General features: G+C 44.7%; 1 protein-coding gene across 2 annotated transcripts; it reads right to left on the reverse strand.

Moving 5' to 3' along the window:
- Positions 1-40831: 40831 nt before the first annotated feature.
- On the reverse strand, positions 40832-113623 carry GABPB1 (GA binding protein transcription factor subunit beta 1). Of its 2 annotated transcripts, XM_082256261.1 has the most exons (10): positions 113109-113623; positions 87436-87543; positions 85989-86156; positions 78732-78926; positions 78519-78630; positions 67906-68022; positions 51477-51665; positions 50975-51090; positions 42491-42547; positions 40832-41198 (listed from the first exon to the last, which is right to left on the reverse strand). In XM_082256261.1, exons 2-10 carry the CDS (start codon positions 87541-87543, stop codon positions 41046-41048), a joined length of 1215 nt encoding a protein of 404 aa, XP_082112387.1. In that variant the 5' UTR covers positions 113109-113623; the 3' UTR covers positions 40832-41045. The 2 variants fall into 2 exon arrangements, with proteins under 2 accessions (XP_082112387.1, XP_082112388.1); XM_082256262.1 differs by lacking the exon at positions 42491-42547 and having other exon boundaries at positions 113109-113621.
- Between the last annotated feature and the right edge of the window lie 15124 nt (positions 113624-128747).

Here is a 128747-nt window from a genome sequence, read left to right on the forward strand (position 1 = left end):
CTATGTGTGTGTATATATATATATATATATATATATATATATATACACACACACACACACACACACACACACACACACACACACACACACAGTGCATTGCAAAAGTATTCGGCCCCCTTGAACTTTTCAACCTTTTGCCACATTTCAGGCTTCAAACAAAGATATAAAACTGTATTTTTTTTGTGAAGAATCAACAACAAGTGGGACACAATCATGAAGTGGAACGAAATTTATTGGATATTTCAAACTTTTTTAACAAATAAAAAATTGAAAAATTGGGCGTGCAAAATTATTCAGCCCCCTTAAGTTAATACTTTGTAGCGCCACCTTTGCTGCAATTACAGCTGTAAGTCGCTTGGGGTATGTCTCTATCAGTTTTGCACATCGAGAGACTGAAATTTTTGCCCATTCCTCCTTGCAAAACAGCTCGAGCTCAGTGAGGTTGGATGGAGAGCGTTTGTGAACAGCAGTTTTCAGTTCTTTCCACAGATTCTCGATTGGATTCAGGTCTGGACTTTGACTTGGCCATTCTAACACCTGGATATGTTTATTTGTGAACCATTCCATTGTAGATTTTGCTTTATATTTTGGATCATTGCCTTGTTGGAAGACAAATCTCCGTCCCAGTCTTAGGTCTTTTGCAGACTCCATCAGGTTTTCTTCCAGAATGGTCCTGTATTTGGCTCCATTCATCTTCCCATCAATTTTAACCATCTTCCCTGTCCCTGCTGAAGAAAAGCAGGCCCAAACCATGATGCTGCCACCACCATGTTTGACAGTGGGGATGGTGTGTTCAGGGTGATGAGCGGTGTTGCTTTTACGCCAAACATAACGTTTTGCATTGTTGCCAAAAAGTTAGATTTTGGTTTCATCTGACCAGAGCACCTTCTTCCACATGTTTGGTGTGTCTCCCAGGTGGCTTGTGGCAAATTTTAAACAACACTTTTTATGGATATCTTTAAGAAATGGCTTTCTTCTTGCCACTCTTCCATAAAGGCCAGATTTGTGCAGTATACGACTGATTGTTGTCCTATGGACAGAGTCTCCCACCTCAGCTGTAGATCTCTGCAGTTCATCCAGAGTGATCATGGGCCTCTTGGCTGCATCTCTGATCACTCTTCTCCTTGTATGAGTTGAAAGTTTAGAGGGACGGCCAGGTCTTCGTAGATTTGCAGTGGTCTGATACTCCTTCCATTTCAATATTATTGCTTGCACAGTGCTCCTTGGGATGTTTAAAGCTTGGGAAATCTTTTTGTATCAAAATCCAGCTTTAAACTTCTCCACAACAGTATCTCGGACCTGCCTGGTGTGTTCCTTGATCTTCATGATGCTCTCTGCGCTTTAAACGGACCTCTGAGACTATCACAGTGCATTTATACGGAGACTTGATTACACACAGGTGGATTCTATTTATCATCATTAGTCATTTAGGTCAACATTGGATCATTCAGAGATCCTCACTGAACTTCTGGAGAGAGTTTGCTGCACTGAAAGTAAAGGGGCTGAATAATTTTGTACGCCCAATTTTTCAGTTTTTTATTTGTTAAAAAAGTTTGAAATATCCAATAAATTTCGTTCCACTTCATGATTTTGTCCCACTTGTTGTTGATTCTTCACAAAAAATTACAGTTTTACATCTTTATGTTTGAAGCCTGAAATGTGGCAAAAGGTTGAAAAGTTCAAGGGGGCCGAATACTTTTGCAATGCACTGTATATTGTGACAGGAAGTCAGGTAAATCTGTGGATGTAGTCACAGACAGGAGATACATTTCCACCTGGTTTAGAAAATTCACCAATTACTATAGGGTGTCGGCTGCAAAGGCAGCAGGAAAGGTAGCCAGGACGGCTTAAGGAAGTCGAAAGGCCTTCAGCTGTTCGGAATGAGGAAGTTAGGGCCCCTATAATTGGTTCAAAGGAAGTCTATTGATTGCTGCCTCCTGACGCCGTGTGGGTAGAGGAGGACAGTCAGATGTGTGCCCCCTGAAAGCTGTGTGAGCATGGGCAAGACCTCCTGAAGGGATGTGCGCTGACGAGGGTAACAAGTGTGAAGAATACTCGAGGTGAGGTCTTGGATCGTTTCTATGTGAAAAGAAACCAATGGACATTTCCTGTGTGAAGGGGAAATTAATTAAGACTGAAGACTACTCAAGGTGAGGTCTTGGACTATTTCTATGTGGAAAGAAATAAATGCACTGTTTGCTATGTGAAGAGACAAGCAAAAGAATGGTTGCTATGTTAAGAGTGTGAAGAGACAAACAAAGGGACATGTTTTCTATGTGAAATGAAAGTCCAATGAACATGTGCTGTGAGAAGAGAAAATAAATGGACTATCGAGTGTCTGCTGTAGGATCAGCAAAGTTTGACCAACAGTAGGTTGGAGACAGACTCCGTAGGTAGGTTCCTGTATGTGAGAAGGTAGCCGCCCACAGTGGCAAGGATTTATTTTGTGTTTTATTTTATTTTGATGTTTTTGACGCTTGCACTTGTGTGAAGAAAATTGCACGAATAAACCACACTGTTGTTTGCAACCACTTCTCGGCTATCTCCCTGTGTAACGAACCCCCCCGAGGGTTCATCCATACCCGCCACCGAGCTAATTCCTCACAATATATAAACATTGTATATGTGTGAAATTAATATATTTTTGGGTTGGTTAGATATAGAAAGTAACAATAATATATTGGTTTTTGCATATGCATACATATATATATATATATGCATACATATATATATATATATATATATATATATATATATATAAACACACATACACACACAGTATATGTAATAATGTATACTGACTACAATAAATTAAGATACATTAATTAATTTATTATAGTCAGTATACATTATTATATATTTCTAACAAACAATTTTAATATATTTATGCTTATATATGTTAGAAGGTACCCTAATATGTCAAATTCTTAATGTGGTTATGATTAACAGACAATAGGGTACTCACATTTTAATATATTTATAGTTTTTAATAATTTTATTAATTATTCCCAATGTACTTAGATTAATAATTAACAATGGTTATATCCGCCTTTAAAATATTCCTGCATCTGTAGAATTTGTCATGTATTGTGTATTACAGTAGTAATTTTTACCCTATGGTTTTAAATACAGCAAATATTATTAATAATGTGTTTTTGACTGCTATGCTTGTCTAGAATATTTTTTAATATGTTCAGCTGTGTAATCTTTCTCTGATACCAATTGCCCATAAGCTAGCCAGATTTATATTATGGTCATTTATTATGACAAATGCTCAATCTAGCTGGTGGTTTATATACTAGTCCTTACTGAGCCCATCGATTGTGCTATTACATTAATTTGTAAACGAGCGTTTGTGTTGACAATTGTTCATTCTCTTTCCCATTGGAGTAAGGGCGGAATTGAGCTCTTGAGCATTTTCATGCCCTACTTCCGGGCTATGTAAGTAAACATAGTGAGGTACATCCTGTTCGCATCTCTTCCGTTGACTCCACACCGGAGTAAGGGCGGAAGTGAGTTCCGCGGCATCACTCTGCCCTACTTCCGGGTGACTTGAGCTAAACAGGATGTGAATAGTCGACCTACTTCCGGTGGGCGTGTAAGATTACTGGCGTGAGGCAATTGGCTGAAGGAGGGGGTTGAATTGTATATTAAGATATCCATTAGTGCGATTGCGACCCTATGCCCCTTGACAACGACGGCCTGTGAGCTATCGAAACCGGTCGGGACCTAGGAGTGCAATCACACTGCCATGTTATTTTGGGGACCGGATGAGACGCATTGAGATGCGGAAGCGCCACCCGATATCCCCAGTATCGGTTTGATCCAATACCTGTTTATTTCCTGCTAAATGTAAGTGTATCTACCTGATTTAAATAAATATTGCCTGTACGTACTTCACTATATTGGCCATTCCTTTACTTTATACTGCAGAGGAACGAGGGGCTGGCTAAGGATTCTGAAGTTTAATAGTATATTGGCGATCGTAAGGTGGATCCTCCAGGAGGGCTCTAATCTACCCTGGAATATTGGCTACTGATGAATATCAGTCTGCTCATACTGACCCCCTATAATTAAGGGGTCGGTGATGTCTGGTAAGCCTTTTCACACATGTGGTGAAGGGATTGAAGATCTGGTTGTGTGTGGAAGAATCCTTTGGAGACTGCACTGAAGTCTGGTGGTACATGGAACTCTATATGTGATTTTTTTCACTTACTGCTGCTGAACTTTATATTTATTTCACTGTGCATAGGACTTTATATGTGATTTATTTCACCTAATGTTGTTGCACTTTATATTTATATGTATGTCTATCAATTGATATTAGCGACTTATTTATTTTGATATTTATATGCACTATTACTTGTTAATGGTTTATTATATTAAAACACTACACTTAGTGCACTTTAGATGAGCGCAGCTCTGTACACCTCCATAGGTGTATTTAAAGCATTCGTGGTGACCACCGTCCAGTACAGGGGAAGGAAGATCTACCCTGTCGAAGCACCGGAGAGCGAAGCCACCAAATCAGGGACCCTTTCGTACCCCGGCTCAACAGTATCAGATTGCATAGAGACTGTGGATTCTTGCCCCACATGGCAAGAATCTCTTTGCAAAGGTCTCGTTTGGACAGATTTTTGAAACTCGTCTCATGGGAGGAACACCCTGGCTGAGACTGAGTCCAGAACAGACCCAGATTTTCCCTCTAGGTGGACGGAACCAGAGCCAATACCTGGAAATGTAATTTCTAACCAAATTCCTGCAGAGTCCCCAGAGTAATCTCCAGGTTGTCCTTCAGAGCAGTCGGAGACTCTGCTCGCAGAAGATGATCATCCAGGTACTCCAGTACCCATTCCCCGCTGGCACAACAATGCCAACACTGGGACCAACACTTACGAAAACCAGAGGGGTTGAGGTGAGACCTTTTGATAATACTCCTTGCCCACAGCAAGCAGAGGAAGCGCAGATGACCGACATATATATAGGAATGTGAAGGTAACAGTCTTTACTATTGATAGAGGCCAGAAGATGCCCCTGATGTAGGGATGCCACTACCGTACGAATAGACTCCATTTGAAACATCTGTATCCGCATTAAACGGCTCAGAGCTTGAGGTCCAAGATTGGACCAACCTCACTTTCCTTCCTGGGACCTGCAAACATGAAGCAAATGTTCCGAGATCTGAGACCTAAACAATCACCCCTTGTACTAGCAAGTCTTGCACCGCCCCCAAGAGACCTCACAGGCGGTCTGGGGATAAACAGGTTGGAAGGAAAGAACCTCTCTGGAGGAGAAGACCGAAAACTTGATCTTGTAGCTGGACCGAATCAGCTCGTGGACCCACTTGTCTTGAATTAGGGAGATCCACGGGTCCGGAAAGAAAGGAAGACGTCCTCCTCGACCCCAGATAGGGGCGAGAGTGCTCCTTTGGGCAGAAGGTGCGTTTGTCTGCAGGCCTGGAAGGACCCACTCTCAGCATACCAGACCAGGTCCTCATGGAATCTCCAGAGGAGGTCTTTCCAGGGAGGCTCCGAACAGACTATTCCCCACAAAGGGAAGATCGCATAAGGCCATCTGGAAAGTCTGGTCCGCAGGCCAGCATTTTAGCCATATCATGAGCCGAAGGATCACTGCTGTCATGGACAGCCCAGAGACTAAGGGAGCCACATCCAGAGAGGCATCACAGACTAACTGCAACCCCTGGACCAACTAGTCTACCAGCTCTGCAAAAGCAGGAGGAAATCTGTTCCCCCTCCAGATCCTGGCGCAAAATCTTTGCCCACTCAGGAAAGTCAGGGATACCATGCTATTGTGAACACGGGCCTAAGGACCGAGCCTGTCAAAAGGATCTTTTAAAAACCGGAGACTCCTCCACCAGAAATAGGTCAGAATAAATCAGCCTGGAGACCTGAGCCACAGGTGGGACTGCCCACTTACTCAGAGACTCAAGCGATACAGTCTATCAAAACGCTTAGGCACCGCCATATTGCATTTAGAACAACTCCACTGACTTACAACAACTTTGTCACAGTAGGCGGGAAAAGGGAAATGCCTACCTTTTTCTGCTTTAGGGGGATCTGCAGGCCCCAAGGGGACCGCCGCCTCTGACGCAGCAGCAGCTGCATCCCCCATGTTTAAAGTTTTCCTGCACTGATAGACGCCCATGTGCAGTAAAAGAGGAATCATCCTCACCGTCAGAGCGCCCGAAGTGCGTGAACGAAGACCCAGTAGAGTCGCTATATGCTAAGCTCACCCCGAGAACATACCAAGCAGGGGAGGTCGCCGACCACAGTCCCCAGCGCTGGCTAAAGGTCCACAAAAGGACCACCTATTAGCCCTAAGGGTTGCCCTCCATAGAGGACATAAAAGAACATAGCCCCCTAGAAAGGGGAAGAAGAGGCCCGTCGTGATGCAGACGCACAAGCAGAGTACCCTCACCAACTAATGGCTGCTTCACTTCACTAAAAAATGCAGCACCCCCCTGATTCCAGGGGGGGGGGCCAGGCAGACCACATGTCCACCCCCCTGAGGGGGGGGGGGAGACGGAGGCAGACACCTGTCTGCTGCTCCATCAACCCGGCCAGCAGCTCGAACAGCCTGGTCATCAGCTCGGACAGCCAGCTGCGTTTAGGCTGCAAAACGGCTGCCTACATTTTGGGCCCGATCCAGCCGCGCAAGTCCGCCAGCAGCTCTGTTAGCTTGATCAGCAGCTCGGACAGCTTGGTTAAGAGCTTTGACAGCTTGGTCAGTGGCCTGGACAGCCAGCTCCATCAGATACAAGGTGGCAAAGTCGCGGCACCAACTTTCGGCCCGCCCCAGCCGTGTGAGGCGCACATCTGTGGGCAGCACTGTCCGCCATATCATAAAAATTCAGTTTAAAAAGGAAAAAATGCCAGGACCAGAGATCCCAGCAAGGAGCCAAGTCCTTACTCCTGACTAGACAGAATAAAAACTAAGATCCTAGAGCAGGAAGTGGAAGTATACCTCCTGGGACTGCCCCATAGGCGTAGTTAAGCTTTGTTAACTTTTGTTAAACCTTTTTCCACCTAGTGTCCTACTCCTAGGAAGAGCAGCATAACCCATGGGTCAAAGATGATATGGAGCTGTGTCTGTCAATGAACGAAAGAGAAATAGGGGATGTTCTCTTCACTGCAGTCTGCAGGTCTGATGTAGTGTACACTGCAGTGTACAAAGAAACATCAGACTCAGATTCTACAAGTTTTTTTTATCGATTAGATATAACAAAACACTTTCAATGGTAAATTTAACAGATCAAAAACGATTAAAGAAGTAGTCATGGTTACCATTTATATATACACATCAAAGCATATCTAAACTAAATTTTATATTTTGCATTCAAAAGTAGGTTAACCACTTGCCGCACGACTATTTACGTCGGCAGTCAGCCCCTCACAGGCAGAGCGACGTAGGGCTACGTCGCTAGCCTGTGAGGGTCTAGGGAGCGAGCGCGCGCCGCCGGAGGCGCGCTCCTGCGCGGTCACGGAACCCCCCCCCCCGCGCGTGTGACCGGCGGACCCGATGTCCGCTGGTCACTCACGATCGTCGGGTGGAGAGGGAGAAAGGCAAGTGGCTAATGTAAACAAGCCGCCTGTCATTCTCCCCTGTGTATGAATGGTGATCATACGGTTCTACTATGTAGGACCGTTGATCACTGTTCATACACCTCAAGCCACAGCCAATCACAGTTAGAATCACGCCCCTAGGGACACACATAACCCCTCCCTCTCAAAAACAAGTTAACCCCTTCACTACCAGTGTCATTTTACAGTAACAGTGCATATGTATAGCACTGATTACTGCAGTAATGTCACTGGTACCCCCAAAAGTGTAAAAAATGTCAGTCAAGGGTCCGATCTGTCCGCCGCAATGTCGCAGTACCGCAAAAAAAATTGCAGATCGCCGCCATTACGCGTTAAAAAAAAAAAAAGACAAAAATCTTTCCCTTAGTAAGCGCAATAACTTTTGCGCAAACCAATCAAAATGCGCTTTTTGCAATTTTTTTTACCAAACATATGTAGCAGAAAACAAATTAGCCTAAAATGTTAAAAAATTTTGATTTTTACTTTTTATTTTTGGGAATTTCATATAAAAAAATGTGAAAAATATTGTTATTTTTGCAAAAAATTGCCGCTCTTTTTTTGTTTATAGCGCAAAAAAGTAAAAATCGCACAGGTGATCAAATACCACCAAAAGAAAGCTCTGTTTGTCGGGAAAAAAAGGATGTCAAATTAGTTTGGGTACAGCGTCGCACGACCGCGCAATTGTCCGTTAAAGTCACGCAGTGCCTTATCGCAAAATAGGCCCTGGTCAGGAAGGGGGTAAAATCTTCCGGGGCTTAAGTGGTTAACATTAGGCCCGGGCTTTCAGGCAAAACCAGAATCAGATGGTTTCTGGTCTGGTAGATTTGAACCTGAGACCAGAGAGTTTGATCTGTGCAAGAAGCACTGGGGCCTGAGCTGTATCCAGGACTAGACCCAGTTACTTAAAGCAATGTGTGGGTTCCAGTAGTTTGTGAAGATTCAGGATTCACCCAAACCACTGTAACATCTGGACAGTCAGAGACCTGTTGTCTGGCAGAGGCCTCACCGACGGTTCCGTTAACTGGTTGTCCAGGTATCCCACAATGGGGATGCTGCAAGAGTGCAGCAGGGCCAAGACTAGAGCCAGCCCCTTGGTGAATACCCATGGTACAGATGAGAGGCCTAAAGTCAGAGCCACAAACTAGTAATGTAGAGGCCCTACAATTAGGCATATAAATCATTGATACACTGGAAAGATAGGGGTATGTAGCCAAGGATCTTTTATACTTACAGAAGTCTCAATGGTGATGCTTGGTGACAGATGTGGTAGATTCCATTTGGAATTTTGGACTCAAAAGAAGACTTTTAAAGCCTTAATATCTAAGATATTAGATGTGAAGGTCCCCATTGGATTTAGTAAGAGGGAATTGGTTGAAATGAGACTCCTGAAACAATTTTACAGCTGCTGTGTCCCAAAAGACATGATAAGAACTGACTGCATGCAGATGCACATAACACCTGTACATCTCGCCTGCACACAGATGTAGAGAACTCCTGTGCATCTTACTTGGGAAAAGATGGGCCTTCGCACAGATGTAAATAGGTAAACTCAATCAGTTGATATAAAATGAACTTCCAATTTCACACTGGCTCTCAAACAGCAACCTGAACAAAAGTTAGCTTTTTTTTTTTTTTTTTTTTGAGGTAAAAAAAAAAAAATCTATAAGACACTAGGATACTGAAAGGCTTATTGTATTCTATTTAGGGGGAAAAAAACAAAAAAACAAAAAAAACAAAAAAACAGTAGCGCTGGATAATCTTTATTCACCACAGCAACCACAGTGCGGTTTTAATCATAGATCTTATTTATTCAGCTAGTGGCTATACACATCTCTAGCCTAAAGAGTGTAACAGAAGCACAGTCTTTATGCTAACAGGAACCACACTTCAATAACAGCTTAAATGATTTAAACAAACATTAGCAAACTTTAGCAATGAAATATCTGGATTCAAATACCTCACAGACTCAACAAGTAAATTGTACACCAAATTACTTATCGTTCGAATAATCAATGCATAGAAAAGCAACTTGACCACATAAATAACACACTCCCCAGCTGCGCTTAGGTGCACATCTGTCTCTAGAGAGGTCAAAATTGTGACTTGGACATCATCATGGGATAGGGACCATCTTTAGGAATCAGGAAACAATCACCAGGCACTATAATGTAGGAAGTAATAGGTATTTATTTTCACTCATAACTGTTAAACAGAGCAGTGGAGGAATAAAGCAAAGGTAATATGCTGCTAGGGAAGGTGTATCAAAGTGAACATGTTGCCTTGCCCTGCATTGGTACAGCACAGGTACATTTTTTGCAGTTATATTCTCAGAATTTTGGAAAATACACTGCCTCTAGGATATTTCTCTTACAAAAGCCAGCAGAAGGAAAGTTGTACACCACTACTACATGTGTATTCTGCACCAGAGTAAATTGAACCCACACAAAAGGCAACTTCTGAATGATGTGCATTTGTAAATGATTCAACACATACAGTTTAAGTTTACTTGCCTGGCAGTTCTTGGTAGTCAAAGACTAGCACATTCTTTAAGTTTCAGGGTTTTCAATAGGGTGAAAAAAAAAAACAAAACAAAAAAAACTTCTATGTGCATTCCACCTTAGCATAGCTGTTTTAGACACTGAATTTCTTTCTCTCTAGGATACAAATACATAATTGGACATAAGCTCTGGTAAGGTAGTGTGATAAAACACTGACGTCTATTTAATTAAGCTTTAAATATCTTTTAAACTAGATCCACACAAGTTTCAATAATTTTTTTAAGCTTTGACTTAAGAATAAATGCTGTGTGACTCTTGGGTTAAAAACGTTGATAACTAGACCCCACAGTTTACTTTCATTAGTACTAAATAAAAAAAAATTTCCCTAACAGCAGCACATTGCCACCAACATTACATCTTTAAAATATACATTGTAGTCAAAACATTAAACTTTTGCATTTAAAGTATGCCTCTAGGGAAAGTAGGGACACTAAATGATTTTCATATTCTTAAACTGTTAAAACAAAAAGTCTTAAGGCTCCGTTCACATGTAGGCGTTTTGGGGCGTTTTTCTGCTCTAGGATCAGCTCTCAAAACGCCCAACAAGACAAATCCTATTCATTTCAATGGCCCCTGTTCACATCTGAGCGTTTTGAAGCTGTATACAAAACGCCCAACACTCAAAAAAGTACATGAGCTTCTTTTTGGGCAGATTACAGGCGTTTTCCATTGATCTCTATTCAATCTAAAAACGCCTGCACAAAAATCGCGGTAAAAATCGCGGTAAAATCGCGGTAAAAAACGCCGCAAAAATCGCGGTAAAATCGCGGTAAAAAACGCGCGAAAAAATGCTACGCTCAGGTGTGAATGTAGCCTAAAATAAATAATCCCTGACCTTTCTAGCTGCTTGTAAATAAGAAGTAATTAACTCTCAAAGATAACAACAAAGCCTCCAAAGTGGGATTTTAGTCCCATGCAAATTTGCCAAAGGGGCAGCTTGTCAGTTCCTACCGGAGACTAAAGTGGGGTACACACTATACACATCTCTAGCCTAAAGAGTGTAACAGAAGCACAGTCTTTATGCTAACAGGAACCACACTTCAATAACAGCTTAAATGATTTAAACAAACAAAACAAACAGAAAACAAACAGAAAATCTGCCGAAAATTCCCATCCGAGGTAAAATCGTACAATTTTCGGCCAGTGTGTACACAACATTCAGCAGCCGATGCCGACATTTTCAACGAAAAAAAACGGAGGGACAAACAACAAAATTTTTATCATCCGTCCCCAGACGACCAATTTTCGTTTAATGTGTATGCAGTACGTCCGTGAAAAATCGGATACGAAAGACCGCGCAAGATCTGAAGTTGCTGATGACCCGGAAGTCTAGGAACAAATGTCCCAAAAAAAAAAAAAAAAAAAGGAGGAGAAATTTCGTGAACATTTATGCACTGTTAACTAAAAACGGTTATGAACGCTGAGCAAGAGAGAAAAATCGGAGGATATTTCTTCCGATTTCTGTCAAGTGTGTACAGGCCTTAAGACAGTCTGCATCCAGGGCCAATCATCTGCAGGAAATCACTGCATGAGTGATTAACATACAATTTGGCCGTGAATAACTACAGAAGCGAACAGGCTCCCATTGCCTTCAATGGGGCTTTCCATTCACAACTAATCATAGTGAGCCCTGCTGAGTCTCACATGGGTAAATCGCAAACCGCTCCAATCACAATCGCAATCTCAAACAATCAAGTTTGAATGGAAGAAAGAGCTGGACTAGTGCCTTTCAAGGCTGCCTAGCGGCAAGTTACTGTGCAGAAGGAGTAGGGGGAATTGTTTCCAATGGGTTGTAGCCCAATTCTAGGTGATAAGTGATAGACTCTGTTGGGGTCTAGGGCTGCTACCTTTCTGATAACAATGAAGGCGTTACCGCAGTGAACACTTTGGGTGATTGTAGTAGAGGAGCGCCCGATGTCCAAAAAGAGAAAGGTCTCACTTGATGAATTTTATAGTTATTTATTGGAGATAAAATCAAACAAGTAGAGCCAATGTTCCCCTGAAATGCATTGGCTCAACTGGTTTACTTTCATCTCCAATAAAAACCTATAAAATTCATCAAGTGAGACCTCATTTTGGACATTGTGCATTCCTCTCTAATCAGCCAAAACAATGGCTCAGCAGGAGGGATTCCCCGGTCAACATTAGTTGGTTTCACATCTGTTGTTTTTACATTATACAGCTTGTATTCTGCCAAGATTCTGGTTTCACTTAAATCAATAGGGCAAAAAATTAAAATTCCTGTGCCTCTGTTGTAAACTTTGAAGATTAAATTATCAATGCCTATAGATTTAGAGCTGAATGAGGGGTTGTTTCAAAGCTCTTGAGCTGCTTGGATAGAATATATAAATACTTTAGCAAGCATAGTCTGGACACAGAATAATTTTAGTCTGGACAAAGAATAATTTTAAAGAATAGGTTTAACTTTGGAACAGGTTACTTGGTTCCACCCATTTTTACAGTGGAACATGCAACATGTTCCAGAATCTTCAGCCTCTCCCCCCTCCGGTGACAGCGGGCAGGAGATTCTCGCCCCATATCTGCTGTCACAATTTGACATTGCAGCGGTGCGGGGCTCTATCCCCACGACCACATCATTCATTCCCAGTTTCATATGAATGAATGCCTACAAGTACCATCATCCATTGCAGCTAATGGCTTGTAGTTCTCAATGAACTCTCTGCTAGTCTATTGATCTTCCTGCTCTCAGGTAACTACCTGCTCGCACGAGGTAAGAGCAGACCGTTATGCTGAGAGTCTGCAGGAGCCTGAGATTGCGCCTGCAAGCTCCTGATTGTAAGTGCAATGCTCTGCAAGCTCTTTGGAAAAGTGCAATGCACTTTTTTTTTTTTTGCAGGTAAAAAAAAATAAAAATAAAAAAAAAGGGTTTTTTGACTTATCGTAAAATACATTTCTCTGATGTTCATTTACGGACACAACTCCTGATCTTCTTAACAATTGGTTCATTCTGCCCCCTACAGGAGTAGGACACTAGGCAGAAAAAAAGTCTGGCTACGCCTATGGGCAGTGCCAGGGGGTATAATCCCTCTCCCAGCTATAGGTATTCAGTTTTGTTACAAGCAATGTCAGAAGAATTACATCTCCACAGAGGGATGGGTGCTGTGTTGGTCAATGAACATCAGAGAATTTCACAACTTACAATAAAAAGTAACCCAATCTTTTTTACATTTTCTGTGATTATTCTGAGTGGCGTTCTCCTATACATGTGGTGTGGGAGAAATAATGGGATTTTTGACTTACCGTAAAATCTATTTCTCAGAGGTACATTGACAGACACAGCTCCTGATTCTTCTTAACCATGGTGTTATACTGCCCCTACAGGAGGAGTAGGACACTAGGCAGGAAAAATCTTGACTACGCCTATGGGCAGTCCCAGGGGGTATACACCCACACTCTACTTCTAACAAAACTGAGTGCCTATAGCTGTGTCAGAAGAAAGCCAACTCCACAGAGGTTGAGTGCTGTGTCCGTCAATGAACATCAGAGAAATGGATTTTATGGTAAGTAAAAAAATCCCATTTCCGCTTTCCTTCATTGACGGACACAGCTCCTGATCTTCTAAACCATTGGGACGTCCCAAAGCAGTGTTAAAACATGAGGGGTGGGAACAGCGAAAAATAAATTCCCAAGGCCAACTATAGCCAATCAGGTGCTCAACCAAAACAACCAGAGCTCACCTAAAAAAAGAATACACCTTTAGAGGACCAGGTCCTCTAAAACAGCAGCCTGCAAAACCTTGCAGCCAAAAGGAAGCATCTGCAGATGCCAACACATCCACTTTATAGAACTTTGTGAAAGTGTGCACCGGCGACCAGGTGGCCGCCTTGCAAACCTGCGTCACTGACACCTGATGACGGGAAGCCCAGGAGGCACTGAGCACTCGAGTAGAATGCGCATTGACAGGGAAAGGAGGAACCTGACCCTTGATGGAATAGGCCTGAATCAATCATCGCCAGTCTGATCTGTCTAGAAATGGTCGCAGAGGAAGTGGACAACCCTTTCCCCGAGGCCCATCCTTAAGCAAAAATAGTAAATCTGACTTCCTTAAAGACTCCGTAGCTGCCAGGTACACCCTAATCGCCCAGACCACATCCAAGCCATGCACAGCAATTTCCTTCAGATGTTTTGGCCTGGAGCACAGGGAAGACAACACAATGTCTTCATTTAAATGAAAATCAGACACATTCTTTGGAAGGAACGATGGGCAGGGACGAAGAACCACCTTATCTCTATGAACCACCAAGTAAGGTGAACGACATCGTTGAAGGAAGGTCAAGATCAAGCCACGAGAAGGAGTGAGGATGAACCCCAAAAGACTCACACCACACAATGTACGTCTTCCACGTACGATGGTAGATCTTCCTAGATTTTAAAAACAGTGTTGGAATCACCGATGCAGACAAACCTCTATCCATCAGCACCTGACGTTCAGCCAACCCGTCAAAGCCAGCGACTGTAAAGCAGGATGGAAGATTGGTCCTTGGGACAGCAGATTCTCCCTGAGAGGAAGCCTCCAAAGGAACATCGGCAACCAGCCACACCAGATTGGCATACCAAACCCAGGGAGGCCAGTCGGGAGTCACCAAGATGACCGGATTCCCTTCTGCCTCGATCCTGCGTAGAATTTGTGGCAGAAGCTGGAGAGGAGGGAAGGCACAAATCAGACGATTCCGACCCCATGGGCCACCAGCACGTCTGTGGCATCCGCCAGAGGATCCTGTTACCAAGCCACAAACCTCTGCAACTTTCTGTTGAGCAGAGACGCCAACAGATCCACCTCGCGGGCACCCCACCTGAGACACAACTGATGAAACCTCTCCGGATGAAGGGAGCACTCACCTTGGTCCAACACCTGCCGACAGATGATCTGCCTGCCGGTTTTCCTCCCCTAGAATGTTTACAGCGGTGAGAGCTGGAACGAACCGTTCTGCCCACCTTAGAATGCCGGCTACCTCCAGAGTTGCCATGACACTTCTTGTGCGCCCCTGGTGATTGACATCAGCCACCGCTGTGGCATTGTCCGATTGAATGAATGTGCACTGGACATCCCTGAAGATGATCCGTCCAATGGCAGTCACAGTCTGATCACTCGGAGTTCCAATACATTGATTGGTAGTCTGGACTCTTCCTGTGTCCAGAGCCCCTGAGCAGAATTTTTGCCGAGGACACCTCCCCAGCCGGATAGACTGGCATCCATGGTGACCACTGTCAAATACAAGGGGAGGATCTGCCCAGCCGAAGCGCCGGAGAACGAAGCCACCATATCAGGGACTACTTTGATCTCCGGCTCAGCCGGTTCCGATTGTCCCGAGACTGTGGCGTCTTGTCCCATTTAGCCAGAATCTCCCTTTGCAGGGACCTTTGTATGGAACTGTGCAGAACGGAACCGCCTCAAAAAGGTAGACACTATCAGGCCCAGCACCTATATGCAAGTCCGGAGGGATGACCATCTGATGGACGGCAGGAGACGAATTGCAGCCTGCAATTTCTGGACTGTCAAGAGGAAGGCACACTCTGACTAAGGTGAGTCCAGAGTCAAACCCAGATAGTCCAACTTTGTGGATGGAACCAGAGTAGGCTTCTGAAAATTCAGAATCCAGCTGAACTCCCTCAGAGTTCGTATGGTGATCTCCAGGTGTTCCACCAGAGCAGTAGGAGACTCCGCTCGTAGAAGGAGGTCGTCCAAGTAGCCCAGTACCACTATGCCCCATTGGCGTAACAATGTTAGCACCAGGGCTAACACTTGTGATGATCCGAGGAGCAGAGGCGAGACCAAAAGGTAACGACACAAACTGATAATGCTCCTCTCCAACAGCAAAGCAGAGGAAGCACTGGAAAGTGGTACATACAGTATTGGAATATGAAGGTAAGCATCCTTGGTGTCAAATCCCCCTGATGCAGTGATGCCACCACCGTGCAAATGGACTCCATCCTGAACTTCTGCAACCGCACAACGCAGTTCAGCGCCTTGAGGTCCAGGATTGGACGCACCTTGCCTTCCTTCCTGGGGACTGTAAACCGGTTTGAGTAAAGACCCTGAAAACGTTTTGAAGTCGGAACCGGGACAATCACCCCTTTAAGTAACAGGTCTTGTACTGCGCCAAACAGACCCTGTAAGCGGTCCAGGAACAGGCGCAAGTTGGAAGGAAAGAACCTTGCCGGGGTACAAGATTAAAACTCGATCTTGTAGCCTGACCGAATAACTTAGTGGACCCATTTGTCTTGTATAAGGGAAGTCCACAGGTCCGGAAACCAGCGAGGACGTCCCCCCACCCCGATACAGGTGAGGGTGCACCTTCATTCTGAAGGAGCCTTGTCCGTGGCTCTTGAGAAGCCCACTCTCGGCTTGCGAGACCAGGTCCGTTTGGATCCTCCAGAGGCCCTGAAAGGCTTCGAGCCCTTGTCAGTCGACCTTGAGGGACGAAAAAAAAATATATTATGGGGCCCCCTCCGCGGCTCATGTCTGCGACGAGGGTCCTTGCTCTTAGTAGCCTGCAGAAGAAAGGTACTCTTTCCCCATGAGACCTCTAATGATGTCATCCAGGGTAGCTCCAAACAGGCGATCTCCTTGAAAGGGAAGATCAGTCAAGGCCTTTTTTGAAGTCTGGTCCGCAGACCAGCAATCAAGCCAAAAGACATGCCAAAAGGACCACTGCCGAAAGAGGGCCGAGCCACTAGGGGAGCCGCATCCAAAGAGGCATCACAGATAAACTGCAGCCCCTGGACCAGCTGGTGTGCCAGCTCAGCAAAGGCAGGGGGGAGCTGTTGTCCTTCCAGGTCACGGCATAAACGCTTGGCCCACTCAGTCAGAGTTTGTGACACCAGGGCAATGGTGAATACCGGCCTTCGTGCCGAACCAGCCAGGGTGTACATATTGCGGGCCACAGCCACCGCCTTCCTGTCAGCTGGATCCTTAAAGGCCGGGGGCTCTTTAATCGGAATCATGGTTGCCTTGTTTAACCTGGAAACCGGAGGGTCCACTACCTGTGGAACAGTTCACTTCTTAATAAGAGACTCCTCATAGGGGTATCGCTTAGCAAATCGCTTAGGTACACCAAGGGGACGCTTTGGTCATCCCCACTCCTTAGCGGCAATTCTGTCAAAACAGGCAGGAAAAGGGAACATCTTTGCCGCTCTGGATGGCTTGTGAGTGCCAAAAGAAACCTGCGCCTCCGCTGCAGCTGCGTCTTCCATTTTTAAGTTTTCATGCAAAAATACAATCAGTCCTTCCACCAGCACCTTTTCTTGCGCGGTTGCAGATGTGGAGAATCATCCTCATTCTGAGGATTCTGGGCGCGTGGACACAGACCCAGCAGGGTGACCCACGTCCATGGCAGCCTAATCAGATTCAGGATCTGATGAGACCGATGAGACAGATGAGGCAGGGGGTGCTTTTTGCTAGCCTGTCGCCCGAAAACCACCTCAACCCGGGACACAAAGGACTCCCGGACTGCCACCAGTGCATTGATGGCTGGTGGGGACCCAGAGGGCCCAGCAGCCTCTGAAAGGGGATCAGGTGGGGGGGGGGATGTGCTCCAAAGACTCCATGAGTCACCAGGGGGACCCCACAAAAAGTGCAAAAGGACAGCCCCCCCACCGTGCTGGCAGCACCACCTGGTCACCAGGCACCAAGCGATCCTCAGCAGAGAGGGAGAGGTCCCCACCAGACTCACCACCCAGCAGAAACAGGCACCCGCAGCCGCCAGGATAACCTGCACTCTACTTGTGGCAACCAGGAAGTAAAGCGATTCAGGAGTAAGTCCCAGGGGATGAGGAGGGGTTCCCACTGCCAAAAATCGCTGCCCACAGGGCTCCACAGTCATGGCCGCCGCTATTTTCAATGACAAACCACTGCATAATGGCCGCCAGACTACACAAATATGGCCTGCTGTGCATTTGAGCACACAAGCGACAACAGAATAGCGGCCCCACAGGGATCCCTAGGCCTCAAGGACAGGCCCTGGCAGGAGTCCAACAGGTACAACCCCCCCCTACACAGCCAATCATAGGGTTGCCAGCGGCGCACCCCCCCCCCCATTACAGTGCCCTGCCCCCACCCCAGGCGGAGGACCAGACCACCCACACAGCCCCAGCATAGGTGGAGGGGGGGGGGAGAGAAGGAGAGGCCCACATCTACTCACCATACAAGGTGAACTCCGCTCCAGACAAAACCCCTCGCCATCGAAATGGGGGGCTGTCGGCCAGGAGGAACCAAAACAAGGTCGTATGCGACCTCGCAAGGAGTTTAACTCGCAGGCCACCCCCCTATCCAGTGGGGCTATGTCGCAGCCGATCTAGCGCGGAGCTGAGGACTGTGCGTGCTCGCTGGCCAGATCAGGGGAACCACTGGATCTAGATTATCCATCCCGTCGCCCAGTCCAGTAGTTGATTTTAGATAGCACAGGAAAAAAACAGGAGAAAAATCTAAAAAGAAAAATAAATTGCCAGGGCCAAAGATCCCAGCAAGGAACTAGGTCCTTACTCCTGACTTGGCAGAAAAAAAACTAAGTACCCATAGTAGAGAGGGAGTATACCCCCTGAGACTGCTTAAAGGCGGAGCCAGCCTTTTCTGCCTAGTGTTCTACTCCTGTAGGGGGCATAATAACCCAATAGTTAAGAAGATCAGGAGCTGTGTCCATCAATGAATGAAAGAGAAAAGGGCATTTATTTTTTTTAACGGTGAACTTATGCTTTAAGTAAACGGGACATGACTAAAACATGGAGGCTGACCACATCTAATAATGCCAATTGTCATGGACCACTTGCTTTAGGGCCAGTTTACTACCTTACAGCATGTTAAACACACACACAGCACTAAGGTAGTCCATTGGAAATGAAAGGATTGCCAACATATCCAAACAAGGTTTGTACAATTTGTTGTGGCATGCTGCATTGCTGGTGAAAATGAATGGCAACCCCCAACGGGGTAACGCACGTTATCACAAATCGCAATAATGCACACCACAATGCATATATCACAACACAGAAGTGTAAGTAGAGCCTTAACATTTTGAGTTACTAACCTGGGAAAAAAGTACACACAACTTCTGACTTTCCTGACCTGTAAATTTCAGAGTAAGCCATTTAGAAGCTATGGAAACCAATAGATCAGTATTAAACAGCAAGGAACTACCGTATTTTTCGCCGTATAAGACGCTCCGGAACATAAGACGCACCCAATTTTAAAGGAGGAAAATCTAGAAAAAGATTTTCAGGTCTTTGCTGTCCTCAGGGAAAGTTTTGAGGAGTTTCTAGTACTCTGCTGAAGTATAATCTGTGTCTGCACAGTACTGGTTGCTGCTGTGCTGGTCACATGACACTAAAAAAAGCTGAGTACAGGAACCCACCGGCGCCTCAGAACAACGATTAAATAAGGTTGCCACAGATGTTGAGAGACATCAGGAGTGCTGGCGGTCTAATTTAACAGGTTCCTGATCGAGGTGTCCGCTGAAATAATCATACAAAAACGCCAGTCACATGACATAAGGGTACGTGTTTATCACCTAGGGGGCTCACAGGAGGTGCAGTGGAGGTTTTTACCATCCTGTTTGTCTTGCCTTCACTGTCTGTGGTAACTGGTAAGCGGGTTCGTTCTTGTGCTGTGCTGCCTGGAAAGCTGTTCCGCTCTCTTGCTCTGGCTCCCGCCCACCCACACTGCTTCAAACCAATCGGCATTGCCGCTCGCCCCGGCCAGTCAGCAGCATTGGGAGGTGACACAGACACTGGAGCCGAGACAGAGACGGCGGCCAATGTAATTTGAATACTCCCGAGTACCAGCCGCGGCCGCAACACTTACTTTAACGGTTAGTGGCAATGATTTTTTTTTTTTTCTTCTACGCTGGCTCTGGCTAACAGCAAGCACCACACAAAGTTAGGGGCAGTTTTAATGCAGGCAAAATGTGTATTTGTCGTATAAAACGCACCAACTTTGCCCCCCCCCCCCCCCCCAGTTTTGGGGAAGAAAAAGTGCGTCTTATACGGCGAAAAATACGGTAAGATTTTTAGACAGGGTGTCAGCAATTCTGGATCCTTTTTTTTTTTTCTTGTAACATTTGTTCTTTTAACAAGAATGAACTTCACTTATATGCGCATTTACATTCATCTTTCACAATTGGCCGTCTTAGATTGCCAGTATCCTTTTTTTTCCAGAATCTAGATTTGCAAAACACCAGCCAATTACTTAACTGGTTTTATTACCAACCTCTCTCTACATCTACTGCACCCTGTACTATGAGGGGAAATTTAATGTAACAAGAAGTCTACCACCTAAAACCAGTGGCATCTGGTAGAATAGATCCCCTACCATCTGCTCATGAAACTCTTGAAGTTTTCAGTAGTAAGAGCTAGGTGCCACAGCTCTTGGCTTTGTTCCTGCCAAACTCTGGGTGGTCCTACTCTTCCTGCTGCAAGTTCCAACTTTGCAGAGGCCCTTGCATGCGTACAGACTTGGACACTTAAGCAGTGGCGTTTCCAAAACTTATTAGTAATAGATGGCTTAATACTCTGCCAAAAATTTAAATAAACATTCTCTGGTGTATAGATATGTTATAAAAGGCAAATGGGTTGAATTTTGTGACAATAGCAGGATATTAAAACCATAAGCAAATAAATGGATTTTTGTAAGAACTTACCGTAAAATCCTTTTCTCTTAAGCTCATTGACAGACGTAGTCTTCTTGATTCTCAAGAGCTGGGTTATGTTGTCTCCGCAGGAGTAGGACTAGGCAGAATGACAAAACGTTCTGGCTCCACCCTAGGGGCAGTCCCTGAGGGTATATCCTCCCTCTCTCTGCTACAGGGAATCAGTTCTGTTTAAAGCAGTACAGAGAATTTAACCCAACCCAACTCAATGATAGAGGGGCGGGTACTACGTCTGTCAATGAGCTTAAGAGAAAAGGATTTTACGGTAAGTTCTTACAAAAATCCATTTTTCTCTATCGCTCATTGACAGACGTAGTCTTCTTGATTCTCAAGAGCTGGGACATCCAGAAGCAGTGCCACAAATGAGGGGTGGGATTGACAAAATCAAATCCAATCTAGAAGGCCCAACCGGTGCCAAACTAGAAGTTTTAAAGGCTCATTATAAACAAAGAATGAGGCTAAAGAAAAAATTTTCCAACGGAAAAAAACCCTCGAGGTAGATCACTGGTCTCCTCAAATTGCGGCCTGCAAAACCTTGCGGCCAAATGAGGCATCAGACGATGCCATTACATCAACTTTATAATGTTTAGAGAAGGTATGCACCGACGACCAGGTAGCCGCCTTGCACACCTGGACCACTGACGCCTGATGGCGAAAGGCCCATGACGCACTAAGTGCCCGAGTGGAGTGCGCCTTAACAGGGAACGGGGGCTCCCGACCCTTAATAGAATAAGCCTGCACTACCGTCTGTCTGATCCATCTGGAAATGGTCGCGGCAGATGCAGGCAACCCCTTTTTGGGTCCATCTGGGATCACAAAAAGTGAATCCGTCTTGCGAAACGAGTCTGTCGTTTTCAAGTATACCCTGATCGCCCGGACCACATCCAAGGAGTGCAAAGCAAATTCCCGAGGATGACTGGGCTTAGGACACAGGGAAGGTAATACAATTTCTTCATTCAGATGAAATTCTGAAACCACTTTTGGTAGGAAGGATGGATTCGGACGAAGAACCACCTTATCTCTATGAACCACCAGATATGGTGAACGACAAGATAATGCGGCCAGTTCTGACACCCTGCGTGCAGAAGTAATAGCCACCAAGAAGGCCACCTTCTGGGACAACGTGGGTAGAGGAATCTCCCTAATATCTTCAAAGGGAGGTTTCTGAAGAACCGACAACACTAAATTAAGATCCCAGGGGGGTAACGGCGCGTGCACTGGCGGAGCCAGATGTCGCACCCCCTGGATGAAATTCCGCACCAAGGAATGAGTAGCCAAAGGCTTCTGAAAGAAGATGGCTAATGCTGAGACCTGACCCTTGATAGTACTCAAGGCCAGTTTCTGCTCAACCCCTTGTTGCAGAAAAGCCAATATTCGACTAATCGAATAAGACCGAGGACGGAACCCCAAAGGTTCACACCATGCAATGTAGGACTTCCATGTGCGATGATAAATCTTTCTGGAAGTCGCTTTCCTTGCTTCAACTAGAGTAGGAATAACTGAAGCTGACAAACCTTTGTCCTTCAGCACCTGGGTCTCAATAGCCAGGCCGTTAAAGCCAGCGATCGTAAAGCAGGATGGAAGATCGGTCCCTGAGACAGTAGATCCTCCCTGAGAGGAAGTCTCCATGGGACGTCCGCCACCAGTCTGACCATGTCAGCGTACCAAGCTCGAGGAGGCCAGTCCGGAGCTACCAGGATTACTGGGATTCCTTCCTCCTCTACCCTGCGAAGAAGTCTTGGCAGTAACGCGAGAGGAGGGAAGGCATATATTAGCTGGTATTGCCCCCACGGGGCGATCAGTGCGTCTGCGGTTTCTGCTAGAGGATCGCGGGAGCGAGCCACGAATCTCTGAACTTTCCTGTTGAATCGTGATGCCAACAGATCCACATCCGGGGTGCCCCACCGTAGGCACAACTGGTGGAAAACGTCTGGATGGAGGGACCATTCCCCCTGATCCAGGGTCTGACGGCTGAGATAATCTGCCTGCCAATTCTCCACCCCCGGAATGAACACCGCAGAGATTGCTGGAACAAATCGTTCCGCCCAGCGAAGAATGCAAGCCACTTCTTTGGCCGCTCGGACACTCTTGGTGCCCCCCTGATGATTGACATAAGCCACGGCCGTGGCATTGTCCGACTGGATCCGAACCGGGCTGCCCTGGAGCTGCTCGGTCCAGTGAATCAGACAAAGTCTGATCGCTCTCAGTTCCAATACATTTATCGGTAACCTGGATTCTTCCGGGGACCAAAGTCCCTGGACAGATAACTGACCAAGAATTCCTCCCCATCCGGATAGACTGGCATCCGTGGTCACTATCGTCCAATATATTGGCAGAAATGACTTTCCCTGGCTGAGCATTGGAGACCGAAGCCACCAAACCAGAGACTCTCTGGTCTGTTTGCTCAATCGTATCTGATTGTCCAGGGATTCCGGATTCCGATTCCATCTGAGAAGAATCTCTTGCTGAAGAATTCGGGTATGGGACTGGGCAAATGGGACTGCTTCGAATGAAGCCACCATCAACCCCAGAACCCTCATGCACGTCCGAAGGGAAGACCAGCTGTTGGACAGTAACAACTGGACTGCTGATTGAATCTTTCGAAGTTTCCCTACCGGAAGGAAAACTCTCGTCCTGACTGTGTCTAGAATTAGACCCAGATATTCGAGCCTCTGGGTGGGAACCAGAAATGACTTTTGCTGGTTCACCAGCCACCCGAATTCCTGTAAAGAAATCATAGTAATTTCTATGTTTTGTAGCAAGGTCTGAGGAGACTCTGCATGAAGCAGAAGATCGTCTAGGTAACCTAGAATCGATATACCTCTTTGGCGCAGAAGTGCCAACATTGGGGCCAACACCTTTGTGAAGACCCGCGGAGCCGTGGCGAGACCGAAAGGTAACGCCACAAACTGATAGTGGTTCTCTACGGAAAAGCGTAGAAAACGCTGATGTCCTGCGAAAATGGGAATGTGAAGATAGGCGTCCTTGATGTCTATGGACGCTAGGACATCCCCTGGATGCAGGAAGGCTGCTACTTCTTATGTTGACGAAAGAATTGAGTGCTCTTAAGTCCAGAATTGGATGCACTTTGCCCTCTTTCCTGGGTATTGTAAACAGGTTTGAATAAAACCCTTGAAACCGTTCTGTCCAAGGAACGTGGACTACCACTCCTTGTTGTAGTAAATCTGTGACTGCTCTCCGCAGATCTTCTAAACGATCTGCGGATAGACGGATATTGGAAGGGAAGAATCGCGCCGGTGGGAGAGATCGAAACTCGATCTTGTACCCTGACCTTATGACTTCGCAAACCCATTTGTCCGGGATTCTGGAAAGCCATGGATCCGGGAACCGGCGAAGACGTCCCCCCACCCCAGTTATGGGTGGGGGCGCACCTTCAGGCTTTGGATGGTTTATCTTCAGGTCTGGAGGGGGCGGGCTTTTGCTTGCCCGACCAACGACCCCTGACGCCTCCTGCAGGAGCTTTGGAGGACTTCGTTTTTTCACCCGCTGGACGAAAAAACCTCTTGTGAGCAGAAAAAGAAGGCCCTCGTCTTTGACGAGTTCCTCTACCTTTAAAATTTTGCGGTAAAAAGGTGCTTTTTCCACCGGTGAGATCCTTAATGATCTCATCTAAGTTGGCTCCAAATAGACGCTCTCCTGAAAGGGGATATTAGCCAATGCTTTTTTGGAACTTTGGTCGGCTAACCAACCTTTTAGCCACAGTGTACGCCTGAGAACCACTGCTGAGACTGATGCTCGCGCCATTAATGGAGTGGCGTCTAACGCCGCATCACATACAAACTGTAACCCCTGTATCATTTGTTCCAACAAATCTGATACCGCCTGAGGGACTTCTTCTAAGTCCCGGCGTAACCACTTGGTCCATTCAGTTACAGCCTGCGAAACCAGACCAATAGCAATTATTGGTCTGAAAGCTGATCCAATCAAGGAAAACATGGTGCGAGACATAGCTTCTATCTTGCGATCCACTGGATCTTTAAAAGACGGAGCGTCTTCTAAAGGAATAACCGTGGCTTTGTTCAATCTAGCAATAGGTGAATCCACCACAGGTGGTTCTGTCCATTTCTTAATAAGGGTTTCCTCAAACGGATAACGCCTGTCAATGCGTTTAGAAATATTAAAAGTGCGTTTTGGCAGACGCCATTCTTCTTCGATTGGATTGCCAAAACATTTGGGCAATGGAAAAACCTTCGCCACTTTGATGCGCTTTTTAGTCCCAAAAGGGATCTCAGTTTCAGCTATTTCTGATGGAATACCCTGTAACCTTAAAGTCTCTTGAACAGATACAATGAGTGCGTTTACCAACGCTTCCTCTCGGGCTATGGCGGATGCCGAAACATCCTCCTCACTGTCTGAAGAGACAGGACCCGAGACACCAATACCAGATGAAGTACCTGCAACTGCAGAAATAGGCTCAGAGTCTGAATCCGAAGTTTCAGATAATAAGGGGTTAGGCGGGGGTCGCTTTCTTGCGCCCTGTCCCTGACAAGCCACTTCCACCCGGGACACAAAAGTTTCCATAATAGCTGACAAAGATTCAATTGTCAATGGGGTGCTGGAGGATCCCGCAGACCCCTCGAGGGGATCCGGAGGAGATACATGAGTGGCAGGGTCCATGTTAATACAGGACACCTTTGCCAGCAAAAACAAAAAAACTTTTTTTTTTTTTTTTTGTGTGTCTCCCCCTAGCGCAATAGCGCCCCTCAGAGTACCTGCTTCTCGATCCCAGAGAGAGAGAGAGGGACCCCCAAGGCTCACCAACCGATGCAGTGCAGTTTCCAACAAACTGCAGTCAGCGTCTGTCTTACACAGACTGGAAGGAGCTGTTTGCTTTTTCCCGGGCAGAAGGCGTGGCTCCGCCCCCTGTGTACGCCTTCCGGCGTTCCCAGTCCTCCACGAGGTAGCTGGGCTCAAAAAACATGGCCGCCCCCATAGAAGAGACATAAGACTCCAAAAACATGGCGGCCGGCGTGACCTGAGGACATACATGCATTCGGTCTACGGCAAAATGGCGGCGGACCGCCGATATCGTCTTCCCAGCACATCCACCTGCACTCTGCTAAGAGGTGACATATGGATCTACAGAGATACACTGCACATAAGGTAGGATTATACCTCCTATGTCTGCTGTAATGTTACAGTCTGCTGGGTAGAGTGTTAGCTCTTGAACCAAGTCCACTTCCCACAAACACATGCTGTATTACAAGGGGGACTTGTAAGTATCAGATATATACTGACCATATATGGAGGGGCCCATAATATATACTGCCTCATAATGAGGAAAAAAGGGAACGTTTACTCACCATACCGAACCGACAGGCACCCTCTCTTCACAATACCCTCTCCACCGGGGTGGGGGTTTGTGGACGCCTCGACTCTCTGGTACCTGGCGTCCAAGCGAGCTTTTAACTCGCAAAGTCAGTCCCTTTACTGGGACTCCGTCGCGGCCGACTCAGCGCACTGGTCTGCACGCGCTCTTAGGCAGAAACCGGGGTGACCACTGGATCTCAACATCCAGCCCGTCGCCCGGCCCCGCATACTTAATTGAATATGTCGCGGCCGACCAAGCGCAATGCCATGGTCTGCGCGCGCTCGTAGGCCGGCTGGGGTGACCACAAGTGTCGCCCAGTCCGGCATTTTTGCTTGAAGATCTCACAGGAAAAAAACACTGGAGAAAACTACCTAAAAAATTTATTTTTCTTAAAGAAAAAAAGTCTTGCCAGGACCAAAAGATCCCAGCAAGGAACTTAGGTCCTTACTCCTGACTAGACAGAAAAAAACTGATTCCCTGTAGCAGAGAGAGGGAGGATATACCCTCAGGGACTGCCCCTAGGGTGGAGCCAGAACGTTTTGTCATTCTGCCTAGTCCTACTCCTGCGGAGACAACATAACCCAGCTCTTGAGAATCAAGAAGACTACGTCTGTCAATGAGCGATAGAGAAAAATGGATTTTTGTAAAATCTTACCGTAAAATACTTTTCTCTTAGCTCATTGACAGACGTAGTCCTCGGTGATACAGCACCTTCGGGTTATGTTGCCTCCACAGGAGCAGGACTAGACAGGAAATAAAAATGCTCTGGCCACGCCCTAGGGGCAGTCCCAGAGGGTATATCCTCTCTCTCTCCGCCACAGCAAATCAGTTATGTCACAAAAGCAGTGCTTAGCGAATTTAACCCAACCCAACTCAAAAACAGAGGGGCGGGGACTACGTCTGTCAATGAGCTAAGAGAAAAGGATTTTACGGTAAGATTTTACAAAAATCCATTTTTCTCTATCGCTCATTGACAGACGTAGTCCTCGGTGATACAGCACCTTCGGGAAGTCCCAGAGCAGTATCACAAATGAGGGGTGGGAAAATGGAAATCAAATCCCAATCTAGAAGGCCCAACCGGTGCCAACTAGAAGTTTACAATGCTCATCCTTAATGATGAGACTCAACAAAAAGAAATTTTTCAAACAGAAAAAAACCCTCGAGGTAGACCACCGGTCTCCTCAAATTGCGGCCTGCAAAACCTTGCGGCCAAATGAGGCATCCGCCGATGCCATCACATCAATTTTATAGAATTTTGTAAAGGTATGTACCGACGACCAGGTGGCCGCCTTACATACCTGGACCACTGACGCCTGATGGCGAAAGGCCCAGGAAGTACTGAGCGCTCGAGTGGAGTGCGCCCTAACAGGGAATGGAGGACTCTGACCCTTAATAGAATAAGCCTGTACCACCGTCTGTCTAATCCATTTGGCAATGGTCGCGGCAGATGCAGGCAACCCCTTTCTGGGGCCATCCGTGATCACAAAAAGTGAATCCGTCTTACGGAATGATTCCGTAGCTTTCAGGTATACCCTGATTGCCCGAACCACATCCAAGGAATGCAACACATGTTCCCGATGATGATTGGGCTGAGGACACAAGGAAGGTAGTACAATATCTTCATTCAGATGAAAATCTGAAACCACCTTAGGAAGAAAGGATGGCTTAGGATGAAGTACTACCTTATCCCTATGAATCACTAGGTATGGGGACTGGCATGATAATGCAGCCAGTTCTGACACCCTGCGAGCAGAAGTGATAGCCACCAAGAAGGCCACCTTCTGGGATAAAGTAAGCAAGGGAATCTCCCTGATGTTTTCAAAGGGAGGTTTCTGTAGAACCGACAAAACTAAATTAAGATCCCAGGGCGGTAAGGGCGCGCGGACTGGTGGAGCCAGGTGCCGCACCCCCTGGATGAAATTCCGCACCAAGGACTTGGTAGCTAAAGGTTTCTGAAAGAAGATTGCTAATGCTGAAACTTGACCCTTGATGGTGCTCAAGGCTAGTTTCTGCTCAACCCCTTTTTGCAAAAAGGCCAATATTCGAGTCACCGAATAGGTACGTGGAGGAAATCCTAAAGATTCGCACCACGCAATATAAGTCTTCCATGTGTGATAATAGACCTTGCTGGAAGTCGCTTTCCTTGCTTTAATAAGGGTAGGAATGACTGAAGCTGACAACCCTCTGTCCTTCAGTACTTGGGTCTCAATGGCCAGGCCATTAAAACCAGCGACTGTAATGCACGATGGTAAATTGGTCCTTGAGACCACAGACATTCCCTGAGACGAAGTTCCCACGGAACGTCTGCGACTAGCATGTCCAAGTCGGCCAGGCCGGCTTGACGAGGCCAGCCTAGAATTTCTAGGACCACTGGCGCTGACTGGATCTGAACCAGGCATCCCTAGAGCTATCTGGCCCCGACCATCCGAGAAAGTCTGGTCGTTTTCTGTTCCCACACATTTATCAGATACCTGATTCCTATCAGGAAGGGTGATCTTTTCTGGTTGAACCTCAGGGACCGAAGTCACCCGGCTAGAGGCTTCTTGGTCTGTCTGGTCAACCAGATCCGATTCCTGTGGGGAATAGAGACTAATCTTAGGAAAAGGTAAAGGAAAAGATCTATTCAGGGAACGGTGACTACCGCTCTCTGTAGTACTTAAATGTTGGAAGGGAAGAATCGCACCGGTAGTAGTAGTCGATGCCCGATCTAATGTCCTGAATACCGGTGAAAACGTCCCCCCACCCTTAACCCGGGTGGGGGCGCACCTTCAGGCTGTGTAATCCTTTGCTTCGGGTTTGGCTGAGTCGGTCCTCTGTTTGTCCGACCAGCCTTTCTTGAACCCTCCTGGAGGAGTCTTGCCTTTCCCGCTAGTTCCAGCCGGGCGTACGAACCCTTTATGGGCGGTAAAGAAAGGTCCTCGCTTGTTGCGAGGTCCCTTAGCTTTAGCAGCCTGTGGCAAGAAAGTGCTCTTGCCCCCAGTGGCATCCTTAATAATTTCATCTAGGGTGGCCCCAAATAGACGATTCCCCTGAAAGGGGAGATTCGTCAAGGTCTTTTTGGAACCTAGGTCAGCTGACCAGCATTTTAACCACAGCACACGTCTGAGGATTACCGCTGACATAGATGCATGCCCTAATAGGGGAGTAGTGTCCAAGGCTGCGTCACAGATAAACTGTAGCCCTTGTATAATCTGTTCCATCAAATCAGATGTTTCCTGGGGAATATCTTTTCCCCTAAGGTCTTGGCGTACCAATCTTGCCCATTCCGTAAGTGTCTGGGAAACTAGACCAATAACAATTACTGGTCTAAATGCTGACCCTATCAGAGAGAAGATAGTGCGGGACTCTGCTTCCATCTTCCGATCCACCGGATCCTTAAAGGACGAAGTGTCCTCCACTGGGATAACCGTGGCTTTATTCAGCCTGGAAATAGGTGGATCCACCACTGGTGGTACCGTCCATTTCTTAATGAAGGATTCCTCAAATGGATAGCGTCTAGCAATACGCTTGGAAATCGTAAAGGTACGCTTAGAATGCCCCCATTCTCCTTTAATTTTATTCCCAAAACACTTGGGTACAGGAAAAACCTTCACCGTTTTGATGGGCTTGTTAGTACCAAAGGGAATCTCTGTTTCAGTTGCCTCTGCCGGTAAAACCTCAAGTCTTAAGGTTTCCCGCACTGCCACAACTAGTGCGTCCACCAATGCTTCTTCCTGAATTATAGCGGGAGAAGGAACGTCCTCCTCACTGTCTGAGGGAGCTTTACCTGAGGTAACAGCCCTTGCAGAGGGACCTGCAGCTGCAGTGACCATCTCTGAATCTGAGTCAGAGGTGTCAGATAATATAGGGGTAGGCGGGGGTCGCTTCCTTGACCCCCGTCCCTGACAGGCTGCCTCCACCCGAGCCACCAAAGACTCCAAAACTGCTGTAAATGCATCCATACTCTGTGCACCGGCGGGTCCCGTGGCCCCCTCGAGGGAAACAGGTGGGGGAATTAGTGTGGCAGGGTCCATGATTATTCCAGTAACTTCCCGGATAATACACTTCAATTAAATAAAAAAATTTTTTTTTTTTTTCAGACCCCCAGCGCCACAAAAGCCCCTTAGTGTTACCTGCTAGGGATCCCTATCGATCGAGAGAGAGAGATAGACCCCCAGGCTCACCACTTGATGCTCAGAGTTTAACTGCAACAGGTTACAGCGCTGTCTTCACAAACAGGAAGTCTTTTGGCTGGCTGCCCAGGAAGAAAGGAGGCGGCTCCGCCCCTCTGCACGCCTTCCGGCGCCTCCCCTAGCTCCACGAGGTGTTTGGATCACCTCAAACATGGCCGCCCCCATGCTGGAGACACGAGGCTACGCCAAAATGGCGGCTCGTGCGATCCAGCAAAAAAAAAATGGCGGCGGCCTGTACCGAATAGCGGTGTGCTGCAGAGCACACAACACCTTCTCTGCATGGGGATTTGGCGTGGTTGGCGGTACCAGCCCTGGCGGACCGCATGGCCGTTCGGAAGGCCTGCTATAGCTGGAGATTTGACTAGGAGTCTACATGTCCGTGGCTTCTGACTGGTAGGTACTTATTATTATCACAGTAAGATTCCCAGACTGCCACTGATTACAATCTTTAACATGTATACAATTAGATTGTTAGCTCCCAAACCAAGCCTCCTGGCTTTTTGCACATAAAATCACACTCAAAGTAGGGGGATCTGTGCCATGTTATAGGATAGAGGGGGACTCTATCTTACCATACAGAGAGGGGCCCGCGTTCACCACAAGACCCGTCAAGGGAAAAGGGGGAACATACTACTACCATACCGGAACCAGGCGGGCACCAACTCCTGACAGTACCCCTCTCCACCGGGGCGGGAGGGCTGTCGACCAATACGGACGACGTGACTCATGGTCCTTGGCGTTTCAGCGAGACGTTTAACTCGCGGGGTCAGTCCCCCAGTGGGACTATGTCGCGGCCGACCCAGCGCGGAGCTATGGCCTGCACGCGCTCGTAGGCTGAACTGGGGTGACCACCGGATCTCAACATCCAGCCCGTCGACCAGTTCAGCTTTCTTGCTTGAAGATCTCACAGGAACACTGGAGAAAAAAAAAAAAGCTGTCTAAAAAAATCTTTTTAAGAAAAAAATCTTGCCAGGACCGAAGATCCCAGCAAGGTATCTAGGTCCTTACTCCTGACTAGACAGAAAAAAACTGATTTGCTGTGGCGGAGAGAGAGAGAGGATATACCCTCTGGGACTGCCCCTAGGGCGTGGCCAGAGCATTTTTATTTCCTGTCTAGTCCTGCTCCTGTGGAGGCAACATAACCCAAAGGTGCTGTATCACCAAGGACTACATCTGTCAATGAGCGATAGAGAAAACGGAATTTTTGTAAAATCTTACCTGTAAAATTCCTTTCTCTGAGTCCTCCGACAGTCGCCGCCTCTTCATATTCGTCACAATGGGGTAATTGACCTTTGCTCCGTAGGAGTAGCTAGGCAACAGAATATGTCAATATTAAGGCTTTTAACATATCCCACCCCCAGGGGGTGGTCCCCTCAGTCAATACCCTCCTACTTCCTGTATCCATACCTCAGTTTCAGTAGAAGAGCAGTAGAGTATACAACCAAACCCCAAAAGAGGGGCGGGGGCGGCGACTGTCGGAGGACTTAGAGAAAGGAATTTTACAGGTAAGATTTTACAAAAATTCCGTTTTCTCTTACCTCCTCCGACAGTCGCCGCCTGTTCATATTCGTCACAATGGGGACGTCCCAAAGCAGTGCAAACATGAGGGGTGGGAAACGCAGCCGCGCCTAAGGCAACGCCGTCTCCACATCAGAGAAAGGAACCTTACCAAAGGAAGGAACCAGCTGGGCAGCATGAAAAAAACTTGCTCAACAGAAGCAACAACCCAGGAAAAAAACAAATAACCTAGGGATAAAAACACATCCCAAACAGCCAAGGGTCCAAACAAGGGACCTTAAAGAACTGCAGCACTAAGAACCTTGCGGCCAAAGGAAGCATCTGCCGATGCCTGAACATCCACCTTGTAGAATTTTGAGAAGGTGTGAACGGACGACCAAGTCGCCGCCTTACACACCTGGGCCACAGAAGCCCGATGATGACAGGCCCAAGACGTACTCCGAGATCTGGTAGAGTGCGCCTTCACAGGCATAGGAGGAACTTTCCCCTTCAAAGCATATGCCTGTTCAATGGTCTGTCTGATCCATTTGGCGATGGTAGAAGCCGACGCCGCCATGCCCTTCCGAGGACCCTCTGGAAGGACAAATAAGGAATCCGACTTGCGAAAAGATTCAGTCGATTTCAGGTAAACCCTGATCGCCCGAACCACATCCAGGGAGTGCAAATCCACCCCCTTCAGATGTTTAGGTTTCGCGCAAAGCGAAGGCAAGACAATGTTCTCATGGAGGTGAAATTCTGAAATCCTCTTCGGAAGAAAAGAAGGGTTAGGTCGCAAGACCACCTTATCCAAGTGGAGCACCAGATACGGAGACCTGCAGGACAAAGCTGCCAGCTCCGATACTCTGCGAGCCGAAGTGATCGCCACCAAAAATGCGACCTTCTTGGACAACAGACAACGAGATCATCCTGATCTGTTCAAAAGGAGCACGTTGTAACACGGACAGAAAAAGATTCAAGTCCCAAGGAGGCAGAGGTTCCCTCCTCCTCGGGACTAGATGTCGCACCCCTTGAACAAAAGTGCTAACCAAGGAGTTAGATGCCACAGGACGTTGAAAAAGAACGGCCAACGCAGACACCTGACCCTTGATCGTAGCCAGCGCCAAACGCTGGTCAACACCCGTCTGAAGGAAGGACAACACCCTAGACACCGAGTACGTGCGAGGGGAATACCCCCTGGACTCACACCAGGCAAAATAGGCCTTCCAAGTACGGTAATAGACCTTCCCCGAGGAAGACTTCCTCGCGTTGATCAAAGTGTGAATGACCTCAGGGGAGAGACCCCTATCCTTCAGGACCTCGGTTTCAACAGCCAGGCCGTCAAAGCAGGATGGAATATCGGTCCTTGAGACAGGAGATCCTCTCGAAGAGGCAGACGCCACGGGGTGTCGACCGACAGATTCACGAGGTCTGCGTACCAGGACCGGCGAGGCCAGTCCGGCGCCACAAGAATCACCGCGTGCGATTCCGAGTTCAACCTGCGAAGGAACCTGGACAGCAGTTGAATCGGCGGAAACGCGTACATCAGTCGGTACTGATGCCACGGAGCTACCAACGCGTCTGACGCATCTGCCCGAGGATCGCACATCCTTGCCACGAACCTTTTCACCTTGTTGTTCAGACGAGACGCGAACAGGTCCACCTCCGGAAGACCCCACTTCGCGCACAACATCTGGAAGACATCCGGGTGGAGGGACCATTCCCCCTGGTCCAGGGTCTGGCGACTCAGATAATCCGCCTGCCAGTTCTCCACCCCCGGAATGTGAACCGCCGTATATCGCCGGGACGTGTGTCTCGGCCCAAGACAGAATGTCGGCCACCTCCCGAGCCGCTCAGGCACTCCTGGTGCCCCCTTGGTGGTTGATGTAGGCCACCGCCGTGGCATTGTCCCATCTGCACCCGAACCGGACGGCCCTGCAGCCTGTCCGTCCAACGTCGAAGGCAGAGAGTTATCGCTTGCAATTCCAGAATGTTGATCGGAAGGGAAGATTCCTCCTCCGACCAAGTTCCCTGGGCGGACAGAACGCCCAGAACACCACCCCCAGCCCGATAGACTGGCATCCGTGGTGACCACCGTCCATGAGAGAGGACGAAAAGACTTGCCCCCCGACACCGTCGGGGACTGGAGCCACCACAGAAGATCCCTTCTGGTGCAATGACTCAACGAAATCCGGAGATCCGGAGATTGCGGTCGCCCGTCCCACCTGGATAGGATCTCCGATTGGAGACCCCGCGTGTGAAACTGGGCGAAGGGAATCGCCTGGAAAGCTGAGACCATCAATCCCAAACAGCGCATGCACGTCCGGATGGACGAGCACGGAACGTCCCTGAGGGACCTGACTTCTTCCTGAAGAGTCCCGAGTTTGTCGTCCGGTAGGAAGACCTTCACCTGGACAGAGTCCAGAATCATACCCAGGTAGGGTAGACGAACCGACGGGCACAGCGTCGATTTTGGAAAGTTTATCGTCCAACCAAACTCCTGCAGAGTCTGCATCGTGACGGACAGGTCCTTCACCAGACCCTGGCTGGTCGCAGACCGAACCAGAATGTCGTCCAGATACCCCAGGACAGAGATGCCCTGGGCTCTCAACAAAGCCAGAACCGGTGCAAGCACCTTGGTGAACACCCGTGGAGCTGAAGCGAGACCAAAAGGTAGCGCCACGAATTGGTAATGATCCTCCGCAATTGCGAATCGAAGGTACCTCTGGTGACCCTCGAAAATGGGGATGTGAAGGTACGCATCCTTCAAGTCGATGGAGGCCATGGATTCCCCCGGAACCAGGGCAGCCACCACCGACCGCAGGGATTCCATGCGGAACTTGCGAACCCGCACAGAGCGGTTCAGAGCCTTCAAGTCCAGAATTGGACGCACCTTGCCCTCCTTCCTGGGCACGGTGAACAGATTGGAATAGAACCCCCGAAATCTGTCCCGATGAGGCACCGGAACCACCACTCCCTGAGCCCGCAGGTCCCGCACCGCCAGGTGCAGATCCCGCAAACGCTCCGGAGACAGTTGAAGATTTGAGGGAAAAAATCTGCTCTCCGGCCGAGAGAGAAACTCGATCTTGTAGCCAGATCGAACGATTTCCTGAACCCACCTGTCCCGAACACGGGCCAGCCAGGGTTGAAGAAAACCGAGCAAGCGTCCCCCCACCCCAGAACTGGGTGAGGGCGCCCCTTCAGGCCGCATTGTCATGGGCAGTGGATCCGGACTGGCCGGACTTCTGCTTACCTGTCCACGGCTTCTTTTGAGAGCCTTGACCTTTGAAGGGCTTGCCCTTATAATGCGACCGAAAGGCACGAAAGGACCCCTGAGAGGGTCGAAAAGAAGCATGCTTCTTACCAGGAGCAACCTTAGCCTTGTGGGATTGGGGCAAGAGCGTGCTCTTACCACCCGTGATCCCTTTTATCAGTGTATCCAAGGATTCGCCAAAAAGGCGAGATCCGGTATAGGGTAGAGTAGCCAAGGTTTTTCGCGAATATTGATCCACAGACCAACACTTCAGCCAAACCAGGCGGCGTGACAACACCGCCACGCTGTGCACACGTGCAGCCAACGGGACTATATCCAAGTGCGCATCACACAAATACATGACTCCCTGATGGATTTAAACCACCATAGCCAGCGTCGCCGGAGGGGCAGAGTCAGCCACCAGGACGCGCCGAAGTACCTGCGTCCAATTCGCGACCGCCTGAGCTGCCATAAGTGAAGCAAAAATAGCTTTCAGCATAGAACCGGTAACCGAATAAGTATGACGGGCAAGAGACTCCAGCCTCCTGTCCGTGGCATCCCGAAACACCGGGTATCCTCAGCAGGAATCGCAGTGGACTTATTCAAAACCGCCACCGCGTGATCCACCGGAGGTGGCACACACCAACGTTCATCAGTAGCGGGCATGAAAGGATAACGCAGCTTGAACCTACTAGGCACAGCAAAAGGCTTCCGTATATTGCGCCATTGTTCACTAACAGCGCGCTGAAAATCTTCAGTGCAAGGAAAAACCTGCGATGATTTGCGTCTCCGCTGCGTCCCATAAGAGGCCAGGACAGCAGGAGGACATGGCTCATCCTGCAAACGCAGTGTTTGTTTGATAGAAGCAACCAATTCATCCATGAGTGCAAGCTCTTCAGACGAGCCAAGGGGGGAACTATCAACCCCTTCAACCTCAGCCTCCACTTCAGACCCCACAAGATCCAGGGAGGAACGGGACCCCGATAAGGAGACCCCAGCCATAGCAGCCCCATCACCATCTGAATCAGAGGAAATTGAAACTCTGGGCCGTTTTGTGGATTGAGCAGCCACAAGCATTTGCACCTGAGCAGCAAGGTTAGCCACAACAGCAGCCAAATCACCCCCTGGGGGGGAAACAGCAGCCCCTTGGCCTCCCACCAAAGTGAGAGGAAATTTGCTTTCCTGAGAATCCATGCCCCCAAAAGTCTGCAGAAGAACAAAGGGTAACTGCCCCTTTAAAAGCGCGGCGAGCGCATCCCACCGCACACACACACCAGCACAAAGCCGACCCCCACAGGGAAAAGCACAAACTCAGGCAAGGATTCAGGAATAGAGAGGATAAAAACCTGGAGAGACCACTGCTGCTGCTGCCTCGATCGGTGCGCCCAGGGAAAAGGAAGTGATGCAATACAGGCCGCTCTATTAAAGCCTAATAGCTATTAAAGCCTAATGGCCGCCCGCAGTGTTAGCATGAGGCCGGAGCAATCGCCGCCAAAATGGCGGCGCTTGGCGCCGAAAACGCCGCTCCCCACATACAGTGAAAACACCAGTACACGTGCAGTACATTAAAACAATGGCGGACCGCAGCAGCGGCCGCCTCATGTATGCATAAACACGATCCAATCATGCCCCGCAGCATACAGCCTGTCACACAGTAAAAAAGCAGCACACAGTCTGACACAGAAACAGTGCAGCATAGCCCCCCTCCTTGCAGCCCACATAATGCAGCCAAGACAGATAGGGAGTCCAATAGTGTGAACAGAGGCAGGGTTACACAGTCCCAGACTGACACCCCCCAAACAGATACACTTACCTCCTAAATGGCGTGGGGAACCCGCACAAGCGATCAAGCCACTGCACATGGGACAGTCGCAGCCAGGACACAGCAGAACTGCGGTGCGAAACCGCATGGCGTCCAGTGAGGTAGCCACCTCACCATAGCATCCCTGCAGCGAACAGGGATGGGTCGTTCACATATGCCAGGAAAAATACCTGACTGAACGCTCGATGGCAGGCTGAGAAGCCACTGGCCCACAACCTGCGACCAGGGGGGCCAGCCCGAGACCCAGCCCGCGCGATCCTCTTCATCAGAAGACCTAACTAATGCTGACAAAAGTAACAGCTAAGCAAAGAGAGATAAAAAAACTCAAATAAAATCAAAAAAGAAGATAAAAGGCGGAGACAAAATGCCCCAGCATAGAGACATCCAGCTACTCCTGACAAGCTAGACAATGAAACTGAGGTATGGATACAGGAAGTAGGAGGGTATTGACTGAGGGGACCACCCCCTGGGGGTGGGATATGTTAAAAGCCTTAATATTGACATATTCTGTTGCCTAGCTACTCCTACGGAGCAAAGGTCAATTACCCCATTGTGACGAATATGAAGAGGCGGCGACTGTCGGAGGACGTAAGAGAAACTAATTTTATTGCAGCTTATCAATTCTTAGATGGGATGACTACATTTGATTTGTTTTTTAGGCTCTTTCCTTTATTTTCATCTGTTGATCTAGCTAGTAAAACTGTTTTTAAACACAACAAGCTGTTCTGCAGATATAGCAGTTAGAGGGATGAGACAAGCCACTGGCTGACAGGGGGCTTACAATTAACAGATTTTATTTATTCAGTAAAATCTTTATTCCAAAAAGGAAACAAAAACTGCTGAAACTACTTAAGTTTTTCTGGAGTTTGAGTTCAATTTGCTAGTGTATCTAAATCTGCTAGTGCATCTAACCCCCCCCCCCCAGACTGAGAATGTTTCTGTCCAAAGGTGGCACCTTTGCTCCTCCATCCAGAGTGGGGGTACTCAAATACAAGAGGTGTGTTACTGGCAAGCTCATCAAGTGAAAACAGAGTGGAAAAGGCCTAAGAAAAGAAAAAGAATGCAGTCAACTCGTCTAATAATAAATTGGTAAACCTGGCAATGTACAATATTACATTTTTAGTTTTGGATTTGGAATCAACACTGCTTTAGGTACATCTCAAGCCAATACTTTGTGATAGCGCAAAGAAGGGTTTGGGTTTTTTTTGCCATGTGTATCATTGAGGAGATTTCCCTTCACTTTCAGTCCTGGAGGCAAAACAGGAAGTGAGAGGAAATCTCCAAGGACCTTTTTGTTATGCTTTTCCAGAGCAACAAAAGCACATTAAAACCTTTCCCCGTGCAACTCTTTACAGTGGAGGTGTGCGGAGATTTTTAAAGTTCTGCTTCATTGATTTACAATGGAAGGTGCGTTTTTGGTGCAGTTTGATGCAAAATCACACCAAAAAAAGCACCTTCCATTTTAAGTTCAACGGGAACCCATCAAAAGCAGATCAGTGTGAAAGGGTCCTTAAAAGAAGTATAGCCCCCCCCCCCCCCCAAATCATACTTGCCTACGTGGATGCAGCATCATTCCTAAGTTGAATCTGTCCTCTGCTGGCTCTAAAACTGAGAACCAAGCGATCAAACACTGATAATCATTTGGTTCTCAGAGCCCCGTGAGCAGAGGGCAGGGTTGTGGAGGGGTCAGGAGCAGCTGGCTCAGACTCTCAGTGGCTCACTGAGAGGCTGAGCTGGTCCAGGGCTGTGGGCTGATCCCAAACATAGACAAATCTCTCCCCAGTCTTGACCGGCTCTGTGACGTCAGTCCACTGTCTGCTTAAAATGGGTCACAGAAATTCAGAACGTACTGCACTCCTATGGTCGACAGGAGAAGTACAGCCAAACAAGCTTTGGCTGTACTTCTCCTTCACGAAAGGGAATGAAAATGTCTTTAAACAGCTATCAGCGTTGGGAAGATTTTCCCTTCATTCCTGTTCTAGCAGGAACTCAAAATGTTGAATTTTCACCGTCTGATAGTCAGGGGCACAAACAGCCATATAAATCTGACAGGGGTTACACCCTTTTACTCTATCCAAGAATTATGTCTATGGAGAGCAAGTGCTGGAGGACATTTCTGCACGATGATGGTAACCACTAGAGAGGCAAGTGGTTGCATTTCTAAAAAGGGGGGGGAAGCAAAAACGTGGAGTTGTACAGCAGTAACAAGCACTGTTTTTTTTACTTATCTTGAATGACTTCTTTAAAAGGTAATCTGTAAAAAGATTATGTGGGCTGCTAACCTTTGCTTCCAAAAATTTGAAATGCCTAACTGCCATGCCAATCAATGGTTTCAGTACTTTGAGTCTTTATTCGGATAGAAGAATCCAGTATTCTATGGTTTCACTTGCTGCACACTTATTCATCATCTGTGACTGAAAGAACTGAAACCACAAATAGCCAGCCAACAAGCATTTTAAGAAAGAGGCCAGCTGATATAAGCAGGTTTTCTTTATTGTAAAATGTACAGGAGATCATCAAATCTGCTTTTGGTAAAACTACCTGCTTCACTTTTTTTTTTTTTTAAGGTATTGGTGTAAAAACGGTGTAAAAATAGTCACAAGCACACAGCTAGCAATACAAGAGAATCCCTTATACTGGAGTTCTTTAATAATTCTCTTAGACAATGAAAATTGAGCTATAAACAATTGAATGGTGTATTTCTGTAAACAATTATATATAAAAACATCTTGATTATTTTATGCAAAATAGTGGCAGATCTCTGAATTTCCTGAGAGATATTACCTTTCTTTTTACATATTTGGTCTATTTAAAGCATACAACAGACACCCCGTACTGCATACATGAGTGTTCGCCTGCCCAAAAGACAGCCTGCTGTACCATGCAAAAATGATCTGTTCCATGTTTCCCCACCAGCAAAATGTTTTTCCAATGGTTTGCAACTGTTCTAGCAAAATAAGAATAGTAGAACAATCCAGAATATTGGGAAATAAAACCAATGATTCAATTTTTAGGTTTAACAGAAAGATAATTATATTGTACGGTTACAGTTCACTTTCTATTAAACAATATATCCATTATTCGATTTGACACCCCAGTTTCTTGGAATGAAGTCTTGAAAATTTTGCAGGCTTGATAAAATATGGTGTGTAGTTTGTGCATAGAACAGATGTGCTATTAAAAACGGGAAAAAAAAAAAAAAAAACACACACACACATAAAAGAATGTACGACTAAACAAATCCAATAGCAAAGCAAAAGGTTCAAATTTTGAGTCCATTTTTTTCAAAGGACTCCATTGCTTTTGCACAGAGTTAGCTATGGAAAAAAAAAAAAAAAAAAAAAAAGGGGGGGGGGGGGGGGAGTATGCTATCAACAGCAAAACCTAGGCTGCTGTAAAATTTTCCAAATATAGGCTATCGATGTAGAGAGAATCATCCATTCTGAAAGAAACCAAAACTTGATATGTGCAAAAGGAGGGAATACAAAAAGAAAAAAAAAAAAAAAGAAAGTAAGCAGAAAAGCCACATGCAGTATATGTACAAAAGTCTCTTTTAAAAAATATTTTAGCTTCATATACATGTAAGTCTACCTGCAGTTTTCAAAGTTTAACATATAAAACATTTTGCTTAGTAGAAAAAAAAAAAAAAAAAAAGTTCCAAATAAAAAAGGCAAAAAACAAAATCTGTACAAACATTTCCACAAGGAAATGGTAACCTTAAAGGCCTTCGATCTGTTTGTAGAAAGCAATGCAGATCTGAGTATTTGTAGGCAATGTATGATGGAGAGCACTCCATGAACCCTTCTCTTAAACCTTACATCTTGCCTTATTTGCTCACAAAAAGGAATCTCTGCATCCTTTCAGATGAAAAAAAAAAAGAAAAGAAACAGCATCAACTTCTTTGCGTTAGGGGAAAGAAAAAAAAAAAAAAAAAAAAGAAAACTATATACAGTATTTCATTTAAATACTTTTCACAAGGATTGACCTTTTAAGACCTGCCCTTGTATTATACAGGTCCTTGTTGAAGATCAGTTCTCTTGCAGATCACTTATTTGGATGTCGACTTGTGGCATGTTACAGTACACAGGTCTGGATTATAATTTTGGGGGGAAAAAAATATATATATAAAAAAAGTCTGCTCAGCAATGGCATTTAAGCCACTTCTTTATTAGTCTGCAGCCTGGTCATGGCTTCCAATTTTTGTCTGTATGCCTCTGCCTCCTGTTCTTTTCTAAGAAGCTGCTGGCGATATTTCTGGGCTTCTCTGTTGGCATCATCAAGTTGCTTCTGAAGAGATTCTCTTTCCTGCAAAGAAATGAAAGAGTATGATTTTACAGCAATACATCAAAGGCTTAGCCTATAATTTCCAAACTGCTACAGCATTGGTAAAGTGGACCTGTCAACAGCACACAGAGCCTTAATAGGATTTTTTTTTTTTAAATGGACTATCAAAAATGAACCTTTATAATCTACTAGAATTCCCCACAAATAAATGCCCTTTACAATATATTTCCAATGCCAGCAACTGCAAGAAAATAAAGCAGTTGCAAATAATGTATGCGTGCGAAATGTCTTAGGCTAATGTTTTGGACACAGACAACAGATCCACTTTCCAAAAAAGAATAATATGCGCCAAATACACAGCACGAGGGTTCTCTGGCAAATAGAAAAAAAAAAAAATATGCAAACAGGAAAAGAATATGTAAAATTATAGGAAATGCAATCAGAGTGCTTATTGGAAGTATCTGCATGTCCCTCATGTCACAGTGTACATAAAGCACTGCTACAATACTAATAGATCAGCCAATCAAAAGTATCTGAACACAGCTGCCAAGTGAAAACTATTTAAAAAGGATGTGGAGATATTGATCTATAGCTCTTGTACTTGGCACAAAACTACGCATTAAATGCAGCACACCAGGCAACCCTAGGCTAGCATACAGACAAAAATTGGAAGCTATTACCAGGCTGCAGACCATTAAAGATGTGGTTTGAATGCCATTGTTGAACAGATAGATATAGTTTGCCCCAAAATGATATTTGGCTAAAATGCACTATAAAATATTGTTCAGCATAGTAAATGCAGTCAAAAGACATCAGCTAATGACCGGTACTGGTTTGTGTGTTCAGTCATCTTACCACACAAACAAACCTCTAAGAAGGGTAATGAGATGCCTCTGATCACCTACGTCAGTGAGATCTTTTCTAAATATAGCCACTTGTAAGAAAATAAAGTAGACATATTTATGTATTTAAGTAGCACTCTCATGGTTTACCAATTTAGGAATTACTAAAGTTTGCAGCCCAAAATGTGTAGCAGCAGATACATCCACCCAGAATAGAAATACAGTAACTAAAAACATGGGGTATCTGTTAACAGGCGGATTAAAATTAAAAATTAAATAAATAAAAAATACCACACAATTGTCATGCATGAAAAAAATGCCAGGCAGTAGCAAAACATGTTTTCAACAATAGGAAAATGAAAAAATGAAAAAAACAAAATCCACACATGGCTCCCACAAAATGGAATAAAACCATTATTTAGAGAGTCTCTCAGAAACCTACAGTAAAGTTTTAAGAATATATAGTAATACCTGAGAGAACTCTTGAGTATTCACAATATAGATTTCTGAACCAGAAGTTTCTGGAATCTATCAGATCAAAGAGAAGTTAAAAAGAAACAAGGTAGTGTTTTTTTTTTTAAAAAAAAAGGCCTATTAGAAGAAAAAACAGGTCGCCAGCATGAAAGTTGTAGGAAAATGCCTTCATTTTATTACAAATGTATTATTGATAGAACAAACACAAGAACTAGCATACAAGGCAAATGTCATCTGAGGCTAAAGTCTGCATTAAAGATTAGGACATGTTATTTGAGGCATTTGCCAACACTAATCTGTAATGTGCTAAATAATCCAAAAGATTTAAAGACTTTGCAAAGGTCACCTTGCAAATATGCACCCAAAAAAAAAAAAAAAAAACCCCTAGGTCCCTGAACTGCATTAAAGTTTAACAACCAGTTTTAGATTTTGTGTTTTTCGCATAATGTATAAAATAAAACTTGACCTGGCCTTAAATATTTCTGTTATCCATGTTTTAGCACCTAACTGAACCTAAATCTATCACCCTATGGAGCTCCCTTGTGTCCAGAGAAGTTTATGTGATCACAACTGCCATAATAGAGATTACGCACCACAGCCTAGAGTTCTAGAAATTTTAAATACTACAGTCTCTTCTGCCCACTGACAGGCAATCATAGGTGGCAAGAATTAGCGATAGAAGGGTCTGGAGCTTAAATCTAAATTTAGGGTAGCACTCGCATACAGCAAAGGTTTCAATGGGGCTCCAGATAAAATGGATTTTGAGACTAAAACTGGTTAAAGGCAACAAAGTCCCTGCACATCAGCACTGCTGCTACTTTAGGGACATTTAACGTTAATGACTATGTTCAGAATTTTACCCAACCAGTGCCACTCTATTTTAAAGCTTTGGCTATTAGGCGTTATAACACATCACCTACGAAACCAGTGATGGCGAACCTTGGCAACCGATGTTTTGGAACTATATTTCCCATGATGCTCATGCACTCTGCAGTGTAGTTGATCATCCTGGAAAATGTAGTTCCAAAACATCTGGGGTACCAAGGTTCGCCATCTCTGTCCTAAACCAACCAACAGAAGAAACCTTAAAAAAAATACCTGAACCACATTTATGGTTTCAAATGTTTCTGTAATTGCAAGGTGTTTTAAGTGGAAAATAGGACCACCTTGCATTTAGTACATTATAACACCTTGTATTCATCAAAAAATACAAGGCTTTCTGTGAATGGCAGGTGACCAGTGAGCGACCCCCCTATGGTCAGTGTGTAACCGCTCAGTACAGGACCCAGAAGAAAATACAATGCGTATTATAACAGTTTCCACAGTGGTCCCTAAGGCTCCGTTCACATGTAGGCGTTTTGGGGCGTTTTTGGGGCGTTTTTCTGCTCTAGGATCAGCTCTCAAAACGCCCAACAAGACAAATCCTATTCATTTCAATGGCCCCTGTTCACATCTGAGCGTTTTGAAGCTGTATACAAAACGCCCAACGCTCAAAAAAGTACATGAGCTTCTTTTTGGGCAGATTACAGGCGTTTTCCATTGATCTCTATTCAATCTAAAAACGCCTGCACAAAAATCGCGGCAAAAATCGCGGTAAAAAACGCCGCAAAAATCGCGGTAAAAAACGCGCGAAAAACGCTACGCTCAGGTGTGAATGTAGCCTTAGGTAGGATATATATTTACTTACATTGATCCAAGCTGGACTAATACAACTATTGAGATAGATAGATAGATAGAGAGATTATATATATATATATATATATATATATATATATATATATATATATATATATATATATATATATATATATACATACACACACACACACTATATTATATTATATTATATTATATATATATATATATATATATATATATATATATATATATAGGGTTCAGCTATATTCTACGCCTATATCCTTGGATTCCTTACACATAGGAACACAGCGCTTTGTTACGTCTATAGTTTAAGGGAAAGTGCAACCATTCATTTTTCAGTTATGAGAACAGCTGTATCTTAGCTTGCTAAGCACTGCACAGAACATTTGTTGGACAAATGAAGAGACAAAAAATAAATATGTAAAATCCCTGTATAGCAGAGTTAACACACTAGTCGATCAAGGCTTTTAAAAGCAGACTTGAACTCAAAGTGAGCATTTATTACAGGTAAATATGTTCTAGGGAACTTTTTGAAAGGTTATTGCACCTGAACAATACCCTTAAAAATGACCCTTCCTGATTTTTTTTTTTTTTTTGTGTCTACAGCCCCAAAGCCCTATATCCCTTTAAAATCCAAGAGGTTACTGCCCCTGACAGCTACACAGAGGCATACTGTAGAATAATACCTGGTATGCCATGAGGAAAAAGACCGGCTTCAGGAAGACTATGGGCAAATACTGGTTACTAGTCTTTTGCCTTTTACCTATTTTTTTTCCACAGCTTCTAGAGTGAAGTTCCTCTTTAAATCTTATTTCAAGCCAAAAAAATACTTTTCTTGCTTTGGATAGAGTGCGGAAGGGTTAGAACCTTTCAAGTTTTTACTTCTATACCAGGCACCATTAGAGAGAGATTTACCCCAACTTCCTGTCAGGCAGACAACACTGCATTAGACAGGAAGGAAGGTCGGTCATACACACATTTAGTTCAAATGCTTACTCCAGTGTGGTCATACATTTTTTTTTTTTTTTTAACATATTCCACTACAACAACAGAAAACTGCAGTAAATATCAAACATCTGCAAAACATTGAAGAGTTTTTAGAGTGAACTCCTTTTAGGGGAAAACTTTTTTTTTATAAAACCGAGCACTGGCTTATGAACCAATTGTCCCTTCATTCTGTTGACAGAAGTCCAATACATTTTCTCCACATTGTTGCGATAGAGGTGTGTTATGATAGACCGGTCACAACAAAGTAGAGTGGTATGTAGCCTAGTTTAAATAGGGTAGGGCTTCATGTCAGAAGAACTTCAGTACATAAATTGTGTAATCCACACTTTACTTGCGTTGAAGGGTCCAGCTTTGCTACAGCAGCTTTCAGTTTCCCAAAAAGAAGCTGTACAGTGATGCTGCTATGAATAATGTATTAGAAGATATTATGTATTAGGTGTTTGTATCAGAAGACCCAGTGTTTTCATTCAAGTTGCAATTTTTTTTTTTTTTTAACAAACAAGGGGTTCATTAGGGATTTCGTGAAAAAAATAAATAAAAACATTGCAGATAATGTAAGGCCCCGTTCACACTGGGGCGATCCGACTTCCCCAGGCGACCACACAGGTCGCGGCGCGCTGCTCGACCTGCATAGACTTCAATGTTATGAAGTCCGTGCCGGCAGCTCCGGGTCGCCCCAAAGAAGCTCCGGACCCTTTTTCTAAGTCGGAGCGACTTGTGTCGCTCCTATTAGAACGGGTCCGCAGCTTCTCTATGGAAGGCGACCTACGGCGACCTGTCAGGCGACCAGGTCGCCTGACAGGTCGCCCCAGTGTGAACAGGGGCTAAACGTCCGGGTATTTTCAAGAGGTCATACAATATTTAACATTTCTTCGGCACACTCTAGAAGTTATGACACAAACAGAACAAAAACTCTTGACAAAAGGGTTGGTTATGTTTAGCACATGAATAAGAGGAAAGCCTGTACGAGGAGAAAAGCAGAGGCTTTGCTGACTTCTAGGTTGCCTGCCTGTGATCCCAGTGCAAGGGCATTAATAATGTGTCAATGACACAGAACATTTAAGCAGATCAAATGGCTCGAAGAAGAAGTCAAGCTAGGGTCAGCCAGGCAACTTGCATTTTCAATGCAGGTTAACAAAAGCAGCCTACGTCAGGGTAAATTTCCTCCTAACTTTACATAGTTAGTCAAGCCCATATAAATGTTCTAGTGTATCTGAACACTAACCTCTCCCTAGGTTGGTGATGCTGCTGTACAAGAGTGACTCTATTGCTCCACCATCCAGAGTGGATACGGAACTGTGTAACTGGTCAGATGACCAAGTAAAAAAGGCAAATAAGCCTAAAAACAAAGCCAATGCAGCCACCACATCCAACGATTGGTAAACTGCAAAGTATAAAATTCTGTTTTGGGGTTTAATACAGCTTTAATCCATCTAATGGCACTGGAAAACAAGTCTCATTTACAATCCTCAACTAAGCTGTGACATTGTCTACAGAGATGAAACCAAAATAAAAAATACTTTCAAAATCAATGGACATCAAGTTGCATTATGAAACCAACACCAGTGGAGAGAGAACTGCTGAGGAGATATGTTGTGTGCTACTGCATTCTAATTTGCATCAGCAAGGCAATCTGCGTCAAATAACCTTTTTAACCTCCCTGGCGGTCTGATTATGTCCAGATTTCTGTGCTAAATGCAGCACATTGTTTTGCATTGAAATCTGTTTTACATTTTAAAACTCACCTTCCCCTGCGATCCCCTGCCGTCCTCCCGCTGTGTGCTCGGCCAAAGCTGGCACCTGTCTTCCGGTTCCCTTCCATACGAGCGTTGCAACGCAGGGGGTGGAACCGGCGGCAATTTAAAAAAATGTAAATACACCAAATGACATGATACAAAGTTGTGATCCTAATGGATTACACTGTATCATGCCATTTCACCACAGGATTTCACCTGGTGACTTTTCCAGTGCCCTGCCTGTGCTTTTCCAGTGCTTTGTGCCTGGAAAATAGAGAACGACCATGGCGTCCAAATAGCATTCTTTTTGCGCAAAAGCGCTTTTAGACAAACTGGAATACAGCGACAGCGAAACTGAGTTACTTGAAGAACTGAGCGAAATCGATTCGTGGGAAAATTTGTCATCAGGTATGGAAAGGGACGACAGCGACGATTCTGATGTCTCTTTCTGGCACATAGCTCTGTTGGAAATTCTGAAGAATCATTTGATATACTTCCCAAATTCCACAAGCTATGTGCCAGAAAGAGACATCAGAATAGTCGCTGTCATCACTTTCCGTACCCGATGACGAATTTTCCCACAAATCGCTATCGCTCAGTTCTTCAAGAAACTGTTTCGCTGTCGCTGTTTTCCAGTTAGTCTAAAAGCACTTTTGCGCAAAAAAAAAAAAAGCTTTTTGGACGCCATGGTCATTCAAAAATTTTCCAGGCGCAAAGCACTGGAAAAGCACAGGCAGGGCACTGGAAAAGTCACCAGGTGCAATCCTGTGGTGAAATGGCATGATACAGTGTAATCCGTTAGGATCACAGCTTTGTATCATGTCATTTGGTGTATTTACATTTTTAAATTTGCCGCTGGTTCCACCCCCTGCGTCACAACGCTCGCAGGGAAGGGAATCGGAAGGCAAGTGCCGGCAATTGGCCAAGCACAGAGCGGGGAGAGAGTGGGAGGACGGCGGGGGGAATCGCAGGGGAGGTGAGTAACATTCTGGGGTGATCCTGAGTGTCGCTCGGGGTTACCGCTTTTGGTACTGAAAGTTAACCCCGAGCCACACTCGGGAATACCGGCAGGGGGGTTAATTAAACACCTTAGTTTGTCAATTTTCATCAACAAAAAAGAAATTATGGAAAAGAAAATTAAATCCAGATTGGTCCTCAAACATGTTTTTGCCAATATATTAACACTAATGAATGCCTCTTAAGAATTAATTTAGAATTACATAAAACAAAAAAAAAAAAAAAAACAAAAGAAAAAAAAAAAAAAAAAGGTAGTGTAATGTAGAAACTTTAAGTAAGGAATACCTGACAATTTCTTCTGTAAAAAATGTTTATTTGTAATCAGATCTCGTGTCTTAAGAAAAAAAAAAAATAGAACATCTATGAAACTTTATTTACAGCATTCTGTAAACACTGACTTATTGTGTGATTAATAAATGTAAAAAAAGAAGTCTATTCACATCATAGAAAAATAGAAAACATATTTCCAAATGTTTTTAGATCTAAATCTTTAAGTATACCATCACTTTCACTCAATAAAGGCTGAAATATTTGCACCCTCAGTGCAGAATCTCAAGTTTTGAAGGCAAAATCATCCAGTATAAATGCTTCTCCAATGGAACAGAACTCACATCCACATCACTCTTTGAACAACAAAATCAAAATACTAGTTTTACCACCTCTGCCCAAAGCTCTTCATCATCTCAAGGTAATCAGCAGCTTCTGACAAAGGATGATGAAATTTAGGAGAGGGAGATATAACTACACTACAGTAATTTGATTTCTTTACAAATGCATGCTTTATAGTGGCATGTTTAAGGGCCATTTCATACATACGGCGATAACCAGCGATTTTCCGCACAGGAAGTAGGCCAGCCACCGCTAGGACACACAGAAAACAATTGTCTTCTCTGTCCTATTCACACTGCAATGAGGCTCAGAGCTGCAGTGCAGTGGTCTGCGATAAAGCGCATTTTATCAGTGCACTGGACAGGATCGAATGTCACTGTACAGCAGTGCAGTGCACCACTCTGCTGTATGAATGAGGCTTCTTTTATGCACAGCAAAAAAAAAAGAAAAAGGGGGGGATATGCAATGCCTGAAAACCCATCACACCACTGTAGCCGAAACAGACAGCTGACACACAGGTAAAGCACTGCAGTTTACTGTGCGGCAGCTGTTCACTTATGTGTGGGCACTAATCATGTTAGCAGTTAGTGTAAACATGACTGCAGTTGGGGGTTTTACCTCAGTTAAAACAAATATTCACCCTATGTGAGTATTCCCTTATCCCTCAAATTCCTGTTGAGTAATGATGCCAATCTAAAGTGATATTAAAGTAAAGGCTGAATTTTTTTTTTTTCTAACAAAACATGTTAAACTTACCTGCTCTGTGCAGTGGATTTGCCCAAAGCAGCCCTAATCCTCCTCTTCTCGGGTCCCCTGCTGGTGCCCTTGGCCCCTCCCACCCCACAGCAAGCAGTCTGCTATGGTGGCACCTGAGCAGGCTCGCTCCCAAACAGCTACTCTATTATCTGTCCGTTCAGTCAGAGCGCGGCTCGGCCCCACCTTATTGGCTCACTGGCTGTGATTGACAGTAGCAGGAGCCAACAGCTTCCGCCTCAGCCAATGAGGGAGAGTCCCCAGGGAGCTGCTGCTCTTGTGCACATCGCTGGATTGGGGTGGGGCTCAGGTAAGTATTAGGAAGGGGGGGGTAAAAAAAAAAAAACTTGAGCCTTTACAATCACTTATATTATCATGTAATCTTGGCAATGGCAGCAATATTTTTCTACCTTTATAACTAGGTTCTGTACTGAGGGTTATTCCCACCCTAACTGGGATATTGTGATGGTACACATGAAGATTCCAACCTATACATTTTAGGTATGGGGGGGGGGGAGGTTTGTCATGATTTTTCATTAAATTCTTATCAAAAGGGTCCAATATATGCAAGGACCCTCTATTTTATTGATCATAAAATGCTTGATTTATTTGGGCAATTTTATTGTAATACTATTTACAAAAAACATACAATTGTGATCTACACAGGCCTCTTAAAACTTGACAAGAGTTATGGAAACATTTTAGGAGTACAGTACACTTGATTAAGAATAAAAAAACAATTAGATGACCTTGCTAAATGAACTACATACAAAAAATTTGACAGAATTGCACCATTTACTACCAGAGTGGCATACAGAGTCCTTTAAAGGGAAACACCAGGAAGCAAGTGTTATAGGTTTTTTTATACTGCAATAAAATAGCAGCCACTAAAGCAAGAAAATGGGAAGACTGTAAGACAGGTGTAACAGAACAATCCAATAAAAGATGGTGGAAGTACTGGAAAGTGACACCCATAAGTGCTGTTAATTTGTAAGAACCGCACACCTTTGACAGCTGAAGGCACTTTCACATCATGTATATGGTAAAATCAGAGATGATGCAAATCAGAGATACTGTATATTCATAACGTATCTTCCTTCCACAGACTGCACAACAGAGAGGAACAAATTATCAAGCATTAAAACCATAAAAATGGGTATCAATAACATATAATGCACTAAAACATGAGCATTCACTTACATGAAAGCCCACAAAATCCATTAAAATGGCCAAACTAGTTTGTTTGATGTACAATATCTACGCAGAAAACTGCATATTTGTTATTTTTAATTTTGGAAAAAAAAAAAAAAAAAAAATCTAATTCTCCAGAGCTCTCATAATACAATTGCCGTATTTAGTGTATGCCAGACAAGTTTAATTTGGGCAGAGAAACCATTCCTCTGCATCTGTGGGGAACAATGACAATGGGATAACTGTATATTTTCATTGTGCTATGCCAATCTTGCAAGGATATCCAATGCCATGTCAAACTGCTCCACATTATTTTGAAGTAAAAAGGTGAAAAATTATCAGTAGAAAAAAAAAAAAATCAAATTGAAGAATGTACGTTATCAAACTAATATAGAGCGTACTTCTCTACATCAGGACCTCTGTATTATATTTTCATAGACCCAAATACAAGTTCATAAATTAACATTTCATATGGTGCTTTGTATATGTATCAGACTGCTAATAATACCTCTATCTCTCCAGAGTCCACACGATTTTCAATGATTTCAATGCACTGTCTTTTAGGAGGCGGCTCTTCACTAATCACAGTTTCTTCTGCAATGTCAGTTGCTGGTACAGTCAACACTACAAGAAGAAGAAAATTAAAAAAAGGTATTAGAAAAGAAAAAAAGATTTGTACACTCACCTCCAGTTTTAAAAAATGTACTCTTACCATTGAAAATGTATTCCATATTCAGATCATACATCCAAACAACTAAAATCTAATGTATGGATAGTTACAAATATCTAATAAGTTCTGTAAGGGGGGGGGGGATAGTAAATGGCTAACCAATAATTTGTGGGGTTAGAACCTGCACTCACTACATTTAGGTTAACTTACAAAATGATGTGATGGGAATGTGATGTGGTGTAATTCAATACTTATTTGCTCTTTGAGATGCTATAGGATGATACAGTTAACATAGCTTTCATAAATAATATAGCAAAAGCACGCTATAGAGATAACTTACCCTGTTGACCATCTGGCATTGTGACAATAATTGGCTGTGTTAGGCCACTGGAAGAAATGCCAGACTGAAGATTACTGAGGTGAATGCCATCCGTCACTATCGTGATGACTTGCTGTCCACCAGAGCTAACAACCTGCTGAATAGCACCATCCACAGACTCTGCAGTTACCACTTCTTCTGTAGCCACCACTATAAGGAAAAACACGTAGTTTAGAAGGCCCACTCTAGTAAGTGCCAACAATTTAAATGATTCCTTTTTTCTCCCCCCCCCCCCCCCTTTTCACAACTTTCTTCTCTTAGGGTCCATTTGCACCATTTTTAGAAGTTGAAAAACTCGAAAAAAAAGTGTGGCCCAGCCAATCAAAATGGTCAAAGATCAGAACCCAGAAAAAGACAGGCTAAAGAGGTCAGCGTCCAATGAGGATGATCGTGAACAGCACATAGGAATGTCACTTTTTTGTTGGGCTTTCTTTCTTCTTTTGCATGCATCAACACACACACCCATATTTTGGAGCACAGGGGTTTCCTAATTACTATAAAACTGGAAGTTATGCACATTACTACCTCCCCTCCTGAGTCCATTCAGTGACTGCCCTCTTATTGATATTCCCCCAATTTTTTTGCATTTTCAACTAATTTTGTTTGTTCTTCATACCAGCCCCATATTTTATACATAGGATTTTAGGGGCTATTTACAATCTATTAGGGTTTGGCTGCTTCAGAGAGGCTTGATATTGCTACCCAAAGCCCACTGTGTCTATCCTGATCTTGGGTGATTTGAAATGATTCCTACTTGGTTTTAGTGTCTCACACAAAATACTATGGTCATGTTTGGGAGTATGCAACCTCTGTATTTCAACATTTGACTATATGTATATTGTCTGATTATGTGCATATACAAATGTACAAACTAAAGTTATCCCCTATAATATCAGGGTCTCCTGGATGAACAACGTAATAGCGAAACGCATTAAGACCTAGGATCATTGTCCTGCAATTAGGCGTTTTTTTTTTTTTTTAGTGTTTAGGCCAAGCAGAGCTGGCGCTCCTATTTAGGCATTATTGGTGTCTATATCTTGATTTTATTATACTTTTTTTTTCAACTTGCAATGATGTGAATAAACTTTTGTCATTTTATTGAGGTTGTGTGGAGACTTGTTTTGGAGTTATGTTTTTTTCTTTTAATTTCAATTCTCTAATTGGACGAGGCGCCATTTGGAGCACACCATGTCCCCAATGTTATATTGGAGAGCACAGTTACAAGCCGCTGTGCACAAGTAAAAAAGGACCTGCAAAGCTTTTTGGGCAACTCCGTGTACAGCAACGCATAGATGTGGTTCCTTTGTTTATACAGCACATGTAGGGGTGTTCTTTTTAGAGTGGAATCTTTCAAGAAAAAGGTTAAAGACACACACACACACACACACACACACACACACACACAATGAAAACCATTTGCATTTTAATTATTTTCAATAATAAAGTCCTTCAAGACTTGTCCTTTTTACCCAAGGCAAATCTAGATCAATTTTCAAGACTGTCATGATCAAACGCCAATAATCTGGTTGTTTTTGGCTTTAATATTTTCAATGACTTGTTATTGGTCACCAACTGAAAGTACAAAAGCCAAACAAATCAATACAAGAACCAGAAAACTAACATTTTTAATACAAAAAAATCCAGCATAAGCAGGCTCCATATTTCACTCATTATCGCATCCTTAAATATAGGGTGGAGTGGAAACTGTAAAAAGCAGTAACTCACATTCAGATGAAATCCATTTTATGAGATTTATAGCACTTGAAACAAAAAAGATCTACAACGAATGCTATTTTTTCCCTTTTTAAAAGGCTAATGATGTGATATGATCTAATAAGCAAGGTATAGGTTTATGTAAACCCAAACAATGAACTTCTTAACTGCTCCTTTCTAGCCACCTAGTAAACTATTGAAAATGTGTTGTATCGGTTTCATAAGTGCAAAAAAAAAGATAAATGTCAGAAATCCAGTATATTCTGTGCACTCTGCAGTCTTATTTCAAACATGGTCATAAGGTTGGCTGTAAATTAGTTTTTCTACTAACACAATTCCTGTCCTAGGATGAAACGCTACTCTATAGAGTACAGTGAAGTGTTGTCACAGTAGAACAGGAAGTATGTTACTGGCAGGAGCATTAGCTGAAAATAATCAAAAAAAAAAAAAAGCAAAAGCAAGTCAGCCACCACATTGAAGAACATAGCAGGTTGCAATATTTAATTTATGTACTTTTGGTTTTTAATCAACTTAAGTGTCAGACATCGCACGTGATCCACACTGCATTGCTGTACTGATCACATGCAACGTCTGTGCGATGCAATTTTAGCCATACAAACTGAATAGCTGAAATCACATCACATTTGCACCAAAATAGTGCAGGACACTTTTTTTTGGTTCACACTGGAATGGGATCGCATGGATGTTCACACCTATGTGATCCGATTGCTGCAACATTTTACAGTTCGCACTGCGATCAAATATGGGGCGTCATTAACTATACAATGATGCCCCTAACGATTCACAGATCTCAGTGTGAACCACCATGCGATGCGGGAACCGGTACTGAATCGCAGGGTTTCCCGCATCGCATCAGTGTGAACCAGGACTAAAAAGACAAGCAATGGGAAAAAATGGATTTTTGTAAGATCTTACCGTAAAATCCTTTTCTCTTAAGCTCATTGACAGACGTAGTCTTCTTGATTCTCAAGAGCTGGGTTATGTTGTCTCCGCAGGAGTAGGACTAGGCAGAAAGACAAAACGTTCTGGCTCCACCTTAGGGGCAGTCCCTGAGGGTATATCCTCCCTCTCTCTGCTACAGGGAATCAGTTCTGTTCTAAAGCAGTAACAGAGAATTTAACCCAACCCAACTCAATGATAGAGGGGCGGGTACTACGTCTGTCAATGAGCTTAAGAGAAAAGGATTTTACGGTAAGATCTTACAAAAATCCATTTTTCTCTATCGCTCATTGACAGACGTAGTCTTCTTGATTCTCAAGAGCTGGGACATCCAGAAGCAGTGCCACAAATGAGGGGTGGGATTGACAAAATCAAATCCAATCTAGAAGGCCCAACCGGTGCCAAACTAGAAGTTTTAAAGGCTCATTATAAACAAAGAATGAGACTAAAGAAAAAAATTTCCAACGGAAAAAAACCCTCGAGGTAGACCACTGGTCTCCTCAAATTGCGGCCTGCAAAACCTTGCGGCCAAACGAGGCATCAGACGATGCCATTACATCAACTTTATAATGTTTTGTAAAAGGTATGCACCGACGACCAGGTAGCCGCCTTGCACACCTGGACCACTGACGCCTGATGGCGAAAGGCCCATGACGCACTAAGCGCCCGAGTGGAGTGCGCCTTAACAGGGAACGGGGGCTCCCGACCCTTAATAGAATAAGCCTGTACTACCGTCTGTCTGATCCATCTGGAAATGGTCGCGGCAGATGCAGGCAACCCCTTTTTGGGTCCATCCGGGATCACAAAAAGTGAATCCGTCTTGCAAAACGAGTCTGTCGTTTTCAAGTATACCCTGATCGCCCGGACCACATCCAAGGAGTGTAAAGCAAACTCCCGAGGATGACTGGGCTTAGGACACAGGGAAGGTAACACAATTTCTTCATTCAGATGAAATTCTGAAACCACTTTTGGTAGGAAGGATGGATTCGGACGAAGAACCACCTTATCTCTATGAACCACCAGATATGGTGAACGACAAGATAATGCGGCCAGTTCTGACACCCTGCGTGCAGAAGTAATAGCCACCAAGAAGGCCACCTTCTGGGACAACGTAGGTAGAGGAATCTCCCTAATATCTTCAAAGGGAGGTTTCTGAAGAACCGACAACACTAAATTAAGATCCCAGGGGGGTAACGGCGCGTGCACTGGCGGAGCCAGATGTCGCACCCCCTGGATGAAATTCCGCACCAAGGAATGAGTAGCCAAAGGCTTCTGAAAGAAGATAGCTAATGCTGAGACCTGACCCTTGATAGTACTCAAGGCCAGTTTCTGCTCAACCCCTTGTTGCAGAAAAGCTAATATTCGACTAATCGAATAAGACCGAGGACGGAACCCCAAAGGTTCACACCATGCAATGTAGGACTTCCATGTGCGATGATAAATCTTTCTGGAAGTCGCTTTCCTTGCTTCAACTAGAGTAGGAATAACTGAAGCTGACAATCCCTTGTCCTTCAGCACCTGGGTCTCAATAGCCAGGCCGTTAAAGCCAGCGATCGTAAAGCAGGATGGAAGATCGGCCCCTGAGACAGTAGGTCCTCCCTGAGAGGAAGTCTCCACGGGACGTCCGCCACCAGTCTGACCACGTCGGCGTACCAAGCTCGACGAGGCCAGTCCGGAGCTACCAGAATTACTGGAATTCCTTCCTCCTCTATCCTGCGAAGAAGTCTTGGCAGTAACGCGAGAGGAGGGAAGGCATACATTAGCTGGTATTGCCCCCACGGGGCGATCAGTGCGTCTGCGGTTTCTGCTAGAGGATAGCGGGAGCGAGCCACGAATCTCTGAACTTTCCTGTTGAATCGTGATGCCAACAGATCCACATCCGGGGTGCCCCACCGTAGGCACAACTGGTGGAAAACGTCTGGATGGAGGGACCATTCCCTCTGATCCAGAGTCTGACGGCTGAGATAATCTGCCTGCCAATTCTCCACCCCCGGAATGAACACCGCAGAGATTGCTGGAACAAATCGTTCCGCCCAGCGAAGAATGCAAGCCACTTCTTTGGCCGCTCGGACACTCTTGGTGCCCCCTGGTGATTGACATAAGCCACGGCCGTGGCATTGTCCGACTGGATCCGAACCGGGCTGCCCTGGAGCTGCTCGGTCCAGTGAATCAGACAAAGTCTGATCGCTCTCAGTTCCAATACATTTATCGATAACCTGGATTCTTCCGGGGACCAAAGTCCCTGGACAGATAACTGACCGAGAATTCCTCCCCATCCGGATAGACTGGCATCCGTGGTCACTGTCGTCCAATATATTGGCAGAAATGACCTTCCCTGGCTGAGCATCGGAGACCGAAGCCACCAGACCAGAGACTCTCTGGTCTGTTTGCTCAATCGGATCTGATTGTCCAGGGATTCCGGATTCCGATTCCATCTGAGAAGAATCTCTTGCTGAAGAATTCGGGTATGGGACTGGGCAAATGGGACTGCTTCGAAGGAAGCCACCATCAACCCCAGAACCCTCATGCAAGTTCGAAGAGAAGACCAGCTGTTGGATAGTAACAACTGGACTGCTGATTGAATCTTTCGGAGTTTCCCTACCGGAAGAAAAACTCTTGTCCTGACTGTGTCTAGAATTAGACCCAGATATTCGAGCCTCTGGGTGGGAACCAGAAATGACTTTTGCTGGTTCACCAGCCACCCGAATTCCTGTAAAGAAATCATAGTAATTTCTATGTTTTGTAGCAAGGTCTGAGGAGACTCTGCATGAAGCAGAAGATCGTCTAGGTAACCAAGGATCGATATGCCTCTTTGGCGCAGAAGTGCCAACATTGGGGCCAACACCTTCGTGAAGACCCGCGGAGCCGTGGCGAGACCGAAAGGTAACGCCACAAACTGATAGTGGTTCTCTTCTACGGAAAAGCGTAGAAACCGCTGATGTCCTGCGAAAATGGGAATGTGAAGATATGCGTCCTTGATGTCTATGGACGCTAGGACATCCCCTGGATGCAGGAAGGCTGCTACTGTGCGAATGGACTCCATTCTGAATCTTCTTATGTTGACAAAAGAATTGAGTGCTCTTAAGTCCAGAATTGGACGAACTTTGCCCTCTTTCCTGGGTATTGTAAATAGGTTTGAATAAAACCCTTGAAACCGTTCTGTCCAAGGAACGTGGACTACCACTCCTTGTTGTAGTAAATCTGTGACTGCTCTCCGCAGATCTTCTAAACGATCCGGGGATAGTCGGATATTGGAAGGGAAGAATCGCGCCGGTGGGAGAGATCGAAACTCGATCTTGTACCCTGACCTTATGACTTCGCAAACCCATTTGTCCGGGATTCTGGAAAGCCATGGATCCGGGAACCGGCGAAGACGTCCCCCCACCCCAGTTATGGGTGGGGGCGCACCTTCAGGCTTTGGACGGTTTATCTTCAGGTCTGGAGGGGGCGGGCTTTTGCTTGCCCGACCAACGACCCCTGACGCCTCCTGCAGGAGCTTTGGAGGACTTCGTTTTTTCACCCGCGGGACGAAAAAACCTCTTGTGAGCAGAAAAAGAAGGCCCTCGTCTTTGACGAGTTCCTTTACCTTAAAAATTTTGCGGTAAAAAGGTGCTCTTTCCACCCGTGAGATCCTTAATGATCTCATCTAAGTTGGCTCCAAATAGACGCTCTCCTAAAAAGGGGATACTAGCCAATGCTTTTTTGGAACCTTGGTCGGCTAACCAACCTTTTAGCCACAGTGTACGCCTGAGAACCACTGCTGAGACTGATGCTCGCGCCAATAATGGAGTGGCGTCTAACGCCGCATCACACACAAACTGTAACCCCTGTATCATTTGTTCCAACAAATCTGATACCGCCTGAGGGACCTCTTCTAAGTCCCGGCGTAACCACTTGGTCCATTCAGTTACAGCCTGCGAAACCAGACCAATAGCTATTATAGGTCTGAAAGCTGATCCAATCAAGGAAAACATGGTGCGAGACATAGCTTCTATCTTGCGATCCACTGGATCTTTAAAAGACGGAGCGTCTTCTAGAGGAATAACCGTGGCTTTATTCAATCTAGCAATTGGTGAATCCACCACAGGTGGTTCTGTCCATTTCTTAATGAGGGTTTCCTCAAACGGATAACGCCCGTCAATGCGTTTAGAAATAGTAAAAGTGCGTTTTGGCAGACGCCATTCTTCTTCGATTGGATTGCCAAAACATTTGGGCAATGGAAAAACCTTTGCCACTTTGATGCGTTTTTTAGTCCCAAAAGGGATTTCAGTTTCAGCTATTTCTGACGGAATACCCTGTAACCTTAAGGTTTCTTGAACAGATACAATGAGTGCGTTTACCAACGCTTCCTCTCGGGCTATGGCGGATGCCGAAACATCCTCCTCGCTGTCTGAAGAGACAGGACCCGAGACACCAATCCCAGATGAAGTACCTGCAACTGCAGAAATAGGCTCAGAGTCTGAATCCGAGGTTTCAGATAATAAGGGGTTAGGCGGGGGTCGCTTTCTTGCGCCCTGTCCCTGACAAGCCACTTTCACCCGGGACACAAAAGTTTCCATAATAGCCGACAATGATTCAATTATCAGTGGGGTGCTGGAGGATCCTGCAGACCCCTCGAGGGGATCCGGAGGAGATACATGAGTGGCAGGGTCCATGTTAATTCAGGACACCTTTGCCAGCAAAAACAAAAAAACTTTTTTTTTTTTTTTTTGTGTGTCTCCCCCTAGCGCAATAGCGCCCCTCAGAGTACCTGCTTCTCGATCCCACAGAGAGAGAGAGGGACCCCCAAGGCTCACCAACCGATGCAGTGAAGTTTCCAACCAACTGCAGTCAGCGTCTGTCTTTTACAGACTGGAAGGAGCTGTTGCTTTTTCCCGGGTAGAAGGACGTGGCTCCGCCCCCTGTGTACGCCTTCCGGCGTTCCCAGCTCTCCACGAGGTAGCTGGGCTCACGAAACATGGCCGCCCCCATAGAAGAGACATAAGACTCCAAAAACATGGCGGCCGGCGTGACCTGAGGACATACATGCACTTGGTCTACGGCAAAATGGCGGCGGACCGCCGAAATCGTTTTCCCAGCACATCCACCTGCATCTCTGCTAAGAGGCGATATATGGATCTACAGGAGATACACTACAAATAAGGTAGGATTATACCTCCTATGTCTGCTGTAATGTTACAGTCTGCTGGGTAGAGTGTTAGCTCTCAAACCAAGTCCACTTCCCACAAACACATGCTGTATTACAAAGGGGACTTGTAAGTATCAGATATATACTGACCATATATGGAGGGGCCCATAATTCATACTGCCTCATAACGAGGAAAGAAAAAAAGGGAACGTTTACTCACCATACCGAACCGACAGGCACCCTCTCTTCACAATACCCTCTCCACCGGGGTGGGGGTTTGTGGACTACTCCGGACGCCTCGACTCTCTGGTTCCTGGCGTCCAAGCGAGACTTTTAACTCGCAAGGTCAGTCCCTCCACTGGGACTCCGTCGCGGCCGACCCAGCGCGGAGCTCTGGTCTGCACGCGCTCGTAGGCAGAAACCGGGGTGACCACTGGATCTCAACATCCAGCCCGTCGCCCGGCCCCGCATACTTACTTGAATGTGTCGCGGCCGACCAAGCGCAATGCCATGGTCTGCGCGCGCTCGTAGGCCGGCTGGGGTGACCACAAGTGTCGCCCAGTCCGGCATTTTTGCTTGAAGATCTCACAGGAAAAACACTGGAGAAAAACTACCTGAAAAATGTCTTTTTCTTAAAGAAAAAAGTCTTGCCAGGACCAAAAGATCCCAGCAAGGAACTTCGGTCCTTACTCCTGACTAGACAGAAAAAAACTGATTCCCTGTAGCAGAGAGAGGGAGGATATACCCTCAGGGACTGCCCCTAAGGTGGAGCCAGAACGTTTTGTCTTTCTGCCTAGTCCTACTCCTGTGGAGACAACATAACCCAGCTCTTGAGAATCAAGAAGACTACGTCTGTCAATGAGCGATAGAGAAACTGGATTTTTTACATACCGCAAAATCCATTTCTCTGATGCTGATTGACAGACACAGCTCCTGATCTTCATAACCAATGGGTTATACTGCCCCCCCCCAGAGGAAGAGGACACAAGGCAAAAAAAGAATCTGGCTACGCCTATGGGCAGTTCCAGGAAGTATACTCCCTCTCTTTGCTATAGGTACTCAGGTTACAAGCAGTGTCAGAAAAATTACAACTCCACAGAGGGGTGGGTGCTGTGTCCGTCAATGAACATCAGAGAAATGGATTTTTACAGCAAGTCAAAAATCCCATTTTCTCTTTCATTCATTGACGGACACAACGCCTGATCTTCATCACCATTGGGATGTCCCAAAGCAGTGTTAAACACGAGGGGTGGGAACAGCAAAAAAAAAAAAATCCCAAAGCTAAACAGCCAACCAAAACTGGAGCCCACCTGAAAAAAAACCAAAAAAACAAACAATACACCCTCAAAGAGGATCAGATCCTCTGAACAGCAGCCTGAGAAACCTTGTGGCCAAAAGAAGCATCCACAGATCCCAACACATCCACTTTATAAAACTTTGTGAAAGTGTGCGCCGACGACCAGATGGCCACCTTGCAAACCTGTGTCACTGACGCCTGATGACGGAAGGCCCAGGAGACAACAGAGTGCCCGAGTAGCGTGCGCCTTAACAGGGAAAGGAGGAACCTGAACCCTAATCGAATAGGCCTGAATCACTGTCTGCGATCCATCTGGAAATAGTCGCAGAGGAAGCTGACAACCCTTTCCGAGGCCCATCCGTGAGCACAAATAGGGAGTCTGACTTCCTAAAAGACTCTGTAGCTGCCAGGTACACCCTAATTGCCGGGCCACATTCAAGGCAATTTCCTTCGGATGTTTAGACCTGGAACACAGGGAAAGCAACACAATGTCTTCACTCAAATGAAAATCAGAGACAACTTTTGGGAGGACGACTGACAGGGGCGAAGAACCACCTTATCTCTGAATCACCAGGTAAGGTGAACGACAGGATAACTCCATCATTGGTGCAAAAGTAGGATGGATTTCACGGCCACTGCAATTTTTTTAAATTCTGCATGCACCTTTTTTCAGCCGAAAACGCAGGCATAGCAGCCTATTGGAATCAATGGGCTGCTATGCCTGTGCAAATGTGTAGGCCGCCAACCCTCATACATGTGAACCAGGCCTAAAGCAGTAGTAAAGTAATTTATAAATAAAAACACCGGTCCTCATGCAGGTTTAACCACTTCTGGACCCCAAGGATTTGCCCCCTTAATGACCAGGCCATCGGATCGGAGCCGAGCGCCAGGACCAATCATCCGGTAGGCCAGACACTGCTATACTATAGACTATATAATAATGTAATGTGGGCTGCTATGCCTGTGCATATAATATATCTATCTATATCTCCATCTCAGATACTAAGATTATTATATATATATATATATATATATTATATATATATATATGATATAGACACACACACATATACATACAGTGACAGTATATGGTCCTTGCAGAGACTTGCTTGTAGTAGGCAGTGTCTGTTTATGGCTGAGCCCGGGAGGAAGCATGCGGGCGTTTGCTGGGAGCCGTCTGATTGGTTACAAGGAGGAGCTAAGCTCTCGCACTCTAGGATCATATTACCAGACCTGTCTATTGAGGGAGTGAGTCACACGTGAACTGTTTCATAGGAGTCAGCTCACTGAAAAGTATCAATCCAAAAGGCAGACTTGGAGAGCAGAAAAGCACAGTATTTTAAAAAGGACCACAATAACAATACCGTGGGTATGCGATACTGCGATATATCGCATTACCGAAAACCGGCATCTCTCTAGTCTGGAGCCACTAAGATGACCAGAATCCCTTCTGCCTCAATCTTGCGTAGAAGTCTTGGCAGAAGCTGGACAGGAGGGAAGGCGTAAATCAGACGATGCTGACCCCACGGGTCCACCTGCGCGTCTGTGGTGTTTTCCTGAGGATCCCTTAACCAAGCCACAAACCTCTGCACTTTTAAGTTGAGCCGAGACGCCAACAGATCCACCTCGGGGATGCCCCACTGGAGACTCACTGATCCTTGGTCCAACGCCTCCCAACTAAGGTAATCCGCCTGCCAGTTTTCCACCCTAGGAATGTAGAGAGGGCTGGAATGAGCTTACCCTATCCCCACCTTACAATGATGGCTACCTCCAGAGCCACCAGGACACTTCTTATGCCCCCCTGGTGATTGACATATGCCCTGGCCGTGGCATTGTCCAATTGAATGCACACTCTGGACATCCCTGAAGATGATCTGTCCAATGGTCCACACAGTCTGATCGCTTGAAGTTCCAATACTAATTTTCAATTACCAAGTTCCAAAATCCAATTCCAATTAAAAATCGGTAGTCTGGACTCTCCCAGTGTCCAGAACCCCCAAGAAGAATGTTTGTCGAGGATGCCTCCCCAGCTGGCATTCAAGGGGATTACTGTCCAACATAAGGGGAAGAAGGATTTTCCCAGACGAAGCAATAGAGAACAAAGCCACCATATCAGGACTCCTTCGTTCCCCGGCTCAGCCAGATCGGATTGTCCAGAGACTGCCGAGTCTCATCCCATTTGGCCAGAATATCCCTTTGCAGGGAACTCATATGGAACTGTGCAAACGGAATCACCTCGAAGGTAGACCCCATCAGGCCCAACACCCGCATGCAAGTCCAGAGGGATGACCATCTGCTGGACAGCATACTAATTGCAGCCTGCAATTTCTGGACTTTGTGCACAGGAAAGAGCACTCTGGCTAAGGCTGAGTCCAGGGTCAGACCCAGATAGTCTAGCTTTGTGGAGAGAACCAGAGCAGTCTTCTGAAAATTCATAATCCAGCTGAACTCCTGCAGAATTCATATGGCGATTTCCAGGTTGTCCACCAGAGCAGTAGGAGACTCCGTTAGCAGAAGGAGGTCGTCCAAGTATCCCAGTACCGTGATCCCTCATTGGCGTACCAAAGCTAGTACCGGGGCTAACACTTTTGTGAAGACCCGAGGAGCAGAGGTGAGACCAAAGCATAAAGCCACAAACTGATAATGCTCCTCTCCCACGGCAAAGCGGAGCTGGTGACCGGCACATATTGGAATGTGAAGGTAAGCATCCTTGATGTCGATAGAGGCAAGAAAATCCCTGACGCAGGGATGCCACTACCGTGCAAGTGGACTCCATTCTGAACTTATGCACTAGCACAAAGCAGTTCAGCGCCTTGAGGTTCAGGATTGGACACACCTTGCCTTTCTTCCTGGGAACTGTAAACAAGTTTGAGTAAAAACCCTAAAAAAAACGTTCCGAAGTCAGAACTGGGACAATCACCCCTTGAAGCAACAGGTCTTGTACCACCCCAAACAGACCCTGGAAGCAACATCTTGTACCAGGGAAGTCCACGGGTCCGGAAACCAGCGAAGAAGTCTCCCCACCCCCGATACAGGTGAGGGCGCACCTTCATACTGAAGGAGCCTTGTCTGCGAGTCTGGAGAAGCCCGCTCTCGGCTTGCCAGACCAGGTTCGCTTGTCAGTCGACCCTGAGGGACGAAAAAAAAAACTTCTTATGGGTCGAGAAGGAGGGCCCACATCTACGACGAGGTTCCTTGCCTTAGTAGCCTGTGGAAGAAAAGGTACTCTCCCCCCCCCTCCCCCCCTCCCCGTGAGGACATTCAGGGTAGCTCCCAACAGGGAAGATCAGTCAAGGCCTTTTTAGAAGTCTGGTTCGCAGACCAGTATTTGAGCCAAAAGACACGCCGAAGGACCACTGCTGAAACAGGGAGCCGAGCCACTAGGGGAGCCGCATCCACAGGAGGCTTCACAGATAAACTGCAGCCCCTGGACCATCTGGTCTGCCAGCTCAGCAAAGGCAGGGGGTAGCTGTTCTCCCTCCAGGTCACGGCCTAAAAGCTTAGCCCACTCAGTCAGTTTGTGACACCAGGGCAATGGTGAATACCGGCCTCAGTGCCGAACTTGCCAGAGTGTACATATTGCGGGCCACAGTCTCCGCCTTCCTGACAGCCAGATCCTTAAAGGCCGGGGACTCTTCAACCGGAATCATGGTTGCCTTGTTCAATCTGGAAACCGGAGGGTCCACCACCGGTGGAACAGTCCACTTCCTAATAAGGGACTCCTCATAGGGGTAATGCCTAGAAAAATCGCTTAGGAACCCCAAGGGGACGTTTTAGTCGTCCCCACTCTTTAGCGACAATTTTGTCAAAATAGGCAGAGAAAGGAAACACCTGTGCCGCTCTGGGTTGCTTGTGAGTGCCAAAGGGAACCTGCGCCTCAGTCGCAGCTTCATCCTCTATCTTCAAGGTCTCACGCGCAGATACAATCAGTGCTTCCACCAGCACCTTTTTGTGCGCGGTTGCAGATGTGGAGGAATCATCCTCACTATGAGAGGATTCCAGCAGCATGGTTGCAGACCCAGCAGGATGATCCACGTCCGCGGCAACCGAATCAGATTCAGGATCTGATGAGACAGATAGGCAGGGGAAGGCGGGGGGCACTTATTGCTAGCCCGCCACCCGAAAAGCCACCTCCACCACTGGATCTAGATTATCCAGCCTGTCGCCCAGTCCGGCAGTTGATTGTAGATCTCACAGGATAAACCAGGAGAAAAAAAAAGTTCCATCTAAAGAAAACATTTGCCAGGATCAGAGATCCCAGCAAGGAACTAGGTCCTTACACCTGACTAGGTAGAAAAAAAAAACTGGAGTACCTATAGCAGAGAGAGGGAGTTTACCCCCCTGGGACTGCTTATAGGGGTAGCCAGATTCTTTTTCTGACTAGTGTCCTACTCCTGTAGGGGGGCAGTAGGTTATGAAAATCAGGAGCTGTGTCTGTCAATGAACGAAAGAGAAATGTACTTTACTTTTAAATAAGTATAAAAGTACAAGAACTATTTGGCCCACAAAAAAATATATAACTTTAGTCAAATGCGTTGCTGTGTCTGCTATATCTAAATTTCAGAATGAAATACTGACAAGCAGTTTCTCTTGACTAACTGAAAGCCAACAGTCAAATTATGCTGCAATTATCTGCAACAAAGACTAGCTACTCAAAACATCCACCAATGTTCTCTTTGATTTTGTTTATATTCCTAGCACAGCAAGAAGCTTTTCTTTTACAGAGTAAATCTGAAGCCTCTACTTTGACGTCACAGCTTGACTCTGAAATCAGATATATTTCTACTATGATTCAAGCTTTCATCTATACAATTAACTGTGCCATTATGTTTCAAAGACAGTCATCCTTGCAATGAAGGGTCTTTCAATCTGCAAGCAAGAAGCACAACTGCATTATATGGTAATAAACTGTATGTTACTGCACAATTTCATGTTTTGGACTGAAACAAACAATATGAAAAGTGTACTGCATTTGGTCAGGCAATAAAACATTAACTGAATGAGGAGTCCATGAAATAAAAAAAGTACATAGTAGATATACATGGATTTCAAATAAAAAAAAAAAAAAATTTACAGATACACCAACACTGCATAAAAGATGTAAAAATATGGACGCTAAAAGGACAACTGACATTAAAGAGAACAGAAGTAGGAACTGTCATAAAAACACTTGTATGAGAAAATAATTCTGCACCCCTTCTCGTATTTAAACCCATTGCATTACATTTGTATCCTTTGGGTTTAATATTCTGTTGCTAAAGGGATATACAGTCAGGTCCATAAACATTGGCACATTGACATAATTCTAATCTTTTTGGCTCTATACACCACCACAATAGATTTGAAATGAAACAAACAAGATGTGCTTTAACTGCAGACTTTCAGCTTTAATTTGAGATTATTTACATCCAAATCAGGTGAAAGGTGTAGGAATTACAACAGATTGTATATGTACCTGCCACTTTTTAAAGGACCAAAAGTAATGGGACAATTGGCTGCTCAGCTGTTCCATGGCCGGGTGTGTGTTATTCACTCATTATTCCATTTACAAGAAGCAGATAACAGGTCCAGAGTTAATTTAGTGTGCTATTTGCATTTGGAATCGGTTGCTGCCAACTCTCAATATGAGATCCAAATAGCTGTCACTATCAGTGGAAAAAGCCATCATTAGGCTTGGAAAACAAAACAAACCCATCAGAGAGATAGCAAAAACATTAGGTGTGGCCAAATCAACTGTTTGGAACAGCCTTAAAAAGAAAGAACGCACCGGTGAGCTCAGCAACACCAAAATACTCGGAAGACCATGGAAAACAACTGTGGTGGATGACTGAAGAATTCTTTCCCTCATGAAGAAAACACCCTTCACAACAGTTGGCCAGATCAAGAACACTCTCCGGGAGGTAGGTGTATGTGTGTCAAAGTCAACAATCAAGAGAAGACTTCACCAGAGTGAATACAGAGGGTTCATCACAAGATGTAAACCATTGGTGAGCCTTAAAAACAGGAAGGCCAGATTAGAGTTTGCCAAACAACATCTAAAAAAGCCTTCACAGTTCTGGAACAACATCCTATGGACAGATGAGACCAAGATCAACTTGTACCAGAGTGATGGGAAGAGAAGAGTATGGAGAAGGAAAGGAACGGCTCATGATCCAAAGCATACCACCTCATCAGTGAAGCTTGGTGTTGGTAGTGTCATGGCGCGGGCATGCATGGGTGCCAATGGAACTGGTTCCCTTGTATTTATTGATGTGACTGCTGACAAAAGCAGCAGGATGAATTCTGAAGTGTTTCGGGCAATATTATCTGCTCATATTCAGCCAAATGCTTCAGAACTCATTGGACGATGACCCGAAGCATACTGCGAAGGCAACCAAAGAGTTTAAGGGAAAGAAGTGTAATGTTATGCAATGGCCAAGTCAATCACCTGACCTGAATCCAATTGAGCATGCATTTCACTTGCTGAAGACAAAACTGAAGGGAAAATGCCCCAAGAACAAGCAGGAACTGAAGACAGTTGCAGTAGAGGCCTGGCAGAGCATCACCAGGGATGAAACGCAGCGTCTGGTGATGTCTATGCGTTCCAGACTTCAGGTTGTAATTGACTGCAAAGGATTTGCAACAAAGTATTAAAAAGTGAAAGTTTGATTTAGGATTATTAATCTGTCCCTTAAAAAGTGGGAGGCAAATACAAATGGCAATACGCGCACCTCATGCGCACTGTTTTTTTGTAAACCCTCTTTATCCTGAAAGGAGATAGTCAGTGTTATAAAACGCACCGAAGCTGCATTTTTTTCCCCCAAAACAGGTTAGGTGAGTTTATCAGAGTTTGGAGCTTGAGAGTTTATTTATTTATTTAATTGGCCGGCTTTTTAATTTATTCTGGCCATTGAAAAAATAATATAAACACTGAGGTGCTAAATGTGCCTAGGGTTTAGGTGCAATTGAGCGTTTTTCATCGTTTTTTTGTGGTCAGAAGAACTGCTCTTGAACGCAATTTTTTGGGGCGTTTAGACAACAGCCCATAAACTCCCCTGCTGATATACTGCTAAAAACGTCCATGTGTGCAGAGACACATAAGATAACAACAGAGGGGAGTATAAGGGCAGTTAAAAAAAAAAAAACACCCAAACTCACAAAAATGGGAGTTTAACAGCAGCAGTGTGCATGAGACCTTATGTTTTACAAGGTAAATATTCAATGGCAGCATGTAGGACTACAGCTTTGTGTGCATGTAAGCGGTTTTCCTGGCAATAAAAAGGCAACTTGAAAGCGTTCACAGAGATACACACCTGGTGTTTCCGAAGAATTAGACAATGGAGCAGATGCTTCTGCTAAAGCGGCCAATGTAGCCAGCACAGATGTTGATGAATTGCCAAACTGTACTGTAGAGGCTATTCCATTCTCATCTGGAATAAAAAAATATATAGCATTCTGTATTAAGAACAAGTGCCAGGCATAAACCAAGTTAACAATTTCATAAAGTGGAGCTCCACCCAAAAGGGGAAGAGTCACTTGTTCTCACCCCCCCCCCCACCCCCCCACCTTCTCCACTGGGGGGGGGGAAGCAGGTACCTGGTTTTGACAGGTACCCTCTCCCACTCCTGAGTAAGATCGCCGCTCTACGTCATTTCCAGACCCTCTGCCTTTTCCCTGCTACCTTCTGGGACACACACAGGTCCCAGAAGACAATGGGACCGTTCAGAAAGTGCAGCGCGACTTGTACATGCGCAGTAGGAAACAGGCTGTGAAGCCGGGAGGCTTTTTTTTTTTTTTTTTTTTTCGCTTTAACTTCAAAATGATTTCCACATCAAACCTCTGCAGCAATGCCAATGCAGTAACTATCAAACATTAGAGCAGGAGTCTCAAAACTAGGGCCCTTCAGTATTTCAGGAACTACAATTCCCATCATGCCTAGTCAAGTCTGTGAATGTCAGTTTTACAATGCCTCATGGGAAGTGTAGTTCTGCAACAGCTGGAGGGCCGTAGTTTGGAGATCCCTGCATTAGAGCATCACCAAGACTTTGAATTTACCAATATGCAGAAACAAGAGCCTTAACAATCTATTCAAACTAAATTAAACCAAGTAGGTCCTCAAACTGCATTACTGTTGGTAAATCTAAGGTAGATTGAACAATCTTTAACAGCCTAAAAAGGTTCACTTTAAACCGTTTAGTGGAATACCTGAGTTTACATAACAGCCATACATTTTACTTTAAATGCGGATTTATTTTATTTTACATACTAATGAGAATGCAATAGAAGTGAAAAACATTAGCCTGAGTGAACATATCAGGGAGATTAAGGCTGACCATAGACTGCAATTTTCTTGTACAATTTTCCTTTAGATTTACCTTAAACTATGTAGTGCAAGAGGCTGCCTAATTGGATAAAGTTCTTTAGTTTTGACCTCATTATATATTTTTTGGTAAATCTAAAGGAAAATTGTACAAGGGAATTAAACATGTATGGCTAGCCTTAGACCCCTTTCACGCGGAGGCACTTTGGAGTTAAAAAAAGTGTTTGAAAAGCTCACAAAAGCATATTTCCATTAAAACCAAAGAATGCTTTCATTCAGCAGCATCTTTGGAGCGCTAAAAAGAGCGCCTCAAAAAACGCCCCTCTCAACTGAAATGAATGGGAAGCACCCGAAAAGCGCTCAGTGTTTTACTGGCAGTTTAAAAATGCCTCAGTGTGAAAGGGCTCTAAACTATATAACTCGGGGCTTGACAAAATAGTTTTGAATATAGGAGCCATTTTTTTTAACTCCTATGCCTACTGTGCACTTTTACCCCCTACCTGCCCAAGCCAATTTTTAGCTTTCAGCGCTGTCGCACTTTGAATGACAATTATGCGGTCATGCAACACTGTACCCATAAGAAATTTGTACACAAATAGAGCTTTCATTTGGTGGTATTTAATCAACACTGGACCAGTTTTCTTCATTTCCGTTTTTGCAAATAACTGGATTTTTTGTCTTATCGTAAAATCCTTTTCTCTGATGTTCATTGACGGACACAGCTCCATACTTTGACTCTTGGGTTTATGCTGGCCCCTACAGGAGTAGGAAACTAGGCGGAAAAAAGTTTGACTATGCCTATAGGGCAGTCCCAGGGTATATACTCCCACTTCCTGCTATAGGTCTTCAGTTTTGTAACAAGCAGTGTCAAAAAAATATAAAACCCAACTAAATAGAGGGGCAGGTGCTATGTCTAACAATGAACATCAAAGAAAAGGATTTTAGCATAAGACAAAAATCCAGTTCTCTTTCATTCATTGACAGACACAGCTCCATATCTTTTTGACCCTTGGGACGTCCCAAAGAAGTGTCAACATGAGGGGTGGGAAGAAAACAGCAATAAACATACTTCCCAAAGGCTAAACGTTGCCAGCCAGGTAAAAAACAGAAGCTCAACCAAGAACAACTGGAGCTCCCCTGACAAAATAGTACACCATCAAAGAGGACTAATCCTTTCCAAAGGCGGTCTACAAACCTTTGCGGCCAAAGGAAGTATCCGCAGATGTCAACACATCCATCTTCTAAAATTTTGTGAAAGTGTGCACAAACGACCAGGTGGCCGCCTTGCAAACCTGCACCACTGACGCCTGATGACAAAAGGTCCAAGAGGCACAAGAGGCACTAAGCACTTAACAGGGAAAGGAGGAGCAGGACCCTTAATGGAATAGGCCTGCACCACCGTCTGCCTAATCCATCTGGAAACGGTCGCAGCAGATGCAGCTAGCCCCTTACAGGGCCTATCCGCAAGGACAAATAAATCTTTTCGGAACAACTCTGTCGCCGCCAGGTACAGCCCGATTGCCCGAACCACAGCCAAAGAATGTAAGGCAATCTCTTCAGGGTGCTTAGGCTTAGGACACAAGGAAGGCAACACAATGCCTTTATTTAAATGGAAACCAGAGACTACCTTAGGAAGGAACGACGTACCATTTCTGTGAATCACCAAGTAAGGTGAACGACAAGACAAGCTGCCAGCTCCGACACCCTACGTACAGAAGAAAAAGCCACCAATAAGGCTACCTTCTGGAACAATGTAAGCAGAGGAATCTCACAAATATTTTCCAATGGCAGTTACTGAATAACTGACAGCACCAAGTTGAGATCCCATGAGGGCAATGGAACCCACACTGGGGGAACTAAGTGGCGAACCCCCTGATCAAAAGTGCGAACCACAGAAAGCATAGCCAAAGGACGATGAAAGAAAACTGCCAAGGCCGAACCTGGCCGTTGATGGTATCCGTCGTCCGAGGCAAGACGCTGCTCCACACCTCCTTGGAGGAAAGCCAAACTGAGTCACCGAAAAGGAGCGGGGGTGAACCCCAAGAAATCCGGGCATCCGCAAAGTATGCTCTTCAAACGCGATGGTAAATCTACCTAGAAGTAGATTTACTAGCTTGCAGCAGCGTGGGAATTACTGATTCAGACAACCATCTAGCCTTCAGCACCTGGCTTCCCACAGCCAAGCCGTTAAAGCCAGCGACTGTAAAGCAAGATGGAAGATTGGTCCTTTGAGGCAACAGATCTCCTCTAAGAGGAAGTCTCCAAGGAGCATCTACTACCAACCGTATCAGATCTGCGTACCAAGACCGGCGAGGCCAGTCTGGAGCCACTAGGATGGCCAGAATCCCTTCTGCCTGGAGCCTACCCAGGAGTCTTGGCAGGAAATCTAGAAGAGGAAAGATGTATATCAGACGATACAGGTCCCAAAAGGAGCCACCAGTGCGTCTATGGCGTCAGCCAGAAGATCCTGAGCCACAAACCCAAGCTCCTTCCTGTTGAGACGAGAGGCCAACTGTACCACCTCGGGAGTTACCCAATGGAGACACAATAGATGAAACGCCTCCTGAGGAAATGTTCAGTATATCAATCGGTAATCTCGATTCTATTGTGCCAAAAAACGCCACCCCACTCGGACAGGCTGGCATCCGTGGTGATCACCATCCAGTACAGGGGAAAGAAGATTTACCCTGTCGAAGAACCAGAGAGCGAAGCCACTGAATCAGGGACCCTCTCGTACCCCGGCTCAACAGAATCCGATTGTCTAGAGACTGTGGATTCTTACCCCACATGGCAAGAATCTTTTTGCAGAGGTCTCGTGTGGACAGATTTTGGAACTCGTCCCATGGGAGGAACACCCTGGCTAAGGCCGAGTCCAGAACAGACCCAGATAGTCCAACTAGGTAGACTGAACCAGAGCAGATACCTGGAAATTTAAATTCCAACCAAACTACTGCAGAGTCCGCACAGTAAGCTCCCGGTTGTCCTTCAGAGCAGTCGGAGACTCTGCTCGCAGAAGATCATCCAGGTACTCCTGTACGGCAATCCCCGCTAGCGCAAAAATGCCAACACTTGCGAAAAACCCGAGGGGGTTGAGGCGAAGCCTCTTGATAATGCTCCTCGCCCATGGCAATCAGAGGAAGCGCGGATGACCTACATATCGGAATATCAAGGAAAGCGTCCATAATATCGATCGAGGCCAGAAGATCCCCCTGATGTAGGGATGCCACTACTGTACGAATGGATTCCATTTGAAACATCTGTACCCGCACAAAGCGGTTTAAAGCTTGAGGTCCAAGATTGGATGTACCTCGCTTTCCTTCCTGGGACCTTCAAACATGTTTGAATAAAACCCATGAAACAAATGTTCCAATTCCGAGACCAGAACAATCACCCATTGTAGTAGCAAGTCTCGCACCGCCCCGAAGAGACCTCGCAGGCGGTCTGGGGATAAACGTAGGTTGGATGGAAAGAACCTCTCTGGAGAAGACCCAAAACTCGATGACCCACTTGTCTTGAATCAGGGAGGTCCACGGGTCTGGAAAGAAGCGAAGATACGGGTAAAGGTGCCCCTTCAGGCAGAAGAGGTGTTTGTTTTCAAGTCTGGAAGGACCCGCTCTCGGCATACCAGACCAGGTCCTCATGGAACCTCCGGAGAAGGTCTTTCCAGGGAAGCTCTGAACAGGCAATTCCCCACAAAGGGAAGATCACATAAGGCCTTCTGGAAGCCTGGACCGCAGACCAGCATTTTAGCCATATCATGCGCCGAAGGATCATTGCTGTCACGGACAGCCCAGAGACTAAGGGAGCCGGCATCCAGAGAGGCATTGCAAACAAACTGCAACCCCTGGACCAACTAGTCCACCAGCTCCGCAAAGGTAGGAGGAAGCTGTTCCTCTCCAGATCCTGGCACAAAAGCTTTGCCCGCTCGGGAAAGTCAGGGACACCAATGCTATGGTGAACACCGGCCTAAGGGCCGAACTGGCCACAGTAAACATGTGGCGGTAAAACCGGAGACTCCTCCAGCCTGGAGACCTGAGAGTCCACCACAAGTGGGACTGCCCACATACTCAACAGACTCCTCAAGGGATACCGTCTATCAAAATGCTTAGGCACCGCCACCTTTAGAACTCCACTGACTCACGATAATTTTGTCACAGTAGGCAGGAAAAGAGGAATACCTTTGCTACTTTAGAGGATCAGTGGGCCCCAAGGTGAACGATGCCTCTGACGCAGCAGCAGCTGTATCCCCCATGTTTAAAGTTTCCCACAACGATACAACCAGTGCATCCACCAGCACCTTTTCATGTGCGTACGCAGTAAAAGAGGAATCATCCTCCCTGTCAAGTGCGTGGATGCAGACCCAGTGGGGTCGCTATATACTAAGCTCCCCTGAAAACATAACAAGCAGGGGAGGCCACTGACCTAAGTGCTGCAAGGAGACGCCGGCCAAAGGTCCACAAAAGGACCACCTATTAGACCCCGCAAAAAAGCGAAAGGGTCGTCCTTCATAGAGGACATAGCCCCCTTGAGGGGGAGCGCCCGCCATGACGAGGATGTATAGGCAGAGTACCCTTGCCCACACAATTATGACTGCTACACTACACTAAAAATAAAGCGCCCCCACTTCGCCACCAGACTGGGAAGACCATAAGGATCTAGGATATTCAGTCCATCGCCCAGTTCAGCAGTGGATTGTAGTTCTCACTGGAACAGAAAATAATAAAAGAAAAAATTCAGTTTAAAAAAGGAAAAAATGCTAGGACCAGAGATCCCAGCAGGGATCTATGTCCATGCTCCTGACTAGGCAGAAAAAAAACTGAAGACCTATAGCAGGAATTGGTAGTATACCCCCTGGGACTGCCCTATAGGCATATTCAAACTTTTTTCCACCTAGTGTTCTACTCCTGTAAGGGGCAGCATAAACCCAAGGGTCAAGAAGATATGGAGCTGTGTCCGTCAATGAACGAAAGAGAAAAGCAATTTTTCTTCTTCATTGATGTGCGCTGATGGGGCTGCACTAATAGGCACTGATCAGCTGCACTAAAAGTGGCACTGAAGGTCATTGATTGGCATTGACGGGGCTGCACTGATAATCAGGGCGCTGATGATCAGTGCCCGGATTATCAGTGTAAATGTCCCCTGTCACTGGACAGCTGGTTATCGGCTTTATTTTCCTCACGCTGTAACAACGCTGAGGAAAGGAAATGACGATAACCGACATTTCTTTTTTTACAGGTGATCAGCTGTGATTGGACACAGCTGCTTACATGGTAAGTGGCCGCTGTGACTGGCCCTTTACCTTGATCTGTTATCAGCTGTGACCCGAAGGAGGATCCCCGGAGGTGCGCGGGTGGGGTGTAGTGTTGGGAGTTCTGGGAGGACATCAACAGACACCCTCCCAGAACTGGACGACTGCACTGTACCCATCTTTCGACTATAGCGAATACACGATTCACTGTGGGACCCTTCTCTCACATATACAACAAAATGAATTTTGGTTGTCACTGCTGACATTCAGCTTTTGTGACCCAGGCCAAGCATGCAGTGTGTAAAGTCAAAGGGAAATAAGAACTCAGAATTATTAAAAGAGGTTGTAAAGTGTGTGCGCTTTTTTTTTTTTCTTCAGTCAGGTCCATAAATATTGGGACATCGCGCTTCTGGGAAGTGTTATGACTAGACTTGCAATAAATATTCAATAAACTCAAAAGTGCAATGTGCTAATGTGAAAAGATAAAATAAACTATACTCCAACAAGTGAGGGAGTTATGGGAAAGTATGACGGAATGTGTGTCTTATAAATCCAAAAAGTGTTTTAGTGTAAACACTCCATAAATAAATAAATAAATCCTCAAATCTCCATATAAAACATCAAGTGTACAGTGGATTAATATAATTCATAAAATAAATATAAATAGGTGATCAAGATTAAATTCACACTCTAAACAACTATGAAAATGGTGACAGGTAAAGTGCTCAGTGCATGAAGTAAAGGTGCATAGGATCACTTAGTCCATTATAACAATGCTGCAGGTGACCCAGGGAATTTACAAGTGAAGAAAATAAATAGTCCAATACTATATTCAGTTAAAGGGTATTTCATACAGGTGTTAACCCTCCACCTAACACCGTGTGGAAAACAAGTGGGGTGCTTCTTCTCTCATGCGGGCCCCTCTGTGTGTGCTAGTCGCTCACCTCAATCTCTTAGAAAATGCGCCTTATCACAAATTCCGGGGGCTCCTCTCCACTCCTACTGTGTTGGTCACAGAATTATGGTCTTCAAACTGCCTAAGAGGGATCAGCCTCTTATCCTTTCCCGGTGGCCAGCGGATCTCCTCTGCTGCCACTTCCAGCGATGTCTCCTCGCTACTTCTTACCTCATGGAACTTCCTGTGTGAGACAGGAAGTTCCATGAGGAGACATCGCTGGAAGTGGCAGCAGAGGAGATCCGCTGGCCACCGGGAAAGGATAAGAGGCTGATCTCTCTTAGGCAGTTTGAAGACCATAATTCTGTGACCAACACAGTAGGAGTGGAGAGGAGCCCCCGGAATTTGTGATAAGGCGCATTTTCTAAGAGATTGAGTTGAGCGACTAGCACACACAGAGGGGCCCGCATGAGAGAAGAAGCACCCCCCTTGTTTTCCACACGGTGTTAGGTGGAGGGTTAACACCTGTATGAAATACCCTTTAACTGAATATAGTATTGGACTATTTATTTTCTTCACTTGTGAACTCCCTGGGTCACCTGCAGCATTGTTATAATGGACTAAGCGATCCTATGCACATTTACTTCATGCACTGAGCACTTTACCTGTCACCATTTTCATAGTTGTTTAGATTAGAGTGTGAATTTAATCTTGATCACCTATTTATATTTATATTATGAATTATATTAATCCACTGTACACTTGATGTTTTATACGGAGATTTGAGGATTTATTTATTGTATTTATTTATGGAGTGTTTACACTAATACACTTTTTGGATTTATAAGACACACATTCCGTCATACTTTCCCATAACTCCCTCACTTGTTGAGGGAGTATAGTTTATTTTATCTTTTCACATTAGCACATTGCACTTTTGAGTTTATATAATATTTATTGCAAGTCTAGTCATAACACTTACCAGAAGCGCAGTATCCCCCACCCCTTACTATCAGCATTTTTTCTGAATGGTTTTCAGTACTGATATATGCAGCATCTGGGAAAGGTAGTTTTAAATTGCACAAATTCCCCCAGACAGCGCGTGACTCCCCCCATAATTCGTATAATATTGGGACATCGACACAATTCTAATCTTTTTGGCTCTATACACCACCACAATGGATTTGAAATGAACAAGCAAGATGTGCTTTAACTGTAGACTTTCAGGTTTAATTTGAGGGTATTTATATCCAGATCAGGTGAATGATGTAGGAATTCCAACAGTTTGTATTTGTGCCTCCTACTTTTTAAGGGACCAAAAAGGAAATGGGACAGATTAACAATCATAAATCAAACTTTCACTTTTTAATACTTGCTTGCAAATCCTTTGCAGTCAATTACAGCCTGAAGTCTGGAACGCATAGACATCACCAGACGCTGGGTTTCATCCCTGGTGATGCTCTGCCAGGCCTCTACTGCAACTGTCTTCAGTTCCTGCTTGTTCTTGGGGCATTTTCCCTTCAGTTTTGTCTTCAGCAAGTGAAATGCATGCTCAATCGGATTCAGGTCAGGGTATTGACTTGGCCATTGCATAACATTCCACTTCTGCCCCTAAAAAACTCTTTGGTTGCTTTCGCAGTGTGCTTCGGGTCATTGTCCATCTGCATTGTGAAGCGCCATCCAATGAGTTCTGAAGCATTTGGCTGAATATGAGCAGATATTGCCCAAAACACTACAGAATTCATCCTGCTGCTTTTGTCAGCAGTCACATCATCAATAAATACAAGAGAACCAGTTCCATTGGCAGCCATACATGCCCACGCCATGACACTACCACCACCATGTTTCACTGATGAGGTGGTATGCTTTGGATCATGAGCAGTTCCTTTCCTTCTCCATACTCTTCTCTTCCCATCACTCTGGTACAAGTTGATCTTGGTCTCATATGTCCAGAGGATGTTGTTCCAGAACTGTGAAGGCTTTTTTAGATGTTGTTTGGCAAACTCTAATCTAGCCTTCCTGTTTTTAAGGCTCACCAATGGTCTACATCTTGTGGTGACCCACTGTATTCACTCTGGTGAAGTCTTCTCTTGATTGTTGACTTTGACACACATACACCTACCTCCTGGAGAGTGTTCTTGATCTGGCCAACTGTTGTGAAGGGTGTTTTCTTCACCAGGGAAAGAATTCTTCGGTCATTCACCACAGTAGTTTTCCGGGGTCTTTTGGTGTTGCTGAGCTCACCGATGCATTCTTTCTTTTTAAGGATGTTCCAAACAGTTGATTTGGCCACACCGAATGATTTTGCCATCTCTCTGATGGGTTTGTTTTGTTTTTTCAGCCCAATGATGGCTTGCTTCACTGATAGTGACAGCTCTTTGGATCTCATATTGAGAGTTGACAGCAACAGATTCCAAATGCAAATAGCACACTTGAAATGAAATCTGGACCTTTTATCTGCTCCTTGTAAATGGGATAATGAGGGAATAACACACACCTGGCCATGAAATAGCTGAGCAGCCAATTGTCCCATTACTTTTGGTCCCTTAAAAAGTAGGAGGCACATATATAAACTGTTGTAATTCCTATACCTTTCACCTGATTTGGATGTAAATACTGATTTGGATGTAAATACCCTCAAATTAAAGCTGAAAGTCTGCAGTTAAAGCACATCTTGTTTCATTTCAAATCCACTGTGGTGGTGTATAGAGCCAAAAAGATTACAATTGTCGATGTCCCAATATTTTTTGGACCCGACTGTATATATACAAAGAGGTTTATACTTACCTGCTCTGTGGAGTGGACCTGAAAGTCCTCTTCCTCTTCTCAGATCTCCCGGCGGCGCTCTTGGCTGCGTCTTGACAGACAGCAGAACTCAGCCCCACCCCCTTCTCAGTCGCCGGCTTTGATTGACAGCAACAGGAACCAATGGCTCCCGCTGCCTCAGCAATGCCAGTCAGACCAGGAAGTGATGGGAGAGAAAAGCTGCAGATGTGCACAGCGCTGGATTGAATGAGGGCTCAGGTAAGAAAAACAAGGAAGGGGGTGAGCGGCAATGATAGCCTAAATGTTTCTCTCAGTACAGGATTCTCTTAAAATTAAAAACTACCCTCTTTTACCAGTTTCTGATTTTCTTTAAGAAAACATTTAAGCATCAAATCAGTATGTTTTTATGTTATGATAGATGCTGTAAAACTACTAGGTACAAATACCCCAGAGCCTGTTCGCAAAATGCTCACATGGCTAAAGCAACTGCTACTAGAACACTACTAAATGACCTACTCAGTGCAATATATATGGATAATAAAAAAAAAAAAAACACACCTATACAATTTTAAATTTATTCTAAAAAGCCAGAAAGAATGTACTTGCAAATTCAGAATTATGAAGCTCACTGACACTACAGCCAGAAAACTGCAGTTTGTAATATGCATATGCATCCTAACTCAAACAATTTTCTCACCTGTTAAATTTACCACACCTCCAGGTCCAATGAAAAACTGTGGTGTAGCCGTGTGTATCGTTACAGTGTCTGGGCTTTCAGGATTTGTGTTAATTTGGTTTTGCATTGCAATCTAAGTCAAAAAAGAAAAAATACAGACAACTGTTAAAAAAAAGCAAATCTTTAAAAAAAGTTAAAAGAATAAAAACATACTGAAAAAGTACTGAAAAATACCTGTAGTATTTCTGCGATATCGTCATTGCCATTGTCCGCAGAGATATCAAATGCGGTTTTACAGAACTTGCTCTGACTATGAACATCTGCTCCATATTTTACCAAAAGCTCTACAACTTCTTGATGGTTGTGTTCTGTTGCCCAGTGAAGAGCAGTCATCTTTAACATGTCTTTGGCATTGATGTCAGCACCGTGCTACAAATACAAAATCCGTTACTACAGAGGACACACTTTGGCTGCATTCAGAGATGCACATTACAGAGCACTATGAGCAAGTAAAATTTAGTCGCCCCTGCCGGATATTGGCTATTAAAACAAAAGTAAACCTTTAAATTCAAAGCATACACTTCTATTTTTACTAATTGCAGCAGTGTGCACTTCAGCACAACTCTTTAGGTCCCTTTCACAAGGGCGGACCGATGGGGTCCACCTGTCAGTTTCAGGCGGACCAAATCGCAGTATCCATTGCCTTTTATAGAATGGTGGGTGTCACCGCCAACATATGATCAGATCCTGTTTTTAGCAAACAGATGGATGGGGATCCGTTCCCCAATCAGATAGCAGTCGGGTGTAAACGGTTAAAACAGACAGATGGTCGGTTTACATTTAACTGCCTATAGAGGAGAGCGGGCTGTGTCTGGGTCTGTTTTGCCTAAGCGGAGCGGACACGGACCAGCCTTCCACCTGCTCAGCGGGGATCAGCAGACAGATCCCCACTAGGCAGGGGGGACAACAGCGGAGCCTGCCCCATGTGAAAGGGGCCTTAGTCTTATTCTGTGATTTTAAACCATTATCATTCTCGCTGCTAGCGCCATTTTTGCACACATTACAAAAAAAAAAAAAAAAAATATACTAAAAATGTATTTTAGGGCCCGCAAATAATATCGATTACAATTTTTCCATAAATACAATAGATGTGGTTGCACCAAGTAAATAGATATTAAACATGTAAAGTCTTAAAACTGTGTGCACCTGTGAAACGGTGAACTTTAAATCTCTTTACTCCGATGGAACGTGAATATGCAGCCTTGTGCTTCAAGGGGTTGTACCGAGGTGATGCTTGCAGCAACAGACATCACCTTGGTACCGTTTTTTTTTTTTTTTTTTTTAAAGCCGACGGTCGGCTTTGTAATAACAACCGATGCGGCTAATCAGCTGCTCGAATGGAATCGGCTTTGATCGGGTCTAGTAACCCGGTAGCGACGCCACAACAATCACTTCCAGTTTGAATGGAGTCTTAAAAGCACCAATTTTAAAAATAGAAAGTATTCAAAAATGCAGATTTTGGCATTTTGAATACTTTCAAGTGCAGGAGGAGAGTGAGAGGTTTTTTTTTTGGGGGGGGGGGGGGGGGTGTCTTATAGACCCGAGATCTCTCCATAAAGAGTACCTGTCACAAGGACAGAGTAAAAATAAAAAGCAGAATAAATAAGATTTTTTTTTTTTTTCCCAGCGCCTCATCCCTCCGTGCTCGTGCGCATAAGCAAATGCATACAGTCAGGTCAGGCCCGCAATAATGTTCAAAACACACGTGAGGCATCGCTGCGATCATTCAAGCAAGAGCAATAATTCTAGCACTAGACCTCCTCTGTAACTCTAAACCAGCAACGGGTAAAAAAAAAAAAAAAAAAAAAAAAAAAAAAAATCAGTTTAGGCCAATTTGTATTCTGCTACATATTTTTGTTAAAAAAAATCCCAAAAAGCACATTTTAATTGGTTTGCGCAAAAGTTACAGCATTTATAAACTACGGAATAGATTTTTGGACTTATTTTTTTTGTTTTTATTAATTAGTAATGGCAGCGATCTTTAGCGGGACTGCAACATTGCGGCAGACAAAATGGACCCCTAACTGACATTTTTTACTCTTTTGGGGGCCAGTGACATTAATACAGTAATCAGTGCTAAATAATATGCTCTGTTACTGTATAAATGACACTGGCAGGGAAGGGCTCTGTGAGAGGCACAGAGAGATCAGTGTTTCAGCTTAGCTGAAACTCCTGATCTCTCTCTGCCTGTGTGACAGAAGACCCGCCTGCTTTGTTTACATAAGCAGGCGGGTCTTCTGGCAGTTTCTGTGAAGATCGCGGGAGGTCAGCGGCAACTGTCGCTGCTCCTCCCGCGGTCTGACTCCCGTGCACGCCACCAAGACCAGACGAGATCTACGTGATTATGCACAGCTGAGCCACCCTGCCGCAGTAAATCTGCGTGGGGCGGTCGGCAAGTGGTTAAAGTACCGTAGTTTGTCGCCATTCCACGAGTGCAAGCAATTTTAAAGCATGACATGTTAGTTATCTATTTACTTGGCGTAACATCATCTTTTTCACAATATACAAAAAAAACTGGGCAAACTACAGTTTTGTTTTTTTTGTTTTTTTATTTAATGAAAGTGTATTTTTTCCAAAACAATTGCGTTTGAAAGACTGCTGTGCAAATAGTGTGACAAAATATTGCAACGACTGCCATTTTATTCTCTAGGGTCTCTGTTGAAAAAAAAAAAAAAAAAAAAATTAGAATTTTTGTAAGATCTTACCGTAAAATAACATCCCCAAATTGGAGGGGTGGGTGCTGCGTCTGTCGATAGACTTCAGAGAAAAAGATTTTACGGTAAGATATTACAAAAATCTTTTTCTCTATCGTCCATTGACAGACGCAGCCTGATCATCAGCTGAATGGGACATCAAAAGCAATATAGGCATGAGGAGTGGGAAGAACGCAACTGGAAAGTAATGTAAATTCCAAAAGGCTAAACTAGCCAACTGGGTAACATGAAGCTCAACCAAGCAGGAGCTCACCCTAAGAGAAATAAAAAACAACATTCTCTTACGAAACAGCAGCCTGCAAAACCTTGCGGCCAAAGCAGGCATCCGAAGATGCCAACAAATTTACCTTGTAGAATTTAGTTAAAGTATGCACCAAGACGCTGCCTTACAAACCTGTATAACAGAGGCCTGATGGCGAAAAGCCCTAGAAGCACTCAGCATTCTAGTAGAATGGGCCTTAACAGGGAAAGGAGGAACCTGACCCATGATGGAATAAGCCTGAACAACCGTCTGCCTGATCCATCTCGAAATGGTCGCAGCAGACGCAGCCAAACCTTTGCGAGGACCTTTCGTAAGAACAAATGAGTCCACAAAGAGTCCGATTTTCTAAGGGACTCTTTAACCGTCAGATAAACTCTCATCACCCAGACCACATCCAGGGAATGCAAGGCAGCTTCTGAAGCTTGTCTAAAAGGAAGAAGTCGAGAGTCAGTCCCAAATAAGTGACCCGTACGGATGGTGTCAGAGCAAATTTCTGGAAACTGATCGTCCACCCGAAGTCCTGAAAGGTCTGAACCGTAATAGAGATGTTGCCCAACAGATCCGAATAGGAGACTGCTCACAACAGGAGATCATCCAGATATCCCACAATCGAGATACCTCGCTGACGTAACAAGGCCAGCACAGGGGCCAGGACCTTGGTAAAGACTCTGGGAGCAGAGGCGAGACCAAAGGGTAACGTCACAAATTGATAATGCTCCTCTGCCATCACAAAGCGGAGGGATCTTTGATGTCCCTAGAATATGGGAACGTGGAGATACGCATCCTTGATAATGCATCCTTGATATCGATGGAGGCCATAAAATCCCCCTGGTTCAATGATGCCACCACTGACCAAATGGACTCCATTCAAAACTTGTGCACCCACACAAAGCGGTTAAGAGCCTTGAGGTCCAAGATTGGACACACCTTCCCCTACTTTCTGGGTACAGTGAACAGGTATGAATAGAAACGCCGAGAGCGTTCCTGCGGCGGAACCAGCAAGATCAGCCCTTGAGCCAGGAGATCCTGCACAGCCACCCAAAGATCCTTCAAACGCTCCGGAGACAGGTGAAGATTTGACTGAAAAAACCTGTCCCCCGGCCAGAAAGAAAATTCTATCTTGTACCTAGATCAAACCAGCTCGCGAACCCAATTGTCCTGAATGAAGGAATTCCAGGGTTCCCGAAAGAAGCAAAGACGCCCCCCCCCCCCCCCACCCCTGAGAGGGGTGAGGGTCTTTTCTTGCACCCCGAAGGCACAAAAAAAAACATCTAAGCAGTAAAGGAAGGGGTGTTTTACCTTTGGAGGATTGAGGAAGAAGAGTACTCTTCCCGCCAATCAGACCTTTGATCAACTCATCCAAGGAGTCCCCAAATAAACGTTCTCCCAGAAAAAGGAGGAGATCTGTCAGGGCTTTTTTGGAAGCTTGGTCAGCCGACCAGCTCTTCAGCCAAACCATGCTTCATAAGGCAATCCCCACAGCCAAAACTCTGGCCACTAGGGGAGCCGCATCCAGGGACGCATCACACAGGAACACCAGGGCCTGGGCCACCCGGTCCAAAAGTTTCAGCTGTTACGGAGGAACTATTTGAGGGTCCAAGGGCCCCTTCAGGGCCCTAATCCATTCCTTAACCGTCTGTGAAACCAAAACAGACACAAAGACCGGTTTCAAAATGGAACCTGCCAACACGTTAAGATAGCGGGGAAAAGGATTCCACCCGCCTGTCCACCGGATCCATAAAAAAACGGGGAATCTTCCACAGGAACAATAGTAGATTTATTCAATCTGGAAACAGGTGGGTCCACTTTAGGTGGCACCGTCCAACGGTTGGAAACCCTATCAGCAAAAGGATACCGGCGTTTTAAAGTGTTTTGGTACCACTAACACGTGCCTAACGCGCCGCCATTGGTCATTCACAATATCATGAAAGGTGTCGGGACAACGGAAAACCTTGCCAGACTTTTGAGTCTTGCGGGAGCCAAAAGCCACCCGCGTCCCTGCCGGCGTGGGCTCATCTGCCAATTTTAAAGTTTCCCGCACTGAAATAATCAGGACTTAAAAAAAGCGTTCCCACGCTGCAGCTGAAGACCGGTCCTCTTCACCATCTGACTGCGAGGACAGAGTCCCTTCAGGTAGGGGGGCATCTGGGGCAATCAAATCGGACTCTGAATCAGAGGACACCACCAAAGATGAAGAAGCCAGCGACCGTTTCCGGCTTTTAACCTTTTTCATGACAGAATCAACTTTGGTTGCCAGGCTTTCCAGAGCTGCTGAAATTGCGGCAGGCGACTGCGATTCGGAATGTCCAGGAGTCACACAGAGTGGGTCTGAAGGTGAATTCACAGCCTGGGGCTCCATAATTAATGTTAAGTACTGTCGCTTTATTTGCGCCGATCCCGGTTCCCACCACCAATCGCAGCGGTTTGAAGAGTCCCCCTTTAAAATATACTAACAGCAGAGTGTGCAGGGATATGCCCGCAAAGACCCCAGTACTGTACCACCGCCAGAGAAAACCCTCCTGATCGTCCTCAGCACATGTAGAAGAGAGACAGTTACCTCGGCCAGCAGCAGGAAGCAGAAGCACAGGAAGTGATCACGGCACGCCTGGATGTAAAAGGTCACACTGCTTAGTGCAGCACAGAGGACCACACAAAAATGGTTGCAAATACAGTACAATAGGAAGCTCAGGGAAAATGGCTGCCCCATACAAGTCAACGGGGAAAAACTGTACATTGCCCACACTTAAGATGGCGGCGCCCACAGCGAACCATGCAGCCAGGGACCAACGCAATCTCCCCGTGGGGATGGGAAAGGGAGACAGGCTCTGAGCAGACCTCCTCCCACCCGACGTGGGGGTGCTGCCAGCCGAGGGGTACGCTGCGACTCAGGGCGTTCCAGGTCGTTGCGTCCTGGCGAGTCTCCTGCTCGCAGGCTCGTCCCTATGCGGAAAGGGGCACTGTCGTGGCAAAGCCTAGTGCGGGACTATAACCTGCTCTTGCTCGTAGGCCAGGCTGGGGGGACCATAAGGATCTAGATTATCCAGTGCGAAGCTCCTGCCGGAATTGCTTGTAGATCACCAGGAGAATCCCCCTGACACTAGCTAGCAAGTGAGTAAAGAGAAAAAATATTCTGAAAAGAATAAAAAAAAAAGCTGAGACCGAAGTCCCAGCAGGAAACCTAGGTCATTCTCCTTCTCTAGGCAGAAACAAACTGGTCTGCTGAGCTGAGTGTGGGTGGGTTATGCCTGCGGGGACAGCCCCGTGGGCGTGTACATTTAAAATTTTGTACTGCCTAGACTACTCATGCAGGGGGCAGCATAACCCATTCAGCTGATGAAGATCAGGCTGCGTCTGTCAATGGACGATAGAGAAATATATGTTTGGGGGTTCTAAGTAATTTTCTAGTAAAAAATACTGGTTTTAACTTGTAAGCAACAAGTGTCAGAAAGGCTTAGTCTCCACAAAACTTTTCCATAGATGTTTTAAAAGCTGCTAGACAGCATCAGTTTAGAGTTAACTGTGAATATTGGCCCTGGAATTAGATTGCTCTTACTCCAGAATACACAGTGACATGTAACATGTGTAGCAAAATCTGGTTTTGTTTGAAGGCATCCTCGATGTGTGTGTTTTCTCATTGGGGGGGGGTTGTGTCAGTCAAGTAAAATTTTTTACATTTTTCACTTTATATTTTAATCACCTACGAGACCAACAGTTTATTAGACCTAGTGTCTCACCTGCTTTCCACTGAAGCGAAGGAGAAGAGATCATGCTCCATTAGCTTCTTCTCCAGCTACAGTGGCCAGGGAATGGGATAGCCAAACACAGAAGTGGAATAATGCACTACGGGGGAACCACTGGTGATCCATACGAGTACATATTCCACTGGTCAGCCAACTTGTGAGATTTACACGCTCTTCCAGCTACCATAGTAGCTGAGACCGTGTGTAATCCCCCCCGCCCCTAATTGGTTAATGAGCACTTTTAATACTGTAATCAAACATTTATTTTTCTGAAAATAGGTGTCACTGTAGGTTTATAGAGAAATGAAATTACAATACTTGTACTGCCAATAAAATTTCAGCAAGAGCTAAAAACACTGACTAGTGGGCTTCATGAAGCTCCTAATTATACCTACGTTTTAAGATAAAGTCACTACCCACAAACCCTACAGGGATCCCTAAAGCCAATTTATGCATAAATTCAGGCACACACCCCACCTGAAAGACTTCAAGGGAATTTAACACTGGATCGTGCAATAGGTATCTGTTCTCCCAGAAGAATGTTGGGCATTCGTGAAGCCTTTGGAATAACTTGTTATGGGAATTCTTACAACACATCCACAAATCACCATCCATTGCCAACTACCAGCACTTAGCTCATAATGATATTTTATTGATCATATATTTTCATTTTAAAAATTTATAAAAGAAAAAAAAAAAAAAAGGAAACTCTCACCTTGATTAATACCTCTACTATGTTTGCATGCCCTTCTGAGGCCGCCATATGCAAGGGAGTCCTGTCAACTTTAGTGCGTGCATCTCTGCTGACTCCTGCCCTAAGTAATACTTCTGTGGTAGAATAATGTCCATACTGAGCTGCAAGATGGAGTGGAGATGTTCCAAGCTGTAAACCAAAAACAAACCATGAAGAAACACAACAAATCAAAAAAGCCATGTAGAAGCCAATATATATTTCTTATCTCTGTTCAAAAGTAGGAAAAGTCTATCAGGTTATATCTTTTTACAGTGAGCGGTTGGTAATTCAGGACATTTTGTACCACAAACAGCCAGACGTCTTGGCATGAACAATAGACGGAAAGACATTACGATTATGCAATAGATAACTGTTTAAGGTCCCTTTCAGAGCTGTAAACAGACAGCGGAGTCCAACCTCATATAGAGCAGAGCAGCTGCTGCTCATGTCCACTCTGCAGATACAGAGCAGACACAGATGTGTCATCCACTCACTCTGCTCCAATCAGCAGGGGGATGCAGCCTACAGATAACCTGCTGATCACAACAGAATCAACCCAGTGTGAAAGGGGCCTAATATGGATGTTCAAAAACCCAAAATTTTCCACAGCAGTCTTAGGCTTCATGCACACAGGTCTTTGGTGTTATTTATTTTCAGCCTTTAAAAGCATCTTGGTGTTAGCCTAGGTGTCCATGCACACATAGGCGTTTAGAGGCGCAGACCGAACACACACACACAAAGCTTTTGAGCAGAAACAATGCTAGATGCATTTAGGTGTGTTTGAGCGTCAACGTATTCCAAAGGCCAGAATAAAGATTCTGGCCAATGGAAACACTCAAAAACTTGAAACGCCTAAACACTTGAGCAAATGCCCAGTGTGCAAGAGGCTATTTAGGGGAGGTTAGAGTACATGTGAATGTAAAGGCTGGATTTAAAACTGTAGAGATAGTAAACAATGTGTTTTAGTTTACAAGTCAAACATTTTCTTTTTAAACATCCGTCACACTTCATGCTGCATTTTACCACATGCAGGAACATAAAATAAAAAAGAGGAAAGCCACCCCCGTCGAGAGAACACAACAGCCGCTAACGATAACTGCATGTAAAATCGGACAGGCTGGCTGCACCCAAGTTGATCGATCGTCATACATGGTTAGAATCTGTTGGTTCCTGCAGAACCGGCCGTGATTCAAACAGTCTATGGCCTGCTTTATGCTCCACTGGTATTGGATGCATGTTACAATGTACAGCTTTATGGTGGCTTTGGAGAAATTGCCTAGCCAGGTCGCCCCTTGCTGAGGCAGAAGAATGGGGTTTTTTTGTAGGTTGGCTTGCACTTGCCTATTGGTTGTACCACCTGTGTGTACTTTTGAAAAACTAAAAGTAAAGAATTTAAAAAATATATATATATATATATATATATAGTTACCCAGTCTGTGGTAAAAGGTGCCCCATTTGCCATTAGAATACGAACTTCATCATCTTGACCAGCCCGAGCAGCTTCTAGAAGCTTCTTTCCCAAGTCTACCAAGGACATCTTAAACAAAAAATAAATAAATATAAATATGCATGCTTCTCAAATACATCAAGTAAAGGTTTTATATTTCGTCAAATTATATTGTGAGGAAATACAGCAATATAAATGTGTAAAACAGCATTCATTACCCATCTTGCTCTGCTAGTCTTCAGACTCTAGATCAATGGTGGTCAAATAAACAAGGAGAACCTGGAAAGGCCATCCAGAGCACCACACAATAGCTTAATTTTTCTAAATTTGCTATTATATACAATTGCCACGCTTCCCAGAATAAAATAACTAATTTGAGTAAAAATACTTTAAAGTTATGCAGTAGGTAAAAAAATAAAATAAAAAGTCCTCCTGGAAGTTAATGCCATAACGTTATAGTATGCATCACATACTTACACATTATGACTGACAAAATGAAACCCTCCTGTGGCACGCTGTCACTGCAGGAGGCCCATCCATCTTTAGCCAGTCTTCCTTCCAGGTTCACGTGCCCAGGCCGTTTGAATGGCCAAGCCGCAACGTCCCACCTGCGCATGTGCTCTGGATCCATGGCAAACTCAGTGTCCACACATGCAATGTGTGGACACACACAAAGCCAATGCGCGTATTCAACTGGTATTTACAGCGGTCACAAATGTGCTACAGGTAAGATTTTTGTGTGTCTTACCTGTAAGGTAAAGTCAAATTTTTGATTTTGCTACTGCTTTAAAATCAAGTCAGGTTTACACAAATATCAGCGCAACGGAAATATTCCGCAGTTTTGCAATCACAGAAATCCTGAATGACATTGTGCTTGTTTAAGCAAGGGTTCAATGGTTATGCAGTAAAGGCAAATGTGATCTAGAAAATATGGTGTATTTGTTAGGACCTAGAAAATATTGACAAGGGAGTACTTTTCTAAAAGGATCAATTAGGCTAAATTCCAGAAATGTACCACTCTGTAAAAAAATAAATAAATAAATAAATATGTATGCAGGCACACTAGGAGTTAGGTGCAAGGCAGTAATCCTGTAATGTGACCAGGCCCCATCGGGCATGCATATGGTCCAGGCTTAGCAAGGGGTCTAGGCACCTAGGTATCGCCACTTGGAGGGTACCCCAGTGCAACCACCAGCGATATGCTAAGTGGCAACGAGGAGCCAGTTGTCTGAACGCTCTCTACATTCCTGTACTGAAAGAAGTCTTAGGCCCCCTTTCACACTTGTGCGACTTCAAAGTTGCACGATTTTACAGCGATTTTGAGTGGGCTTATAATGTCTTTTCCTCAAAACGCATCAAAATCATGCCAAAAGTAGTGCAGGGACTACTTTGAAGTCGGTGCGACTTCAAGTCACACAGATATGAATGGGGCTCATTGGAAATAATGGAGAACGACTTGTGTCATGCTTTGCAGTTCCAAATCGCATGACAATTCGCACAAGTGTGAAAGGAGCCTTAACGTTAGGCTTATGAAATCAAAGCCTAACAGATGAACTGAACTAAAGTCCTTGTTCAAAAGGAATAAAGCTTGGTGTGTTTATTTGAGAAAGTAAACACTGTCGTCAATGCTGGGGGAGTTCATTAAAATAATTGATGCTGTTTTCCAGGTACTGACCATCAATGCTTGGGATTGGGGGGGGGGGGGGGGGGATTACCATTGTACCATCCAGATGACCACCAATGCTGATGGAGGAGGGTTTGTACTTTTTACATTTACCACCAACAATGCTGGTAGGTTACAGTTACTACCACGGACCAATAACAAAAAGGTAGATTACTGCTGCCACTTACACCAATGCTGATGTTTAGGCTACAATCACACCAGCAATTTAGGCCGGTGCGAATTACCTTAAGTGATCTCTACTGGATGCATAGCAGCGAATACCTGTGGCCACCACCGACCAGTCATAGTGAACAGAACCGGCAAGTGACACTAATACTGGGGCTTATTTCACTCCAACACTAAAAGCCAAACAACTATTTTACTGGCCTTGCCACACCTCCAGGTGTTCAGCCGGTAACCAAAAAAGTAAGAGCTGGAGTCCATATGTAATCCACAGAGTTTAATTTTTAAAAATCAAGTGGTCCTGTATAAAGCATAAATCTGTATATAGTCTTCTACTGTATTCTGTAGCATTTGGGTTTAAAAAAAACACTGCCGATTGTGTAGACTCCAGCAATGATTTATTTTATTTTTTATTTTTTTTTTAAGTACAGAGTGGATGGGGCTGACAGGTGCCCAGCTGGGAGACGAACATCTGTAGTATGATAATAGCCAGGGGGTAGAGCCAAGCTCATTTGTTTAGCAAAACTGTTCAGCAGGTAATCCACATTGTGATCCGATATGGGTGCCAGATATGCTAGGTACACTGCTGTCTGTGGGTCCAGTGCAGCATCAAATCCAAATCTGTTCACCAATTTATCCCTCCTCTCCAATTGATTGGCAGTGGAGGAGGGAGGTACATGCTGTGAATTGTCCTGTCAAATGTTTCACAGTACAATCACTGGTGCATTACGGGTCAAGTTTTCATTCATTATGTGGCAGGTTTGACCAATAGGGCTGTAAATTTTTTACCATTGTGTACTTGAATCTGGTTCTATGAACGCCAGGTATATTAACTGAAAGATGTGCTTTACAAAGAAGACAGAAAAAAAAAAAAAAAAAAAATACAGCTGCAAAAGCAAAGTGACCTTTATCCAAGCAGAGTATTCTTGGTATAGTACTTAAACTTCTTTAAATGCTAGTCACAAAATATGAAAATACAGGAGATAATTGAACATTGGCCTACATAAACATGCATGTTCATATCTTACAAGCATACACACATGTATGAATTGCAGTCACTTTGTCACTTTACAAATGTCTTCTCTAAAGGAGGAATTGGCCGACATTCGAACCAAGTCTATAGCGGTGTTTCTGACAGAAGCTGGTCTAAGAACCAGCTTTTGTAGAAAGGACATTCTGGAAAACCAGCACCTGATCAGGGCTCACAGACCAAAGGGGTGACACTGTCAAATGCAACCTAGGGCTGATTTACAAGGGCAACAGGGCGGCACTGCTTCCCCTCTGAAATTCGTTCTAAGTTTGACAGGTGGTGAAGAGGCTGAATTAAACCTATAATTGCCGTGCAATGCACACAATTGCAGTTTGGTGGTACAACTATTGTAGGTCATCAGGCATGATTGAAGAATGGGAAAATACTGCAGAAAACTGATGGTGATTCTACAACCATAGCCATTGCTCCCCAAATGGATATTAACAGCAAGATTCATTATGAAAAAATACATAAAAAGTTAGTACAAAAAAAAGGTAAGTGTGAAAAAAATAAGTCCAATCAATTGAAGTTGAATTCCAGGTATTCTGCTCCTTTGTTAAAAAAAACAAACAAACAATTATACTCACCTAGGTGGAAGCACTAATGATCTGATGCTACATCTGTTCCCCACCGGCTTTGCAGTGAATACTGAGCTATCAAACACAGCTAAAAGCGCAGTTCTCCCCCTCAGCTCTGAGCAGAGATCGGTGACCGTCAGTCACCTGGAGGCGAGGGCATTGCTGGCTCAGTCTCCTAGGTCCAGGCATCTTGGTGGATACCGACTGTAAAGTGAGTGACGTCAGTCGACAGTGTGCTTTAACCTAGCTGGCGGATGAAAACTGGTCACAGGTCAGGACAAACTGCACTCCTGTGACCCATAGAAGTATATAACAAAAAAAAAAAAAAAAAAAAAAAAAAAAAAAGCTTGGGCCATACTTCTTTCAGCCCAGCAAGGTGCATGACACCTCCTGGGCTTAGCTCTATTTATACCTGACAGCTAAATAGTACTCCCGGAAGACAGCTACTGCTGTAGTTCCAGGAGAGAAACACTGATCTTTCTGAGCTCTGCATCTTGAACAGTTGCTGCAGCTGCTATGTCTGCCCCTCCCCTTGTTTCCATTCACAGAAGCCTTTGTATCAAAGGAGTTGTAAACCCAGAAGTTTTTTTTTATCTTAATGCATTCTATGCATTAAGATAAAAAAAACCTTCTGGGTTTAGCAGTCCCCCCCCCCCCCCAATACTTACCTAAATCGCATCTCTGTCAACGAGTCCCTCAGCCATCAGGGACTTTCTCCTGATTTGCGAACGACAGCCAATCAGGAGAGAGAGGGAGCAGGGCCAAATGGCAGCTCCGTGTCTGAATGGACACACTGAGCTGCAGCTCGGCTCAGGTGCCCCCATAACAAACTGCTAGCTCTGGGGGCACTTGAGAGGAGGAAGGGGCCAGGAGCAGCGACGAAGGATCTGAGAAGAAGAGGATTCAGGCTTCTCTGTGCAAAACCAACTGCACAGAAGAGGTAAGCATAACATATTTGTTATAAACAAACACACACACACACACACACACACACACACACACACACACACACACACACACACACCTTAACAATCACTTTAAGTGAACACATTCACAAAATACAAAGGCTTCTGCAAACAGACGGTAGGTGGCGTTAGGGGACAGGGGAAGCAGAGCTGTCATTTGGCAAAGACAATCAGTGGGATAGGTTGTGTTGTATTGGGACCGGCAGCTGGCTCAGCTACTTATGGTGCCGCTGAGAGCCTGAACCAGCCACCCCCACCCCCTCCACCACAACCCAGAGCTCCAGTGAGCGCTGGAGGGGCAGAGCAGAGAGCTGGTGACTGACCGTAACCAGCTCTCTGCATGCTAAGGACCAAAAGCTGAGCGATCAGCAGCGTATGATTACTCCTAGAGGCAACAAGGGACAGCTGCAGCCATCTCGGCAAATTTGACTTTTTTTTTTTGAGATTTCCATACTTCTCTTTTAAATCAGGGCTGTGGAGTCGGTAGATAAATGTTCCAACTCTGGATAAACAAGGGTGGCTTCTTCAACAGTAAGTTTTCATGAGCGATCATACTTTTCAACATTTTAGTGCTTTATAAAACTCCTGTTGGAATTTTTTTATTTGGACATTTACTGGTTCTGCAACGCTTATGCGACGTCGTTTTCCTTTAGCAACTTCCATTTTGTCTAAGAAGGAATCAAAGTCTAATTCTTAGTTTGAAGAGGATGATCCTGAGTTGCCACTATTGCTTGAAAGAGCTTCATCCTGTGGAGGGATTTCAGGTCGTAATCCCTTCATGCGAACTGCTACGTCATAGAGGGCCTTTTTCCCAGTAGCAGTCTGTTCCCTGTTCAACAAAAGTCGGCTCATTGGGTCAACATAAATAGCCGCTAACAAGATTTTCAAGCAAAAGACTCTCTTTTCATCATTGAAGATACAATGCCCTCAGCTATTAACCCTCCATTTTTATTCAGGCGATATACAACAGGCTCTTCCATTCCAAGAGGAATTTACCCAGGGTTAGATCGTCACATTGCAACCTCTTGGTGGCAGTGAAGGGGTGAGAAAGAAGGTTCTCCAGCTCTTTTGTTTGTGTCCACTGGCTTTCAGTTAATGCAAGATTTTCATTGTCCATTTCTCCTATGAAGTCTCTTCCATCATGCTTGAGGTCATTGTAGCCGTATTAGTGCACTTGCGACAGAGACAATAAAGTACTGTCCGTGATACTTTTTTTTTATTTGCACTAACATACAATTTTTCAGGACAAGCTTTCGGGGTATGTCCCCTTCTTCAAGATCCAAGCAGTACTGCTTGGATCTTGAAGAAGGGGACATACCCCGAAAGCTGGTCCTGAAAAATTGTATGTTAGTGCAAATAAAAAAAAAGTATCACGGACAGTACTCAATTGTCTCCTATGAAGTCTAAGTTCAAGCAAACGCTTCACCATTAAATAAGTGCTTCCCCAGCGAGTTGTTTGATCCAAAATGGCTCCTTTTCCTGCACGTCTTTTCAAAATTGCATCTGTTTTCGGGGCCCTGGCTGCAACAGTTACTTGCCGTAATTTGCCAATAAGTGTAGCTGCATGGCGATCTTTTATTCCATCCGTTATGGCAAGTTGTAGTGTATGAACAGCACATCGCATATGATGAATAGTAGCAAGCTTCAATGCTTCAACAAAGTTGTCTAAAAAAATGTCAGCATTCTCTTCAGTTTCTAAACTTTCTCCAATACTTGCAGAGCTGTCTTCCTCTAACTCTAATATCTGTTTGTTACCTTCTTCATCTGCGTTCATCTTCTCAATTGTGCTCAACATGTTAGAAGCGTTATCTGTCACAACAGATAAAATCTGTTCCTTTGTCATTTCAAAATCTTCTAGAACACCCTCCACTAACTTCTGAAGGTAATCACTGGCGTGATGTGCCTGAGTGTCCTTTAATCCGAGGGTCCGTGTTATTGTTTTGTTATTTTCATCCACAAATCTAACATTAATAGCAAAATAATTGACTGTGACGTGTGCATGCATCCATTTTAAGGAAGACAAAACGTCCTTTCAGAACTTTCTGTAGTTCTTCCTTTTTACATTTGGCCTCCTCAATTATAAGTTTCCTTATACTAAGTCATTAATTATAACTTTGTGAATTGGGACATTTAAACTTGCTTTTTTTTTTTTAATTACAATCTAAATTTAGTAGGAGTCGGAGCATTGTTTGCTGACTCCGACTCCAGGTACCCAAAATTTCCTCCGACTCCACGGCCCGGTTTTAAATCGCACTAAAATGTTGTGGGTGTATTGGAAATGGTGAGGAAACTCACAAATATCTTGCAAATTAAGACATTTTGCATAGTGGAGTGACCAAAAACTTCAAAGACTAATGTGCACCTCTAGTGCTTTTCTCCTCTTTACCCGGTGGTTCCTGCCACCTTCCCCCTACTCTCCCATCTGTATGTATCCACACTTTCTCCCCAAGTTTGGGGACTTCTGTAGCTTATATCTCAACTGCTTGTTCATTCCCTGACTGACTCCATGGTTAAGAGTCGTGGTTTCTTGCTCCTGTTCTGTACAGGAGCCCGTCCGTCAGTACTACATTGGTACCTGACACTCACAAGTTTTGTATAACTGATGTTGTTTACTTACCCCCAATCCTGGTTTCATTTGATATGTCAGTTACTATGCACATCCAGGAGGGATATGAACCTGCCTTTCTGGTCCAGTTGACCATGTTCATTCTACAGCTACTGTAACCTTTGACAAAAATATGTTTACGATGCTGTTCTCAGATTGCAGTGTTTCATTTTTACCTGATGTGCCTTAAAGCAGAGTTCCGGCCTCGGAAAGTATTTTTCACTAAAAATACCCCCGGGACAGTCAGGGCTAGTACATTCCACAATGGATAGCCTCTGAACTGTCCCAGGTCCCACTTACCTTTTAGAAGAAATACCTACCTTGAAAATTTCTTCTCCAGCGCTGCCATCTCAGGTGTGGGCAGCTGAAGCCAGCGCATCCTCTTCTGCATCCTCTTCGGTCCCACAATGCACTGCTCGTCACTTCCGGGCAGGCGCGTCATCCCTGCACAGTTTCTGGGCATGCCCAGAAGCTGTTTAGCAGGGAATGATGCGCCTGCCCTGGAAATGATGAGCGGGGCCGTTGCAGGCGCATTGATTCCTGGGAGCGATGACGTTCAGCTCCCAGGAATCAATGCAAGCAGGAAGTGATGGCGTGGGCTGCGGCCGCAGAGGGAGGAAGTGGAATAAAAGTATATTTTCTTCAACAACAAGGCAAGTTAAAAAAAAATAAATAAATAAATCGGGACTATCCATTTCTTTTACAGGTGACAGAGCAAGCGGATAGCCCAAAGTCGCTTTTGAGGCCGGAACTCCGCTTTAACTCTGTCTGTATTGCAACCTCCTTAAATAAAGAAATTATAAGAAAAAAAAAAAAAAATGATGTGCAGTTATACAAAATGCCTAAAATGTAATTTCTACTACAAACGAGAATTTTATTTCATGTATTGTCTGTTAGGATGCTAAAAGCCAACTTTTTCCATGGGGTGTCCTTAGTTTTTTCATAGGACTATAAATAACACCAACCACTTTCCCTCAATCCAAACATAACCTTGTGTGTTGAGATTTAAAAACGGGGTTATAAACAATTACTTTTCCAATCAAGCCCAGCTTTGTGGCTGCACAAGGTGCCAGCACATACCTATAAAAAAGTGGATTTTTCTGCGCTAATTCAATTAAGATTATACAAAATTCGTTTATAAAGTGAAGCTGCTGCACAAAGGAATCACAGAAAAAAACCCAAACGAATATTAAACAAAAATGTGCTGCGCTAAAGTACAGTGAATAATGAAATCACCAAAAATGCAATAATGATCACGTTGTGTGTATAAAGGAGGATAACCTGAAGTTAATCAGTGATCCTTACTGTGTTATTCCTATAAATAAAAATCAATAATCACGTGTATCATAAATCATCCAGTGCAAAATACATAAAGACAATAAAGGTGCAGAAGGATATTTTAAATCCCAGTTAGATCCCAATAGAGTCCATACATAAAAACACAGAGGAAATTCCAAGAGGGTCCACCACAGAGTCCCAGAAAGTGCATCCACACAATTCCTTATGAAAATAGGGAAGACACCGGTGTACAAATCACCCAAAGAAATCGAATGGCTGCTTACCAGAGGGAGTTGGTCTCTCAAGCTAATGAGTAGACCACAGAAAGCTTGTGTGTAATACCAAAGATGGCCACAGGATATCTCCTTTACAGGCTCAATAGCGATATCCACATAATGGGAAACAAGTTATGACAGGGACATAGTGTAACTCCGTATAAAAATCATTTATTTTCAGTAAAAGGCAGATAAAACACTCACAATTAGGATGTAAATTCAAGGCATCTAGCGGTTATATATTGCCACGCTGGGAACGAACGAACATCTCCCACGCTGTTGGTGTCTATGGTAGCCGGCTTGTTGGGTAACCTCTGTTACCACCCCCAGAGGAGCTGCAGGTAAATCTGTATTGTTCTCTGCCTACCAGAGAGCAGGATCTCTTAGCAAGGTCTGCTCATTGTGCTCAGTCTAGAGAGTGACATACCTGCCAGCAGCCTTCAGTATCCTCCCATTTTACCAGATATGGTAGTTCCATATAGTGCTGAGGTTTGCCTGTCCGTCCTGACTAATACATTCTTATTGGACGTAAATCATAAAATGGGAATATACTCACAAAAGCAGAATAAAATCAAGCTAGACAATAGCAGCAATCCAGATGGGAATCCCCACCAACGCCACACAATGGAGAAGCTTACGTGTTTCGGGGGGGGGACGTACCTCCTTCCTCACAGCTCTCAGGAAGGGGGGGGGGGTCGGTCCCTCAAAATCTACAAGCTTCTCCATTGTGTGGCCTCGGTGGGGATGCCCATTTCACTTGCTGGATTGCTGCTATTGTCTAGCTTGATTTTATTCTGCATTTGTGAGTAGATTACCATTTTATGATTTTATAATATACAAATTTTGGAGGTAATGCACTAGGCATTTGTGCCCTCTTATACAGGTTTTCACAGTTTTCTGAAGATGGCTCAGTTTGAGAAGGGCTGCATTGCTGAAATCATTATGTGCCACAGTCCGTGGGTGAAGCTCCTTGGTCTGAGCGTTGGATGGTCTTTTTAGTTTTCGTCACATTGGCTAGAGAGACACCTCATCATAGTGTGATGCGCCAAAAGAAATGTGTTTTTGGGTAAAGGGTATATTAAAAGCTGGGAAGCCTCCGAATGCCTGCATTTCAGTCAGACACAAAGATGTGGTTCGCTCCGCCCCCCCCCCCCCCCCATCACAGCCAACCAGGAGGGAGATTCCCAGTCGGCTGAGGCACTCAGGAACATCGCTGGATCAAGTTAGGGCTCAGGTAAGTATTAGAAGGGTTGCTGCACACAGAAGAGTTTTGAGCGATAAAAAAAAAAAAAAAAACCTTCTGCCTTTACAAGCACTAACATCATAATGAAACACTACAAAAAGTAATGTACTGTATATGTACTATTTATCACCACAGGAATTTCCTCCAGGAAATCCTATTGTTCAAGAGCCAATACATACTGCTACAAATTTACAGAGAGCTGTAGAATCATGCATGTTTATGCCGCAATCACTTCCAACATTCTCTTCTTTACATTTCTCTATTCATAGCATTCTAAAGCCCCGTACACACGTACCGATGGTCGGCTTACAAATGTTCCTCTTTTCTCCCCGGGATGTCGGTGTCTGCTGAAAAGTGCAAAGACAGCACAAGGACAGCACAAGAATTTTGTCCGCCGACTGCAGAAGTGATGTCATGTAATGGTTAACTTTCCCTGTGTTTTCTATTTTCTGAGCATGCCCAGTCTTGCAAATCTGCGGTCTGTCGGCCGAATTGTGTACTGACAGGCGAACAATCGTCCGTTCTGGTGTCGGCATACAAATATTTTCATGTTTGCACGAAAGACTTTTGTCCGCGGATTGTGCGCAGACATCTGTCGGAGGCACCATACTAACACGCGTACAATCGGCAGATCCTTCGTCCACCGACGTTTGTATGCCGACGATCGGTACGTGTGTACGGGCCTTTAGGCATGCACTTCTGTTTAACAGATTCTTTGGGGGCAAGAAATGGGTTTAATGGGGGGAATTTCACAGTATGCCCCCGTTTAGGTCAGAAGATCCCAGGCCATCCATCCAGGGGACACTACTGCATTGTCTAACATGCATTTCCTACATTACAAAAAAAACACCAAGGAACCACACAGCTGAGTTTTTCCTACTGATTTACATACAGTTCCTCTAAGATCACGGTCATTAAAAAACATTGCATTCTGAAAACTGGTATGACACTGTGTGTAATGAAAATTCTCAGCCAAAAATAGAGCTATCAGTGTTTTGCGGATAGGGAAAAAAAAAAGAAAAAGGATGGCAATAATGGGAACCGAAAATGAGGAGATTTTGACGGGGGTTTTTTTTTGTGCGTTTTTCAAAGGTCATGTGACTCAAAAACTACACAGGTGCGTTTGATACATTTGTTCAGCATTTTCAATTCATTTCAAAAGAGAGGTGCGTTCTTTTCAACTGACCAAAAATGCGGCAAGCAGGATTTTTAACACTGCAACGGCCAGTGTGAAGACATACACAGAATTTAAAAGGGATGCGTTTTTTTTTTTTTTTTGCAAAAGCGCTTTAAAAAACTACTCAGTGTGAAAGCAGCCTATGGGTCTGAAAAGTGTCGATACTGGCCGAAAATAAATTCATATTCATTTAAAAACTCTAAATAATAATTAAAACGTCAAATCGAATACAATTCTATATAAAAAAATAAAAATAAATACATTTTTCCTAAAAACTGTTCATTTCAGTTAACCACATCCTGAATTTACGGTTTCGGTCCAGAATTTTCATTTTGGTGCACCACTATAAATTAACTTATTCTGCAAATTGTTTTTTTTTTTTTTTTCCCCCACATGCCTTTAGGCCTCTTTCACAAGGGTGGAAGTCTCGATCCTCTGTAAAATAATCAACGTTGGATCACTTTTCCGAGGCAGATAAAAGCAGCGGCTTCCAGGACACAATCCTGCCACCTACCTAATGCATGCCCCCCCAATCCCAATGGGGATTTTATATTGGCATACCGCATCGCAACTGCAAGCCAAGCATTGGCTTATGGTTATAGCGCAGTCTTATTGACCTTAAAGTAGAACTATAGGCTAAACTTTTTTTCTGTTTTAAATAGAGTAAAAGGTGGTTATAACCCGTGTCACATTTTTTTCACCATCTGTGCCCCAAGGCACAGATTTCCATTTACTTCCTGTCCCATAGAAAAACAGGAAGTGAGAGAAAATCCATGCAAATTAATGGAATTGATTGGGAATCCCCCAGGTCACCAGAACTAGCGTCCCCATTGGAAGATTTTCCCTCTATTACTTTTATGAGGACAACTCAAAATTTGGGATTCTCTTACTTTCAATGATAATGGTAGACAGGAGAAACAGAGAGGGTGAATCTCCCTAATGGGGACACAGACAGCATAGTTACATAGTCAGGTTGAAAAAAGACAAGTCCATCTGGCTCAACCAATAAAAGACATACAATCCCGTATACACAATCCTATACCCGCAGTTGATCCAGAGGAAGGCAAATTTACTACAGCAGGGGAAAAAAAATTCCTTCCTGATCCCCCAAGAGGCAATCGGATACTCCCTGGATCAACTTTACCTATAAATATTAGTACCCGTTTATATATTAAGTACACCTAAGAAAGAATCCAGGCCTTTTTTAAAGCAATCTTCTGAGCTGGCCAGAACCACCTCTGGAGGGAATTTATTCCACATTTTCACAGCTCTTACGGTGAAGAAACCTTTCCGTATTTGGAGACGAAATCGGTTTTCCTCTAGACATAAAGAGTGCCCCCTTGTCCTCTGTGTTGACCTTAAAATGAACAACTCAACACCAAGTTCACGATATGGACCCCTTATGTATTTATACATGTTTATCATATCCCGCCTTAATCTCTTCTCAAGAGAATAAAATCAGTTCCTCAAATCTTTCCTCATAGCTGAGCTCCTCCATGCCTCTTATCAGTTTGGGTGCCCTTCTCTGCACTTTCTCCAGTTCCCCGATATCCTTTTTAAGAACTGGTGCCCAAAGCTGAACTGCATATTCCAGACAAGGTGTTACTAATGGATTTGTACAGGGGCAAAATTATATATCTCTCTCTCTCTCTGGAGTCCAGTCCAGTCTGGAGTTAATACAAGAAAGGACTTTGCTTGCTTTGGAAACAGCAGCTTGGCATTGCATGTGTTATTATGCTGAGGATCTACCAGAACACCCAGATTATTCTCCGCTATGGATTCCCCCAGTTCTACTCCCCCTAGTATGTATGATGCATATTCTTAGCAAGTGCATAACTTTACATTTATCAACATTAAACCTCATTTGCCACATAGTTGCCCAATGAAACAGTGCATGGAGGTCAGCTTGTAAGTTGGAGACACCCTGTAATTATTCCACTGCATAGCTTGGTGTCATCTGCAAAGATTAACCACTTTAATACAGGGCACTTCCCTCCCTTCCTGCCCAGGCCAATTTTCCCCTTTTAGCGCTGTTGCATTTTGAATGACAATTGCGCGGTCATGCAACACTGTACCTACACCAAATTTATGTCATTTCCCCCCACAAATAGAGCTTTCTTTTGGTGGTATTTGATCACCTCTGGGTTTTTTCCTTTTTGCTAAACAAATAAAAAAAAGAACGAAAAGTTTGAAAAAAAAAAAAAAAGTTTTTGTTTATGTTATACAATTTTGTAAATAAATATGTTTTTTCCTGCACTGATGGGGTGGCACTGATAGGCGGCACTGCTAGGCACTGATAGGTGGCATTGATGGGCACTGATAGGTGGCACTGGTGGGCAATAATGGGCACTGGTGGGCGACACTGATAGATGGCAATGATGGGCACTTGTGGGCAGCACTGACAGGGAGGGCACTGGTGGGCAGCACTGATGGGGAGGGCAATGGGGGGCTCCCTGAGCCCTGATTGCCATCCCTGGTGGCCATAGTGGGCATCCCTGGGGTCATAGTGGGCATCCCTGGGGTCATAGTGGGCATCCCTGGTGGATCTAGTGGCATCCCCCCCCCCCCCCGAGGGTCTGCACTGGTAATCAATGATCTGATTACCAGTGCCGACCCCCCCCCCCCCCCCCTGTCAGGGGAGCCGCCGATCGGCGCTCCTTTACTCGTGCCTGTCAGGCACGAACTAAGGAAAGCCGATCAATGGCTGTTCCTGTTTTACTATGTGACCAACCGTGATTGGACACGGCTGATCACATGGTAAAGAGCCTCCGTCAGAGGCTCTTTACCGAGATCGGAGATGCAGGGTGTCAGACTGACACCTCACATCACCGATCGCAGCTCTGCGCGCCCAGAGCTGTGTTATCCTGCCGCCGTCATATGACGTCCGGTCAGGATAACACAACCACATTCCCGCCGTCATTTTGTAATAGGGCGGGCGGGAAGTGGTTAAAATGGTACTTTTATTCCCAGACCCTATATCATTTATAAAGATATTAAAAAGTAATGGTCCCGAAACTGAACCTTGGAGTAGACCATTCAGAGTAAGAATCATTAACCACTTCAGCCCCGGAAGATTTTACCCCCTTAATGACCAGGCCATTTTTTGCGATTTGGCACTGCGTTACTTTAACGGAAAATTGTGCAGTCGTGCGACGTTGTACCCAAATACAATTGATGTCCTTTTTTTCCCACAAACAGAGCTTTCTTTTGGTGGTATTTGATCACCTCTGCAGTTTTTAGATTTTGCGGTATTAAAAAAAAAAAAAAAAAAAAGAGCGACAATTTGGAAAAAAAAAAAAAAAAGCCATATTTTTTACCTTCTGCTATAAAACATTACCAGTAAAACATTTTTAAAAATTAATTTTTTTTTATCAGTTTAGGCCAATTTGTATTCTGCTACATATTTTTTGTAAAAAAAAAAAAAAAAATCCCCAAAAACGTATTTTAATTGGTTTACGCAAAAGTTATAGCGTTTACAAAATACGGGATAGATTTTTGGACTTATTTTTTTATTAGTAACGGCAGCGATCTTTAGCGGGACTGCGACATTGCAGCGGACAGATCGGACCCCTAACTGAAATTTTGTACACTTTTTGGGGACCAGTGACACTAATACAGTAATCAGTGCTAAACAAAATGCACTGTTACTGTATAAATTACACTGGCAGGGAAGGGGTTAATACTGGGGGTGATCAAAGGGGTTAAATGAATGCCTGTATACTTACTGACTGTGTGGGGGGGGGAGAGGGGTGGTTCTGTGACAAACAAACAGGTCGTAGTTTCAATTTAGCTGAAACTGCTGATCTGTCCCAACCTGTCTGAGAGAAGATCCGCCTGCTTTGTTTACATAAGCAGGCGGGTCTTCGCTCGGTTTCCCGGACGATCGCGAGAGAGCAGCGGCAATCGCTTCCACTCCTTCCGCGGCCCACCTCCCGCTGTGTCTAAACATGTGCCCGAAACCACATGCACTCCAGTCACGTAGTACTACGTGACTGGATGCAGCCGAGCCGCCCTGCCGCAGTAATATTACGGCAGGCGGTCGGCAAGTGGTTAACCAATGCTCTCTGAATTCTATCTTTTAGTCAATTTTCTATCTATTTACAAACTGATCTTTCCAAGCCTGTAGACTTTACCTTACACATTAGCCGTGTGTGGGGAACTGTATCATACGCTTTGCAAAATCCAAGTATACTACATCCACAGCCACCCCTCTGTCCAAGGTTTTACTTACCGCCTCGTAAAAAGAAAATCAGGTTTGTTTGACAACTTCTGTCTTTCATGATTCTATGCTGTCTGTTGCTTAAAATATTTTTTTTTGGCAAGAACTCATCTATGTGGTCTTTTATTAAACTCTCCAGTATCTTCCCAACTATAGAAGATAAACTAGCAGGTCTATAGGTACTTGGTAAAGACTGTGATCCTTTTTTTTAAATATTAGGCACCACATTGGCCCTACGCCAATCCAGTGGTACTATTCCAGTCCTTAATGAGTCCCTAAAAATTAGAAACAAAGCCTTTGAAATTACAGCGCTCAGTTCTTTTAGGATGCGTGGGTGGATACCATCCAGGCGCTTTATCCACTCTTAGGCTACATTCACACCCGAGCGTAGGGTTTTCGTGCGTTTTTTACAGGCGTTTTTTGATTGAATAGATACCAATGGAAAATACTTGCAATCTGCCCAAAAAGAAGCTCATGTACTTTTTTGAGCTTTGGGCGTTTTGCTTACAGCGTCAAAACGCTCAGATGTGAACAGGGGCCATTGAAATGAATAGGATTTGTCTTGTTGGGCGTTTTGAGAGCTGATCCTAGAGCAGAAAAACTCCTCAAAAACGCCCCAAAACGCCTACATGTGAACGGAACCTTAAGCCCCGTACACACGTAGCGATTGTCGGCCGTAAATATACGGCCGACGACTGATCGGCCGATTGTAGGCTTGTTAGTATGATGCTTCCGACAGCGCATTTTCGGCCGAACAGAGTCGGGTGTGCAGGCATTAAAATTTTTGTTGGCCAACACCAGAACAGTCGATTGTTCGCCAGTCAGTACAGAATTCGGCCAAAAGACAGCCGATTAGCAAGACTGGGCATGCTCAGAGAAGAAAAAAAAACACATGAAAAGTTAACCATCACATGACATCACTTCTGCAGTCGGCTGTTGTTGGCCGACAAAATTCATGTGCAGTCTTTTGCAGTTTTCAGCCGACAGGACAGCACCGGACAAAAGACGGCCGATCGTTCGGCTGACATTCAGTACGTGTGTACGGGGCTTAATTCTGTCTAAATATTTCTGGACCATAACACTTTTGAGCCATTGTGGATCATTTGGGGCTGTGTCAATTCCATCCTCATTATGGTCATGAGCTCCCTCATGCTCCTTTGTATACACAGCAATAAAAAAATGACGGGTGTTTTAAATTTCTCTCCAGACTATCCAAAAAAAAAAAAAAAAAAAAAAAAAAGGGTTTTGCTTTCAGTTATACTTGAATGGGTGAATTTGGCAACATGTCAAACTGTTACCAGAGTATTCCTGGCTTATTTTTTAAAAAAATGTTAATCCAAGTACAGTTATATCATAACCTTTTATGTCCATGCATTTTCACTTAGGACCCAATCACACCATTAGGTCTGGTACATTGCATCGGTCATGCATTAACATGTCATGTGGTGTGTTGTGATAACCTTTTCAGTTAAATGGGCTGCCTAAAACAACATACTGCACAAAAAAGGTGTACGCAACATTTTTAGCAATGCAGAGCACAATGCACATGTGTTTGGATCCAATTTAGAACGAATGGCACTGCAATGCATAAAACACACATAATATGCAGACCACACAAATGCCTCGATTCCACTGAGCAGAACGGTTCGGGTAGGTACAGTTTGGAAGGGTTATAATGGTCCGGCCTATTCAGGTGAGCGTTTCCACTGCAAGTCTGGACTACTATCTGGACTGAGCTTTTCGTTTGACCTGAGCGTTGACCTTTTCCTGTCCGCCAATCAGTGGAATGTATCGTGTGACGCCAGTAGCTCCACCCTAACCGTACCATTTCCTATGACCCTACATCTGAAGGAGGACCAGGAATGGTGCGGTTTGGTTCGGTTGTATGGGTCACTTTCATAATGGAAACACTCAAAATAGCGTACCGAACCACTAAGTGGAAACGAGGCAATAGAAAAAAGATTTAATGTGTTAAAGTTTAACCCTAATTACTCTATAAAATACTTCCCTCCACACCTATTCCGACTATCCTGGGTAGGAAAAACTGGATTTTTGACTTACCGTAAAATCCTTTTCTCTTAATTTCATTGACCGATGCAGTTCTCTCTGATCCATATCAGTAGGGTTGTACTGCCCCCTACAGGAGTAGGACACTAGGCAGAAAAAAGTTCTGGTTACGCCTATGGGCAGTCCCGGAGGGTACACCTTCTCTCTTCCTTCATAGGATGTCAGTTTTGTATCAAAGCAGTGTCAAAAAGTAACACCAACCCAACACAAAATAGAGGGGCGGGTACTGCGTCCGTCAATGAACTTAAGAGAAAAGGATTTTACGGTAAGTCAAAAATCCAGTTTTTTTTTTCTATCGTTCATTGACGGACGCAGTTGTCTCTGATCCATATCAGTATGGACGTCCCAAAGCAGTGCCATAAAATGAGGGGTGGGAACAGCATAAAAGAACAAGTTCCCCAAGGCTAAACATAGCCACCCAGGCAACATAGGACTCAGCAGAACAAAAGATGAGGCCCACCTGAAACAAACAGTAAACACTGACATCCTATGTGGGAAGAGAGAGGGTGTACCTTCCGGGACTGCCCATTGGCGTAGCCAGAACTTTTTTCTGCCTAGTGTCCTACTCCTGTAGAGGGCAGTATAACCCTACTGTTATGGATCAGAGAGAACTGTGTCCGTCAATGAACGATAGAGAAAGTTCTATATACATACCAATTTTCAGTAGTGGTGCACCAAAATGAAAAGTCGTGTCAAAACTGAAACTTTAAATTCAGGAAGCACTTGGCCAAAAGCAGAATTTAATGTGGCTGGCATTTCTGTATTGAAGTCAATGGGACGAGATTTTACATTGAAGTAAATGTGACGCCGCATTTCATTATTTTCACTTTATATTTTTTTTTTTTTATTAAAAAAAAAAAAAAAAAAAAAAAAAAAAAAAATCGGTAAAATACAGATAACCCTATTTTTGGACGATAATGTTCGGCGGCTGATATATCGGTGCATCCCTAATTTTCAGGTCACCTTGGTCCGACGGCTCCCATTTCAACCAGCACTGGCTGCAGAGGAGAGGAGGGAGCAACAGCAGATGGGCCATGGTAAGTCTATGGGTGATGTCACCGCTCAGGCATCACCAGCCAGCCATTGTCAAGTAGTCTCTCACTCTCACCCTGCAGTCAAAAGGAAAGATCATGTGACCAGACTGCAGTGGCCTGAAAATAGATAAGTGTGCAGATCTTTTCTTACACAGGTTAGTCAGAATAGGTGTAAGGAGGAGGAGGAGGAGGAGAAGGTGGAGGAGGAGAAAGGAGCATTTTTAAAGTAGTTGGGGTTTGACCGGAATTCTACTTTAATATTAGCAGACACTGATAAGCATCTCATCGACATATACTCCTAAAATTACAGTAAAATACTGATAAAATTGGACAGTGTATGTGCAGTATATGACTTTGCGTTTACAGTCACCAATTACAGCCCGGTCACTTACATAATTTTTATTTCATATTAAAAAAAATCCACAATTTGAGAAAACAGGAAATTCATAGATTATAGCTGGTGAATGGATATTTGTATGATTATTTGGATATTTCTCATCCATAGGAGCGGCCTATGTGACACTGGGGATTTTGTGGCAGTGATTTGTAATAGCTATAGAAGCACTCAGAAAAAAAAAAAATGAATTCCAATCAATGAAAGGTCTGTCACTGAAAATCCAAGTTATTTGTAGCTCAATCACCGAGCAGAAAAGAGCACCGGACTTTCTGCAACGCTTGCAGGCCACACTACAGATATAACACTGGAGAAAACTATAAACCAGAGAAAAGATACAATTGCAGCTGCTACAAAGTTACTAGTGTGATCAGGTCAAAAAATACAAATGTTATACAAATCCTGATCAAACTTGTAACAGAATTTACACAAATCAGAATTAAGTGCCAGTTCACACTTGTGCGATGCGGGAAGGCTGCGAATACGCAGCCCTGTTCCCGCAACGCTTCCGCACAACTGGCAGTTCACACTGCCATATGCGATACGCTGGGGGTGTCAATTAAATGTTAACGACACCCCCAGTTTGATCGCATATCGCAGTGCGATCTGACAGTTCGCACAGGATCAGATCGCACAAGTGTGAACCACTGTGCGATCCGATCCTGATGCGGCTGAAAAAAAGGGTCCTGTGCGTCTTTGGTGCAGATACGGTGCGAATTCAGCCATACAAAGTGTATGGCTGAATTCGCATCCACACATGAGATTGCATGTAATGAAGGAGCAGTGCGCTCCCAATTACATGAGATCTCCACAGCCGCAATAATGTGAACCGGCACTTAAACTACAATCACCTTTAGATCTGTCAGCAGCCATGTACTGCAAGGGCCTGACTGGGAAACAAAATGATTCGTTTAGGTAGGTCCTCATCTTTTTGGCAAGCCGAAAAGGTTGACTTTTTTTTTTACAGTACCCTTCAAAAGACCATGTGGGTGGATTAGAACCTCTGTCAGGTTTTTATTGCTTTCTGCATCGTCGTTCTGAAGATTTACTCTCACCAATTGTCTTGATTACCAATGTCACAGGGAATGAAGGTGACACCAAATTCTGCCTAGCTAATAAAAATGGCAACAGAGGGGTAATTTTCCAATGGGGACACTTGTTCTTGTGACAATTGCCTGAACATACATTATATAGTCTGATTGTACAATTCCCCTTTAGATCTCCCATCAGCTATGTAATGCAAGAGCCTGCCTTATTCAATACAAATTGATTGGATTGTTTAACCACTTCAGCTCCCAAAGATTTACTCCCCTTCATGATCAGGCAATTTCTTGCGATACGGCACTGCGTTACTTTAACTGAAAATTGCATGGCCGTGTGACGCTGCACCTAAACAAAATTCATGTTCTTTTTTTTCCCCCACAAATGGCTTTCTTTTGGTGGTATTTGTTTAACTCTGAAGTTTTTTTTGCACTTTGAAAAAAAAAAAATCAAAAACAATTTTGGAAAAAAAAATAAAAATCAATATGTTTTACTTTCTCCTATAAAACATCAAAAAAAAAAAATCGAATTTCTTCATCAGTATCGGTCAATATGTATTCTGCTACATATTTTTTGTTAAAGAAAATCCCAATGAGTTTAAGTACACATTTAAGCGCTTGCTGCATTTTTTCAGCTCGTTTTGCATTTTCATAGCTTTGTTTGATGCGTTTTTGAATGCAGTCTTCATGCATTTTGCGTTGTGCCCCCCCCCCCCCCCCCCTTTAAAAACACCCTATATAGCTGGCTGCTGAGGAGCGGGGTGGGAAGCTGTCTGCCTCAACTTTAACCACTTCCCCCTAGGACGACGTCATATGACTTCGTAAACTTTGCGGGGGTATACCGGGATGATGCCTCTAGCTAGAGGCATCATCCCGATACCGTTGTTTGAAGCCGACGGTCGGCTTTCCGTCGGTACCGATTGATGCGGCTCGGGAGCCGCTCGATCGTTACCCTGGGGGGCGGGAGGGGACGTCCCCCCCCCTCCCGCGGCTTTTACCGGGGCTCCCGTCCCACCGGGAGCCCCGAGCACCCAGCTGGCTCTTCCGCCGGCTGGGTGGAGTCCCGATGAATGCCGGAAACGGCATCGATCGGGTCTCCGATGACATAACCCGGAGGCGGCGTCCATGACGTCACTTCCGGGTTAGTGTGCTGCAAAACGGCGCCAAATTTGAAAAACGGCTGTATGCATACAGGGAAGTGTAGTGGAGGGGGTCGAGGGTCTTTTAGACCCTCGATCCCTCCATAAAGTGTACCTGTCACTGCATATTGCTGTCACAAGGGATGTTTACATTGCTTGTGACAGCAATAAAAGTGATCAGATTTTTTTTTTTTTTTTAAAACTGTAATAAAGTTAAAAAATAAATAAAATAAATGGGAAAAAAAAAAAAAATTAGCCGCCCTGATCACCGTTAGCTCGCGCACAAAAAAAAAAAAACGTATACGAAGTCGAGCCGCGAATGAAATCGCTGTTCAAACCACACATGTGAGGTAACGCCGCAATCGCCAGAGCGTGAGCAGTAATTTAAAAAAAGAGCTGCACTCTAACTCTAAACTGGTAACCGTTAAATAAATTTAAAGTGTCGCCTATTGAGATCTCTATTGACCGCAGTTTGTCGCCATCCCACAGGGGGGCGCAATTTTAAACCGTAACATGTTGGGTATCTATTTACTCGGCGTGACATCATCTTTCACAATATACAAAAAAAATGGGCTAACTTTACTGTTTAGTATTTTTTAAATGCAGTGAAATGTAATTTTTCCCAAAAAAATGGCGTTTTAAAGACCGCTGCGCAAATACCGCGTGACAAAAAATATTGCAATGACCGCCATTTTATTCTCAAGAGTCTTTGCTAAAAAAATATATATAATGTTTGGGGGTTCTAAGTAGTTTTCTAGGAAAAAATACTGGTTTTAACTTGTAAACACAAAGTGTCCGAAATAGGCCTGGTATGGAAGGGGTTAACATCCAATGAGTAGGCAGGTCAGCAAAAAAATAAAAAATATGGAGTGGGGGGGGGGGGGTCCTTCAGGTCTGGTATGGATTTAAAGGGAAAGTCCACCCTAAAATAAAATTTAAAAAAAAAAAAAATGATGTGGGGCACCCCCACCCCCAAAATCCATACCAGACCCTTTTCTGAGCATGCAGCCCAGCAGATCAGAAAAGGGATGGGACGAGTGAGTGTTCCCTCAAGCATACTATCATCGATCGGTGCAGGCTGGGTAGCTGACGTCACAGGGGGGCAGTGCCACCTGGTGATGTTGCTGGGTGCCCCCCCCCCTGACTATTTAAGAACTGTCGCACGGCGGGGCAGGCAGACCGTGGGAGCATCTGACGCGAGCGGAACCCTGCTGACGACTCATCGGTTAAGAACGTGGCGGATGGCTTCCCGGTCCGCTCCTCAGTAACCAGTTATATCCAGTGTTTTTAAAAAGGAAAAAAAAAAAAAAACACAAATTGCATGAAAAAAAAAAACACAAATTGCATAAAAAAAAAAAAAGCATCAAACGCAACACTTGCGTTTCTGGTGCAACTCTTTTGAAATCTATTATACGCAAAACGCAATCTGCTGCATGAAAAAAAAAGTCCTTGACCCTTTCCAAAAATGCATACATGCAAATGTGTACCATAGGAAACCATGTTAAATGGACTGAAGTGCATTTGTGCAAACTGCACAAAAAATGTAAAGGTTTCAAAAGTGATGAAAATGCAGCTGACTCACAATTTTATTGTTCCCCCTTTAAGTGTAAATGAGCCCCAAAGGATATCGTACAATCAGGCTGTATAGAGTATGGTCACCATGAAGCAGGTTGTGCAATCAGATTGTATATGGCTCACATAAAGGAGATCGCACAATCAAATATCACCACCACAAGGCCATGTTTATATGTGCAGCAAGTTCACTTTTCCTCCGATTTTCTCCGCATCCAATTCACATGTCAGGAGATTGTGACCGACTCTCTATGGAGTCAGTTCGCATATCTCAGAAGCGGCTCCGGTGCGAATTGCACGGAGTCCTGTGCATCTTCTGTTCAGTTTCAGGTCCAAATTCAGCCAAAAATTGGACATGAAACAGAGACTCACAGGACCTCTGCTGTGAGCCGCTCCCTGTGGCAGTGTGAGCCCAGCCTGTCTCCGCATTGAGAAGATTGTACAATCAGATCACAGTGATGGGCACCAAAAAGAAGAATGCACAATCAGATTGTATAGTGTATGGCCCCCATAAGGCTACATTTATATATGCAGCGCCTCGGAAAAGCATTGCATGTTCACAATGGGTCACGCTTGGTAGCAGCACTGCCTGCCGATTGGCACATGGAGGATCATTTTTAAAGCTGCCAGAAACCATCACAGAAAAAAAACGTGTGAAAACTTCACTCATTGCTTTGCAGCTTCTGAGGGCAATAAAAATGCAGCTCAACCGTGTGTTTTTACTACCCAACAAGTAAGCCCTAAGGAGGCTGTGCAGACTGTATAGAGCACAAAGGAGACTGTGTAATCAGACTGTATGATGTATAGCTTATATATATATATATATATATATATATATATACACATATATATACATACACACACACACAGCAAGCTTGCTGCGCCTCTGAAAAGCAATTGTGTTCAGAATACGTTGCACTTGGCAGTGGCACTGCCTACTAACTGGCACATGGAGCATCATTTTTACAGCTGCCAGAAAGCATCATGACTGACACCCCCATCCACTGCTTTTACAGCTAATTAGGGGCATTAAAAATTGTAGCCCAAGCACACGCTTCTACTGCCCCTGCAATAGTAAAGAGTCCCTAGCCTGGGTGGACGTGTGTGCATGAAGAGTGAACACCGGGTCCTGGTTATGCATGGATTTCCAACCTGCACATACATGAAATTTGGCGAGAGAGGATTGTACAATCAGGTGTTCCTGTTCTTTCTTTACCTTATATGTATCGGGATGTGGTGAGAGTTCCCTTGGCCTACAGGCATTATGGAGAATGGCACTAACACTATTTCTACGATTGTACAATCAGATTGTGTAATGTACGGCAGAGGGTCTAAAAACTTTCTAAACAAAGGACCAGTTTCCTGCCCAAAGTTTTTTGGAGGGTGGGGCGCAGACTGTGGCCATTGGGAGTAGAAAAGATCCCAACAATGGGAAAAACAAACAAACAAACAATGCTTCCTCTTTGTCAGGTCACACTTGTGCAATGCGGGAAGGCAGGGAATTCGCAGCCTGTTCCCGCATCGCAAACGCACCCCTGGCAGTTCACACTGCCATATGCGATACACTGGGGGTGTCAATGAAATGTTAACAACAACCCCAGTTTGATCGCATATCGCAGTGCAATCTGACAGTTCGCACAGGATCGGATCGCACAAGTGTGAACCACTGTGCGATCCGATCCTGATATGTCTGAAAAAATGCCTCATGTGCGACTTTTGTGCGGGTGCAGTGTGAATTTCAGCCGTACAAAGTGTATGGCTGAGGGCTGGTTCACACTTATGCGAGTGCGGGAAGGCTGCGAATTCGCAGCCTGATCCCGCATCGCACACGCACCCCCGGCAGTTCACACTGCCATATGCGATACGCTGGGGGTGTCAATGTAATGTTAACGACACCCCCAGTTTGATCGCATATCGCAGTGCGATCGTGCAGTTCGCACAGAATCGGATCGCACAAGTGTGAACCGCTGTGCGATCCGATCCTGATGCGGCTAGAAAAAAGGGTCCTGTGCGTGTTTGGTGCGGCTGCGGTGCAAATTTAGCCATACAAACTGTATGGCTAGACTCGCACCACACAGCCAATCGCATGTAATGTCGGAGCAGTGCGCTCCGATATTACATGCGAACCCCGCACACGCACAAGTGTGAACCGGGGCTAAATTCGCACTGCACATCCGATCGCATGTAATGAAGGAGAAGTGCGCTCCGATATTACATGCGATCGCCGCACACGCGGCACTCAGTGAGAGGAATGGTGTCCCATCTGGGTGTCATTAGGCCCCATTGCTGGTGCCAGTTCAAGGAACTATGCCCTACCACTGAGATTATGGGAGGGGGGGGGGGGGGTTATGCCTCATTGTTGGCATCCGTGGATAAAACAGAACCCCAAGGGCCAGATAAAAAGGAAGCAAAGGGCCACATTTGGCCCCCAGGATGCAGTTTGGAGACGGCTGATGTAAGGTCCCCATAGTGGAGATTGTACAGCGAATGGCCATCATAATGTCCGGGAATATTACCCCTCCCCCTATACACTGGGGGGCACCAATGCCTGGGAATAATTCCCCTCCCCCTATACACTGTGGGTACCAATGCCTGGGAATATTACCCCTCCCCCTATACACTGGGGGGCACCAATGCCTGGGAATATTACCCCTCCCCCTATACACTGGGGGGCACCAATGCCTGGGAATATTACCCCTCCCCCTATACACTGGGGGTACAATGTCTGGGAGGGATTACCCCTCCCCCTATACCCTTGGGGGTACAATGCCTGGGAATATTACCCCCTTCCCCAGGGACCCCTATTCTAGACCGATGATCCCCCGCACCCCCTGCTGGCCACCATACCCCTTGCACCCTGTTGGCCCTCGGACCCCCTGCACCCTGTTGGCCCTCGGACCCCCTGCACCCTGTTGGCCGGTGGTGGTGTGGGAGGATTTCCCGCCATCCGCCCTTCCCGCCTCCCATCCGCCCGATCCCCCCCGCCTCAGCCGGGCCCCGGATCCCCGGAAACCCGCAGACTTTAACGCAATAAACAGGAAATCGCTCGGATGATCCGGGTTCCGGGGGAAGTTGAATTATTTTTTACCACAGAAGAGATCAACTTCCACATCCGGTGAGGCCCGACACCCAACGCTGACCTGGAAAAGATTCGGTAACCTGGCAGAAATCACCGCACCTCCCCTCCGCTTACCGTGCCCCGGAGTGCCTGTGCCGCCCGTCCCCGGCTCCTGACTCGCTCGGCCCAGCAGCTCACGGCCTCCGCGCTCCGCCGGCTCCGGTTTTACCTCAATGCCGTCTCATCGGCGCCGAAAATCCCCGAAGAAAAGTCCCCCCGCCGTGTGCGCGGATGTGTACAGCGCTGTGTGTGGAGGGGGACGCATCACCGCCGGGCGCGCGGACCTCACACTCCGCCCAGTGGGGGCTTATCGGCGCTTTATTCTCTCATATGATTTTATACACACAAAAGAGCCGCTTTATGTCACCTTCTATCACTGGCAGAGGGCTTTATTTATACGTTGTGGCAATGCAAGAGGGCGGCGGAGGGATATCTGTTGTTAGGGGATGTGAGGAGATGGGTGTGGCGCATGCGCAGTGAGACTCCTTCACAGGACGGAAGAGCTGTGATAGGGGGAGGGGAGGTCTGTGTGTGAGAGGATTGCTATGTCTGGGAGTCAGTTTGTGGTTTACCACAGAGAAGAAACACACACACTACTCCATGGAAATATTAAACTTCCCCCCTACTAGGATCATTAATCACCTGTCTCCTGGTTTTCTTTCTCTGTACACATGACAAAATCTGCATCTTTGCCCAAAACATTACTTTAAATCACCTAAAATGTGAAGTTTATGAAAGCAGAGGCCCTGTAGAATAAAATAACCCCTGGTGTTCGTGGGTCAGGTCACACTTGGCAACTTTGTAGCAGAAAATCTATTTACTCTGAGAAAGCCTTGTAGTAAAACTAAAGGCAAAACTTTATTTACATTCGGATAGAGTAAAGTAATAGAATAAATTTGGCCGTAGACAGTTTAAATCCCAGCCAGTTAAGCAGGGACCAGCTGAGATTTGAACTATACACAGTATGGGCAGGTTGGATTCTTATTGTGATTATTGCCAGTGGCTGAAGCTGCTAGCAATAATCACTGTGTGTTCTCCCGACAGGGACCATTCCCTGTGCCCCCCTGCTGGGAGCACACAATAGCTTTGTGGGGTTGGAGGGATTCCTCAGACACTGACTGTGTTGATGGGGGGGGGGGGGAACGAGTGATTTTCAGATTGCAGGAGAAAAAAAAAATGCATCATCTATGTCTGGCGTCAGGGAGGGTTATAGGGACAACCGATTATCGGCAAAGTCGATATATATATCGAGGGCCGATCTGCACTTTCCCTGATATATATCGGAATCGGCCACCAAGGTGACCAATATTTCGGGAAAGTGCTTGTACCGGAGTGATGCCTGCAGCTAAAGGCATCACCCCGGTACCAGCGCCCATAGCCGACGGTCGGCTGTTGTGTATTGACAACCAATGCAGCTGAGAAGCTGCTCGGCTGTCATTACAAGGAGCGGGAGGGATCGTCCCCCCTTCCGCCACCTTCCACGGCTCGGCCGGGTCTCCCATCCCACTGGGAGACCCGGGCAACCAGCCTTCAGCGCCACCGAAGACCCGATCAAAGCTGCATTCAGCTCTGATCGGGTCTCCATGCAAAAACCCAGAAGTGATATCATGACATCACTTCCGGGTACTCAGCGCCAGATTAAAAAAATTACAGCATTCAAAACAGTTAAACTTGGTGTTTTGAATGCTTTTAAGTGCAGAGGAGGGGTTTGGAGTCTTTTAGACCCCCAGATCCCTCCACAAGAGTACCTGTCAAAGAAAAAAAAAATTAACAAAATGTACGAAAATATCAGCCAATACGGATATGCATTGACCAAAATATCAGTATCGGCAATGAAAAACCAATATCGGTCGATCACTAGTTATAACCCTGTCAATTTTTTTATTGCCATTTGCGTCTCATTGTCTGATAACTAAAACAGGAAGTGAGAGGAAATCCCTCCTAATTGTAGGAATCCTTTTTACTTTCACTCCCGATGTAACGTGAGAAAACCATACCTCATGAAAATTGCATACCCATGTCACTTCCGGTCAGAAACAGCTGAGCAGCGTAGCAGTGCGCATGCTCACAGCTCCGGTTACGTCATTGAACAGCTGATGAGCTTAACATTGCGCATGCTCGGAGGGTATGGAATGTTCACAGTAGTGTGTTATAACGTTACACGCCTCAGCTGTGCGGCGGTTACATTAAAACAGCTCGGCTGCAACATGAGTCATCTCCGCTCCTACCACTGTCACTTCCCTGATCTCGGCTAGTAAATGTAAAAGCGGCGGCGGGTGTATGAAATCTAAATCACGGCGATGTCGGCTCCGTGATCCGCTTTTACATTTATTAGCCAAGATCAGGGAAGTGACAGGGGTAGGAGCGGAGATGACTCATGTTGCAGCGGAGATGTTTTAATGTGGTGATGCGGTGTAACGTTATAACACACTACCGTAAACATTCCATACCCTCCGAGCATGCACACTAATAAGCTCCTCAGCTGTTCACTGACGTAGGTGCACCGAAGTGACGAGGGTATGGAATTTTTATGGGTATGGTTTTTTCACGGAACACCGGTCAACAGGACCACTGGGGATGGTGGATCTCCCTAACAGGGACACAGACAACAATAAAAACCTGACAATTTGTTATAATCCCTCCCCAATCTTTCCAAAGCTAAAAAAAAATTAATTTGGTAAGTTAGCCCCTGGTAACACCGGTATAACTTCAGGTATAGCAGGCAATTTAAAAATCATACCTGAAATAGCATCTAATGGCAGTGTCTTAATAGATATGATTTCAAGTAGTGCAATTTAAGAAGTAGTTCATGTATTATTTTTTCAGGGCTTCATCGCGATTTCACTCCCATAAACTATAATGTAAATCGTGCTGCAAATCATACCTGTGTCTCTAGATCAATGTTTCTCAACCTTTTTTCAGTCAAGGCACCCATTTAAAATCATGGACAGTCTCGAGGCACCCTTTAGAAATTATGGACAGTCTGGAGGCACCCTTTCAAAATAATGGACAGTCTCGAGACACCCCATTTTAAAATGTAAAAGCTATTCCAAATAGTTTTACATAATGCAGCAACATCTGCAAGTCCAAGTAGGACACCCAACCTTAGAGGTGATTTATTCTTACAAAGCAAATATACTTTTGCAAACTGGTACTGACTAGTATTCCAATGTTTCTCTTCTCCCTCAGTTTTTCTCCATCACTCAGCTAATGTGACCCCAGTGCTGATAGGGAGGGGCAAACAAGGATGCTGTGCAGGCGACTGACATCCTCCTTATTAACTGATGATGCCAATGGTCGTTAGGACACCAACAGCTAGAAGGTTGTAATGGTGTACAATGAAAACCTGTGACTAATGCCTCATTTCCACTGAGCGGTATGGTTTGGTTCGGTACGGTACGCAATTTTTGCCGTTTCCATTGTCAAAAGTTGTAAATGGTACCCTAATTCCGTACCGTACCACTTTTTTGGTACCCTTTTGTTGGGGTACCAAGCACATGAGTACCGTACCAACAGGGTGGAGCAATACTGTTAAGATACTGTTGAGCTTAGGTACTGTTGGCGATGGAAACGCAAGCCTGATCAAGGTGTACTGTACCGAACCGTACTGAACTGTACCAAATCTAACCGTACCGCTCAGTGGAAACGAGGCATTAGTGTAACTAAAAAGGCAGTCTTCAGCCACATGGTGGATTTATACAATTTTTTGGCAATTTGTAGGCATTTTGCCAAGGCACCTCTGAAGAAGCCTCAAGGCCCCCTCCAGGGTGTCTGGGCACCCTGGTTTAAAAAGGCTGCTCTAGATCAGCCCTTCTTAATCCTTTGCTAGTTACACTTTTATTCATAATATCACTGTTCCTCAATGGTACATGGACAGCCCCTCTCACTGAAGTAGCATTGAAGCTGTATTAAATTATTACAAATCTCAGAGAAGTAGTGCTGAAGTAGTATTAAATCGTGGGCATTAATTTGCACTACTTTATATTGTACTGGGTGTGACCACAGGCTTTAGCGGAACTAAAGTCCCGCTGTAGCGAACAGCAAGCAGGCAGACTTTTAGAACCGGTTCACATTAGCGCGACTTGTCAGGCGACTTGTCAGCCTGACAAGTCGCGCTCCCTCGCGGTCCATTGACTGCTACAGGACCCGTTCTAATAGGAGTGACACAAGTCTCTCCGACTTAGAAAAAGGGTCCTGTACTACTTCGGGGCGACCTCGGAGCGACTTGCATAGACTTCCATTATGTGAAGTCCCTGCAAGTTGCTCCGAAGTCCTGGTGCAATGTAATGCACAAGTCACCCCCGAAGTAGTAAGGAGTCGTGTCGCCTCAGTGTGAACTGACTCTTATTGCTAAAGAGACAGGCAATGTCTTCTCTGGTGCTGTAAAATGAGCTGCACATGCGCATTTCAGCTTATAGTGCTGGAATGATAGCCATCTGCACATGCAGAGGAGTGTTATCATCCTTTGCCAGCCAGTAAAGACAGCAGAAAACCAGCACATAGGACAACATGCCGGCAAAGTACCAGTGAAAGGTTGGGTATTAACCCCTTTAATGATTCTAAAAGACCCCCCCCCTCCAAAAAAAAACATTTAAATCCTTATGAGTGCATTTAACATCTATTTGCATCCTTTGTTTTTATTAAAAATGCCTCTAATAGAAAATATAAAGTGGATGTACCTGTGTGTAAATGGTGGGATGTTTTAGTTCAATATAAGTGTAACCATATTTTTAAAAATCATGTAGAATGAATAACATAATCATGAGCGCAAATATCTCATATGCATTACAGGAAATGGTGAAAGTAGAAAATATTTCAATAAGGTGGGTGCTCAGTGTCCATACAGTGGTGTAGTGATGGTGCTGTGAATTTCATATACAATGATGAATCCGCATAAATCAGTGTCACCAATGGAAATACATAAAATAAGTGAAAAAATATATTTGCCAAAAAGTGAAGAAATAATCAAACAAATCAATAGGAATATAAATGTCCTATTGTGGTGTAAATGGTGAATCCCTTCACCTATCGGTACCTCGAAGTAAGTGATGGTAATCTTCAGTGTGGTGCCACCAAACCATTGTCACTAGCCTCTCACCTCTCACTTTCTTGTAAACAGCCTCTTTAAGATAAGTTGGATTCTCCAGGAGGTCCTGGATGAATGCAGCCCATACGGTATCACTTGTTCCACTAATCCCTCTGTTTCATCTAATTATGCTCTTGGAAGTAGGGATAAAGGAAATCCTCTCATGGTGTAGTATTTCACAATTTTATTAGGTAATGAAGAAATATAACACTCACATATAAAAACTCTGTAACCGGCGCTGCTCAGTGCTTCCTAATGCGGACGTCACTTCCAGGTACGCTCCGTCTCTGCCCTACGCGTTACGTCACGTGCTTCGTGACTTCTTCCGGGGATGACGAAGGATGTACTATGGGACTATTTTATGTAGACATTAGCCACTAGAGGCCGTTGTTGAATCAATCTCTGCCGCCATGTTTTTGTAGCCTTGAATGCGTGACTAGTATGATCCAGTACATGGATATATAAATGTATCTAATCGTGTGTGAAATCAGGAGGGACGTGCACACCATACATAATTTAATACATGTTCTGTATCCATAAAATTGCATATAAAAAAACCTCATATAAAAATATATACTGTATAATATTGAATGGCTATATAAAAACATAGGAAAAAAACTGAGATATAAAAACCGCTAATATATTTATGCATTTTAAATAAAATATTTAGCTTTAACCACTTGCCGAACAGTCACGTTGACTGTACTGCGGCAAAGTGGTTTGATTCCGTCCAGCTACGTAGACCTACGTCGCTGGACTCCTCCCCTTGTGGGCAGCGCGCGCCGCCGGAGGCTCGCTCCCGCTGTATTCAATCACAGCGGGAGCCGGGCCAGGGGAGGAGCGGCGGTGATCACCGACGATCGTCGGGGAATCGAGTGTGGAGATCCGCCCGCTTGTGTAAACAAAGCGGGCGGATCTCCTAAGTGACAGACAGGGTCAGATTGCAGGGTTCAGCATAGCTGAACCCGCGATCTGTCCCTGTGTCACTCAGTCACCTCCCCCCACACACGTTAGTAAGCACCAGGCACACTTAACCCCTTGATCACCAATAAAAATTAACCCCTTCCTTGCCAGTGTCATTTTTACAGTAACAGTGCATGTAAATAGCACTGATTACTGTAGTAATGTCACTGGTACCCCCAAAAGTGTCAAAAATGTCAGTCAAGGGTCCGATCTGTCCGCCGCAATGTCGCAGTCCCGCAAAAAAAATCGCAGATCGCCGCAATTACTCGTTAAAAAAAAAAATGACAGAAATCTTTCCCTTAGTTAGTAAACGCAATAACTTTTGCGCAAACCAATCAAAATATGCTTATTGCGATTTTTTTTTACCAAAAATATGTAGCAGAAAACAAATTGGCCTAAAATGTTAAAAGATTTAGATTTTTACATTTCTTTGGGGGGGAATTTCATATAAAAAAATTTGAAAAATATTGTTATTTTTTCAAAATTGTCGCTCTTTTTTTGTTTATAGCGCAAAAAGTAAAAATCGCACAGGTGATCAAATACCACCAAAAGAAAGCTCTGTATGTGGGAAAAAAAGGATGTAAATTTAGTTTGGGCACGGCGTTGCACAACCGCGCAATTGTCAGTTAAAGTCGCACAGTGCCGAATCGCAAAAAGTGGCCCAGACGTAAGGCAGCAAAATCCTCCGAAGGTAAAGTGGTTAAACTGTCAATATACAGTATTCAGTATGAGGGTGGAGGGAAGATGGGTTTAAAGGGGCAACGGCGCGGGAGGAAGATAGAGAGAACAGGTATGGCGATATTTTTTTTTTGTCACACTTCTCTCTTTTATGTAGGACGCAGCGCTTCACTATAATAAATATTGAATACTATCACTGTCTAAGGATAAGCTTTGAAATGATAGCAGCAGCCTCACTCATACACTCTTCTTACTGTAGAATACACGATAGAGCGGGAGACATTTTTTCATATTAATTCCTCTAATAGAAAGTACCCGGTGATCCCGCCATTCCTCAGGCTTCCCCCTTCCTGGTAGCAACAATCTGCAGGATCATAGAGCCTCTACAGTGTTGCCACCACTGTGTGCATTCTCCACATTTAGCCTAGTAAATGTGCTGTATATTGCTATACACGGCTTACTTCCTAGATCATGTGATAGAGGTTCCTAATATCACTGCAGCATGGCCCCGGCGGGGGTGGAGCTAAACCACATTACATGCTCTCCCTTCCGGGCCATTAACAGCACAGTGCCTTGTAGGGAGGGCATGTGAGGGCTAAAGTGAGGTCAGAGGACATGTGACGCACAGGCTTAGCTTCGCCTCCACCTGGGCTATGTTGCAATGATAATGGTGATAACTATTATGTGACCCCAGGGGAAGTATTAAAAAATGATAATGGTGGTATCCTTTTTTTAACTATTTTTATATACCTGTGTTGCTGTGGCTGTGCCCTAGCTATGCATGGGGAGGGAGGGAGATGTCATGGTTTAGTACTTCTTAAATTAATTGCAATTCAAATGTTTCCTAGTAACAAAAACGCTATCCTATATCCTCTAATCACCAGTGCGATATTGGCTTTAGAAGGCTAGTATTGTATGATTCTACTTCCATAAAGAAGTAAAGGAAAAGGAGAGAAGTTGGGATATGGTGTATGTGTTCTGAACTCTGAAGATATGTTTTTTTCAGGATGCCTATAGCTACAGAGGTGAATGAGGACTTGTACTTTTACTGCTTGTACAGAATATGTAAAACTTATAGAGTGCATAGTCTGGGAACGTTTTTTTTTTTTTTTTTAACGAACAGACTGTTCCTTTATTGTATCATAAAACAGGGAAACATAATACAAGGCATACAGAGTATAGTAGAAATGGTACGTCTACAAACAGAAAGTATGAACATTCATCACACAATTACAAATGAGACAGCTCAACACAAGAAGTGAACATTAACGTTTACAGTCGGCAAGCACATATGGTCACATGGAGAGACCTCCTCATCTACCTAACTGTGGAAACTAAGCCGTCCAAGGCTGCCAGACCTTATTGAATTTTTTAGGACAATTCCTATTGATATATGTCAATTTGTACATAGGGAGAGCTGTGTTTATAGCTTTTTCCCATGTCCCTATCGAGGAGGGGATGGCTATTCCACTTTAGAATAATTTCCCTTTTAGCATAATAAAAAAGATAGCATATCAAGGTTTTGGTACATCTAGGCCTCTGTCCATCATCTGGTATTCCCAGAAGGGCCAACTCAGGCGAGAACGGGAGTGAGAGCTGAAGGCAGTAATTAATGAGTTCAACCTCCTTCCAGACCAGCAGGGTCTGCCTTCCATAAATCCCATAACCTGTCCATTTTAGGAGAGTCTATCCGCAGAAGATCTGTATAAAGCATAGACAGGGGTTTAGGAAGTGACTCCTGGGCCAGTAGTACTTCCACAGGGTCCATTTGTAGAGTCAACAGGCTTGGAAACTGAGCGCGGGCAGCGTGTCTCAGCTGCAGGTATCGGAAGTACATCCAACCTGGCAACCTGAGGTCCGGGAAGGGCAACAACCTGTGGGGGAAAAAACATCTCTCAAGGTTTTAACTCTGTATCGGGCCCAAGCATGAGGGTCCGGTATCATGTGGAGGTTGGGATTACCCCAAAGCGGGCAGTATGATTACCTAGTATATGGTTTTTGGAATCTTCGTCTAGCTGTTTCCCATACCCTGAGCGTGATCCTAGTGGGAAGGTCTGGGAACATGTTTACTTTAAAATGTCCTGTCCTTTTTTTCTTCATGTTAGAAATTGGTTCTCTATCTAAACCCCAGACAAAAACTGTATGGGCGTAGGTTCACTTTAATGATTTACTCCACAGTACCTATAGCTGCATAAGTAAACACAGAACTGTTTCAAAGCTCTTTTACAATTTTTCAACAATATGTAAATACTTTAATCCACAGGTGCAGTTTAAGAATAGCGTGGAAAATGTGAACATTTACTGGATCAATAAATGCATACAAAAAATATCACATATAGACACGGGCATAAGAAGCTATAATGTTGCCATCACCCCCCACGATTGACCCTTTAAGGCGGCGGTTCTCAACCTGTGGGTCGCGACCCCTTTGGGGGTCGAACGACCCATTCACAGGGGTCGCCTAAGACCATCTTAAAAAACACATATTTCTGATGGTATTAAGAATTGAAACGCCGCTCCTCTATCCGTCTCCAGGCGGGTCCGCCCACATGCAGGTACCCCCACATACGAGTACTAGGCGTGATGACATCATCGCGCCAACCCCATCACATACACCCCGTACAAATAAAGGTGTATGTTACAGGGTTGGCGCCATAATGTACTTATGCGGACCAGTCACACATGTGTAGAGAGCAGCTACTGTGTAGAAAGCAGCAGTATTGGACGTAAAACGACACTTCATGAATTATAATTACTGGCTAAATGTAAAATCATGTACTGGAAAATCATAAACTACTGCAAAAAAAAAAATATCTGTACCATCATGGGAACTAAATATGGATGCTGATCGGTCTTTTTATATTCAGCTGTGGTTGATGTGAATACTGCCCCCTTGTCTTGTGATAGTAACAGGTATGTAAAAAAAACAACACAGAGAATGGTAAATCATCGGAAACTTTGATGAACTATATGGACTGAACTATGCTATGTATCATCTTTTGTATTATTAAAGCTTTTCTTATAATAATAATATATTATAATATATAATATTATATATATAATTACATATTGTTTTTGTGATTAATAATTATGCTTTAATTATGTTCAATTTATAACAATGAAAATACATCCTGCATATCAGATATTTACATTACGATTCATAACAGTAGCAAAATTACAGTAGCAATGAAAATAATTTTATGGTTGGGGGTCACCACAACATGAGGAACTGTATTAAAGGGTCGCGGCATTAGAAAGGTTGAGAACCACTGCTTTAAGGGCATCTCAGGACTTTCTACAGGAATATTTACTCCAAAGGGCAGCAAGAGACTCTTATCCTCTGTGTACCATCTAAGCAGGATTCTACACTTATCAAGAGTCCCCCCTCCTGGAACACATTTGGACTCCCTTTCCATAGGCATCATTAAGACAAGGGTTACAGTGATAGGCAGATTCCCCCAGGCGGATATTTTTGTTCCCTGCCTACCCTTTCATCCTCTCCAATCCTCCTCCTCTGCTTAGGCAGTACTGCCTACATTACTCTTCACCCCCATAGCTCGAGCTCCCAGGAGCTTGCACATAAAGGTATCCCATTCCCTAGTACTTGCAATTTTGTCAGCCACACTATACGGCGTATGCCGTGGGAACCCATCTATAAGCAAGAGGCACCTGGTGTCCGGCTGGCCATTTCAATTTGTATTCATGACGTTTGTCCTGTCTTCTGTTTATTGTTGATAGTCGCCAATGGCATAGGTCCAGACTTAGGAAATTTCCTACCAGGCTTTTTATGTATTTTGCAAACATGTAATAAAGTCATCTTTTATTCCTAATATATCCCACAGCCTTTATTATTTTTTTCCAACATTATAGCTTCTTATGCCTGTGCCTATACGGGATATTTTTTTGTATGCAAGGTTTTAAGCTATGTTGTCAAACACTCATGAGTGATGGCTATGTTGGGTTATTTATTGAAATGATTGGCCTGATCGTCATACATTTTTTATATGGATCAACAAAGTTAGTCTAGATAAATATGAAATATTTCATATTTACCTAAAAAAAAAAATATATATTTTATTTATTTCATTTTTTATTTCTAAAAATGATATAAAAAGAATATGTGTGAAGAATAAACTTTCACTGACAGATCAATTTTTTATACTCATGTAAAAATACACACTTTAGGCTTTCATTTTTACTGAAGACCCTGAATCTATTTTTTCCTCTCCAAAGCGAGCCTTTGGAATAAAAATATGGTAGTTTTATGTCACACAATGTTTGCACAGATGTTTATCAAACCTACATAAATGTAATTTACGTGAATTAGGGGGGGGGGCTTTAAAATAAAAATGTGTTATGGCACTGCTATGAAAACTGATGGTTGCTATCTGCACAACTGTGGTCCAGTTAATATAGTTAATATATTGTAAAAATATATGAAATATCCTAACAAGGGTATATATCTATAGTTATTAAACTGTAAAGGTCTTTTCTTTTTCAGTACTATTATAATTAAACCCTAAAATTCCTAGTGCTTGGATATATTTAGAAGTGTCTGTGTGCTCCAAAGTGCTATACCCGCAAAGATGTATATATATTCATCTATATAAAGTGACTGGGTGGCTGGCTGTCTGGCACCCTGTGGTGGGTGGCTGGCTGGCACCCTGTGGTGGGTGGCTGGCACCCTGTAGTGGATGGCTGGTTGGCTGGCACCCTGTGATGGGTGGCTGGCTGTCTGGCACCCTGTGGTGGCTGGTACCCTGTGGTGGGTGGCTGGCTGGCACCCTGTGGTAGGTGGGTGGCTGGCACAGGGGCTGCGGGTGGCTGGCTGGTACAGTGCCTGTGGCTGGCTGGTACAGGGCCTGTGGATGGCTGGTACAGGGCCTGTGGATGGCTGGCTGTCTGGCACCCTGTCTGTGGGTGGCTGGCTGTCTGGCACCCTGTGGTGGGTGGCTGGCTGGTACCCTGTGGTGGGTGGGTGGCTGGCACAGGGGCTGTGGGTGGTTGGTTGGTACAGTGCCTGTGGGTGGCTGGCTGGTACAGTGCCTGTGGCTGGCAGGTACAGGGCCTGTGGGTGCCTTGCTGGTACAGGGCCTGTGGGTGGCTGGCTGGCTCGCTGGTACAGGGCCTGTGGATGTGGGTGGCTGGCTGGCACTGGGCTGCTGCGGGTGGGTGTATGGCTGTGATACACTCCTGCGAGACTAGTCCCGACTCCAGACGAGGCTGTCCAAGGCGAGGGAGACAACCTAAGGCAGAATGACGTCACAAAAATATCGGCAATATCCACCAGTTCCGGGGCTGATACCGATATATCAGGGAAAGTGCCTTGCCGATAATCAGTCTATCCCTAGTATGAATAACAGTAATATTAGAGTTCCATCAAATAAATGGCAAGTGCTCTTCAGAGTGCTTCAAAAATTAAATCTGTGCTTACAGTGAACAATCAGTCCCAAATGGCAATAGTAAAAATTAGGGATGCACCGAAATTTCGGCCACCGAAATTATCGGCCGAAAATGAGCCTCTCTCATTTCGGCCGATAATGGGTTAACAGTGCCGAAAATAAAAATGGCCGCCGTGGGGAAGGAGGAGGGCGCAGCGCAGCGCAGGGCAGGTTTCAAAAGTCCCGCCTCTGGCCGGCCGTCCGCCTCTTAATAATGTCCCTACTACTCTGTGCATTATGAATGGACATACTAGGCGGGGGGCGGGGAGAGCGGCCGCTATAGAGAGAACTATTGTGATCCTTCACTGTCAGCTCCTCACGTCTATGTATGAATGAGAACTGAACTGAGCTGACACCGGGCGGGGGGGCGGGCGGAGCGGCCGCTATTAGCTGTGACTATGTGAGAGTTTCACTTCCCTGACAAGCACGTATCTCCGCTGACAAGGAAGAGAAGCTCTCACATAGTCACAGCTAATAGCGGCCGCTCCGCCCGCCCCCTCGCCCGGTGTCAGCTCAGTTCAGTTCTCATTCATACATAGACGTGAGGAGCTGACAGTGAAGGATCACAATAGTTCTCTCTATAGCGGCCGCTCGCCCCGCCCCCCGCCTAGTATGTCCATTCATAATGCACAGAGTAGTAGGGACATCATTGAGAGGCGGTGCCGCCGGCCAGAGGCGGGACTTTTGAATGCAGGAGAGGACACCCGAGGAGGAGGACGCTGAGGCAGTGGGGGAGGGGGGAGGGGAGCTGAGGCAGCTTACCAATGCTATTAGTATTATGAGGCATGAGGGGTTAATGTATTGTCACTGCTGGTCACTCATCTATTAGTGACTGACCAGTGGCAGTTAATTAACCCCTTTTGTGCTGCATTAGTGCAACCAGTGTCAGTGTTAATTAACACTGGTTGCACTAATGCAGCACAAAGGGGTTAATTACCTGCCACTGGTCAGTCACTAATAGATGAGTGACCAGCAGTGACAATACATTAACCCCTCATGCCTCATAATACAAATACCATTGGTAATTAAATTAACCTCTTGCCAACCCATCACAGTACATATACTGTGACAGGGTGGCAGCGACAGGTGTAGGTGTACGTCGCTGCCTGTTTTTGGTTTATGTCCCTGTTCTATCCATTTCAAATTTTTTTGGGGGAAAAAGTCATTTTCGGTTTCGGTTTCGGTTTTCGGCCAAGGGCATCCTGCATTTTCGGTTTCGCTTTCGGCCCAAAATTTTCATTTCGGTGCATCCCTAGTAAAAATGTCAACCAATGTAGTTAAGAGTGATATTAATAGTTCTTCTATATCCGCAAATAAAGTGGCAGGTGCTCTTCACAGTGCTTTAAGGTTGTATTCAGTGCTTGCAGTGCTCAAATAGTGCTCCCCGATGGTGCCATACTCACTAGAAAGCAGTCCCCTTAAGGGGGTCTCAAGCCTTTCAACAATATGGTGGTGTCCGGATATCTCACTCAGGGTCCGTGTGCATCGGATTTTGCTCGTTTGCATGAAAAGACAATACCAATAGCCCACAGTGTACCAGTATAATTTGATATACTTAAATAGACCTATATATTTACTAAGAAAACAGCCGTATTCAGTTATCTATGCTCTGTACACAGGATATCCGGAATCCGTACACAGGATAATCAGGAACCCGGATAACCTGTGTACGAAGCATCGTGTTGGCCATAAATCACCATGAAATAATCCATGAAGGGCGCCTCATCCATATAGTGAGTTCCCTTAACTGCTGCCCTTTAATTGATAAACACTAACAACAAAAATAATACATATAAAACAGGCGCTGTTAAGTGATGGCTAATGTAGATATAATGGAAAATAACATACAAATGTGCCAATAGTGTGAACACAACAATACACTATTGCTATATAACCAGCAGAAATTAATAAAGGTGAAGCATTCAAAGTCCATATACAAAGAAGTCTTCTTAAGTGGAATAAATCTGCACCGCTGCACTATTATGGGTGTCTCTGTTTTACCTCCATATAATCAACATCGCCCATCCGAGAGGGAACAGAGAGGTGCAGACCCATCCAAGTGTCCCGATTCCTGATAAGGCTGTATGGTCCCTGGAACCTGGGGCTTCTGGTGAGCAGATTTATGAGTCTTATCACTCGATGGAGCACTTGAATCCAAATAGGAAGGCACGGTGTGGGTGACAGCATTTATTGAGCACTAATATATTCCACTTAAGAAGACTTCTTTGTATATGGACTGTGAATGCTTCACATTTAATAATTTCTGCTGGTTATATAGCAATAGTGTATTGTTGTGTTCACACTATTACCACATTTGAATGTTATTTTCTATTAGATCTACATTAGCCATCACTTAAAGCGGAGTTCCACCCTGGGAAAGTTTTTTTTAATAAAAATACCCCCGGGACAGTCAGGGCTAGTGCATTCTACAATGGCTAGCCTCTGATCTGTCCCGGGTTGCACTTACCTTTTAGAAGAAATACTTACCTTGAAAATGTATTGTCCAGCGCTGCCATCTCAGGTGTGGGCAGCTTGAAGCCAGCGCGATCCTCTTCTGTGTCCTCTTCCGTCTTCTTCGGTCCCACGATGCACTGCACCAGCCCCGCCGTCACTTCCGGTGCCGCAGCGTCATCCCTGCACAGCTTCTGGGCATGCCCAGAAGCTGTTTAGCAAGGTATGACAGCGCCTGCACTGGAACTGACGTCGGGGCCGGTGCAGGCGCATTCATTCCTGGAAGCGATGACGTTCAGCTCCCAGGAATCATTGCAAGCCAGGAAGTGATGAATCGTTGTGGCTGCCGAGGGGAGGAAGAGGAAGTAAGGTAAGTATATTTTCTTCTAAACCAGGTAAGTTAAAAAAAAAAAAAATTGCGATTATCCATTTGTTTTTCAGGTGACCCGGAGCAAGAAGATGAGGTAAGTATAATTTTAGGGTGGAACTCTGCTTTAACAGAGTCTGCTTTATAAGTATATAAGTATTATTTTTGACCATAAATCAAATCACACAAAATGTAGTCAAGGGCGTGTCTAATGTCAAGGTCACATGAGATGAAGATCTATGATGGAGAGCTTATAATTTATTAACAATAATATGCCTCACCTCTGTAAAGCATAGCAATAATAATTAAAAGGTAAGTTCACCTTTTCATGAAAAATTAAAAGGTCTACTAAAGCCAAATATCCTGAACACACATTCAGACCTCACTGAATGTAGAGGCTGTGATACCCCATGCTGCCAGTGTAGTGGTCTAAACACCGTACACCAGTGCTGGGACAAGGTCATCTGGCGCCCAGGATGCCAAACTGCGCCCCCCCTTCCCTTAGGGTTAGGGTCAAGGCGCCCCTCCATCCCTGCAATAAACCATTGCGCCCAAGGCAACCGCCCCCTCCTGCCCACCTTTTGTCCCGGCCCTGCCGTACACAACAACAGACAGCCCTGCAGTGATTATCCATCATAGTGCTCACAATGATAAGCTCTTGTCAGTGCAAACTCATGACTGTGTTGACCAATGAGAAGCGCTTCTTGCTTCTGGGAAACCTTACCGAA

The sequence above is a fragment of the Pelophylax lessonae genome (genome assembly GCF_965119305.1).
Source record: "Pelophylax lessonae genome assembly, chromosome: 4".
In the NCBI taxonomy this organism is placed as follows: domain Eukaryota; kingdom Metazoa; phylum Chordata; class Amphibia; order Anura; family Ranidae; genus Pelophylax; species Pelophylax lessonae.

Excerpts from the sequence above, each read along its gene's own strand:
- GABPB1 (XM_082256261.1), bottom strand. The coding sequence starts at position 87,543 with ATGTCCTTGGTAGACTTGGGAAAGAAGCTTCTAGAAGCTGCTCGGGCT. Across the intron at positions 78,927-85,988 it reads TAGTAGAGGTATTAATCAAG|CACGGTGCTGACATCAATGC; the intron begins GTGAGAGTTTCC and ends TTGTATTTGTAG. Across the intron at positions 78,631-78,731 it reads ATATCGCAGAAATACTACAG|ATTGCAATGCAAAACCAAAT; the intron begins GTATTTTTCAGT and ends TTTTTGACTTAG.